The sequence below is a fragment of the Haemaphysalis longicornis genome, unplaced genomic scaffold, assembly GCF_048455015.1.
Source record: "Haemaphysalis longicornis isolate Haplotype H1 unplaced genomic scaffold, Haemaphysalis longicornis Haplotype H1 scaffold_7, whole genome shotgun sequence".
NCBI classification, from domain to species: domain Eukaryota; kingdom Metazoa; phylum Arthropoda; class Arachnida; order Ixodida; family Ixodidae; genus Haemaphysalis; species Haemaphysalis longicornis.
This window is the reverse complement of record NW_027526422.1, coordinates 127335808-127479059: the sequence shown is the minus strand read 5'-3', so window position 1 is coordinate 127479059 and position 143252 is coordinate 127335808. Positions and strand designations below refer to the sequence as shown.

Here is a 143252-nt window from a genome sequence, read left to right as displayed (position 1 = left end):
GGAACGACAACGTAATTTCCCAGTGCCTAGCTAACCACACAGGCTGAATGCTTTCAGTTGTACAAGAAAGCTAAAGCTCTTGCGCGTCGTAGAGACATAGCCAAGTTAACAACAGTCACCGCAACTTTTTTGTTTCGTGTCAATTGTGCACTGATGGACTGCCACAGTTAAGAAGGAGCAAGCAAGGCCTCTTGTAAGCTTTGTTTCCTTTATGAAGCCTAGTAATGCCTTCGTGTTAATAACCTCAACGTGCCATCGTGGGCTTTACGTACCGACAGGGTCGACTGAATCATAAATGCGTAAAGTCGCCCCGGGGCAGCGGAAGGAGCGTCCACAAAACAGAGCAGTGAATGATGCAGATGGTTGAAGGCAGTCAATAACATGCCCGCTTAGGACACTTTGTTCATCGAAGAAGCAAAACAATGTCTCCTTGGACCCTGGCCCTCTCCATCGTCCCAGAGAAAAGTGTTGGTTGCTTTATTTGACTATTTACGCGGAATCGGCCTCGCAGAGACAATTTAGAACTTTACGTGTCAGATCGTGTGGACTTTTAAGTCACCACGCAAAGCTTCGTGTTCACTTTTCTTTTAATCTCTTCTTTTCCCATCTTTCTTCTGCCCTACTTCTTTTAGGGCCTTTACTCCCTTCTCCCCATCCCCGCAGAGTAGCATGCAGGCGGGAACATGCCGGCAAACCTCTCTGCTTTCATCTAATAAAGAGCTCTATCTCTCTCTCTCTCTCTGCATCCTCTCTTTAAACGAGAGCATGTCTTGTGAGGGGATTTGCCAAACAAGCGGAAGATCGACCACATACAGCCACAACCGGCCCACTGGACAAGGGGGCAGGAGAGGTGGTGGTGAAAAACGTTCTTTACTGAGCTCAAGGGGTAGGGAAAGGGGTGTGGTCAGCCTCCTTCGTCCAGGAGGCCGAGGGCTTGCGCTGCATCCGTGGCTCGTTGCACCAGCGCGAGTTGACGCTGCGGCGCCGAGCTGGTCAGCGCTAGACTCCCACTGCTCAGGGGATGGGGATGGGATGGGGTGAGGGTGGTGGGGACAGGAGTGTACTAGGTGGTAAGTTGAGAGTGGGATGTCACACTGTGGGCAATTGTAGGGGAACAGAGATGGGGAGATGTGGGACAGGATGGTGTGGTTGTAGTATGTCTCGGTTTGCAGTCGCCGGTAGATATACGCTTGATGGTTGGAAAGAGCGTGATGAGGAGGTGGGTATATCCTTCTTGTGTTTGTGTAATGAGAGAGAATGGAGCTGTATGTGCGGTAGAGTGGGGTCAGTGCCTGTGGGACAGGTGGGGCTTGTTAATATTTCGTCTTCCTTCGTGAAGCGATAAGCCAATTAATATTTCGTCTTCCTTCATGAAGCCATAAGCAAGTATCCACACTGTGCAGCGCCGTAGTAGAGGAAGCGCGGATGTCACGGTAGCGGTCTTTTTTCTCTGCTTCAAGAGTCATTCATCGCTTAGGGATTGACGACCGTTAGTCTTGGCACGCTCGCCTTACCCGAAAACTTGCATGTCTGGCGGCTTGCTAAAGCCAGCGATTGTCCCTGTGGCACAAGAACAATCAGTGTACGGCTGAGCGACACGAGAAGCACTGGCCTTGCCGCATCTCCAACCTGGTCTGCGGGGCAACACTGTCCGAGCCCTGTAGCGCCGCTCTTCGGCACTCGCGTAAACACCGCATGGATCGCGTGGTGATTTCGGCCTGCGCCGGCTGGCTCACACAGCCCTGCGGGCCGCTCGCGTAGCTGCTGCTAGACGTCGTAGCCACACAGACGGGCCACGTCTCGAGCTGACCCCCAAAAGCGGGCGACGTGCGTCGCCCATCCCGGCCACCCTGGTTCATCCCGCCGCCTGCAGGGGCCGAGCGCGTGGCCCTCGGAACACGAGCCCAGGAGGCGCTGCTTTTGGCCTTCTGCCCCTTGCCTCTGCTGGGCCGTCGTTGAAAGCGGCGCTTCACGGCAGCGGACGCCAGCCGCCGACAGAGACGTTCCGAGTACCCGCGACGCGGTGCGCCGTGTGAGCGGGACCCGAACCATCTGCGAGGCTGGAGGAGCCTAGCGGTACGCTCTTCTTTCTCGCCTACCTTGGCGCCCGTTGCATGTGTGGGACAACCAGGGGGTCAGGCGTTGAGTAAAAGCCGTGTCTGTGCCCTTGTTACTTGCCACGCTCGTTTGCGGTGCTGTTGTCACGTGGTTTCGTGTTGTCCTCGCGCGGCAAACCGTACTTGGAAGTGCGGCGGTGCACAGTATTGCCGATATAGTCGCGGCACGGTCGTGGCTGCTGGACTCAGCAGGGATTTTCATGGCCGGTGTGTATTTTGTGTGTAGGGTGTGGCGAAATGGCCTCTAAAGCCGAATGTTGGGCAAGTTGGCCGCTAACTAAGGAATTCATAGGGATTTCGACGAACGGGCCTCTCTTAATGAAGCGACTGTGGCACGACGGCCCGGACTAGAGCTGTTTAGATAAGAAATTTTTCTCTCTCTCTCTCTGGCTAGCGAGCATTGAGCAGGATGAAGTGAAGGAGGGACAAAACGCGCGCTAAAACAAACTCCAACTCGATCTCAAATGGCCTCATTTAACCTAGAAACATGCGAAGACCTTAGAATAATTGAACATTCATCCTCAAGTCTTAGCGCATGTCAGCAGGTAGGTAATGCCAGTACAGCTTTCTACGACAGCGATAGCAATATCTCCATCTGCGGGTGAAATTGATAACGCCTGCGTAACTCTACGGGCAGTCGTACAATCACGTCTGATCACGTAGAGGCCTTTGAATGTTGTGCACTATAGTCCGAACTAGTTAGTCCAGAAGGAGAAGCAATATCGTTATTCAAGTTGGGTGATTGCTGAATGGTTCCTCAGAATTCATGAAGCTCATTCGGTTTTATTTATATTAAAAATCAGACATGTTCATATTTCGCGCCCTCTTATAATGTACACTTTGATTAGACGTTCCCGATAGCATGCCTTGACATTGCTGTTGGAATATTTTGTCCGCCGTCAGTCGACGAGATGTGAGATATCGTCACTCGCTTATCAGTAGTCACTCACTACTATCAAGTGAAGCCATGGCACATGAAATCAAGTGCGCGACTTAGGCTAATTTAATCGCCCGCTATATCAAATTATTACAACGCAGTTAGGCAGCTATCGATGATTAGCTAGTGGATCCTGTCGCCACCTAGGCTAATTTAATCACCCGCTATATCAAATTATTACAACGCAGTTAGGCAGCTATCGATGAGGGGATAGTGGATCCTGTCGCCACCTTGCAAAGCTTAAATAAAAATGTAAGGTTTGAAAACAGTAGATCAAGCCCCGTCTCCACGGTTTTTGTGTTTTATTCCGGTCCCCGAATAATTTAAAACAACCCAAATGAGAGTTGTGGGAAAAGCCCGCTCCAGCAAGCTACGCGGGACCGGGTTTCTCTAGTAAATGAACTCGAACTCTGGTGCCCCAGACGCTGGCCTTGCAAATGACTTCCTTTCTCATCGCATCTGTTCCTGCAGAAACCTCTTCTCAACAAAGATTTGGTGTTTAGCAGTGAAGCCGACGTTAAGAAGCTTCGTTTTGTCAGTGAAATATACTACTACGTACTGATATTGGCCTTTTCACATAAGTTTCGGTGCTATGCAGTAAAGCCTTTGGTACATTTGGTACGACGTAATGTAAACGTGATGATCAATAACCTCGGGACAGCACAGCGATTTGAGATAGGTGGCGAGGCAGTAGAAGTGGTAAGCGAATATATCTACTTTGGACAAGTTGGGACCCCGGATCCCAACCATGAGGCAGAGGTAATTAGAAGGATAAGAATGGGGTGGAGTGCATTCGACAGGCATTCTTAGATAATGAATGGAAGCCTACCATTGTCCCTGAAGAAGAAAGTGTATGACAGCTGCATCTTACCGGTACTCACCTACGGGGCAGAAACTTGGAGGCTCACTATGAGGGTTCCACTTAAAATGCGGACGACTCAGCGAACAATGGAACGGAAGGTGATAGGTTTAACATTAAGGGACAAGAAGAGAGCGGAGTTGGTCAGGGAACAAACGCGTGTTAAGGACATATTAGTAGAAATTAAGAAGAAGAAATGGACGTGGGCAGGGCATGTAATGCGAAGGCAGGATAACCGTTGGTCGTTAAGGGTAACAGAGTGGATCCCTAGAGAAGGCAAGCGTGGCAGGGGGCGGCAGAAAGTTAGATGGGCAGACGAGATCAAGAAGTTTGCGGGGATAAATAGGCCGCAGTTAGCACAGGACCGGGGTAATTGGAGATTAATGGGAGAGTCCTTTTCCCTGGAGTGGGCGTAGATAGGCTGGTGGTGGTGGTGGTGGTGGTGATGGTGATGGTGATGATGATGATGATGATGATGATGATGATGTAAAATCTTTGCAAATGCATAATGTAACGTGATGAAGCGTACTATACTTGCGCTCGGTGTGTGGCAGTAAAGCCCACTTACGGGAGTGGACTCTCTCACGGGATTCAATCAAAAATGAATAGCGTGTTGTCATCAACATCGACGAAGTTCTATCAATGCTGAGTTTGTATCGATTTCATGTATTGGTGACAAGGTCGTCGCATGACTGCTCAGGTGTACGTACTCGCGCTATAAGTGTCTGTTCGTAGCGTCGATTGTGCCCGTGGTCTCATGGCGGGAAGTGTGCGGTGCATGCCTCCGTGCCGCGCAGCCGGGCAACGGGCAGGGGCGCCGGGAGACGAGGCATGGGCGCCTGACGGTGCTGCCGCCACTGCTGCCATCTCGATGGTTTCCGAGCAGCCTGAGCTGACGCCCACCGAGAAAGTGTCCGACACAAGCACCGACTCCAAGGACAAGAGCGGCAACAATGGCGACATCTGCCGCATCTGCTTCTGCGGCGTCAGCACCGAGTCGCTGCTGGCCCCCTGCAAGTGCAAAGGTGAGCCGTACATGATGCCGGTACGAGATCCACTCAAGAAGGTTGAGGACTGCCGTTGTGCTCTGCTCGTGAAACTGCCAATGACCACAGTGAGGGTTCGTGTCGGTGTGCTTTTTACCCATCAATTCCCCAGGAAAGGAACAGGCTTGGTGCTCGAATTGGTGATGCCGAGGGTTGCATTACAGGTTCCTGTGGACACCCTACAGCTCACGTAGCTACCAGATCCGAGGAACAACGAAAGTTATCGGGATTGTTTAGCGCATTCGTGGGCTGTATTACGCTCTGGAATGTCCGGTGCAGTGTTGATTGAATTTCGACCTTTTGCTGATTGCCCTTCTTTTTTGTGTGGAGGGCAACCGTTTACCTGGCGCTTATAGAACCTTTCCTTTTTCCGCGACAAGTCAGTCGGCGTGAGTGGCTTTTAAAGGGGCCATGCCGACAAAATATAAGTTTGTGTTATTCGAAAGATTTCGTGTTAGACAGTGCCCCCATCGCTTGTCCGGAAGCAATTACAACACTTTATTCACTGAGAAATTAAGTTAAAATTTTGATTTTCCCGCCAAATCGTGTTTTTGCGACGTCTGCAATGACATCACAAGAATAGCTCTCCAGCCGATTGCGGAGCCTAGTTTACCGTTAGTCAGCCTAGATGGCGCCACCATACCGCGAAGGGCCGTTTTCTGCCTTTCCTTTGTTTTCGACTGTATTTGTACCTGACTTGTTTTTGTTAAGGTAGAAAACAATCGTTTCGTGAAACATGGTGTTCGCTCGACAAATACGGTCACGTAAGACACCGTTGCTTACGCGAATCGGCAACTTCCGTCTCAGACAACCTCAAAGCGCGAAAAGCGAAAAGCAAAAGCAAAAGTTTTTTTTTTCGCCTCCGCGCGAAAAGCAAAAGTTTTTGCTTTTCGCTTTTGCTTTTCGCGCGGAGGAGAAAAGCAAAAACGCCCGTGTGTACGAGATTTCGGCGCACGTTAAAGATCCCCAGGTGGTCAAAATTAATCCGGAGCCCTCCACTACAGCGTGCCTCATCGCCTGCGTTGCGTCGGCGGGTTAAACCCTACAATCAATCAATCAATCAATCAATCAATCAATCAATCAATCAATCAATCAATCAATCAATCAATCAATCAATCAATCAGTCAATCAATCAATCAATCAATCAATCAATCAATCAATCAATCAAAGCGCCGCAGTGCTGTGCAGCTAAAACAAGCGTAGTGCGCGCAGTACCAGCAGCAGTAGGCATCGGTACTTCTATGTTTACGTGTGCTTTCGTAACTTCCTGTTTACCCAACCATTCTTACCCCTATAAAAAGAGTGTGCCCTAAATATAAGTGCAAATAGCTCGTTCGGCAAGCTTATCAGCTCTGCCTAATTTGCGTTTGCTTTTGGCGGCCTCAGCCAACCGCAGGGCTGCCGCATATGACATAGGTTCGGTTGCGGGAAATGAGTTAGTGGGTTGCATGGCCATTCCATTTTTTCGTAGTTATATAGCTTATTTAAGCAAAGTTTATATTAAAAGTGATGTCTGTATGGTCCTAACGATGCAACCTTTCTAATCAACCAACCTTGTTCTGTCAGCATAGCTCTTTAAGGCAAACTATAGTTTCCAGAAGTTGCAGGGTGCCGTGATCTTCATAAACGCCGCGTATTTTTCGAACATTTCGGATCATCGCATTTCGATATCATTTCGTTCATTGCATTCTGGGCCGCACGTTCTGATTGTACAGAAGCGCCAGTTCTTTGCTGTATTTTATCACGAAATGCCTCGCCGTTCATCATTCCTATAAGTTGCTTTGCCGTCAAAAGAAGCAGACTATTATTGATTCCAGAAGCAAATCCACACAGAAACTCAGCAATCTATTGCGCTAATTGCGCAGGGGTTGCTCGCTCACTGCAGTGCCACATTAGTTGCAAAAAATAGAACGGTTCATACCTGTACTTTTTTTTTGCGCCATTTTACCACAGGGCACCAAAGGAATGGAAGGATAAAAAAGTAGGAAAGTGACGGGAGGCAAGCGCCTTTGTGCATTACAGAATGCTGTATAGACTAGTCTCATCAAGAAAGTCCAAGAGCTGCTTGTAGAGAGGACCATGCGTCCACCGATGCATATCGGGCGGACGGCCGGGGTGGTGTCCTGGGGCTACCATGTGCCAGGATCGGGCTTGTTGGAGTCGTGGACACGACCCCAGGAGGTGGTCCAATGTCGCTTCCGCAGCGGAAGCAGGGCAGTAGGGGACGGTTGCATAAGTCACCGCACGGCTAGAAGTCCATGTTGCACGAACAGTAGGCATCAGTGCAAAGCCCAGGCGAATTTCCGGTTCATACCTATGTACGGTGCACCAAAAACTCACATAACCCCTCTCGCTAGTCCTTTCCGCCTCCTCAGTCCACAGGAATTCTGCAGGCTTCACACTCTGGTTTTTTTTAACACGAAAGTGTTTTATTCCGGGGGACATCGGGATTTCGCTGACGTCATATCTGTCACGGAAGTGACGCCAGTACAACGAAGCGAGCGGCCTGTAAAGGGTGCACCCCTGCACATAGGGTCTTCTTGCGGGGAAGCAATTTTTAGTACTAAAGAGTACGTTATCTCATTTTTTGTAAGTTTTCGGGTTTTATATTTTAACACGAAAGCGTTTCATGCCGGGATACACAAATATTCACTGACGTCATATCCGTCACGGAAATGACGCCAGTACGCCTTTGCCGAAGCGACCCATCAGCAGGACGTCGCTCGCCAAGCACATCCACAACACAGCATCCGACCGCATATCATGCTTCACTTTAGATTTCGCTGCACATTTCACTTTCGTATTTTACCGATTTCTACGAGACAGGAATCAACCACACTTTTTTTCTTTTCTTTGGCAAAGTTTGACATCAGTTCGTTAACTACGAAACGTTGTGCGGGGTAGAAGGATCCACTGTACATGAATTGACCACAAGTGGTGTAATAAGATAGAGTTCTCCGCTGTCGGATAGCAAACGTGCACGAAGCATGACGAGAAACTACCTGGTAATTGTTGTTCCCTACCCTGGCAACGAAACCACTCAGTGGAACATCACTTGCACCTAGCGTCATTAAATAAAGGCCTTTAGATTATCGGTACTCTTTTCTCTCATTGTTATGTGCCGCCAGGATTTTCATTGGTCGGTCGGCACCACGTGATATTTATGTGTTTGAGGGTCGTCTCTCTCTCTCTCTCTCTCTCTCTCTCTCTCTCTCTCTCTCTCTCTCTCTCTCTCTCTCTCTCTGCTGCACGGACGCTAGAGCGGCTGGTCGCACTCTGCCCGTCACAACCGGCGGCGGTTTTGTTGGGAGAGATGGCAACACTGCAAGCCAGAAACAAAATGGCCCCAGACGCTTCCGGGTGCATGGAGTGGCGGTACTCTTAAGCGTAGCTTATTTAGTGATGCTATTGCACCAGTGCAGCCTGGTACGATTTACTGCTTTGGGACAGTGCCCGTCCGTATCCATAGAAGAGCGCAAGAGCCGTGGACCGCGCACACCTCGTGAACAAATTTCCTTTCGCTCAGGTTCCCTGGCCAAGGTCCACAAGACGTGCCTGGAGACGTGGCTGGGCAACCAGGCGATCGACCAGTGCGAGATCTGCAAGTACCACTACATGACGGCGCGGAGGCCCAAGGGCTTCCACGAGTGGCTCATGAACTCGAGCACGCGCGAGGACAAGCAGAACCTGGTGGGCGACATGGTGGCGCTGCTGCTGCTCACGCCCCTCGTGGTCTTCTCGCTCTGGCTCTGCACCGAGGGCGCCATACAGTTCAGCCACGAGGGCTTCCCCACGTGGGAGAGCGCGGGCCTCGTCTTCATCACCATCGTGCTCTTCGTCGTCTTCTGCGTCTGGGTCACGCTGCTCTACAGGTTAGTGAGCGCTCCTCCTCCTCGGGTGCAGCACCGGAGCAGTGCACGTACTACAACTTAGAAGGCACTGAAACGTAATGTAATGTACTTGTAATGCCACGGGCCACGCGAAAACACAATTCACGAGCGATGCCTTTGTGGGGAATTTACCGCAGAGTGAAAGAGAGAGAGAGAGAGACAAAACTTTTATTGCCGCAAGGGATAATTCGGGGGAGGGGTGGTGACCGAGGGAGGAAGGTCCCCGGTGACTTTGGCAGCCCGGGCGACGATGGCATCTTGCACCGCCGAATCCGAGCTGCCCAACGCCCTCGCCCAGTGCTCACCGTCTCGATATGGGGGGAATAGGTTGTGGGGGCATTGCCAGAGGAGGTGATCCATGGTTTGGACCACCCCACAAGCGGGGCAGTGGGGTGAGGAGTACAGAGTGGGGTACATGCGGTGCAGGCGAGAGAGGCAAGGAAGGGTGTACGTTTGCACTAAGCGCTATAGGCGTTCTTCGGTGGGAGAGAGCGCCGGGTGTGCAGGGGGCAGTAGACGGCCGGAGAGGCGGTAATGAGACGTAATCTCATGAAAGGGAAGGACCCGATCTCGTGCTGACAGGGCTCCATGGAAGGGTTCAAGGCTAAGATCCACTCGGAAGGTGAACTCTCGAGCGGCTCTGTGTGCTGCCTCGTTCCCTCCAACACCCGTGTGGGCTGGGGTCCATGCCAGCTCGGTGGGGGAGTCAGGGGGATTTTGAAGAAGGATTTTGAGTGCCAGGGCAGAAATGTGGCCCCGGGTGAAATTTCGAATGGCCGTCTTCGAATCGGAGATTATGATCGCAGGGGAAGGCCGTAGTGTTAATGCAAGAGCAATGGCCGCCTCTTCCGCAGTCGCGGGGGAAGAAGTGCGCCCGACGCACAATCGATCCCGCAGGGAGCAGCGTGCGCGGGCCCTTACGAAGCGATACCCAGTGCATCCGGCAACTGTTTATGTTGACGCTGCTAGCTACAGGCACCACGACGCCTACGCGGTCGCAATCATCAACGGTCCCAACGGTCCCTCTTACCACCCTCACCCTTCGCACTCCTACCGCAGAGTGAAAAGTGTTCCGGTGAAAGAAGAGGGCGGGGTTGGGGGATCCATCCTGAATATTAGCAGAAGCCCTGCCTTTTGTCCTTTAACTGGCCTAAATACTGTAAACACATTTTCTCTACCGCATCCTCGCCTCGTAAACACAATGTAGGGGGCAGCTCGCTGGAAGCATTAGCTCAAGGGGAGATACAAACGATTTTTGTGGAGTATATTTCCTTTATCCGGAATGAAAGGGGTCACTTACAACACTTCAAACCGAAACGGTTTTGCTGATAGCGCCCTATAACTTTGGAAATCGGGATTTCTTAGATCTACCAGCCATGCGTGGCCAGCTGGCAACCATGACAGCCAGCCGCGCGGCAACATACTTTTAAATGTACGGGAGATGAAAAGCGGCATTTAAAACCCTACCCCCGGTTAAAGCAATAATATACTGTCTTTCCTATTCCTTCATGCGTTTTTTTGAATCACGCGTTGAAACTGACGGAGTTGTCGAGCACGTGCGTTAGTGTTACGTTTTGACGCTACTTGGCGTCACCTTTCGGACTTCAGAAAGTTCTGCGCGAAATTAAAATTATTTCCGCCTGTTGATTTGGAAATTACTTGCGGTTACCCCGTAAAACGCTGGCTTTCATGTGAGCTAGGGGACATGCACTGTATGTTCCTTTAAGCGTGTCTCGAGGGGGCAAAAATACACTGCGCGAGCATCCTTCGCGGACGGTGACGGCTGGACGCGTGTGGCCCCCGCAGGTATCACTACACAATCTGGAAGCAGTGGCGGTCACACAACTTCCACGTGAACCTGCTGATCAAGGCAAACGTGACTTCGGGCGACGAGCCGGCCGCCATGGGCGGAGACATCGACCTGGAGGCCCCGAGGTGCGTCCACGTTCCCGCCACTGTTGCGCGGACAAACACGGGCACCGTTTAACGGTGCCCGCAAGCTGTTTTGGCTCATCTAGGCGCCGCGATGCATTGCTGACCAGCGGCTGAATCCAATGTGGTGGCGGAAAACTTCGGCCGGGCTGATTCCACACGCGGTGGGTTGATTGTAGGGTTTAACGCGCCGACGCAACGCGGGCGATGAGGCGCGCCGTAGTGGAGGGCTGCAGATTGATTTTGACCACCCGGGGATCTTTAACATGCGCCGAAATCTCGTACACACGGGCGTTTTTGCTTTGCGCCTCCATCAGAAAAGCGGCCGCACCGGCCGGGAATCGAACCCGCAACCTCGGGCTCAGCAGCGCGACGCCTTAGCCACTGAGCCACCGCGGCGGGTGATTCCTCACTCGGTATCACGTGATTGGCATCTTTGCACGTGGAGCCAATCACCGAGAACGAGGGAGAAATCAACCCTGCCGAAAGTTTTCTGGCACCACAATGGATTGAACCCCTGCAGAGAAACCCTTTTTTGGCAGCTAAATGTGGTGGAGGAATTGGGCGTCGTATACCGAGAATGTAAACGAGTGCCTTAGCCAGGCCCCCGTTGTGCAACCACAGAGGCGTTATCTTGGAGAACGGCCGACCATAGCTTGGCCGTCAGTATGGATGGAAGAGATGGTGTGGCGTTCGGGTCGGGAACAATCAGACAAGCCTCGAGCTATTTAGAACACGCAGCGGTTCGGTTCTGCGTTGTATGCAGGTGCGCCCCGTCACTGAGTACGCTAATATCGGCAGTGCACTCATTCTGAACCAATAAACAACGCGCTGACATCACCGGCACAGCAATCGCGGCACAGAAGGCAGATAGACGTATACGCACGAGCTCTGATTACACGCTGGCAAACTAATCTTTGAGGAGGGTCCATATGTGGAAAGGCTGTACTGGGCCTCCGTCCGTTAGTTCAACGCAGGAGGAGGTCGTGCACCTGAAAAAGATGGGTGTATTAGATTAGTTTAGATTAGATTAGATTATTACGGGGGTATTTCGTGGACAGTTATTTTAATCGAGGTTGTTCGGAGGTAGTATGCGATTTTATGCCCGTTATTTTTGGTGTTCACATGCTTTTTTTCGCGCATGATTTATTGCGACAACAAAGGCATCAGCCAGTTGGTAGTCAACTAGCCCTCACCTGCGCATTTAGAAGAGGTGTGGTCGCCGCAGTGGCGGTAGATGTCCGCATTAGATTTTCTTCGTAACAAAACGGGTGACGGGAAGTGATTTCTGAACAAGAAAAGCCGCATTGGGGGCGCCCATGAGCTCGCGGCAGCGAAAACCGTCGACCAATGTGCGGGAGCGGGGTAACGGTGTGCGCCGCGAAGAACTGACTTTACCATGCTGACTTAGCGGTGCGCACTGCGGAAACTTCTCTAGCTGGAGAACGTCTCCTGGCTCATGCGCAAACCACCGCTGTCACTCTGGTTGGCAACTCAACATCGGTCTTAAAAAAAAAAAAAACACATGACCGCAAAATCGCAGCTCATTTTCTGTCATATTTCGAACGGCCGTTAAAGGGGCCCTGAAAGGCGTTTTGAGCACACTAAATGAACTAGCGCAATCGTTAGATTGGGTCGTCAACGTCATCTGTGCCAAGTATTACTCTTTTACGCGCAGCGGAAAGCTCACACTTTTGTTGCAAAGTTTGTCGCTTTTTTATCACCCTTTCCTTCGTGTTTTTGGACGCCGCCATCTTCACATGTCTACATCATCGATTCCCAGATGTTCGTCATGAGCTAGACATCCTGCTATTGGGCGGCTTTTTCACGCACTTCCGGCAAAGAGATGAGTCGTCTGCTCAGCGTCGGCTCGCCGGCTGATCTGCCGGCGGAGTGCCGGAGTGCTTGGACATTTTACGACAAACGAAACAAGTGTAAACAAACGTTTAACCGTTTGTATTAAATGCAGCACGGCCATAACACGACATGGATATTCCCTTACCTGAGTACGTTCCGTAAAGAAAGCGTTGAAGCCCCGTGGCACTTCTTTCGTGCAATCGCAGAGAACGCCCTGAGCCGAATGCCCGGGTTTGACGCATACATTTTATTCTACTTCAAAACAATCCAGAGATGGGTTTCGAACGAACACAACGTCACAACATGCGTTGCAAGTCTGAACCGCGATTGAAAGACGATGGGTTGCCTCCTCCTGCCCGTCGTAACTTCGGCACTCACCTCGCGCGCGGTTTGCGGGGACAAACAGCAAGTCACTTAACTCCGGCGCACAAGCCGAGATGGCTTTTAGCCACGCACACTGCACATACCCCATGCGAAGTTGAGTCGTACGTCGCTCGAGAAAGATAACCCAGACCATGGGAAGCACTATCCACCCGCAGAAGCACAACGTCGCATTGCATCGCGAAACAAAGACGTCCACAACACACACACACCATCGCCTCCTGTAATGTCAAACGCATCTCGCACTTCCCAATGGGAGTGGGTGGTACGCCTGCAGTGCCCACATGTCGCGAGGTGGGGCCCCGAGCTGAACCGGGAACACGCAACTGTAACTGAGTTCTACAGTGGTTTGTGCCTTGTTGTCAAGGCAACCGATGTTTGAGATTCTCAAAGAAGTGGCGCTCGCTCCAGCGCTAGAAAGCTCAGAGCCGCGGTGGAGCATGCTTTGCCAACGTTGCCGCTCTCCACCACGCGTCGCCCCAAGCTGAACTGGTCACATGATTGAAGGGTTTTGTGCACGGGTTCTGTATCGATTTAAAATGTCTTTTTCACATGCCGCCGGCAGGAATTACGACCGCCGCAAAATAAGACCCGGCACCAGCGGGGCCACATCTGATACGGCACTTTTTGGATAAACAGTGTCGGTGCATCAAAGGGAACGAGCGCACGATCTTCCTCGTACGGCTGCGAGTTCGCCGCCGATAAAAAGTCACGTGCCACCAATAGCAACTGCACCAACGAACACCGCGAAAGGGCAAGGCCAGGCCGCCGCACACATGCGGCCAGATTTTTCGTTCGGTTTTCCAGCCTTGAGCGAAGTGCGGGATTCATGGTGTCAACAAAGCTTGCCCGTAGCAGACGACGTAGCAGCGCAATAGCGGAAGTACGTCACCGCTGCGGAGCGCAGCATCATGGGAGGCAAAGCTCGCTCGCCGTCAACAGCGGAGAGTAAGTCGAAAGGAGGAGGAAACACGGAGCGACGATAATGCGCTGTTTTTGATTTACGATTTCTCAGCTAATACTCATCGCTTTAACAAAATTCTTGCGGGAGGAGATTGCAAATACATTGCTTTATTTGGGTACATGTACATCCATGCATCGGCGGAAGGTATTTCAGGACCCCTTTAACGCCGGACGCGTGTTCCCAATCGCTTCGCTGCTCTGCAACGGGGACATGAACACGAAATGCAGCTTTGTTCAATTTGGAATAACTAGCCTTTAGCAACTCGCCAAACTCCATTCGAGCAAAGGAAGACGTTGTTTACCCCCAGAAAATGCAGATAAGAAATATAGAAAAGCCTTGAAATTTTGCGCTACGATGACGTAATATAAGCAGGAGTGACGTCATACGGGCCAGAACTGAAAACGTAATTATCAGGGTGTTGACTGCACGTTATTATCTAGTTGATACGACGAAACAGAGAGACCCCACAACAATCGCCCAGTAATCTTTCGTGGCGGTACACTTTGGTCGGCGCACAACACGACACAAACACTTCAGAGAACTCTACAGACAACATATTCCCCTACATCCATCGCTGTTTCTTGGTGACAATGCCATGGTTTCCCTGAAACGTGTGTTTGAGTATTTGTCAGATGTTAAGTTTTTAAACCTCATCTCATATCACGCATAATCAAATCTGGCCCTATACACCAGCCATCACCATTACCTTTAATTGATTTTACTATGTTCGGTTTACATGTTTTTATACCTACCTTTTTGTGGTAATCACTTCGCTTCATTATATAACTTCTTTTCTGGCGCTCTTTGCCCTCGTTGGCCTTGCGCCATGAAACACCAACCATCATCAACTTTTGTCGGCGGCCGCCACTCGCACAAACATTCTGTGACGTCATGATGTCGTCGCCGCAAACTGGCTGAGGAGTTGCCTTTGGTTGATATGTTTTCTCTAATACCTATTGCGTTCGCGATAAAATTGGGGAGGTTGTTATCGGGATAAAGCGGTTTGTTTAATGAACCAAACCTGTATTTTATCTTCAGGGACTCTTTAAACCTCAAGATAAATCTCGGCCATAAAATCGTGCCCCCCCCCCCCCCTCCCCACCCGCCACGGGTGCACTGTCGTTTCGCGTCGCCTCGTGTTTTCTCGTCACATTTTCTCTTTTCTGATCGTGTGCACTACGCTCTTCATTCGGCGAAAACCAATCTGCTTCGAACTCTTGAACGGTCCGGACAACTATACCCTTAGGATTGTCTCCTCCTTCGCACGCGTCTTTGTTCTCTCCCGATAACACGTTTCCCCCAATGTCAGCCCGTCGTGTCGTCACCTGATAACGCTCCTACGTCCTTTGGACGACGTCAGGGGGCAGCGATCCAAACGGTGACGTGTTTCACTATTTGCTTAAAACGCCGTAGGCAAGTGTGGTCGTAGGGCCTGATTCTCCGTACTCACTGATAAGCTGACAGGGAGACGCTGCTGGCACTTAGCGTCCCCTATGTGTGTCGCAGCAGTACCAACGGAGTTATTTGATAGTGGCAAGACGCGTGGTGTTGAACAATACACCTTATCAAGGAAGATAAAAACGGTGCGAGAGAGCAGCAAGCCCCGCGGTAGGGGAAGGTGGACGAAATAGAAGAATACGCGCCCTGGTATACAGCGTACCTTTTCGCAAAACGGAATGCCACTGATGTTTGACAAGTTCATGAAACCCGCCTATGCCTCTGGTATGTTTACAAGCTTCTGGAGGAGGATTTTTTAACAAAATCATCGTGGTCTGCAGCCCATTGGTAGCAATTTCTTGCAAAAAAAAAAAAGCCCGATTCCCCCTTTTTTGTTGTCGTTTTTAATTCGCCTGTTTACCTCCTTAAAAATGTCCTGCGAGATTTCCCGGCTTCGGTATCGCTCCTTGTTGAGGGAAGACGAAGACGAGGGGCCTATATAATGCACTATCATTATAATTGGCTAGATTAGAAGATAAAGTGGAATTAAAGGCGTTCTGAGCGGTGCCATGGCACTAGGTCCAGTTCCGCAACACTCCTGTCTCGCTTTTTGACTCCCCTTCCCCTTTATCTCAATACAAAAAAGTTATAACGGTCTTAAGCAGTTCCATAATAGAGCCGACATAGAACCATAATAGAACATACATGGTATATTATTCGCGGCCAGCGATGCAAAGAATATTCGTCTCCACATAAACGAACAACACAAACCAGTAGGTTCGCTTCGTAGCATCACTACTAAGCAAAATGAGATTGTTCAGTGCATTAAAAAAAAGCTAAGCGAAAAAGCGTACAAACGTGCATGCGTACGAGTGACATTGTGCGCAACGCAAGTGAGTTTACAACGTACTACTAGCGAGCGCGCTACCAAGCGATGGAAACGACAACGACACAATAAAAAACTACGAAAACGCATCGCGGAACTCAACGCAAAAGCATCGGCCTACGCAAAAGAACTGGCTAAGGAAAACTGGCTAAAGATATGTGACGAGGTTAATGGCCGCCTATCCCTCAAGCAAACATGGAACCTCCTTCGCCACCTGATTGACCCAGCGAAAGGAAAATTTGAGGCAAAACGGGGGATCACTCGCGCTATCAATGAGCTTATTGACAACCTGGCTACACTCTACCTCCGATGCGGAACACCCGCATCAAAGACATCTCACCCAGACTACAGCGGCCTTCCAAACACCACACTGGATGAGCCCATCTCCATGCAAGAACTGAAGGAAGCGCTAGCCTTGAATAATAAGAACAGTGCACCAGGAGCGGACTCTATAACGTACAAAGCCTTGGCGAACTTGGAAGACGTTGGCCTCAAATCACTCCTCCATGCATGAACCAAGCCTAAGGACAGGGTTTCATTCCCGAGGAATGGAAACATTCAAGTGTAACATTCATCCAGGAGCCAGGCAAACCACTCACCAATGAAAATCTGAGACCAATATCCCTCACTTCTTGCGTGGGCAAGTTAACGGAGAAAAATTATACACGCCCGACTATAAAACTTCCTCGAAGAGACCAGGCAACTCCCACACAACATGGTTGGCTTCCGCCCACATTTTAGCACCCAGGACGACGTCCTCCTCCAATTAAAAAATACATATTTGAGAAGACCACCCGGAACACTTACAGAGGTGTATTGGCACTGGACCTAAAAGGCACCTTTGATAATGTGCTATAGAGGGGATCCTTGCTACACTAAACAGCACTGACTGCGGTGAGCGCGCCTATAACTGCATTCGCTCATTTTTAACAGGACGCACAACGCAAATCAAGATAGGTGGCTTGGAGTCGGACACCTTCCTGATCGGTGACAGGGGCACCCCGCAAGGGGTAGACCTCTCTCCACTCCTCTTTAATCTCTCTTCTCCACCTACCGCAGAAACTACAACACATCCCAAACGTCAAGGTAGCCTTCTATGCAGATGACATTACCTTATGGACCCCAAACCGGGCGCCCTGGGCAAGCTACAAGATACACTCCAAGAAGCCGCAGACATAATTACTGAACACGTGCATGTCATGGACCTCAAATGTGCACCTCAGAAGACAGAACTGCTGTCTATGAAGAGAGGCAATTCTCAGGAGCCTGCAATCCAACAAGTCTACCTCACCATAGAAGACCAAAAGGTATACCCTGCATGCAAGCCAGTCCGGATTCTGGGTCTCCACATTCAAGCCAACAACAGATGGACCCATCAGATCAATCTCCTCAAGCAACAATGAGACCAGCGAGGCCACATGATCCGGAGAGTTACGACTAGACATCGCGGAATGAAGGAAGCAGACACCCTCCGCCTGGTACAAGCCTTCCCGATTTCCCGAGTAGTCTACGTGACTCTTTACATGAATCTTTTAAAAGCTGAGCAAGCCCGACTGGAAGCTATACTCCGGAAAGCTACAAGAACAGCCCTGCATCTTCCAGCGTCGTTATCCACGCAGATACTTATGGAGTGGGTGCTCACAACACCCTTGCATAATTGGTTGAGGCTCACCACGTTAACCGACTGCTAAAACACCAGCAGAAAATACCATCCTTACTCAACTGAACCGCAAGCCCATCCACGTTGGTGAAGCACCCCGGAAAATACCACCTGCCTGGAGGTCCCTTATCGACGTCCGCCCAACACCAAAAAATTCACAGCATATCCACGGGGTGAATGATGATGAGTGGGCGAAGCTCCTGAGGGGAAATCATCAGTAAAACCGTGACTCTTCAGTGAAAGTTCGCCCACTACATCTGTGTCCGAACGTAACGTCTAGAAAGTCTCGCTTAAACCGCGCGTCGGCACCTTGGGGCTGAGCTCGCCTGGTGCGTTTTGCAGACGCCTCACGAGCTCTCACTGCATCGGGGTCTGCCTGCCGATACGCGCGCTTTCTCGCCGCTTCCCGTTCTCTGACGTTTTAGAGATCCTCTTCGCGCCGCAGCCGTGCCGCTTCGCGTACGGCAGGGTCCTCACGCCGTTGCCGTGACGCTTGGGCCTCTCGTTCTCGAACGCTGGGATCTTGGCGGCGTCGTCGCGCAGCCAGACGACACGCTTCGGCCTCCCGCTCTCGTACGGCAGGATCTTGGCGGCGGCGTCGCGCAGCTTCACGGAGCGCTTCTGCCTCGCGGGCTCGTACATCTGCAGCCTTATCCATCGGGCGACTCCGAGCGCGCGCCAACAGCGAACGGATTTTATTACAACGCTCCCCGCCATCTAGTAAACAATCCAAGAACTAAACTAGAGGTAGCCACGCCATCTGGTAAACAATCCAAGCGCATCTTTTCATCATTTACAAGTACCGCCATCTAGTAAACAATCCAAGAACTAAACTAGAGGTAGCCACGCCATCTAGTAAACAATCCAAGAACTAAACTAGAGGTGGCTACATACATACGTCGAGGATGGACAGACCCACGCCTTAAGGAGCTTCGCCCCTAAAAAACATGCACCCAACGAAGCACAAGGGCAGGTGAGACAGCAAGAGCGTAGCCTACACAGACACAGCCCTGGTCTGTGCAGGTGAAGTGGTAGCCGTGGCATGTACTGGGGACGACAATTCGAAAGTAGCTTCTCTTCGCACCCCTGTAAGAGAAGAAATTTCGATCGATGAGCAGGTGACCATCGCTCTAACCATCATACAGCATCCCCGCTACATTTACACCGAATCCCAAGACGCCTGTCGTGCCTACCTACGTAGTCGTATTTGCCCTAATGCTCGTCATATCCTCGACACCCGCCAACCACCTGAAGGGAAACGGACCATCAGCATCGTCTGGACTCCGTCCCATACTGAGCGCGTAGCGTTGAGGGCCCCGTGTCGCTGAAAAGCCGGCATCGTCGGTGACGTTGATCGCGAGTGAAAAATCTACATGAGGCAAAAGTGCTGCTGTGCCACCATGCGGCGCCTTCTGAAATCATCTGGATCGTAAGGCGCTACCCTAACAGATGGAGTGCGGGTAGAAGCGGAAAGTTTTCACCACTCGCGGGCGTTGCTCAGAGCGTGACAAGCGACCAATAATGCAATGTAAACATAGTATTCTTCGCTTAAGCACGAAGCTTATACGTCCTCATATTTTAGATCAACAGCTTTACTGGTCCCGGTACAAACCCAGAAAACGCCTCGTTCCGTAAATCTGACCTCTAAAGGTCAGCCAAGGTCAAATTTGCATGCAGCCAGCGCCTGTGGCGGTTGCGGAGTGAAAGCGCATAGACGCTCAAGGTCAGCCTTTCCTGCCGCCAGAGGCGCCGGCTACAGCCAAGTTCACCGATAGCGCCGACGGCTCCGGCCAGCACCCATGTGTTGTCTTCGGTGCTATTGTAGATGTGACAACTGCTGCTAAAAAAGCGGCACTCTACATAACAATAGTCTCGTCTTTGGCTAAACGAACACATGCAATTAGTTTAAAGGGAGTCTGCTACACTTACTTTTTTCTCTAAAATCTTAAAGGGGCACTGACACAAAAAGTTTGCATCTTGTTTTTTTTTGTTGCGATAAGTAGCTAGTGACCTACTTATAACCTGTAGAAACCTCATTTGCTTCAGCGTGCAACGGTTGTTTAATTAGAGGCATTTTCAATGCGGCCAGTCGCAGTTTCGGTTTCAGCGAGTGCCGCGAAACGATGGATTTTGTGGATTTTATGTGAACAAAGCTGACCACGTGACCGTCGGAGGGATATCACAGAGCAGAGCCGCCGTAGCACTGTCGAATCCGCATCGACGGCAGTTTCTGCGAATGCCCCCACGTACTGATCTCGTGAGGCGCTTAATTAAAAAGCGACCGTGGATGTGACACAGCCGCTGCGAGTGCAAATGCTACCGCGGCTAAAGAACGACGCGCGACGCTCGAGACGGTGGGTGGCAAGACGCGCGCTGGGAGCAGCCGGCCGGTCTGCCTACAGGTCCGCCTACAGATGTGTTCGGCTTAGCACTGCGGCGGATATTCGAGTGCCGCTCTCGTAAGCGGTGCAGATGACAATTTTTAATGCAACCCGCCATCGCATCATTAACTCCTTTCTCATGCAAGCCACCATGGTCGGGACTTGGGGACAATTTCGTGCAGCGGTAACAAACTACCACTCGAGCTACCTGCGCCGGCCTGGGCCACTTCGCGGCCGTGGCCGCCGCCTGCACAGCGACCGTGCGGCTAGCTCAGTGGGCTTTTCGTGCCTCCGGCGCGTTTTCGCATCCCATGGTAATAAACAGTAATAGAAACAGAGTGCCTGGAATCGCTGTAGAACTTCGGTCGCGGCCAGCTGCCCGATTAGCTGACGAAATCACGGCGCCTCCGCCGCCAACGATCGGGTCGTTCGTTCTCGAGAGCAGAAGCTCCGCCCTCCGGCCCTCCGATTGGAGCGGCGAGCCGGGCGAGCCGGCGAAAAACGGCGGCAGTGCGGAAGCGGCAAACACAAACTCGTGACGTTCTTTATTTACATAATATCCTCGGGATGTCGATTGCGCGTGGTCCTCTCCTGGCTGCTCGGTTGAGTTTCGCACACTTTAAAATTGATTTTAAATATGTTCTAGGCGGTGTTCGCCGCTGATATTTTGCAGATGATGTATATGTGTTCCCACCAATCTATCTCCGAAGTTATCTCGCCTTCAAAATTTTGTGTCAGTGCCCCTTTAAATGCTTTCAGAACGGACTCAGCACATCTAGTACTTAGACGAGGAAGTCACAAAGTACCTCAGCCAAAAATTACTGCTCTATGCGAAACAGGTAACTCAAAACTAGCTCAAAAATGTTTCTCTTTGGATCCTGACGTTCTCCAAGCGTTAAAAGTACGTCATTGCACCAATGCAGGAGCTATTGGCCGGTTTTCCTTCACTTGCAGCAATGAACGCTTTTCGATAGCCACTTCAAAAAAAAAAAACCACAAAAGAAAAGCAGAAACGGAAGGCGTATCTGGTGCGACGAGCAAATCACGCAGTGCCGCTCCATGCTGTGGATAACTGTAGCTTTCCCTATGCTTCCAGACGATAAGGAAAGAGGAAAAGCGTTTATCGAAAGTGTTGCAGGGTCCCTTTAAGGGGCTGTGCAATACTTTCGATAAACGCTTTTCCTCTTTCCTTATCGTCTGGAAGCACAGGGAAAGCTACAGTTATCCACAGCATGGAGCGGCACTGCGTGATTTGCTCGTCGCACCAGATACGCCTTCCGTTTCTGCTTTTCTTCTGTGGTTTTTTTTTAAAGTTGCGATCGAAAAGCGTTCATAGCTGCAAGTGAAGGAAAACCGGCAAACAGCCGCTACATGGCCTTGGTGACGTAATTCGAGCCGTCGAAGAACTTCAGGACCGGGAAAGTGAAATTGAGCGAGTTTTCAAGTTATCTGATGGGCATAGAGCAGTAATATTTGGCCGAGGTACTTTGCGACCCCCCAATCTAAGTTCTGCAAGCATTTAAGATTTAAAAAAATTGAAAAAAGTGTTACACGGTCCCTTTAAACTTTGCAGACCAGTGGTATCGCCCTTTCCCAAAACAAGCAAAAACAAACTACCGCTCTACAAACTTTGTTTAACCGAGTTCAGCCACAGCAATTTCTCGTTAACAGCGCTTCCCGACTGCGCGTGCCTCGCTTGCAGCGCCGTCGTTGTCGAGGAGCCTCCGGAAACGGATGTCGTTCCCGCCACCGTCCCCGAAGAGCTGTCGGACAAGCCAGACTCGGCTGCTGAGCTGCCGAACTCGCCGTCCAAGGAGTCGCCCCCAAAGTCCACCAGTAGCACGCTCATCATCTACACCAGCGCCGTCTGAGCGCCAGCCGATTGCAACCACTGGCGCACTACTACTGCCCAGCGCGACGAAGGTGCTGGCGAGTGAGCGGTATGCCGTATCAGCAACGCGCGCTCATCGGGCGTTCGCTGCACTCACACGCGGACTCACTTCACAAGTGCGAGCGGGACTCGCTGCGGGGCTATCGGCGGGAGGGGGAAAGCGAAAATTTCCGCGAAGGTGGAGGGCGCTCTCTTTTTCCTTTTTTTGCTGGTATGCCTTGTAACGCGTATGTGAAAGAATAAAGCACGTGTCACTGTGCGGAGGCTCACCGGCATGGCCGAGTTGTTACCCCTTAAAAAGTGGGGAAAATTCATCCCTGTACTTTTATTATAATCACGCTAATATTTGCACCTGAATTAAAATGGGAGAAAAATTGATCCCTGTAGTTTATTATGCCCACGCTAGTATTTGCACCTGAATTAAAATGTGTGTGTGGGGGGCGGAGGGATTCCTCCCTGTACTTTATTATACCCACGCTAATATTTGCACCTGAATTAAAATGGAGGGAAAATTCCTCCCTGTAGTTTATTATACCCACGCTAATATGTGCACCGGAATCATTTTCTGCGCCGGCATATTGAGAGTTGTGGGATTGAATTTGAATTGAATTAACTTTGCTAAAGTGAGGGTGGTGCCTAAGGCATGGGTGAGGAAACGGGAGGGTAAGGTAAAATGGTGTCTACGTGAGGAACAAAAAGACCAGACCACGGCACGTATCCTGCACTAGCGAGCACACGAAGGTCGCGCGCACACTCGACTATTCAATCCTGTGCGCATGCGCCGTCGGCTTCTACGCATCCTACCGGGACCAGATTTTGGGGCTACTAAGCGGTGTTCGCCGAAGACAGTCCGTCTAAGGAACGGAGCGTGCATATATCGCCTCAAAAACAGCGCGAAAAAGACGGGGACCAATGACAACATACCAACATGACGCCATACCAACTCGCCCAGCTCGACCACTCTATTGCGTATATGGGTATACGCGCGACGTCACTTATATTCGCGTATATGCGTACACGCGTATGCGTAAGAAGAAATGGGAGTGGACAGGGCACGTAATGCGAAGGTAAGATAACCGTTGGTCATCAAGGGTAACAGAATGGATCCCTAGAGAAGGCAAGCGTGGCAGGGGGCAGCAGAAAGTTAGATGGGCAGAGGAAAGATGTTATGTTAGATGTTAATCTTAACTTACCTCGACGGTTATCTTACCTCCGCATTACATGCCCTGCCCACATTATATCTTTGGCCTTAATCGCAGAAGCTGTCGCTGCCAATGACTACAAGGAGGACGAGGTCGTCGAAAGTATAGTGCAGCTATCCACTCAGAAATGAGGGCGGGATGAAATGCATCCGGTCTCTTGCTCAGTTTCGATGAAGGAGAACGGGATGCCTACTGGTACATTCTTTTCATAGAGCAAGAAGTGCCGACTGTCACCTTAAGGGCCAAAAAGGCAGGCCACAATCACGGGATTTTCGGGGCATCGAAGTGTTGGCAAGCCCTACTGCTTTCCAGTTGCAGTGTACTGTTGTTATTGTTTACTTTCATTAATTCGAAGAAACATGAAGTCCCCTTGCGGTTCGGATTAACGACCTTTTATTGTGTTTGTATAGGGTTTAGACGGCCGGACTTCAAATAAGGAATGTAATCGTGACGAGCTCATCATGAATGGCACTTCGGAATCTGGTTGGTATACAGGTGAGATTCTAGGCACTCGCTTTTGATGACCTTCGTTTTTAACATTGGCGTTAATTTTGCCAGCACATGCAATCTTCGCAAAAAAGAAAAAAAATCTGCACGGGCTGGGTTTTCATTAATGAAATTTCACGGTATTGTATGAACGGCGCGGCACCATGAAACGCTATCGCTGACACTGTCGACAATTTCTGAATACTGCAGTCTTTCTTGACTAAGCGAAGGGCTTAATATTAATTTAATATCTGGCTGTGGCAGTAAAACAGTGCTGGTAAAAAGAAAACAGAGTTAAAGCGTCAAATGGAACGGGTGCGGCAAGGTGCGGCAGGAAGTGTGATTGACGAAGGAAAGGTTGATAACGAACGCAACACTGACATCTCGAGACGTCAACGGGACAAAAAAAAAATGGCGATAGCCATGGCAATCACCCTGGGCGTGTACTATCATGAGTGACTCACGAGACAAGTCTTGTGGAAGATTACAGGAAGGTAAAACCAGCCGCCGGGCCTTGAAGCAAAGCAAGCCCATACTGGACACCGCTGTTGACGGTGGGAAACGCAAGCCCGCAAGGGAACCTCGCTGAACGCGTTGCAACTCAAGAACATGTATACACACCGGGAGCTCCCACAGGATCACAACACCCCCTCCTTTCTAGGGATGAAGGGGAAGTCGTGCCACGAAAAAGAAACATGCGTCAGGTTTAACGCTTTTAAATTTAGTTATTACGAGCGAGAGAGAGAAAACATTTTATTGAGCATCTCCTTAGGTCAGAGGATACTCGTGGCCGCAGGCATGAGCCGAGCGGCGACGTCGGTAGCTCGGGTGACCAGGGTGGTTTGCACGCCTGGGTCCGGGCTACGCAGTGCCTCCTCCCACTGCTCCTCGGATGTGATTAGGGGAAAGCTATATTGAGGGCAGGCCCACATTATGTGAGGTAGATTGGCTGGGGCGCCGCATAGGGGGCAATCAGGTGTGGGGTATATTGACGGGTGAATGTGCGTTAGCCTTGCGGGGTTTGGGAAGGCGTTTGTTTGTAGGAGGCGCCAGATGTGTGCTTGCTCGTTAGTTAGGTTTTTTTCAGCCGGAGGGTAGACCCGGCGGCAGAGGCGGTAATGTTGCGTGATTTCATTGTAAGACACTAGTCTGTCCCTTGCAGATCTGGCTCCGTGGTTTGGATACAGGCTAGCTCCCGCCCGGATGGTGAGGCCTCGGGCCATTTCGTGAGCTGCCGCGTTTCCGTCGAAGCCAGAGTGCGCAGGTGTCCAGACCAGTTCCTCGGGGGACAAGGGGGGATTTCGGTTCAAAATTTTGAGTGCTGCTTTAGAGATTAAGCCGGCAGCGAAATTTTGAATTGCGGTTTTAGAATCAGAGATTATTGTGGTTGGGGTGGGTTGCAGTGAAAGTGCTATGGCTATCGCCGCCTCTTCCGCTGTCTCAGGACTGAGGGTCTTGACAGTTGCGGTATCTAAAGGGGACCCCTCGGCGTTTACTGCGGCGATCGCGTAGGCCTCGTGGTGTCCATACTCAGCTGCATGAACATACACGACGTTGGGTTTGCTTTCAAATTTTGTCTGAAGAGCTCGAGCTCTTTTTTCCCTTCGCTCTACGTGTAGGGGGTGCATGTTTCTTGGAATTGGCCTAATGATCAGGTTTGCATGCGTGTCATGCGGTATCGGGAGTGCGCCAGTTTGTTTAGCAGGATGTTTGATATTATACGAGCGAAATGTATCTTTCGTTCGGTTTTGAATGAATTCAGGATGTTGATTTCATTGCAGCTCGCGGGTTCGATTCCCGGCCGCTTTCCTGATGGAGGCGGGAAGCAAAAACGCGTGTGTGTTCGAGATTTCGGCGCACGTTAAAGATCCATGGGTGGTCAAAATTAATCCGTAGCCCTCCATCTACCGCGCGCCTCATCGCCTGTTTTGCGTCGGTGCGTTAAATCAATCAATCAATCAATCAATCAATCAATCAATCAATCAATCAATCAATCAATCAATCAATCAATCAATCAATCAATCAATCAATCAATCAATCAATCAATCAATCAATCAATCAATTCCGTTGAAGAGGACGCACAGACGCCCCAGGCGGTACTCGATCCATAGCGAGACTGGGTGGGTGGCCAAGCGCAGGCGAAAGCAGTTTTGCCTAGTCACGTGGTACCGCCCGGTGAGTCTCTGAGCGAGCTCAGCTGCCACGCCTCTCCACAGAAGATCACGTGACGTGACGTCACACCTGCCACACTTGTGCTCAGGTGGCTCAAGGTCATTGCGACGCGATGAATGTTTTTTGCTAGACTTGACGTGATAGAGCTTTCGCTTTAATATAGGTATATATTTTGGAGTACTACGGAGCTGCAAGAAAATACTACATGGGTCCCTGTAAGAGCGATGTCATATACTATAGAAGCTCATTTGGACAAGTCTGCAAACGGGAATCGGTCCCCGCGGTACGTTGCGATATATATGCTACATGCCTGAGTGCCAATGTAGGAAACTGCAAGTACTGCGCGAACGTTACTACCGCACCGTACACTGTAAGGGAATGCCAGATCCACCCGCAAAACTCCTCAAGACCCACGAACCAATTGAAAATTAACGGAAGTCCGTGCTAACTTCTTTCCTCAAAAACTTTTCGATATTTTGAATAAAGTTGTCATTATACATTCTGCGTTCCTACCAACATCCTTCGGACGGGGGGTTATGTACGTAGTTTCTCTCAGGATTGCATGTCCGCCGTGCCTCGAGTGAATAAATAGTACTTAGTGCACGAGATAACAGGACCGGATAAGGTTACAGAACAAGCAATAGGCTGTGCGTTTTTCCGTCCTGTTCTCTTGTGCGCTGGCTAATACTGTTTCATAACCGTAACTAACTAGCCCACATCGACGCCGACGCTGTGACTCGAGTGAACATACTAAAAGGGTTTAGCAATACACTCCCTTCACCATTTGGTACTTTTGTTTATTTTGGCAGCCTGGTCATGACGTGTATAATGCGTGTCCCGCCATCAATAAAATTTCCCTCTTAGACTGCACGAAACGCGGCTGCCCTCAAAGGTTGCCAGTACAAAAAAATGGCGCCTTTTTAACCATGTGTATGTTATCTCCTCTGCGGCGCTCCCAAAACCATGGAACATAATGCCCCCTCGATTATCAGTGCCGGTCTAGCGCTGACTGACTGCCGAGATGATGTGTGGCTGCACCGGGATGACCTTCCCCTCGTGGGTCTAGGATAGTCGTCCGCCGGATGACCAAATAAAGTCTTTTCACTCACTCACTCACTGCCCAATGCGGAATCCCGCGCTCGATTTCCCCCTATACGCCTAGGGAGCGTTCGGTCTGAAAGTATATTCCCCGAACTGGACTATATCTATAACAAGAAAGTCGAGGTTGCATATTGTCCTATAATCTGCCAAGATATCGCAGTGTTTCCTGCAGATAACCCCAAAGAGGCGGTCCGTTGACCCACCACACACTGGGTGGTATCTCTCCGCATTCAATGATGATAATGTGCGGTTCTATTTTTTTCTCTCTTCGATAACCCTGCATAGCGTAGAAAAGACGCAGGTACTGGACAGGTTCGCTTGGCACGTGGTTCCGTCAAAACCACAGTTTTGTAAAACAATCAATAATTCCGTTGAAAGATGTACGAAAATCTCAAAAAATAAAGGCACCCTGCAACACTTTTTTTTGCTTTTTTTATATCCTAAATGCTGGCAGAACGTAGTCAACAAACACACTCAGTACTTAAAATCAGTACTTAAAATAGGGGTCAAAAAGTACATCAGCCAAAAATTACTGCTCTATGCCCATCAGATAATTTAGAAACTGGCTCAAAAAATTTTCTCTCTTTCCGAGTCTCGGTGTTCTTCGAGCGCTCTAATTACGTCATTAGAGCGATGCAGCGGCTATTGTCCGGATTTCTTTCAGTTGCAGCAATAAGCCATTTGACATTGTTTTATTAAGTAGTAGTAGTTCGGTACAGTTTTTACAGAAACAGAGTTTTACACAAGAAGGTCCCGTGGAAAAAAATCCGACAGGGGGACCTCCCAAAGCCGCTTTTAAAAAAACTGGTAGCCACTTTTTAAAAAGAATACCACAAAAGCAAAGCAGCAATGGAAAACGTAGATGCCGACGAGCAAATCACGCAGTGTCGCTCCGGGCTGGCGATAAGTATATAATTTGCAATGTTTTCAGACGCAAAGCAAAGAGTGAAAGCGCTTATCGCAAGTGTTAGAGTCCCTTTAAAAAAAGGGGCCTTCCCAGCCGCGTGTTGTCTGCTCCCTTCACCCGACGCGAAATTGGCGAGGTTCATAAATTACGTACAACAACGCAGAAGAGAACGACGAACAGGCATGTTAACAGTTGTTACCGTTTTATAGCGAAATTTCCTATGCTTCAATCGATGCCCGATTAGAGAGAGAGAGAGAGAGAGAGAGAGAGAGAGAGAGAGAGAGAGAGAGAGAGAGAGAGAGAGAGAGAGAGAGAGAGAGTAAACATTATTTGAAAATAGGGAGAAGGGAATGTGGGAAGAGTTATGGGTGAAGTCTTATTTCCAGGACTCCAGTAGCAAAGGCTCCCAGCTTGGCTCTCTCTAGCAGCTCACGCTGTGTCGAAAGGTCCTAGCTGGACAATGCTAAATTCCACGACTCTCTAGAGGTTTGGTAGGTGTTCTGTTGCCAAATTATGGGCAGTTGCAGCATTTTTTGTTATATCTCTCTGGGAACATGAGAGACTGTCTGGATTCGTGTGGGAAAACGTTGGTCTGTAGTTTTCTTATGTTTCGTGCTTCTTCGGCATCAAACATGTGATGCGGTGCGGGCATGGTCTTTCTCGCTTGCCTTTAAGTGTAAAGACTTTCATTAAGTGACATGAAGGGAGGAAAGGTGTAAGAGTGGTCCGTTTCCCTGCGGCTGTTGATTTGCCTGGCTAGGGAGTCGACTCTCTCATTTTCTTCAAGGCCTTCGTGTGCTGGGCTCCATAATATTCTATGTTCGCCTTTTTGTCGGCTGGTATAATATTCCTGGTTTCTATGGGAATAAGGTCGCATATTAGATTTCTAATGGCTCTTCTAGAGTCCGTGATGATGATGAGGTTTTTGTTGTTATATTCTCCCCATCTTACAGCGAGTAGTATGGCTGTGGTTTCAGCCTCTTGAGATGTTTGTTTTCTGCTCATGAGAAAGTCGAGGAGTTTGCCGAGTGCATCCACAATACAGTTGATGATATTCCGTGATGCTTGGTGGCGGCATCCGTGTATACTGCATCTGGATTTTTCCCGTATGTGCTTCTTATATAGTTAATTCTTGCTTGTCTTCTACCTTTGTTGTAGAGGGGCCTCATTGTTTTTGGACTGGGTGAAATTTTAGGAATTACGTTGTTCTGGTTGCAGCTCGGTTGTTCTTTCTACGAACTCGGTGTGAATGGTGTGTCCCGTTCTTCTTAGGATTTCCCTGCCGGTTCTTGTTTTCAATAGCCTCCCTTCTTGTGTTTCGAGGGTGGCTTCTCGGACTTCTTGGAAGGTATTGCAGATGCCCAGGTTATAGAACTTCTCGCTGGAGGGCTAGTTGGGTAAGCCGAGGGAGATCTTGTAAGCCGTTCTTATGATAGCGTTTCCTCCTTTGAACTTTGACTTTGAGTCAGGTTACATGGGAGAAAGCGTCGCGTTTTAACCGACTTTCTCTTAAGAATGGGGCTTGGATCTTAACAGCGGAGCTGTTGCACAAGCCGCAAGTTCGGCGTTGCAGGAAAACATATCAAGAAAATGCGGAGCGCTCGCGAACGCGCGCCTCGCGCCAACCGCCGAGCGTTCGTGGCACGCGCAGTGGCTTCAACAACAACAACAACAACAACAACAAACTGGAAAAAACCACGAGGAGCGAGAAAATTCTGAGTGCTTGTGAGCGTGTGCCTCGCGGCGACCGCCAAGTCCCGGCTCGCGCAATGGCTCTAGCAAAAAAAAAAAAAAAAAAAACTCCAGCGCTGTCTCAAGCGCTATACCGCGCATGTAGAACGTAATGCTTGGAATGAGGAGCACGACGATATGGATGCATATGACGATGACTACTACTAGCACAGTGCAAAAGCAACGATGGAACATGGAAATGACAATTTAAAACGTGAACAAATGCGTGATGATGTGTCCTTCAGTGCTGCAGTTCCGCTGTGGTTCAAGCCTTGCGCGCCTTAGTGCAAGCTTTGCCAGTTGAGATGGTGGCAGTCTGCAATGCTGAGGATGACTTTGTATTCACCACTCACCACGAGGAAGACGACGACCTCTTGGATGCATATGACGACGATTACTGCCACCGCGACTATGCAAAAAAAAAAATGATACTAAAACTTAACTATGTCTCCTTCAATGCTCACCTACAACAGCTTCGCCATTCATGTCTTGCGCGTGAATGCAAGCTTCCCTGATTTATTTTTTCTCGTAGGGTTACCATTAAATATATTGTTCAAAGTTTTTTTTTTTTTGCATACTTCCATTTTTTTATCAATTCTAATGATGCGTTCAGAAATTCGACCTGACAATCCCGGTTGTCTCTTGGTCGCATGTCATTGCATCTTGTAATGCCGGCGCTGATGCTCGTCGTGAACATTTTGCCGATGAAAACGCAATCCATATGTCTTAAACGCTTATTTACAGTTTGGTTACTTACAACACAAATATGAAGAAGAATAGACGCTGGGACAGTTCTTATAAACTACATCAGCACCTTTATTTCCTTCGATGAAGAACTCCTCTATAATGTCATCAGAGTTTTTTCAAACTCTGGTCAACTCACCGTGAAAGCAGCACTCCGTAATCTAAAATCTCTCCATGGAGGTCCTGCACGTCACGTTCCAAAGGTAAAACTCGCCAAATGTGTCGCCCTTTCTTTTTACTTCGTTCTTGCCGTCGCCTTTGCGCAGCTCGCCAATGTCCAGGAGAAAGACAAACTTGGCATGGGTGTCCTACGGGCGAGTAAACCTCCCGTCGATTTGATAATGAAGATGGTAGAGTGTGGAGTTTGTGATCCTCTTCATTCCGTGTTTTTCACCAGGCATCTGCTTTTCCCCCTCTCGGACACTTTTCACCATCGATATCCCACAACTCACAGAGGCCAAGCCCTTCGCATAAGGAGTGGCTCCCTCACCAGCGTCAAAGTTATCTTTGAGAGCCTTAATGTGTAAGGCAGCCTCGCGAAAGTTCATCTTAGAATCTGTTAACCTTTTTTGAACACGATCTGTGCAAACCAATATCTTGTTCGAGCGAAATCGACGCATCACAACTTAATATCCGCGTGTGCAAGAATGGGGTAGAACTTCTCGTTTCCGTCGTTACTTCGTCGTAATTCCGTAGAGAACTTCAGGTATCTTCTCAAGGTCCCTTCTGGTTGGCTTCACCGCGTCGGCCCTTGCACCCATCTGGTCTATGGCTCTGACTTGACAACAATAGGCACCGCGTCTTTTAATTCCTCCCAACGCTTTGTTGAACGAGGAAAAACACGTAATAGGGTCCCCACCAAAAAAGGCCACCATCATAATGCCGTCCCTTGCAGCATGTACTCCCACAGAGTTGAGTAAGGGATCGTCACAAGTTTACGAAGATTGCCAATTGTTCTTTTTTTAGATTCGAAGCATCTCATACTCGGGCCTGTGTCCCTCGCTCCCTCGTTGTCGTTGTCCGCCGTCCGCACTCTACTGCTCATGCGCGTCTCTTCAGCCCCGTCAGCGTTTGGGCTGACGTCAGCGCAGTCTACTATAAGAAGAAATAGTTAGGCGGTGCCCGGTTTCGATCCCACGACTCTCTGGCCGCAACGGGAGGTACGTGGCGCTCTTCCCACTGCGCTACAAACCGAGACTGGAGCGTGGGCTACGAACGCGCCTGATGTCCTTCACTCATTCAAACTACGTCAAGAAGCTACTGATACAACGAAGGCACGCGAAGCTGAACGTCAAAGGAAACGGCGAACTGACAACTAATGGAAACTTCAGTCGACCCCATGGCTGCTTCGCATACTACTCAGGGTTCCCCTACGGGAAGATGGTGTAATTTTTTCACTATTCTATCATTGGCGCCGTTTTAGATGCGACGCATCTCATTCACTCGCCTTGTCCCTGCATCCATCTGGCGTTGTTGTCGGCGTTGTCGGCGTCCACCCCACCCCCATTCTCCTCGCCGCGCCATCTGCGCTCTCCGCCGCTCACCCCCTCTTCTCTCCGATAGCGAACACTCTCTCGCGAGGGGCATTGGATTGGATTCGATTGGCTTGGCTTGGATTGGATCGGAACTCTGCGATGCTCTGCATCACCTCAGGGTTCCCCTCGGGAAGATGGTGTAATTTTTGTGTCCAGCCATCACGACAGCACTGTGATTCACAGTCGTGTAGATCCATTTTGACAATTTATAGCCTGATGAAGATCACCTCAAGTAAACTCTGGGCATCTTCATTCCTTGCATGGATAAAATCGGGAAGACTTCTCAACATGAACTGACTTTTCCTGAAAATAAACTTTAATGTATCGCGCAACCTGTGCGATTTGCTCAAAGTGTGTCTGTTAGGGAGTCGTGTCAAGCAGTGACATAATACTTGGCTTTACGAATTCATTGCAGCAACGACTCGCGAAGCGCGGCAGCCATCATGTGCTGTAAAATAAATTATATACAGTAATCTCGCGTTATAACGAAATCGCTTTACTCGAAATTTCTTCTGGTCCCAACCCAAACACATGCAAAAACTCTTGTTTCGCAAACATCACGGCTGCACACCTCGGAAAAAAAAAAGTCCAGTGATCACGCAAAGCCCCTAGTGCAAAACGGGTCTGTTTTCATGATTGAGCTCTGACCCAGAATGAGCGGGTAGTCGTTTTTTTGAGCTCACAATAACAACCTCAGACTCAAGCCACGGCACTTGCGGCCTTTCCCAGAACGCAAATCTCGTAGCGGTCCGTGACGCCCGCGCGCCCCTATAAATTTTGCCACTACCTTTCCTCCTCATTCGCTCTCCAGTCTGCGAGACGTTCGGACGCCAGTCACAGCTCTTCACGGCGCCCAACCACGGCGATCAGAGCCTCATGCAAGGTGTCGTCAAATTGGAGCAGGAGTTGGTCGCGCCCGGCCAGAACTTGAAACAGTCAAAGCTCACGGACTTTTTTGCACCCGAATTAAAGTTTTGCTTCTCTGAATACATTATGTTTTTATTCCTCGCAGTTGTGGCGCAATGAAAGCTCAACTGCTGTAGTTTTTCTTGACTGGACGCTTATATCGAAATACCGCTTATAACAAAATTTTTCGCCGTCCCGCTGACTTTGTTATAACGAGGGATTACTGTACTATATATATATATATATATATATATATATATATATATATATATATATATATATATATATATATATATATATATATATATAGCGAATCAGAATAGGAAATGAGGGGCTCGTAGAAATAACACAGGTTGGCAGTCAAGAAAACCTCGGAAAGCAAAGGGGAGGTTGTGGTAGGTCATTGAAACAGATACAGAATTTGGAAAGAAAGAAAGAAAGCGGAGAAAAAATGCCCGCCAGGTGGGATCCGAACCCCTATTTCTACGAGCCCCTCATTTCCTATTCTGATTCGCTACATGCATAGCGAGGGCCTCTGTTCTGGCAGTCTTGGTGCCATAGGGAGCTTAAGAGGGTTTAACGCTGGTTGACCACTCTCGACATGTCGTAGACACTCTAGTCACGGCGCGGGGATTAAAAAGAAGGTCCTCTTCACCCCGAGTAGTCCGAGGGGCGCTGGCTACCACCCCCAAGGGCAGGAAACAAAAATATCTTAACATAAATACCCGAGAAAGTGGTGGGGAAATAGCCCCGCCGGTAGCGTAGTGGTTATCGCACCAGACCGGTATTCTGGAGGTCATGGGTTCGGATCCCACCTGGCGGGCATTTTTTCTCCGCTTTCTTTCTTTCTTTCCAAATTCTTTATCTGTTTCAATGACCTACCACAACCTCCCCTTTGCTTTCCGAGGTTTTCTTGACTGCCAACCCTTATTTCTGTGTTATATATATATATATATATATATATATATATATATATATATATATATATATATATATATATATATATATATATATGACGGGATTTCGGCGTGATCAACATTTATCCGGAGACCTCAGCTACGGCGCGCATCAAGCCTGGGATTAGAATAGGGCGAATTAAACGCCCCAATCTGAATCGGATTCTCTCTGAATGCGGCTTAGCCTAATCGTCAGTTTTGAATGAGTTACTTATATATATGACCTCTGCATGCAAGTGGCGATGTCTTCATCCCTAAGTAATGTAAATTGTTAGAACAGCTTCTTTTTCTATGAGTCGTCAGGATTGCCTACTGGAAAAAAAGAGTAGCAATACTGAAGCACAGAACACTCATGTGCATTTGACGAGCCGTTGATAAAATATCTACCAAAGGGGTCACTGAAGACTGCAGCCTTTTTTCACGCTGGAAAAAGCACGGAAATCAACTTCAAGCGAGGTGAACATACAGCATTCCCTGAGTATAGGATATCCCTAACATTAGACAATGGTGGTTAATAGTCTCAGTTTTTCTCTTTAAAAATATAGTTTATTCCTGTGTGTATATTCAAATGCCTTTTGTGTGTACATGGCGTTCACAGTCAAAAGTTAAGAAAAATGAAAGCAAAATACGGATAACGCAACCGCCGCTGGTGCATATATGGCGTTGGTCCTTCTGGGGTAAGGATTTGAAGGAATAAATGGAAAGTATAAATGCAATCCGTGTACATCTTCGCCAGCAATGATGCAGTAACCTTTTAGCTACAATTGAATTTTAAGTGAAGAGGTAGGGGCAAGTAAAATAAAACCTAAACTGGTGATGACACCGGCAATAGAACTTCGTATACTAGAGGGGGGGGGGGAGGTCAGTATCCCCCCCCCCCCCCCCCCCCCCGGAAATCTCGGAGGGGGCTCGGGCTTCCGAGCCTCCCCGTAGTCGGCGCCTATGGTTCAAATTAGAAGGCGGTAACAAATCAGACACAAAGGAACGCGAAGCAACAGCAAAGTAATTATGCTACTGTAGACGTATATCGAAAGACCCAAAACTCTCTCAGTAACAGGCTTGATTTTGCTGTGGCGTTGTTCCACCAAGTCGATATACAGTTAAACGCCCGAGGCAAGGAACTTGCTGCTGAACCTCGTCGTGTTTAAATTTCGCGGCAGCTTGTATGAAAAATAGCTTACTGGTGGCGCCACCAGCAGGCTCGTGTAATAGTAAGACAGGCCAGGCCTGAACAAGAAGAGGGCAGACATTTTGTTATCTTTGACAAGCCCTGCATAGATTGAGCCCCGTGAAAAAGCCACTTGCTTGCAGTTATTTTCCTCTTCACTTTGAAACTCCATCCGTTACCGTTGAGGAGGCGAGCATCGGCGGCGGCGGCGAGTGTCATGGTGTATTTGTAAACCGTGCGCACGTTGTGACCGACTACACGCGCCCACTGGGCTTACTACACCGAGGAGCGTTACGTGCGCGGTGAAATTCACCGCGTGTGGTTCTGCGTGGTTGTCTGCCATGGGCCTGTCGTAGCGGACGCGCTCGCAGGCTGGCTTCGCTATGATGGCCGGAGTGTTCGACTTGGAGCTCCACGACGCCGAGAATGACAGGAACGACGAGTCCAGCGACGACGCCATTGAAGTGGACGAGCAGGTGAGCGGGCAGCGCTGGGAGGCACATGGCCACGACCGCGCGGCGTCTCCGTGCCGTGCACGCACCGCACCTCTGCCGCGCTACCGTGCACGGTTTGACGGGCGACCGCCGTGCTCGCTAACGTGCCGTGCTCCCTCCCACACTTGGCCCGCCCGTCAGTCAGCCTGCAAAACATACCGTATGGCCGTTCAGCGTTTGGCCTTGGTGCTGCTCCACTAGCCCATTTAGGCCGCTGGCATTCCGCGCTCGGACAGCGCGAGAAATCCCTTCGCCTTCCGTGAATCTTTCTAGGAGGTTGGCTCGTGTGTCGCCTTCCGGGACTCCGGGAGGGAGTCCCTTGCGTGTTTGTGTTGACACGTGCTCGGCGCGGCGCAACTCTCGCGGTTTTGGGTTTCAAACGAGAGTGTCGTACTTTTTAGTACAGCGTGCCGGCGAACTGACATGTCGCGGGTGGGGGAGTCACTGCTTGGGAGGCGTAGTTCGCGCAACCGCAGGTGTGTGTGCGGATTTCGAGTCGCGCTAGCCCCGCCTGCTTCGTGAACCTTTCCCCCACCACCACCTCGTGCGCCGCTCACTCGCACTCACGGGACCGCGGGCGGGCTCAGGTGGCGTCCCGTGGGAATACCACCGCGTCTTGTGCGTGTGTCTGTGTGCTTAGCGGAAATGTAAAGGCGCGCTAACTCCTAGCCGTTCGCCGATCGGTATTGCGGGTTGGTTGGGTCGTCGCTGACTCAGATGTAAAAGGGAAAAGAAAAGTACGACGCGCGGTGACGCACTACGTACGGATTGCAGCGGAGGGGGGAAATAAAGGCGCGAAAAAAAAAAAAAGAAAAGCGCGCAGTGGCGGATGGCTAGAAGGAAAGAAAGAGCGGGCGGACGTGAAAGCATGCGATGCGCAATACGAGTCTGGAATAAACTTGACCTCGAAACGCAGATTGCAAAGCGGCGCCGGTAGCCTTTCACCCTCGCGCAAGGTCGCCATGTGATGTGACGTGAGACGCCACGTGCACGCGCACGGCTCCAACATCTGTCCGCGTCGGCGGCTTTTTTGTTTGTGTGGGCGAGGGACTGTACGGCCGTTTATTAACCCGAAATGCACGCGTATCGCTCCGTCCGAGGGCCTGGCGGCGCTATTGAGAAGGATCGTTATGAAAGCGACCCTCAGCGGTCGCCCATGACGGCGGCGGCGTATACAAACTTTCATTGATAACGAAACGGGTCTGTGTACAAACATCACTGATAACAAAACTAACGTGTCTGTCTAGGCGCATGAGTAGTAGCAAAACCTGTCTGCACACAAACTTCAGTGATAGTGAAACTAACGTGTTTTTCCGCCATTTCTTTCCTTTCCAGAGCCTGTCGGTGGAGCCTAATATAAATTCCATACTTGAGTAAGCCAATTTCTTGCCTTTTCACTTTATTGTGTTCAAGAACAATGTTACACATTGCTTGCAACGTTGCATCTGTATTTGACTTTGTTTCTGTACCGTAGTGTTTGGAATTTCGTCTCTCGAATATAATCATGAATGAAAGTTTTGTCAGTTTTGGGCAATTTTACGTAGCGCGACGTGCATTTAACTGTTGTCAACTGGCTAAACTCTAACATTGCAGAATGAAGTCGTTATTTAACTAACTGTTCCTGGGGATTTACTAGCTGTTCCAGCCGTGTGTTTTGGTAGTGGGAGTGGGGCCGAGAGTGGTCAAATTAGTTACGAAACTAACCCGGTTAACCAAACTTGATCTGGGTAAAAGCTATGCTCAGCATAGCTTTGGCATTGTAGTTCATTCCACCATGACCCCCCTCCCCTCTTCATTGGTATCAGAGTGGTCCTGTTTTGATGTACGTATGCTGCGACACGTAGGCAGAAAGATCAAAGTGATCCCTGCGAGGATTGGTGAAAGAGTTGCAGATATCGGCGGTTGTTAAGCATGGAAGCTTGTAATTCACTTGGTAGAGTGTATCGCCGTCAGGCAAAAAGAAAATGTTTAGGCACGAGCGACTTCAACTACTGTTACAAACTTATTTTATTTTTAACTACTGTTAAGAACTTATTACTCATTTATTAAAAACTTTTTAGCACGAGTATGTGTATAAGTTTAGATTAACTTCTGTTTCCCATTTCAAGGAGCGCTGCAAAACCGTAATCACGTGCAACGAACTGCTCAGTTTTGGTTCCGGGAACCTTGATTGGCTGTTGGCGTTGCAGCTGTTTATAACGTGAAAAAAGAACTTGCAATGCATTATTGGAAAAAAAAAAAAAGAATTCATAAAAGAATAAGAAAGCCTGCAATTCATTATTTTTAGCTGGTAAAAGGTTTCTAAATACCACTTTTCATCTTGCGTACATACAAAAGCGTGTTGATGGTGATGGTGGCTTTGAGAAGTTCTATGAAGCTTAGCCTTGCGATTGGCAGACCACCTGACCTTCATCGGTGGATTTGGGGACCCCATCATCGCTACCTGCTTGAGTTTCTTCGCGAAACGGGGGTTAATCTATGCCTGTGACGCAGTAGTTTATGCCAACGGGCATACTATCGCAATAAAAAAAAAAAAAAAGCTTCACTGTTCACTGTTAATATCAGCATTCGTGACTAAGTCAGTGAACCTGAACTAGCCTTTTTTTATGCCAATTTTTAAGACTGTCCAGTAACATATCAATGCCTTTTTTGAGCGCTCGATTATTCGTCCAGGTCCGTAAAAATGGCTACTAGAATGCGAATAAGTGTCCTCGTCAATGTCCTCGTCAAACGGGATTCACAAAATGGTGCCGCAAACCGTGGGAGAGAGGGGAGGGAAGTCAAATTGACTTGCTTTGCAAGTGGCAACTTTGCTCAAGTGCACTTTTAATTGTGTTGTTTCCTATGATGTGAAGAAGAAAAAATGATTCTTGCACATTGGGATATCAGAATTTATACGGTAAAGCTCTGCTATGTGAAGTCGCTGGGACTGTGGAGGAAAATAACGATTTGTGTTGACCTTGGCACAGCGAGAAAAAAAATGAACCATTTGAAGTGGCAATTGCAAGTTGCTTAGTTGAACACCTTTAGCGGTAATTCCAATGAGAAATCAAGGTACGTTCCTACTTGCGCGCATCACACGACGGTAGGCGACGCATGTCGTGCGATGAGGCGGTACTCACACTTGCGATGGGCGCTGTGTGGCTGTGCGTAGTGGGGTTTTTTCCCGTTCTGTCCAACTTTTTCCACGCTTTCATCAAACAGTTGCGCTTGAAGGTAAAAATAAACTGCACTAGTGCGACAAGAACAGGTAAAAATTCTTGTAAAGTGCGTACTACTGATTAGAAACAGTGCTGTAAGCATGGAAGATTGGGTGGGGCGTAAATTAATTACATTTTTTGGGCACTTTTCACCATATTATTGCAGGTAGAAATACACACGTTTACTTTCACGCCACAGCGCTCATGTCGGAGTCTGTAAAGGTGGCTTCTCTTTGTAGATGCGAAAGTTCTGGCGCATTGGAACTCCACGGTGTTTATCCCACCATTCATCTAGCTATCTTGAACGATTACTTGCTCTAAGATGCAATGCAGTTTTATCTAGCTTTCTGCGAAGCTTAGTTGCTTTTACAATTCAAGTATGTTTCTGCGTACTGATGAGTCCCCATGCCATTTGTTTATCCATATGTGTGTATGCTGAACCACTGACCAAAGAACCGAAGCGCACAAAAAGTCGCTTGCTGGCGACAGCTTGGTGCCATTTGTAAAGCTGGAAGTGAACAAGCGTTCAGTGTCCAGCAATGCGAGTGGGCTCTGCAGCCATGATTAGCTAACTGGTCTGCGATGCCATCGTGCGACTGGAGAATATGGTCTGAGAGCGATCGGCCGTGCCATCACAAAGTGGCGAAAAGCAGCAGCCAACTCATTGCGCGATGTCTGCGATTTGCAAGCGGCAACGTACCATTATTTTTGGTGCAGACTCCCGAACCACACAGTCTGGTCATCGCGGCATACTCAATACTGGTAGAATTTTATCACACTAACGATGGAGCCATTGTAAGTGGGCTGAGAGAGGGAGAATGTAGGCTTAAAAGGCGGACTAAAGCTGCAGTTATCACAGCGCAAGCCACAAGTTAGCACAACCACACTCGAAAACAAGGATGCCGCACACTCGCGTGGCCTTTTCATTCGGAGGACGTTCCCCCATGACGTAAGCAGTGTTGGTGTGAGTGTCAAAGGTGTTCGGGGGGTCTGTTGACCCCTGTGTTGTGTGTGATCCTCCCTCCCTCAACCCCTTTAGACTGCAGGATGTGGAGAAGATTCAGCTGTCGGAGCACACGGTCAACCCGGACCAGGAGAAGACGGGCCCCAAGGACTTCGAGCTGCTCAAGGTGCTCGGCAAGGGCGGATACGGAAAGGTGCGTCTCCCCCCTCCCATCGCTCTTCTCCTGAACACAAGGGGCACATCATCGGGATTTTGTACCGTAGAAAAAAATGTTGCGAAGTTTGCTCTCTATTCCATAGGCCATAAAGACCAAATACAACATTGTTGTGTTTGAAAGAACTGGTACTTAGTGACTCACCCAGCTCCAAAACCTTTTCAAACCGAAAAGAACACAAGAAGTAGGGAAAGAGTTTCAAGTTTTGCGCTGCGGGCGGCACTGTATGAGCCAGCACAGAAAGCATAGCTGTGGGTGCATTAGGCTATGTTCGGACTGCTGACGGAAAAGTCGTATCGTGATCTAGGGACGTAGAATAACGGCGTGTCACGTAATGCGGTTGGCTGAGACGTGAAATGACGTCATTCTCTAAAGTTATTACAACAGTTGCGGCAATAGTTTGAACCTGCCCTTAGCTGCACATTAGCATACGACCAAACGGAACTAGTGGCCCCACTACAGTTTCCCAGTATGCATGTTTCTTGGCAGCGGCTTAGGTCTGCGACCGCTAATTGCACAAACGAGATTCTGTGACATCCTAGAGGAATGGCTGAAAAGTGGCCGGGGAGTTGCCGCTACTTCGCATGTTTTCTTGAATATGTCCATTGTCTTAATTGCTTGTTAGAAGTTTGCAGTAAAATTGGTGCCATTGTTATTAGGACAACGCAGTCTTTCTAGTGAACCAGCGGAAGCCAGCGCTACGGTGCATAGCAGTCTTCTCCAATGAAAGCATAGCATTTGCTCCTTCTTGCTTCAACAGCACTTTGGCCAGCTTGTCTTTCACGTTTACTACAGCGAATCGCACAGGTGTGGGCACGTGGCCTGAGGTTGGTCACACGGTTCATGTCAACCTGCACTTGCTAGATTAATCTAGTTTTATCAGCCGTTCAGTTGTAGCATCACAGCTATGCCACTGCAGAGGGGTGTGATGCCACAAAGCGTGCTCTGTCAACGGTTTGTTTGTGCTTGGTTGCGAGCACCTAGCCACGCACTGGTATCTTATCGTGTGGCGAAAGGGGATCGCCTGCTTGTTCTTGCTGGCGTCAGGCCGCGTGTGGCAATCTTGCGTGATAAGGACGGAGTGTGACGCCACTGGTCACTCACCAGGGTTATCTCGGCTTGATTGGCAACAATCTGATTGCACGGGTTCATAAGGGACTACTGCACTTTGATATAAATGCACGTCAACCAAACGGCACGCCATTTTAAAAATTCGGCGACTCTCATCTGTGCATGTCATTTTGTTTTGCTTTGTCTCTGATGTCCCTTCTTTTCTTTTGACAGGTTGTTTAGGAGCACATGTTTGCTCCAATAAACTTTATTAGCTATGGAAATCTTGTGCAAAGTGAAAATGAACTAAACATCCCAACAACATACTCTTCTATTTCTCAGTGGTCAAGTTCATGTCAACATTTCTACTTTCTAAAATACGTTCAGGAGCTGTGGTTTGTTAGAGGGAAAAGGAATACTCCTGAGGTTTCTATGCCGCACACTGTACGCTGTACAGTCGAGTCCACTTACGATACCATTTATAACAATATTTCGGATATATTGGTGAACAGCTATGACACCGTCCACTTTTGTACGAGTTCTATGGTAAAAGATACCGCTTATTACAACGCTCCAGTGCCATGATATTGGATATAACGATTGAGTGGTTCTAGCGTGTGCCAAAAATGCGAGCTGATGCCGGCTCACTTCGCCGATGGCATGTGCCGCGAACTGCGATGCGCCTCGCATCTCTTCCACCCCTCACGAAACGAGTCGACTGGGCTGCTTACGAGGAAGCGAAGAGAGGAGAGCAGTCTTTCTTCCTAACCCCCCCTTTGGTGCCGCCGCTTTGCCCTCCTCCTTGTGCCCGCTCGCGAGATCGCGGCACTGCTTGCTCTTGAGTCGCGCGTTAGCTTGTAGTGTCACATGGGCACTGCTTTTTGTATTTGACTGGGTGCCTCTTCAGCTGTCTCCGTTTTTCTGCGGAGGGGATGTTGGGGCCGATGTTTTGAAGTGCCTCACTGAAGAGGTGATCGTTGTGCGTATACGTGCTGTCGACAGCACTGACAGTGATGACTCTGATGACGTGGTTGCGCAGCCTACTCGGGTAGGGGCTTCACAGGAGGCCCAACGCATGACACAGTCCCTCAGGTATTTCGTTTCTGCCAAGGACCTTTCACTCAGCTAGGTCAAGCACCTACAAATTCTCTTGAAAAAAAAAAAAAGTGTGCCAGCTTCCTAAGCGGCAAAAAAAGCTGACTGCGTATGGCTTCTTTTTTGCAAGTAAATAGTAGGATGACCTTGCATGCGAATAAAATGTTTTGAGTGCTGTTTAATCTTTTTGTTTTTTTTGCAACCTGCTTATAACAATTATCGGTTATAACGACGGGATTTCTTTGGCATTTGGATATTGTTATAAGTGGACTACACTATATTTCCACAAATGTCGTCAAAGGTTATGCGAAGCGAGAACTTTTATTGTCTAATCTCCGGACTGCTTGTACAGTAATCACTACTCAACCCCGACTCGGAAATCTCGAAATATCTGTTGAGTCAAAACTTTTAACTTTTTCTCGCCGTGCATCTACCCCCATAGGGCGCTATGTATTTCCCCCGTTTGACTCGAAAACGTTGTTCCGGGATATCACGGATATCTTGAAATTGTGGACCGAGAGGACACAGGGCAAAGTCCGTTACAGGCAGCTGATAATGTCTCCGTTCGAACGCTCCGAATGCAGTCATTAACGGCAAATTTGCGTGTAGTACATGCTGTATGAGGCTGATGTCCCCGTTACCGGAATGCTGTTCGATGCCTGCATCATTGAGGTAGCTGTGGACGGCGCAGCTGATCACGCAGACGACGAGGAGCCTTTAGAAGTGCCTACAATTGTAGGAACAAGAAACGTAATGCCTGCTTCGCAAGGTAGATTGTAGTGGTGGCAACCAATAACGGCTGCAGTGCATCGATAATTGCTAGAACGCTTTTCTGGGACAAGATAAAACGTGAAACAGGCGAGCGTCGCGCAGTTCTTTCTTCCGCGATAATACAAATGTGTTTTTCCTGCAAATTACTTTTCCCTATGAAGAAAGCGTCCCTTAGCAGTGGAGCTCTTGTTACCAGCACTAGCCCTTCATTGTCCTGGCCGCGCATTTTTGGCATTTCGCTTAACTCGAAACTCCGCTTATCTCAAAATTTCCAGTGGATTTTATCACTTCGAGTTAACAAGGGATCACTGTATTTGGATGCGAGATTGTGTTTACGTCAGTGCTGTCGAAGGGAAAGGATATTACCTATACCTGAAATAAAAAAACAAAAACGTTCTGCTAATGTGCAGCTCAGGAGCGTTAGAACTGCAGCAAAGCATTTTCTACTGTAATAGAAACAACTTGGTGTAGGGGGGAGTACAAAATACTGTTTAACAAGATTAGTTTTGTTGTAGCAAAGATCGCCTTTGTGGGGGCATCAGCTGTTCTAGATTGTAAAAGTGTTGTGTGTTTAGATGGGATGAATAAAAATGACAAAAGTAATCAGCTGTAGCTGAATAGATGCTTTATTGTTTGGGGCAATAAAGCAAGCATTTTAGATTTTTGCGAGAACCTTGAGAAACTCGAGCAGGGTTTTTTTTTTTTCCCCATCGGTCTTTGATGCTGCATTCGGGAAGCCAGTTTTGCGGGAAAGGGAACATGCGCAAAAATGCTTCTGCAAATGCTGTCTGCGGATGAGAGTGCACAGAACGTTTTATGTCATCCAGGCACTAGCTAAGCGTTAAAAAGAAATTACAGTTACATAGTGTTTTTGCATGTAGGTTTTAGGACCAGGTGGACGTTATTTGCGATTTAAAAAGTATCTTCCACGATAAGTTACGAAAAATAAACTTTGCATTACTGGTTTCAGGGCCGATTGTTGCGTTAGTGAAAGGGGGTAAGTAATAACAAAAGCTATCCATGCAAAAATGCAAGGAAGCTCGCACCAGCACGTAAGACTTGAAAGTAGCGAAGCTGTACGCAGCCTTCGCGACCACCACGATGGTTTCAGTCCACGGTTGCAGCCGATTTGCTTCTTCCTCGCTGCCGCAACGACCTTTACTCCATCTTTGTTGGTGTGAGTGTGAGCTTCTTTCATTTTGTTGGAAGTGAAAATCATTGGGCAGAACCTTGGAGGGGTGTACACTATGATGTGTCTTTCTTGTCCCGAGCAATTGCTGCCACGATTACAACGAATGCTGGAGATGTTTTTTTTTTTTTTTGGTCAGTACTGACCAGTCTCGCTAAGTGAATATGCTTGGCTTGACAAATAGGTGCTGGGGACGCTGGGTGGTCGTCGCGAGGCATGCACACACGGGTGCTTGGCATTTTCTTTCTTTTTTTTTTTTTTAAACTGCAGGGCGGTCGCTGCAATCCCGGCCAGTATCCCTGAGTCGGTATACTTGGCTTGACAAACATGCCAAACGTGCTGAACGGTTGTTGTGAAGCACGCACGGACGAGCGCTCGGCATTCTTTTTTTTTTTTTTAAACTGCCGGGCGTTTGCCACGAGGCACGCACTCAGCTGCGTGTGCTCGGCATTTTCTTGGTATTTTAAGCTGTGGACTGGAAAAATCACGATTTGCTAAGCAGCTTTGCTGTTAAAAAAAACAAAAAAAGAAATCTGATTGTGGCTTGTGGTGCGAGGTTTGCCTCCCCAAAGTTCGCCCTTAAATACGTTTGTTTTTATGCCCTATCATGCAGCCATTGTCATCGCACCAATGTATATGAGGGTGGACTGTGGGCTTTTTCAGGGGTGCAACAGCTGTGCCATTTGCGCCATTTTTATACAATTTCATATTTTTGAGCCAAGCTGCCAAAAGCATGAAATTCGTTTAAATTGTGCCACGTTGTGCCAAAATGCCAGACTAGGTGCGAAATTTCTCAGTTTCGCTAACCTTAGTGGAGAATAAATAAAGCGTTGGCAACCTGAGGTTTGTACGCACTTCAATCCAATCCAGTTGCGCAGACAGCCAAACAGACAGCCGATGCCTTCATACCCAGTCCATAGCCTATGCCGGCTATGCCTCTTCTAGTTCACTGTACTTATGCCGAAGCTAAACTTGCTTTAAAGCGTGGGGTGGCTAGTTTTGGCATAGGTACCCCTGTACTCTTAGGCACAGGAAGAGGGCCGAGGCGTGATAGCGGGCACCAACAAGCGCGCCAATGCGGCCTGTCGCCGACAGCCCAATAGACCTTTTTCCAGTAGCGTAACCCTCTTGCGGCGGTCGCCCAAACTATACTTGGGGGATTATAGAACAGGCCCCTTTTTTTTTACACCTGCCCTGCGCAGTTGAGGAAGCCATCCCAGGCTCCACACGGGGTTTTGGGAGCAGATAAATTTTTCGATGTCGGCCGCTTTCAGGGCTCGGAAAACGGAGCAGCATTTAGATGGCTCGGCGTTCGCTACAGGCTAATTCAATATGGCGTTGTTTTGTTTACGTTTTTCCCCCCAATAATGGCGGATCGGTTGCTGGGAGCGAGAGTAGCGCATCTTCAGCTGTCGGCTCGGAAGGGCGTGTGACATTGTGCTGTTGGCGCTGCTGAAAGCGTACTGCTAGCGGATAATAGGGGAAATTCAAAACGTGGAGGTCGCTGCGGCCTCTTTGTGCATCACCGTCAAGCGGACCACGGAGACGAGGAGTGCGGGTCGCTTGCAGTAGCAAAAGCAGCTCGGTGCGTCCGTGCACGCGATTGCGACCCGAGCGGGGGCGAGTAATTCTCCCATGGTGAGCGCACTGGGGCTGTAGACACACACAGCATGCCCCCTTGCGTTGACTGCGTGAGCTTTCTAGGCGACACATTGCACGAAACTAGCAAGTGATATGGAAGCTTTGAAAAGACTCTTCAGTAGCCTTGCGAACTCAAAAATGCCCAAGCGAAAGCATTGATGTCAAACTAATGATGTCTGTACTAGTCACATGTGTCTGCTGATGGCTTCTGGTGGTATTGAAAAAGTTTTTCCTTATTTGTATGTAGCGTAGCCAGATGGTGCTTGGATGGAAGAGCTATTATGCAATTAATTAGGTTAGGGCTGGTCATTTAAAAGGGTGCGTACTTTCGAGTTCAACTAAAAGTATTGTTGGCAGCTTTTATGGCATTCTCTTTTGTTTTCTTTCCTTGGTGATATTGATAAACCTGTTGTACGGATTTTGTTGACTTTCTGCAGAATTTGTTGGTCACAGTTGCAGGACCTTGCCAACTGAAGCTAAAGCACGTACGAACGGACCTTAAATTGTTTGCACATTGTTTGTATTGAACTGCTCCAAGTTTGGGATATGGTGCTCCAAAATTAACGTATATTTTTGTCGTAACCTGCTCCAAAATTGCATTTTTCTGCGCCAAAAATTGCTCCAAATCTAAGTAGTGACATTTTTTTTTCAACACCAAATAGTGCTCGCCTGGTTGGAAAAGCTACCTACCTACCCACAAGAATGGTGCTTTCATAAGTGTCCTAGCTTTCTTTCAAAACCAGAGCCAATGCATAGACTTGCGCGCTTCAAACAACTTGCGGAGGCAATCTCGTTGGGATCTTTTTCAGGCTGCGCAAATTATTGCCGAGCTGAAAGGGTGGCCGAACTTTAAATGGCACGTGTCATTGTCTGTTCAGTTGGGTAACGCTCTTATTGCGTCGTAAAGGTTGCCTCCGTGAGCAACCCCCATCGTACATTTTTCCGATACCTGACAGGCTACATTGAGTGAAATGCCAGGCCTGTTATTTATTACATTTCTGCACATCTGGCTGGGGTCGGCAGGCATGTGTTGTGTCTGTTGCACTACGGCCTCTAATCTGTCATGACATCTTGTATTTTGAAAAATGACTGTTGAGAATGGCATTGCATAGGTCACGTACTCTGCTGATTGAGCTCTTAAAGGGACAGACAACCGATTTTTGTCGAGTATACGTTCTCTATTCCAAATGGAAGCCAACCTTTTATATAGCCCCGTAACCACGAGCAGTTTATAAACAAATTGGCGGAAATAATTTTAATTTGGCACCTAACTTTCTGAAAAATCGGAAAAGTGGCGGTTCGTAGTGTAGAAACTTGACACTACAATATGTGTCCCGGTCACGTGACCTGCTAACTTAGCAGCTACTGTGACTGCTGAAACGTTTATTCACGTATTGAATACCTTTGAACACAAGTATTTGTATAAGTTTAAATTGTATATGTATTTTTTAACTTTTTTCAAGACAGCCGCCCGCCACTGCTGGGTTGCTGTCAGTGTGGCTAACTGAGCCTCCATGCGCAGAATCAATAGCGTGTTCAGTAAACAGACCCAGTGAAGGAGCTTTGACGATTCTGCCTGAGTCAGGGGCGTTTCTTCTGCCGAAATATTCGATTTCAGTTTCCAAATACGCCAACAGCAGCTTACAAAAAAAAAAGCAGGATGTTCTCGGGGAGAATCGAACTGCCGACCTCCACAACGGGAAGCCAGATTCTACCTATCGTCCATCCCAACAGATGGCATCTTCGTGCAAAATAGACTAGTGAATTAAAAAAAAACATAAAGAAATAATAAAGCCTGCAATTCACTTTTTTTTAGCTGGGGACAAGTTTTTAAATATCGCTTTTCATCTCGCATACAGGCAAAAGTATGTCGCCGCGCTACTGTACGTCATGGTTCCCAGCACGATTTTTGGGAGGACTTATATGGCTCGTAGATCTAAAAATTTCGATTTTAAATGTTCTAGGGCGTTATCGGCAAAACCGTTTCTTATTAAGGTGCTTTAAGGGATGCCCTTTCATTTGGGATAGAGAACATATACTCGACAAAAATCGGTTGTCTGTCCCTTTAATAGATGCTAGGTAGGATCGCACAAAAGTGTGTGTGTGTGTGTCTGCCTTGGAAAAAAAAAAAAATGTAATTTGATAGTGGTGGGTACGACCTTTTTTTTTTTTGTTGGAGTCTCTCATTCAGGCTGGCATGATGCACCCGAACAACGTACCAACTAGCCCAGATCTTAAAACATCCTGTCTATCGTAATTCCTGTACCGGCACAAAGGAGACTTTGCATGGTACTGACTCAGCCGCTGTTGTCCGCGTCAGTAGCAGAACAGCGGCATTTGTTATCAGCCAGGGGGCGACGACGTCTGATCAGTGCAGAGATCGTATGCACGGTATTGTGTAGGCCTGCAACCTTTTTGCTAGCCAGCTTGTGTAGATAACTTGTAGGGAATTGGGGAATAACTAAGTCTGTACAGTGCTGCAGCTGCGTTTTTTTGGGAATGGGGAGGTGGGGGGGGGGGGGCAATAAATGCCCCATATTGAGTGGGTAGTTGAGCTATCTTTTGAAAATTGGAGCGACAATTAGGGCTGAAAGTTGGGCTATTGGTGTTGACTAGAACCAGTTTACCAGCGGAAAAAGACGGACCTAGAGAGAGGAAAAGAGGACAATCGCTATTGTCCTGTTTGCTTCTCTCTACAGGACAACTGCTAGCGATTGTCCTGTTTGCTACTTTCTATGTCTCTGCCTTTTTTCGCTGGTAAAATGGTTGGAGTGACAACTAGGCAAAAGCGCAGTATAAATTTAAATTGTCAGTAGTTTCTGCGTATGTGGCAATGGACAAAAGCTAGTTTCTATTTGTTCGAATGTAGTGCGATGACACATCTTAGGTATGAATGAATCAGGCACACACAAAAAAAAAAAAAAAAAAAAGAAAGGCCGCAGTTTATTTTCGAAGCTGCTGCAAATGAGTGCCTACCGTATAGTTCTGTTTGTGCATGCTTATAATTTTGCGTTGCACACAATTTCAGTGGCAGTTTCTTACGATTCTGTTTTTTCCGAGTTTGGCGTTACGGCGATCAGTGTTTTTTTGGTTGATGCAGGCTTTGTTTTCGTGTTCTAGGTTCCTGCTTTTTCCTTGTAGGTTTTTTTTAAGGGGTACTGGAGTGCTTTTAAAGTAAGGTAAAAGTAAATTTTTTCACAATTAATACATTGGCCAATTTATGCCTGCAAACTTTCTTTTCTGCATTTTTAGCTTGAGGACAGTGGTATTCATCAAAAATTAACCCTATGCCCCGCCCACTGCTCACTCCCACACCACAGGAGATGCAAGAAAATAAGGCAGGGACCTGAAATCGCGTTGTATTTAAAATACGGCTAACAATGTGCGCTTTGCTGCTTCCTAGTTTTGCGGGCCAAGTTCCGAATTAGGCGAGCGTGTAATTTAAACCTTATTAAGCTTTATTGTCTTGAGTTGCCTTTGTGTGGATTTTTAGCCATACCGTGTTGTTTGGTGCTCAGTGCTTCATACGCAAAGCGACGGGATCAAACAAATACGGAGGTGCCCCGAGTTCCTGATCCATTATTATGAGGGGCTTAGTAAATTTAGGCAACTGCAGCACCCTGGGTTTTCCAAACGTCTTGCTCGTTTTCCCGGACAACATTGTGGGCTATGAAGGCAGCTTAGCTGTTTATGTTGATTTCACACATCATTAGCAAGAAATCAAGGAAGCCGGAAAGCATGAAGCATTTTGGAAGTGCCCCTCACACATGCTGGCCGTGCAAGCCTGTATGGACCACGAAGAGGCATGAACGGGCGAAGGCCGTGGCAGCAACTGCACGTAGCTACTGTCAAGAATCAAAGCAAACGTGAGAAAAAAGGTGGCCATGCAACAGAGTGGAGGATAGTATGGTGAAAAATTGTGCTAGGGACTGGCATCTTAGCTAATTTTGATAGCGGGGATCGAATTTGTGCCGCAATGTAAAGCCTACGCTTCTCTGTTCCGACCGACCGCAAAAGATGGTGAGTGATGGCGGAAACGCTTCGTGCCCGAGCATGCAATGCGGTGAGGGGCCAAAGGATGGCACCACTTGTGCGCAAGAATGCGCACAGCACCGATCGCTAAAATGGTAGTCACCGTGAAAGTAAAGTTCCACATGCAAAAGGGGGTGATGGTGTGGCGAAAAACTGTGGTACGGATTCTCATTCGCGATTGTATTGATAGTAGTGACCAAATGTCTGCCTCGATGCTAAGCCTGAAGTTCCCAACATCCGAGCTGTTGGGGAAGATGCTCTTCTATAACTCGTCGTACATGAGCGTGTTGCTTTCGGGCTCTCCTAACTTATGGGGGGATCTCAATGCTTGGTTCCCCAATTCTAAAGCTGCTTATGTGCCGCAATTCCAAGCCTAACATTTTGCTGGCCGCCCATGAAGTTACCTTGCACCAGCACCTCCAAGTGACATGGCAACTGGCGGCTGCATTGCCGCTGCCTGTGTGCATAAATCGACGCAGACCGCTGCACACAGCTTGTTGCCACCCACCTGAATGTAAAAACAGTTACACATGTGAGAAAGGCGATGATGGTGTGTTGAAAAATTGTTCTAGGAACTGTGGTTAGCGCTGGTAGTGGAAGCGATGATCTGATATCTGAACAAGTTTCCTGCATCCGAGAGACCAAAGTGGGCCTTGAGTACTTGGGGAAAATCCCCTTTCTAAGGCTCACTGCGAGCGAACTTGTCGCAGTTATACTTCCCTCAGGCTCTCCTATCCTAAGGAAAGATTGTGTGCGTCTTCTATTCCCCAGAATACCTTCTGGCTTGTATCTGAACAGGAACAAAATGAGCTCTTCAGGATGAGCGGTCATAGCAGCGTTGGCACTTCCGAATTTGAAGTCCTCTACTGCTGGCCAATCACGAAAGGCAGCCAGGGCTCTGACCACGCCCTCGGGCAGGGGTCGTTTGTTTCAGTGAAAAAAGGTGGTTTGGGTGTATTCATACATGACATAAAAATGTTTTTTGAATTCAGCGTTAAGAAAACTACAAATTAATACCTCCAACAAATTTTTTTTTTGAAAAACTCTTCAGCAGCTTTCTAATGCTAACATTTCTCCTACGCTGCTCTGTTTTGATGTGCCTCTATTTGTTTTGAGGATCCTCCTAAGCGGGGGAAAAAAGAACTATTGTCATCTCAAAAGGGGATTATTTTCTTTTAGGAAGTTGGGTGCCGGCCTCTCACTTTGTAGTTTCGCTTAGAATTTTGCATTCTTGTGTTGTCTGGCTCTGCATCACTGTCCCTAAGGTGCACTGTAAGCTGTTTAACTTTCTTTCTCTTGCCTCCGTTTGCAGGTGTTCCAGGTGCGGAAGCTGACTGGAAAAGACAGCGGCCGCATTTTTGCCATGAAGGTGCTGAAGAAGGTGAGCCTCTACCTGAAAGCCCAGTCAGTCTACCTTGGCTGATTTCGCAGCCTCACAATACTACGAATGGGAAATGTAAAAAAGATGTGGAGTAGCGCATGACGTGTGACACCCGAATGTAGTGGTGGCACGCGAGTCAAACAGGTGCGCACCTGCTGCGCGGAACCCTGATTCTAGGGAGCTGCGGCTTGTGCCATACCGTATTTTCGTGCGTATAACCCGCACCCGCATAAAATCCGCGCCCCCTCTTTCAGCCCGCCGGAAACGAGAAAAAAAAAAAAAAAAAATCCTCGTGCATTACCCGCACATTTGATACAGGAAATGTTGCACCAAAGCTACTGCTCAAGCAACACATCACATACTGTGTAGACTTTCTGTCTCCATAGTATGTGATGTCTATATAGTAAGCGTATATTTAGCAATTAAAATACACTGACTGCAAGGCGAAAGTCACAATTCACAAACAAAAATCAGTTGTTAGAGTGCGCTCGTCCTTGTTTTTTTTTTCTTATCCTTGTATGGTTTGCGCAATCGCTGCCACGAAAGGTTTAGTCAGTATTACTGCGTAGGAGCTTCACGGCACAACTCGCATTGCCATGAAGCTGCACTACAAGAAAAACCCGCGTATTATCCGCACCCCTACTTTGCCACTGAAATTTTTCATTTTTGGTGCCGGTTAACGCGCTAAAATACGGTACTTTTTGCTGACGTAATTTGTGCCGTAAGACGAAGAAACGAAAGAGAAGGAACAGGTGCGTACATAGTGTAGCGGAAAAGAAGCGGGTTGAACTTACTCGCATTAGAAGACGAACATGAAATTGAAGACAGAGGTGCAAATATGATGTGGTAGTAAAAAGGTTCATAATTATTGCTGGACTTTCACCTTCAAAGCATGTCAGCAGACTTAAAGGGACACTGAAGTGAATTTGCCAAGCTTCTGTTCTTGTTTGCATTGTATAGACTGGCTCAAATATACACACTTCGCATTGGTTATCTGGTCAACAAAGCAGTGTTTAATTTATAAAACCTGAAAGAAGAAATAACACCATGCAAGATTTGCGGTGGCTGCAACAACTAACAGCGGTGACGCACATACAAGATGCGGTGTTGATTGGACGATGTCCAAGATTAAAATTCAAACCAGTTTCGGTTTCCGTTCTGTGAAACAACATGCTTGACATCCAACAGTATCGTTGGATGGGCATTCTCGATATCTCAGTAATCGCCATACTGCGCTTCTGGCATGTTGTCGGCTGTAAAATGTCTAAGGTAGGCCTCCCAGGACGGCTTGGAATCGTAACAATCCCTCATCAAGGCGTACGCAGTGGATGAACGCCCTCCGTGTCACCGCAGACGCTCAAATTCCATGCGCTTTTCCCCCATGTTGGGAGCTTGCCTCACTCATGCCTGTATCGTAAAAAGCGTGTTCGCACCAGGCCAAGGGTCTGCTGATTCTGGCCTGTGCCCACTGCCCGCAAGCGGTTAGTGCTTATGGCAACAGCACGCCAACGAGAACTCGCATGCGCGTCAGTGTCAGCCTGCGCGCATTCTGCGAGCTCTCTTGTGGAGCAGTGAACGTTACGGCCCAAAAATGGTGAATTCAGTATAGAAAACAGTGCCGAAAAACAAATAAATCAAGTTAAAAAAAGAAAAAAAAATTCCATTGGAGGTTTGAACTTGTGAATTGCAAAACGATGCATCTAAGGCTTCAGACCACTCGACCATAATCGAGTGCTGTCTGGAGAGAACTGTAAACTATATATGTATAGCCTCTTTACACTTCTGTTTAGTTTTAGCATTTCAAGTAGCTTAGATGACTATTTTTAAAATAACGCTCGTGCAGTAAGTGTTCCACAAAGTCCCACAAATATCTCGTATCTAGCAACTGCATTCCTTAGACGAAAAAGCAGTCGCAGATGTGTGATTGTGTTGCTGACCGACCGCTGTGCTAGTTTACTCGGGGTGAAAAGTGCTTCCTGCACCCTAGTTTTACGCTGCACGGTAAAAGCTTCAGTTGATTTTATTTCCTCAGTACCTATATTAACAGGGGTGAGACAGCTGCGCATATTGCGCAGTTTTGATACAAATTTTTCTTGCGCCAGGCTGCTCCCAAAACTGGAAAATTGCCAAAAATTGCGCCAAACTGCTCCAAAACAGTATGAGAGTCTTGGGATTTTAACGCTCTCGTCAGTTTCACTGAGGGAAAACTGCTTACTGACGACATAATTTTCCAGCACCCCCAAGGTGATGCTGTATGTAAAGTTTTAATTGATTGATGATTCAATAAAAAACCCGCATAAAATTGTCCCCGAGATGGTTTTTCCGAAAGTCACAATGTTTGGTTGCGGAAGTATATTCTGTGAGTTTTTTTTTTTTAACTTTTCCCACCGAAAACCATTGCAAAGTCTTGTAGAAAAATACTTACGTGTACTGAGGCGCCAAACTACTTGTGTAAGTTGATGAAAAAACAGCAATTTTCGGAGCTCCGTATCTCCGGAATGACATTACTGAGCGCCGCCATTTTGGTGTGGGGAAGATAGGAAAACATGGCCTCCGGGCGAGGAAGTTGCTCGGGGTTCAGGCATGGTGCTCTTCGCCAATTTCTATCGTGGTTTTCGTTAGGGTGGTGGCTGGGATTACATTTAGTCGTTCGATGTGTTGGGGCAGGTTGCGAGCCTCGAAAGATGGGAGTTCACCAAAAACAACGTGGTGTCTGCGAATGTGCCGTGTTTCGGCCTTGAGTGTGAGGCGCGGTGCGTGCTTGAAGTGAAATTTCGGACTCGTTGCGGTGTTATAAAATGCTGAGTTATTGCTGCCTTCGACAGCGAGCGGCGGGAATGGGACGGTTGGCATGGCAGAAGTGGCGGCGCAGGCTACATGGCCGTAAAATGTTCAAGCAGTGTCCGATAGCGGGACAGGCTATTACTGCACGCTATTAATAATGGTTCATCTATCTGAAGTGAAATTTAATGCCAAGCGGGAGGTGGCTAAACATACCAACGTTACTCAAATTACGATCGTAGTGAACGTGCATCTTGGGGATCGAAATGGGAGGGTTGGTGGGGTGCGACGACTGTCACCTTGCTTTGCGCAACTTTTGCCGTGGCTGCCTTACGGTTGCTTAGTTTTTCAATTCGATATTTTCAACGGTGCTCCACGCTACGTATGCATTGAGCCTAAGAATTTAAAAATGGTTTGTGATAAGGTAGTGCAGTTCGTACCTTGTGATACTCTGTTATAAAAAACTATTGAAAGGCTGCCCCAGTGATATGTACGTTCAAAATCGATTTAAAAATGCACCCCCCCCCCCCCCCCCCCCCTCCCGAGTTGTCAACAATTTGATTTTTTTAGGCTCCTAAGGTGACATAATAAATGCCGTTCTTCTGCCCCAAAATCGTGATTTCGCTGCTCCAGAAACTGCTCCCAAATCTGATTCAGCTGTCTCACCCTTGATATTAACTTCACCGACTCTTCTCTGTTCTCTTGCCTTCATTGGCCTTAGATTTTCCTACTAGCGTACCAGTCAGCGAAGCGTCGCATGCGCGCTTGTGTGGAGTGACCTAGACTTAAGAGCTTGATACAGTGTACAAACTATCAAACCAAAGGCACATTCTTCCATTCATGAACGTGTCATGGCTTGATTTCAAATGAGCAAACGAATTGCGACGACCTGTCGGCAGCCGGTGGACTTAACACTGGGCCAACTTAATCTCGGAGGGTCCACAAGCCGTGCAGTGGCGCAGTCAAGCCAAGCCTTCTCATTTGTGCGTCATACGAAACGTCATAGGAAGTCAGCAAGGAGGATGCAGAGGGGAGGACAGCATTTTCGAACTGACTTTTCTATTAAATAAACTCGTGTAAACGCCGCAAGTGTGGTCGAAACATGGCCTAGGGACTCCAGACTACAGTTTCCGCAAGTAACCCCGCAATACAAATCACTTCAGTGTCCCTTTATATGACCTGAGGCATTTTTAGTTGCAACGCATCCCTTTAACTCGCCTTGTCCCTCCGGCGTCCATCCGTAGTGCGCATCCCTCCCCCATTCTCCTCGCCACGCCAGCTGCGCGGTAACGCCGCTCTCATCACAGCACCATCTGTGTGTTAGCGCCCACTCTAACCGCAACGCCAACTGTGCGTCAGCGCACGTTAGCGCTCGGTTAACACATGTGCATGCGCTGCTCTCTCTCATTCCCCTCACCGTTCACACGCGGTACATATAAACGCGATAACTGCGCCGCTACGCTCAGTCGCTCCACCGCCGCTGCTCCGATGACATCCGATGACCACCGATGATTTGAATGGAGACTAACAGGTCTGCTACGCGATGGTCGGCGCAACCGTAACAAGCACCGCCCAGATGTGTTGCATCACCCCATAGTTTCGCCCCGCGGAAAGATGTGGTCAATTTTTTTCTTGCACGTTGAACCTTTGCGTGACAAGTGTGAGAGGGTGATGCCAGTGACCCCCTGCTTCTGCTTGCAGGCCACCATTGTCCGCAACCAGAAGGACACAGCACACACCAAGGCCGAACGGAACATCCTGGAGGTGGTCAAGGTGAGGGTGGCCAACGAGAGAGGCCTTGATTGGACAGCGTCTGGACAGGAAGGGCCTTTGCAAGCGAACGTCGGCTCCCCAACTTACCCGTGCGTCCGCCTGTCCACGCAGCACCCGTTCATCGTGGACCTGATGTACGCGTTCCAGACGGGCGGCAAGCTGTACCTGATCCTGGAGTACCTGAGCGGAGGGGAGCTCTTCATGCACCTCGAGCGCGAGGGCATCTTCCTCGAGGACACGGCCAGGTCAGGGTGGCAGTCCCCGATTCCCTCGTTTGTTCACCTCTCCTGGGCTGTTGTGGTGGAACTTCACAAGAGCACTAGGGGCACGGGAGTGGTGCGGTCCACAGAACTGTGCACTAGAGAAATGAAAAGGGTCATTGGATGTTTTGTCTAGGTTCTCATTACAGGGCTGTGGAATGTGTGAACGCCTGCGAAACTTGAGGACCATTATGGAGGAGGAGAGGTGCGCAGTGATAAATGCTGTGAAGCTAGTTGTTGAGCTGACACATACTGGCATTGCCTGGATGGAGTTGTAGCCTGCTAGCTCTTCTCTGCTTTTGTTGTGCTTTTTCGGGGCACAGGACGAAAATGTACTGCTGGACGAGTCTGTAGTGGAGCTGATCGGAGGACAGGATTGGCACGGCATTGTATTAATTTCACTGGTTTAGGGGAAAACTGGCTGTCCACCCACTGATCCTATAGAGAAGCTGAAGCTTGCACATTTGTGAAACTTGTGCGGCAGTTAAAAAAACGAATTTGTGGAGGTGTTTCTGAAGTCTTGCAGAGTGGAATTGCAGTGCTTTGTGTGCCATTTGGGGAAAGGGGTTCGGTTCAGCATGAACTGCTATAGAAATGCAGCCGCCGACCTCAGTGTTGTCCGTGAGGGTGGCACTGCTATGGTGAGGGGCGTTCCCAACACACCTTAATTAAAGGGGCCATGCAGATTCACTGTCAAATTAATCAGTCTAAGGGAAAATTTTGATTCTCCCGCCAGATCGTGTGTTTTTATGATGTCTGCAATGACATCGTATGTGCTGGGGAGTCTTGTTTAGCGTTAGTCAGCCTAGATGGCATCACCATACCGTGGCGGGCCGTTTTCTGCCTTTGCCTTTGACCATATTTGCACCTGGCTTGTTTTTGTTTTGGTAGAAAGTAATCGTTTCATGAAACATGGGGTCCCCTCGACAACAGGGTCACGTAAGACAACGTCGCTTACGCCAATCGGCCAGTGTCCTGTAAAACAACTTCAAAGCAGCTAAAAGTGCTGTGCAGCTAAAACAAGCATAGTGCACCCAGTACCAACAGCAGTATGCATTGGTACTATAACTTCCACTGTTTACCCCACCATTCTTACTGCTGTAAAAAGAATGGGCCCTAAGTGTAAGCGCAAATAGCTCGTTCGGCAAGCTTGTAAGCCCTGCTAACTTGCGTTTTGCTTTTGTTGGCCTCGGCCAATCGCAGAGCTGGCACATATGTCATCATAGGTTCTGTTGTGGGAAATGAGCTAGTGGGTCGCAAGGCCATTTCTGTTTCCTAATTATGTATGTTATGATTCTAACGAAGCAATTCTGATTCTGATTGCAGCGAAGCAATGTTTCGAATGAGCAAAACTTGTGTTTTGTCAGCATGTCTCCTTTAAGAAAGGATAGAAGAAACTCAGAAAAGTTTTTTTTTTGGAAGAGCCAAGGGTGTTTATTGCATCCAGTAATGTATACCTGTCCCTAAAGTGGCTGCATAGGAGGGGGGGTACTGGTGAACAAACTCCTGTGGGTTCCATGTCAGTTGGCCCTTCGATGCCACATAAGTTGAGCCGTGTAAATTGCATGTTCAAAAGGAGATGGTGTATCAGCGCCCAAGCTGTGTCTCTGCTTTTAGAAATAGCTGCACCGGGAATATAAACAAGGACACAGAAAGACTACAGGATGGGCACTGGTCCTGTTGTCTCGTCCTGTTGTCTTTTTGTGTCCTTGCTTATATTCACACTGTACCTGTTCTTAAAATGAATTACCAACTCGCCCAACCGTACACCTTGTTTGTCTCTGGTGTCGGGGTCAGGGTTGTGTGAAATGAAGAGGGGGGGGGGGGTCCATGTTGGTGGGTGGCGTACTGATAGTCACGGGGTCCTGTCGTCTGGTTGCAGCTTCTACCTGTCGGAGATTGTGCTGGCCCTGGAGCATCTACACCAGGAAGGCATTATCTACCGGGACCTCAAGCCGGAGAACATCCTACTTGACGCACAGGGTGGGTGGAGAACTCTGTCTGACGAGACTTCAAGGCTTTTTAAGTGCAGACCACTTTAGGGGCTCGCCTTGTCGTCGTAGCTTGCTTGCTGGACCCAAGTAGAGCCACACGGCGTTCCGTCGTCGCGGCGTAACCTGGAGGCTTCGAAAGCCGAGCGGGTTATATGGTCATGAACTTTCGAAACTCGGGAAATGCTGGCGCTTGCCACACATCTCGTCGTTGTTTAGCGTAAAGAAAACCGCAGGTACATTTGAGGCAAAATATATGTAATTAACCGGCAGCGCCCGCGTCATTTCGTTAAGAACGCTTGTTGGGTTGGTGTTTACAATAGTAAGTGAAAAAAATGTGGCAGTGCAACTCCGGCACGTGCAGGAGGAAAAGCAAATACAAAAAGAACAGAATTCCTGCTGGCGCAGTTTCAGGCAGGGGGCGTGGGAACAGTGCGAAGGCGGGAAATTTGAATTGCATATGGTGGTAGCAGTGAGCGGATAACGGCGCTACAGCCCATTATGGCGAATCACCGCTCTGCACTTCCGACAGTTGAGTAGAATGGCTTTAATTTTTTTATTCTGAGTTTACCTGCTTAATCATTGCGTAATATGACTTTTACAAGAGTGAGCAAACAGGATGTTGTGCGTTGTGCGGTTGATCCGTTTGTATTGTCACGTAGGCCAGAACGATGCAGAGGGCTTTAAAATTTTTGCCACAGGCAATTTTTCTTGCAATTTCCAGGACTGTTATTAGATTTTATGTAGCCTCGTGACTTGTTTAATTATTATACGTGTAATAGAAAAGCAAAGGGTATGTTTCATTTTTCTTGCCATCAAGGTTTTTCATGTACAGCATCGGTGTTTCTCTTTATGCTGGTTGTTGACCTTATTGGGCAAAGGGGCACCTAAACAAAATGTGTAAAAATCCTTCTTACATGCTGTATTGCTGTATTCTTCATTGGCCCTTCAAACAATATATTGTATATTCTGTAATGTACACGAGTAGATACTTTAAAACGTGCACAGTGAAACCTTGTTGATACGCTTTTCACAGGAGCCATGAAATAAAACGTATTATGCGAAAATCTCATTATCCAAAGAGGTTGAAAAATTGAAAAATCTGTGTTACTCCGTCAGCAACTCGCTTTTGATCAACATTGACGTAGCTGGTAAATTTTTGCTGCACTTTCTTCTATTCAACTTCGAGGAGTAAATTCTCCTGAAACATTAAAAAAAAGAAGCTGTCAGCATTTTTCGCTTTGGCGGACGCTGTTTTGTATGACACTTCATCGCGTGCCTTTTAAATGTGTGAAGCCTGCCCGCCGGACGCCTGGAAGTCTCCAATACCCAAGGAGAGCGCAGTGTTGTCAACTTTTCCACCTAGAGCTGAGCCATCGGCTTTCAATCCTGCCGCTCTAACTTCCGTCAATCGTGCAAGCAGGATGTCTTCCATTTGATCATGCTTAGCACCTCGCGTTTGTTTCAAATTGGGGCGGAAAACTTGCAGCTTCTTTCAAAGTTCCTCTTGCTGACCGACAGTAGTCTTGAGCGGTGGCACTGGCAAACCGAGCTCGCGTGCCAAATCTGCACGTTTCCTCTTTGGGTTCTTTTTAAATTTGCGTACAGTTTCCACTTTTTATTTTAAACTGATCGCCATGCGTTTCCTCGACATTGTCGCAAGCCTGGCAGCACCACTGCGCACAGCAACAGTGCAGAAAGAGAATGAAGAACAGCACAGGAAGCACGGAGCGTGGCGAGAAGTTGGGAAGGACAGTTGTTGCCTGCCACAAGAGCATTGAGAACCTTCTTTCTCGATTTGTATCAGTGAGAAACTCTATCATTATGATACGTTTTGCTTGATGGCACGGTGCCTCGCGTGACGTATCGTCGTCGTTGGACAGAGCTCCGACACCTGGCAGCAATGTTTTCGCCGCAAAACCGCTGCTGCTGTGCAGATCGTGGGTTGTTGGTGTGCGGTTTGGGCTGGTATACCAAAGAATAAAAGCAAGATTTCTAAAAATGCTGGTCAAGATTCACTTTCAGAATGTATTATTCAATTTTTGGCAAAGATTTGGCCGAATTAAACGCACGGAAGCGCATTATTTGTAAGGGATGTCAGCCAGGAATAAAAAGAAAAACATATTAGGATGGAAAACTTGTTGTGCAGAATCGTATTAATGTGGTTCCACTGTACTCGCACTCTACATACTTAGAGGATTGCCAAGTTTCGTTGCAGACTGTCTATTTTTAGGGTGTAGAAACTGTACGAGCACAGTGTGACAGTGTTGATAACAATTCCTAGTGAGAAAAATGCATTTGAAAGCCGTGTGTGTGACGAAAACGACGATCCCCCAAGGTTGACGTCTTTTCCTTATTCCTCCTGCTGCAGGCCACGTGAAACTGACGGACTTTGGGCTGTGCAAGGAGTCCATCCAGGACGGCGCCATGACGCACACGTTCTGCGGGACGATCGAGTACATGTGAGTGCTTGCTCCCTCTTAGTGTCGTCGTTTCTTCTTCCTACTATCGTTGGTAAAGCAGGGGTGAGACAGCTGCGCATATTGCGCAGTTTTGATACAAAGTTGTTTTCCTGCGCCAGGCTGCTCCAAAAGCTTGAAAATCGGAAAAATTGCGCCAAACTGCTCCAAAACAGTATGAGAGCCAAGGATTTGAACGCTCCCGTCAGTTTCAGTGGGCGAAAATGCTTTCTGACGGCATAATTTTTCAGCACCCCTAAGGTGATGGTGTTTGTAAAAGTTTAATTTATTGATCAATCAATAAAAAACGCATAAAATTGTCCCAGAAAGTTTTTTCGAAAGAGACAATGTCGTGGTGCACATGTTATATTCTGTACATTTTTAAAGCTTTTCCATCGAAAACCATCGCAAAGTCCTATATAAGAATACTAATGTTTACTGAGGCGACAAAACTTGTTCAAGCTGATGAAAAAACGGCAATTTTTGGAGCGCCATATCTCCGGAACGACATCACTGGGCGCCGCATTGGAAAACATGATCGGCGGGCGAAGCAGTTACTCGTGGTTCAGGCTAGTTCACTCTAGGTCAGGCAAAGTGCTATTTGAAGATTTCTACCGTGGTTTCGGGGTGGGTACATTTAGTTGTTTGATCTGTTACGGGAAGTTGCGCCGCTTGGAAGACTGAGTTCATCAAAAACAACGCGGTGCCCGCGAATTTGCCATGTTTCGGCCTTGAGTGTGAGGCGCGGTGCGTGCCTGAAGTGAAATTTCGGACTTATTGCGGTGTTATGAAACGCTGTTATTGCTGCCTTTGACAGCGAGCTTCCTCTGGTACAAGGAATACAAGGACTCTGGTAGAACATACTTTATCGAAAGGCTATTTCAGTGTTATTTACGTTCAAAACCGATGAAAAAGTGCACTCCCCCCCCCCTCGATTTGCCAAAAATTTGATTTTTTAGGCACATAAGCTGACATAATAAATGTCGTTCACTGCTCCAAATCAAGGTTCTTCTGCTCCAAAATCGAGATTTCGCTGCTCCAAAAACTGCTCCCAAATCGGATTCAGCTGTCTCACCCCTGGTAAAGGTTCGCCTGAATTTTTGATTGTCAAAATGGGGAGCATATCTGGAGGTTGCCATTGGCGTAGCCACTTACATAAGTGAAGTGTAGGGATTCGAGTTGATACGAGTCTCGCGGGTAGTGGAACGCATTTTAGTCACCCGAAATTTGTGTAACTAGCGATTGGCTGAACAAGCACATGGTTTGCTGAAGGGCTGGGGAGTGTTTTCTGGCTGGAAGGGTGCTGAGCGAGTTACTGAAAGCTAGTTCTGTCAGATTTAACAAAGCTTTATTTGGTCTTTGTGGCCTTTTTAAGACATCCGGCCATGCAGGAGTTTCCCACCTGTCGGCCTTCTCCCGAATTTTAGCATGGCTGGCATGCTAGGTTGACACTGCAGCAGTGTTCATGTTGAGGTATGCTGGAAGTATTGAGTACGGCAGCAGCGGTGGTTGGCTTGGTAATGATGGTTGGTGTGGTGCTTAGAGTGGGCTTCCTGTGTTGTTCCCTGCAGGGCTCCCGAGATCCTGACGCGGACGGGCCACGCCAAGGCCGTCGACTGGTGGAGCCTGGGAGCACTCATGTACGACATGCTCACGGGAGCGGTGAGTGGTGCCCTCTGCTGTTCCTCCCCCGGACCTTGTTCGTGGCTGTACAGCGTGCACTTGTACCACCGAGGGGGTACAACTGCACCCTAGTAAACCCTAGTACAACTGCACCCTAGTACAACGTGCAGTTGCACCCTAGGGGGCACAACTGTACACTGTATCTAGGGATACCACATCCAGTTGCAGCAGTGAGCGTGTGGCAGCAGCTTGTTGGTTGCAAAGGTATCCGTAACCTTTGTTTCATGCGATAGTTGAAAATGTTTGCTGGTGCAACGAGTTGTACAAGTGTGTCAGTGCAGAGCATTTGTAATGTAATTGCATATAGTGTGGGCTTTCGATTTCGAGGAATTGACGAGGAAGTTGTTGTGAGCTTGCTGTCATTGAAGAAAGAACGGCGATTGGTTGGGATGCCGGTATCAGCACCAGGCAGTCGGAAAGTTTCGTCAGGGCTGCGCTTGGGAATGAAGTGGCCTGGAGACAGGATGACGTTTTTGAAACAGTTTTCCACAGTTGGCGCCAGTGGTGTTCCGTGTTGGGAATTTTTCTTGTTTCGGAATTCTCGGCTGTAATTTTTGCCCGAAGTGAAAAATGGAATCTTTAATAGGTGCAGGGAATTTTAGGGAGTCGGGGAGTAAATCGGAGAGTATTGTCAGTAAAAACCGGACCTCGCATCAAACGCGGGTGCAGAGCGAATTTTCTCGTCAATTGGCGACGTTAAGGTGCGTAAGCACAATAGGATGGCCAGTGAGACTCTGAATGATGTTGTAGTAGTGGGCTCCACATTCAACTCCAAAGGGACTTGCTGCAAGTGCTTCCAACTTATGCCGAAGAACATCGCTCTTCACACACAGGAGAACACCCCAGTAGGTTAAATGCCCAGTTGATTTAATCCGGTACTTTGTCGGCATAGTACTTAATCTAAGTCAATGAAATGCCTCATTTGCCTAACAATATCTTGTTCTTTTTCATACGGGCGCTTTTAACAGAGCTTTAGCACGCAACATAAGCATGCTGTTGCCAATGCGTTGTCGAATGCTGCTGAGCAGCGGATGCCGTGTAAATTTAGGTAGTTCACGCTGAAACGCCGATTCTCTGATCAGCGTTTGTGTCCGGAAGGCTACGTAAAGTAGACTTAGGTGGCTCTGGCTAATGCCCAAAACCGTACAGGAATCCACGTCTCTCTCTCTATCAACTTTAAAAAGAGCATGCAGGGAAATTTGTAGGGAATTCTTCAGAAACTTGCGGCGAAAAGTGCTAAAAATAGGGAATTTCTGAATCTATAAATGGGAATTTCTCTCTCCAGTACGGAACATCACTGACTTGCACAAATCCTGACGAGCTTGGCTGTAGTTGTTGGGACAGGTTTAAGCATGCTGTGATGTGAATGAATGAATGAAAAGTCTTTATTGTGGAATGGCTCTTTGGCCTAATAGGAGGGGAAGAAGGGTGTCGGAGAAAAGACAGAAACACAGAAAGAAGAGAAAGAAGTGCGTACACACATGCGTGTACATGGTATACATTTGCAATCACATGCGGCGATCGATGCCTGCCTCGTGAGCGAACGCCCAGAGGGAGAGCAGGGTGTCGCGGCTGTTGTTGCTGGGGGTGGTCCATTGATGCAGAGTGCTGATGTGCGGTGGCAGGTACTGGGCACGGAGGTCCCGGTAGCCAGGGCACTCCCACAGCATGTGGGTCACTGTTGGGCACACTTCCATGGTGCATGTGGAGCAGCTCACTATGGGGCCCTGTTCGTGGTCGCTGTCGTCGCTGTCGTCGTCGGTAGCCCCGGGCCTGCATCGGTGGTGGGCCCGCCATTTGGCGAGCACGTCTGCTGTTAGTGCGGCCCCCGCACGTGTCTTGTGGATGAGGACCTGAGCCCCCCGTGGCAGTCCTCGGGGCAGTGGGTGGTGGTTGGTGGGGATGTGCTGCCAAAGGGCGCGCCTTCGCTCCCTCTTGGCTGCCAGAATTTTGGCTCTTGGGTCGGGGTCGTCTGGTGCGGGCATAGTCTGGGTCACCAGGGCGGAGCGGTCGTCCATTAGCTCGCTCGCCAACGCCTGTGCGGCTCCATCGCCAATGCCACCGGCGTGACCTGGTACCCAGTCCACCCTCACCTCCACTCCATATTGCTGGTACAGCACTGTGCTTGCCATTTTGATCCTGTGAGCAAGCGTGCCAGTCCTGGGGGTGCGGCCAAGGATTTTTATGGCCTCTCTACTGTCTGTGTAGATCACCACAATCTCCCCTGTCTGCCTCAGTCCTCGACGGGCCTCCCCACAAACCCCGTCCACTGCACACAGGATGGCGGACAGTGAAATCTGGTCTGGGCTGGGTCGGTGCTCATGCACGTGGATTTGTCTGCATGTGCCGATTGGGGAGATCGCAGCTAGCCTGGCTCTGTGCGTGATGGGGTCCCAGGTGGCTGCCGTGAACACAGAGTTCCGGGTTCTGTCAGTACAGGCAGCTGCTGCTCTACGCTCCGCTTCATGATCCTGCTGATGGCACTTATTGGAGAGTGGTTTGGGAAGCTTGAGGAGCACATCGAGCCAAGGCTCCAGCAGGCGTGGCAGTTTGGGTGCATCGGGGGGTAGTTCTTTTGTGAGGGTGAGGAGTCCTCTACCCGCAGTTGTGTTTTGCCGTCGTAGCTCATGGCCTTCATTGTGTGCCTCGATAAAGGCTTTGAGGGGAGGGAGGCCGGAGTACCTGTAGAGTTCTTCAGTCCTCGTGTGACGCGGCAGGCCAGTTATTGCGCGGAGACACTCGAGATGCAGGACCTCCAGTTGTGCGTAGTGGGTTTGGTTCAATGTGAAGCAAGCTGCTCCGTAGCATGCCTTAGAGGTGAGGGTTGCCAGGCATAATGTCCTGATGGTGCGTGTGCCGGCACCGCCAAAGTGGTTGCCTATGCGGCGGATCAGGTGGAGGTGTCGGCGCCACGTTGGCTTAAGCTGACGGATCCATTCCTTTGGTCCACCAACCTCACTGAGGGGAACCCCAAGGATCCTCACCCACCGCTCCGCTGGTCGGGTGATGGTTTTGCCGGCCAGTGTAAGGCTTATCTTCGCTCGCTCAGAGTCGTAGCCACCTACCAGGAGGAGGTTAGTCTTTTCCGGTGACGGCTGCATGCCAGTGGAAGGGAGGTAGTTGTCGATGGTGTCCAAGGCTTGCTGCATGATTCCCTGTACATCTGCTGTGTTCAAGTTCGTGCCCTTGGCGTCCACCCACAGCGTGATGTCATCTGCGTAGAATGTCAAGCCCAGGTGCGGAATTTTCCGTAGCTCTACAGCCAGACCTTGCATCACGATGTTAAAGAGGACTGGAGACAAGATGGCACCCTGCGGCACTCCTCTGGAATTTGAGAATGTCCTTGGGTGGCCCGATCCAGATTTGACCTCAAACGTTCGGGCCACCAGGAATGATCGCACAAAGTTCATGATTCGTGTGCCAACTCCAGCCCCATCGAGAGCCTTCAGTATCGCTGTGTGCGCCACCGTGTCAAAGGCTTTCTGCAAGTCTACTGCCAGGAGGATGCCAGGAACCTTAAGGCGACCCCGACGGCCCCCTCCCACCAACTGGCGCAGTAGCAGAAGGCTGTCTTGAGTGCACAGCCCTGGTCGGAAGCCAGTCTGGGCTGGATCGAAAAAAGCTGGGTTCTCCTCTTCGAGGTGGTATGTGAGCCGAGTCAGCACCATGCGCTCGAGGAGCTTGCATAGCGTTGACGTTAAAGCTATAGGTCGGAGATTCTTGATGCTGTTGGGTTTTTTCCCTGACTTTGGGATGGGGTAGATAATCGAATGTTTCCATTCTGCTGGGATGCTCCCAGTTCGCCAAATCTCGTTCAGCTCGTCCAGCAGCAGGAGCTTCTCTGGTTCGTCAAGGTTGAGGAGCATTCGCCAAGTGATACCATCCCCGCCTGGAGCACTGCGCACGTTGGCAGCATCCAAGGCCAGAGTCAGCTCTTGCAGAGTGAATGGTGCCTCAGCTCCCAGGTCACTGGCTGGTTTACTTGGTTCATAGGTGCGTGGGTCTGCTGGGATGGCCGGTTGTGGAAAGAATGCCTCAGCGGCGGCCACCTCGAATTCTTCTGGCGTCAGGTCTAAGGCCATTTGTATGTTGAGTGCCGAGTTTTGTGTCTTGTGCTTGCCGGACATGGTTCGGTGGGTTTGCCATAACTTGCGAGTGCTGGTGTGCTTGTCAAAGGTTTCGCAGTATTCAAACCACCTCGAACGGGCAAGCTGCTTGGCATATCGGCGAGCCTGAGCAGTTTTGTTGCGCACTCGGAGGAGATCCCCGTATTGCCGGCCATTGGTCAGGTAGATTTTGTGAAGGCTCTCCCGTGTGGTCCATAGGTTCAGTAAGTGCTTATCCGGGGTAGGAGCTGACTCGTCTACCATCAGATGTCGTGTGGCCTCCTGTGCTGATCTAAGGAGCCGTCGGGTCACCGGGACCCTCTTGTCGTGTTCTGCCACTGCTTTCCGGAACGCATCCCAATCTATTGCTTTGGATCGGCGAGGGCGGCCTGTGCAGCCACCCACAGACAGCTCCAGCCAGAGCGGGTAGTGGTCTGAGCCCATTGGGTCCGCCCCGCGTCTCCATTCCGTCACTAAGCCCTTGTCAGCCCAGGTGAGGTCTGGGGTGGTGTCCCGCTGGTCCACTCGGGGGCTGCAGCGTGTCGGGTAATCTGTGTCATTGGCCAGTATCAAGCGTGCTGTCTCGGTTGCTTGCTTGATCTGCAGGCCCCTGGCATCTATTTTCTGGTAACCCCACTCCTGGTGTTGCGCATTAAAGTCGCCTGCTATGAGAATGTAGTCCTTTGGGTAGTGCTGCCGGAGGTCTGCCATCCATTGAAAATTCACTCTGCCACGCAAGCCACGCCTGGAACAACTGGGTTCAGGCCGTCCGTAGTATGAGACCATGAGGAGTCTGCGTTTGCCAAGAGTGCAGCGGACAGCCACTACTTCCTGCACTGAGCTGCAGTAGGCCGACGTGTCAATCTGTGCCTGCGGGATGTCACGCCGTACGAAAACTGCGGCCTGAGCTTCGATAACCTTGTTTTGCTGCCCCCTGTTATTCCTGGCGTGCTCAATGGTAGGCTGAAAGTACCCATTGTAGCCGGTCACGCCCGGCTCAGTGCCCCTGGTCTCCTGCAGAAGAAGTGCAGCTGGCTGCCCCGTGAGGCGGAAGAGCTCGTTGAGCTCGGTCGCGCTCTGTCGCAGCGCGCGGCAGTTCCACTGCAAGACGTCAGGGGGTCGCTCAGGCAGAGAGGGCTGTGTGCTGCTGTTCCGGGCCATGTTCACCGTGACTAAGTCTCTCTGTGCTAGGCTGCATGGCCATCTGCATGAGTTGCTGCATTAGTTGTTGTTGCAGTTGAATGTGCTGTTGCAGCAGTCGCTCTTGGCTGTGGTGCTGTTGTAGCAGCTGGTCCTGAAAGGATTTCAGCCACATTGGCTCTTCTATGGTGGTGCTCTGCCATGTTGGTGGACTTTTGGGGTCAAGGGGATGCTGTGTTGTTGGGGTTTGGTCAGGCCGTTTGCTGTGCTGTTGTGTTGAGTCCGAGGGGCGGAGGTCGTGCAGCTCTGGTTGCTTATCCTTCCTGCCGGGGGAAGGCCGTTGTCCCGCACTCTGCTCCGGCAACTCGTGCCCGATTTGTTTCATGCCAGCGATGTTAGCACTTAGCATTTTCACACGCTCCTCGCGTGCTTTTTGTTTCCGAGCGTATTGTTTCTTGGTGTCTTCTACCTGTTTTTGTAGGCAGTTGATCTGCTGTTGGAGGCGCTGCATATCTTGCTTGTAAGCCTTGTGTTCCTGTTCCATTTCTCTCTGAATGTTGGTTAGCTCAGCCTCGGGTGTTGTAGCACTGCGTGTCACCGTGCTCGCATAAGTCACACCCGGTGCGGCAGTGCTTGTTGGGCTGGGTGCGTGGCTTGCATGGTAGTTGTGGGCAAGCCTAGTGTCGTCTCCGCCTGCATCAGTTGCCAAGGCGCCTGTGAACAGATGGTCGGAAGGCCCTCGGCGGCGTCTGTGGTTATTACGCTGGCGTGTGGAGGTGGGATGTTTTTTGTTGGCTTTCTCTTCAAAAGCAACATGGGCAGGGCAAGTTGGTTCTATGGCCATGTGGCCATCTTGCCTGCAGAGGACGCAGTATTTGCGCTCCCCATTGGGGCAATCGCTGGGCGAGTGTTCAGATCGGCCGCAAGTGCTGCACACAGGATTCTCGGCCGGGCACACGCACGCCTTATGTCCAGGGTTGTGGCAGCGCGAACACACCAGCGAGCGCTGCTCGTAGCGCTCAACCCTTCGCGGAAAGCCCCAGTAGAGCACATTCCTAGGCGGTTGTGGCGATGCAAAGCATAGGAGCACGGTGCCCCGGGAGCCCATGGGACGGGCCGCCAGAATTTCCACGCCATCGGCGTAGAGTGCCTCCACGAGTTTTTGCTTCGGCTCATTCGGCCTGCAACGGTAGATGACGCCTCGCGACATGCCCTCGTTCGGTACTTGGTGCACCCGTACCGGGATTGGTTCTATTGTTTGCAGCGGGAGCTTCCTCATCTCGCGAATGCGGCCCGCTTGAATCGGGTCGCACGTTGTGACTGTGATGGAGTTCGACAACTTGCTTACTCTCAGTATCTGGTGTCGCAGTAGCGCAGCGTCCGCAGAAAACGAGCTAATCGCTCGGTTCAAGTCTTCGGGGTCGACGATGGTCATGTCGCAGCGCACCGTGGGTTGGACACGCAGTACGTACGTGCCGAGCTCCGTCCGTTGTCTTTGGCTCGTGGGGGACGCTGGTTCACCGTCGGCCTTCCTAGCTGCTCTGCGTTGCGTTCGGGAAACTGCGTTCTCCCACAGACCCCCGTTGTCCGACGCGCTGGGATCGCGTGATGACCAACTCGCTTGAAAATCGCCGGGGTGGGCCGCGCTGGGTAAGCGTCGCTGGTCGGTCGTCGGTGAAAGTTGACGCTGGTCTGGTTCCATGTCGGCTTCTCTGGATGCGGTGCCGTGCGTTCTCAACGGCAGTTGCACATATTGTCACTTCACAACGCTAGTAGACACGCTGTCCGATAGTGCTGTCAGTTGTGCTCCCGCGGTCCCGAGCCGTACTCCTACGTAGGCCTAACGATAAGCCTGTGTCGGCAGGGTCGGTCTCCGAGTCGGATCAGTGACAAAATTAAAGGCGGGCTGCGAAAAGCGTTGCGGAATGTTCCCGCTTTACTTACGCGCGATTAAATCAAAACATTTAAGTCACAGACCTAGTGAAAAGCTGACTGCGATGCGCGGGGCCGCGGACGGCGAGCAGCTCTCCTGCCTCAACATGGCTACCCCCCCGGATTAAAGTCGCTGTGATGTGTATAATGACTTTAGTGCACCGTAGGCAATTTCTTTTCACCGTAGTTCACCGTAGGCTGTGATGTGTATAATGACTTTAGTGCACCGTAGGCAATTTCTTTTGTTTTGACTGTCTCATCTTCTTATTGCCATGCGGGAATGCACATCCCGGGCCTCTGTTATTGGTCTGGTCACCATAGTTCTTTCTACAGTTTATACGCTTAACTTCAGTACAGTGAATTGCCAACTGTCCAAACATTTTATGCATTTATTTGCGGCATAGACTCCTTGCTGTCATGGTTTGCAGTTACTCGGTCGAACCTCTCAAAAGCCTGCTACAGTCCCACTTTGGGACAGCAGCTAATATCTGTACTTTCTAAAAGCTCTCTCTCTCTCTCTCTCTCTCTCTCTCTCTCTCTCTCTCTCTCTCTCTCTCTCTCTTTTTGGTGAAGCTCCTTCAAGTTATAAACAGTAGCATAAGCATGATTCACGATTGTGTTTTGGGGGGAGCTTTCTTTTAAAACTGGCCAACTACTGTACTGGTTTGCTTTCTTTCTTTTTATGACTTGCATGGTTCTCTTGAAGTCGCTAATTTGCGCTCTCAAACTTTCAACGTCTGCATTCTTCTTGCTTTCAGCCTCCGTACACGGCAGAGAACAGGAAGAAGACGATAGAAAAAGTGAGTACCACATTCCCTTTTTGTCCGAGTAGGGCTTAGCTTAGCTGACGAAGAAAAACCTGAGGGCAGGCACCGCAGCGGCTCAATACAGGACAGGTGAACTTGATCGAGTGTGTCCCAATGTTTGAAATGGGGAGAGACTGGATGCTGGGAACAGTGAGCAGGGATGCTGTGGCTTGGGCTGCTCTCGCCCATCGTTTGAGAAATCATTTGCAGGGGGGCTTTTCACAGAAGATGGTGAAAACGTTTTTAAGCAATTGCAGGCGCCTTATCCCCCGGTTATTGTGTGCTTTCTTCCGTTGGCACAAGCTGTGTTCGCTTGCATCATGCTTTTCTCCCCTTAAAGGGGCCATAAAGACACAGTACTAGTTTGTTTCATTAAAAGGACTACTGCTTTGCCTTGATAACACTCATGCCAGTTTTATCGTGCTAACTGCCCACAAATAATGGAGATATTAAAGGAAACAAAGCAGTGGCGATGTGCCAGGAGCTGTCGAGAGAAATATACGACGTCCAGGATCTTGTTTGTGCGACTGGTGGCCACGGATGAAGTCACCACCAAAAAACGCAACTGGGCGCTTGCAGTGGGGCCTCCAGTATTGTTTTATCGTACTACTTGAATGCGAATGTGCTGTTAAAACACCAGTGACTATGTTTCTGGTGCTTGCCCATATTGCAGTCGAGTCCACTTATAATGATGCCGTGTATAACAACATATAACTGGAGCAGAGCGAGTGCGCCTTTCATCCAGCGGCCGTGAAGAGGGGATCAGTTTTCCTTCAGAACCCCCGTCCCGGAGCCGCCGCTGCTGCGCTGCTAATGCTGCTGCTAATGCTGGCGCCGCTCACTCGTGCCTATGTTCGCCTATTGTGTCACATGTGCACCTGTTTGGATTTGGCTGGGCGCCTCTTCAGCTGCCTCCATTTTTTTGTGGAAGGGATGTCAGGGCTGATGTTTTAGAAACGTCCGAGTGGCTCACTGAAGAGGCGATCGTTGCACGGATATGTGCTGCGGACAGTGATGACTCTGATGACGTGGTAGAGCAGCCCACTGAGGTAGTGTCTTCGCAGAAGTCCCAACGCATCATACAGTCCCTCAGGGACTTCATTTCCACCAAGAACCTTTTGCTCAGCTAGGTGAAGCACCTATAGATTCTCTTGAAAAAAATGTGCGCCAGCTTCCCAAGCGGCAAACAAAGCTGAATGACCATGGCGTCTTTTTTTGCAAATGCAGTGAAATCTCGATGATACCGTTCTGGGTGATACGAATTTCGGGATGATACGAATTTCTGTGCAGTCCCGGCAAAATTGCATTGTTTGCAATGGGCAAAATTTCGGTTGTTATGAACAGACCTGCATGACCTGGCGGATGATGCGAATGAGCCGGCGAGGTGCCCGACTGCCGAGAGAGCAAGCGACGGCGACATACAGGCTCTCTCTCCCCTCGTTATCACACTTCCTCGAGGAACAGCGGGGCTGTTGTTTTCTGCTTGCGAAAACGTTCCGCGCACGCCACAGGCACGCTGGCACCGCCACGGAACCACCCGCATGCTGCGCGCGGCGCGATCACTGGTGGCAACATGGCGGTGGCTTCGGCCGCGAAGTAATCGAGGCGCCCCAGCAACCGCTTCTAACTGTTCGTTAAAATGCCGCTCAAGGCACACACGAAGTTGCTTGCGCGGTAAAGGAGCTGATAATTCAGGCAAAAACGGTACTATAATATGTTACCCGCGCTGCTGGTGAAAGTGCCGACTAAATATCTGCCAGAGTGCTAAGCCTAACATCTCCGGCGGAGCCAGTTAGCTGTTGCGAGTGCTTCAAAGCTCATTCTACTGCCACGTGTGAGACGCTGCGGCGGGCGTGTAATCGTCGACGTGGGCGTGAAACAAATCGTCCTCTCAACGCCGACGCGCACGAATCGCGCGAAAAAACGCGCCTTGCGGTTCACGCCTTGACTGTTGTGGCGTGTAGTGAGCTTAGGCACTACGACTGAGGAGACGAATGCGAAGTTTTGCTAGTTTTGCACGCTGCAGAAAGGACTTCTCGGCGACATGGAGGTTAAAAAAAAAGCATAAATTTCTTCACACGAAAGTAAAAAAAAAAAGAAAGAAATAAACGAAAACTTTTTTTTTTAGTGCTCAATTTTTTGGTATGTGTTGGTTCATACGAATTTCGGATGATACGAATATGTTTGGCGGTCCCGCGAGATTCGTATCATCGAGATTTTACTGGAAATAGTAGTATGACCTTGCTTGCATGTGAATAAAATGTTTTGAGTGCTGTTTCGTCTCCTTTTTCTTTTTTTGCAACCCGCTTGTAACAATGATTGGTTATAACAATGGGATTCCCTTGGCACTTTGATATTGTTATAAGTGGACTAGCCTGCAATTTACTCGTGCCTGTATTATGTCTCTGTAGCGCGGAGTTCTAAGGTTGTTCATCTATTTCTCGCATTTTTTTCGTAAAGCACGTCTTTAAAGGCTAGAATGGAGTTGAGTGAGCTACCGAAGGCTGGCTCTTTTGTATTGAACGAAGTCTTCATAGCCTTTTTAACACCTTTCCAAGTCTGACTTGGTCACATTTCCCTCCTTGTTCACCTTGTTTGTACCTGCTTCATGCATTGCGGGCTCGCTGCCTGCGTTGTTTTTCAGAGACGCAGCCGCAGAGTTCGTAAGCATTTATACGAACGTGTATGTAACTCATTTTCACTGCGGGCATGAATTTTTTTGTTTGTTTGTTTTAGCATGATGTGTTGTGATGCATGTGATGCGAACAGTGGAAGTCGCTTTTGCCCTGGAAAAGCCTCATGAAGAAGCAGGTCATCCTTGCTTTTAAGAAGCCACCCCCTTCTATTGGGAGCAGTATAGAGTGCCGGCTCAAGTTGTATGACCTATTTCTGTGGCCACCGCATTGTTCAGGTGGTGGTGTTGCTGTGGATGTTGAGGTGTGTTTGACCGTGACTGTCCTTGCCTTGGCCTTTTTTGCAGATCCTGCGGTGCCGGCTAAATCTGCCCCCTTATTTGACGCCGGATGCACGCGACATGCTGCGCAAGGCGAGTTTTTTTTGGCTTAGTCAGGGAGCTGCTGTGGTGTTGTGCGGCTACAGACTGGCCTGTGCAGAACAGAGAAGTTGCTTCATAGTGTTCCCCAGCACTGACTTTTTTGAGGGGGAGGTAAGCGTTGTTGTAAAGGGAGCATTTAATGATCAAATACGTTGGCTAAGCCAGGTTTCCATTGGTCTTTGGTGGTCGGAGTGGGGGGAGGGTGCAAGGGTAGAGAGAGAATGTCTGTGCTACAACTGTGCCAGAATCGCACTTGAGTCAGCCAAGGAGAAAAGGGCCCTTGGAAGTGCGAATGTGTTCGCAAGTGAAAGCGGAAACACGAGCATACCGGCATGTTAAAACAGCAACGAAATAAAAAAGGGAATGAGTTTATGCATCGCAATATTTGATACGCGTGTGCTGTGAATTCTGGGTTTTTGTGCTGTGTTGCCAGTAATGTGTACACACGTGAGGTGAACGTGGTGAGCAGTGCGGGATCCTAAACCATTGGGCGTGTTTGCTTGCTGCATCTTGTGCCGACGACATCATGCCTGTTGCTGTGCTTGGTGTTTTTAAGTGCAGAGCACTTGATGGGCTCGCCACGTTGTCGTAGCTCACTAACGGTTGATGTGACTGCCGGAATCGGGCGGTGAAGCGAGATAACTTACCAGTGATGCTACCGCTGCGCCAATTGCGCCAAACTGCGCCCAAGTGCTCTGGCTGCTACATCCTGCTACATTTCCTCTAAATTTGGCGATTCTGCGCCCGACCTGCGCCCAAGTGTGTACGCCGACTTTCAGAAACGAAACTGACTGAAAGCGACATTGCGGTACACCTGTTTTCAGGCCGCAATCCGAGCCAAGGCAAACTGACCCGTTTAGCGGTAACGGTAGAGTGCCTAGAATATTTCTGAAATATTCTAGGCACTCTAGTAACGGCGATGATGCGTTTTGCGCATGTAGGCGCACAACGCCAAATCTCCCCCCTTATCCGAGACCTATTGGGTTCGCGAGACCGGTTGCCGCTGTTGCGACCGTCCGCCTCGCTGTCTTCGGGCCGCGATATGCGTTGTGGTATGCGTGCCGTACTCGTGAAGCTCGGCAACAACGTCAGGCGTCGTGAAATTGCCGTACTCGCTCGCCAACGCGCCCCGACAGCATACGCGTCGACCGGGTGCCTGCGGAGTTGTGCTGGAAGAAAAGTAGGCAAGAGATGAGGACGCAGGAGTTGTAGTTACAGTGGAATCTGGGTGATGCGAATTTCGAGATGAGACGAATTTCTGATAAGTGTCGGCGAAATTGCACTGTTTGAAATGGGAAAAGTTTGGGCTCTTACGAACGGACCTGCGGTGCCCGTCGGATAATAAGAACGAGTCGGCGAGGCGCCCGACTGCCGAGCGAGCAAGCTACGGCGACGTACGGGCTCTCCGCCCTCTTTGTCGCTCTTTCTCCAGGAACGGCCAAGCTGTGCTCTGCTCGCGAAAACGCGCCGTGCACTCCACAGGCACGCTGACGCCGCCGCGAAACCACCCGCACGCTGCGCGGGGCGCGGCCGGCCGAACATGGCGGCGGTTTCGGTCACGAAGTCACAGAAGTGGTGCGGGATGCCCAAGAGACCGCTTCTAACTGTTCTTTAAAATGCCGCTCAAAGCACACATGAAGTTTCTTGTGCGGTAAATGAGCTAACAATGTGAATGAAAACGGTGCTATAAAACATCATCCGCCCCGCTAGTGAAAGCGCCCATGAAATATCAGTCGGTGCGCTAAGCCTAAGCATCTCTCGAACGCTTCGTAACTGCCGCCATGAGGCGCGCGCCTTCCCGTTGGTGCAAGTCGTCAGACTCCTCCCTGTGCCACGCTCGTCCGCGGGCGCCAAATCGCTGACGTGGGCGTGAAAATATCGCGCGTACAATGCCGACGCGCGCGAATCGCGTGCAAAACGCCCTTGTAGTGAGTGAGCTTGGGCACCGCGAGTGAGGAGATGAAAGTCCAGAAAGGACCGCTCGGCGACATGGAGGTTAAAAAATGAAAGCAGAAAAACGTCACGGAAAGTAAAAAAAGAAATAATCGAAAACTTGTTTTAGTTCTTAGTTTTTTGGTCTGTGTTGTTCACACGAATTTCGGGTGATACGAATATTTTTCGCCCTGCCACGAGATTCGTATCATCGAGATTTTACTGTAAACAGATGATAATTTACAAAGTGCGGGGGGGGGGGGGGGGGGGGGATATTATGCAAGGTCAGGAAACGGTGACATAGTTCGGGCCGCGCGCCGGCGAGGGAGTACGGCAATTTTACGACGCCTGAATTTGTTTCAGAGCTTATCGAGTACGGCAGGCATATGACGACGCCCGTCTTAGATTTCACGTAGAGTTCATAGAGGCATAGAATTCACATACTGGGAAATTGAAGCTGAAATGTGCGCATGTGGCCTCGCAGGGAATTAACACAGTCTCGGGGTAGGAGGGGGGGGGGGGACTAATGGGCTACCTTGTCATTAACGGAGGTGTTTTGGTTGCTTGCGGCAAACGTGTCGTAAAGGGGCAAGGTTAAGCCTGGTGCTGCATGTTGGTTGCCAGAAATGGCTGCCCGCTGCCTTTGTAAACAATAGCGCTGCTGTCGGTGGCTTGTAGTTTTAGACCTTTGCGGTGGCAGTGCTGATGCTGCTAAATAGTGATGCATGTGCAACGCGGGGAGAAGTGTGATGTTCAATTATGCAGTCAAAGCCGTGGCGGTACTGATGTTATTGGTCAGTGCTCCCACGATAGCCTTCCAATAGTGGTCGATTTTACATAGCATGTTTGTTGTGATGAGCAATTTTTAGTTTGTTCATAGTAAATCTGCTATTGTGTAAAAATGAGAGCTTGTTTTTTTTTTATTTTTGTTGTGCAGGCCGCTGCACAAAGTTCAATGCAGAAAAAGGACAAAATATCCATGTTCTGGGTTCTTTTAATTGTTATTATCGTTGAAGGACGTGCTTTTAGCGATTATCTATCAAGAATGCAATACGTGTCTCAAAATTGCGTCTATCAACACCTGCTCCGAAAGCTGGTTTTGCTGCTCCGAAACGCATTTTTGCCTGCTCCAAAAGCTGCTCCAAAATGGCCTCAGCCGGTAGCATCACTGACTTACCCAAGTAGAGCCTTCTGTACCAGTGTCAGGGAGTCGCGCTGAGGCTTTGAAAGCCAAGAGGTTTATATAGTCATAAGTGTTCGAAACTCATGAACTACTGGTGCTTTTCATACATCTCCCCGTTGTTTAGCTCAAAGAAAATTGCAAGTACATTTGAGGCAAAATCTGTGTGTGTAACCGGCAGCCCCCGCGTTCATTTCGTTAGGAACCCTCGTTGGGTGGGTTTTTATGATAGTAAGCGAAAAAAGAGCGGCCGCACAAGAAAAAAATGGCGCGTTTGAAATAACGGAGAAAGGGTGCAGTCGCGCGAGAAAAAAAAAGTTACGCATTCGAAATGACACAAAACAGCTCCAGTATACGAAAGTAAAGCAAGCGCAAAAAGGACAGACCTCCGCTGGCGCAGTATCAAGCAGGGGGCGCGCGAGCACTGCGAAGGCGGCAAACTTGAATTGCATTGGGTGGCAGCAGTGAGCAGATAACGGCGCCACAGCCCATTATGGCGAATCGCTGCTCTGCACTTCGACAGCTTTCACATTGAGTGGATGGGCTTTAATTTTTTCTTTCTTGGACTGATTGTTACTTCGCTGTACTGCTGTGCCTTTGGTGGGCCTTGCACATTAGTGTATTCACACTGGTGTTGCGTTGAACTAATTGTGTTTGTGTGTGTCAACTATAAGGAGAAATTCAAGCGCGCTTGCTGTTTCCATTAATTCGACATTTCTGGGTTTGCGGTGAGTGCACCCTCCTGTGCCATCATCGGGCCTCTCCCGTTGCCTTCGAATGGCTCCTTTCCATCGGCGTTGGAGTCCATTTTTCGCCGTCGAATTCTCCTATCTAATCACTCCTCCACCGAGTTGTCTTGCCCTACTTCTAGTCACGTCCCTTGTTATCTTTTGTGTTACCCGCATGTACCTTTGGTTTTCAGTTGTATGCATTACATGCCTAACCAACTCCAGTTCTTTTTTTTTTTTTTTTAATTTGTATTTGAGGTAGCGTGTCTCCCCCTTGAGTTTGTTTCCTAATCCGCGGTGCTTGTTTCCTGTCCCTAAGCATTGCTCCTATCGTTCTTGCTTCCGTGCTTCGTGCGCCTGACCTACGCTTTCTCTCAAGTTGTTTACTGGGTCACGAAGTTCCTGCTCCATAAGTCATCACTGGCAGTACACAGCTTGCTTTGCAGCACTCATTTTGGCTATACAGTGTGTAAGTGTAAATGCACATTTCATAGATACTATATGAAGGCAAATGAGGGATTCACTTTTTGTGAGTTTAGGAACTGGAGCGAGACTGACGCAGTGAAGGTGTTGCGCCTTTTCATGTGGTGCGCTGAAAACAACCTCTGCCCTTTGAAGACATTTGTCACAGCTTGCGCGGTGTTTCTTTTTGGCCTTGAGGTTCGTTCCACCGTTTAGTGTCTCATCCTCTGGGCCAGGACACCAGTGATTGAACCTATTAACAGTTACTGTGTTCTTTTCTCGTGTTTTGCCCAAGCTGCTTTGTGAATTTCGAGTTCACGTCACCTTCTCTTTTTTGCTCTTGTAAAGATGATTGAAGCTTATCCTGTTTGGGGGGCTGTCTGTCGGCAGTGCACTTTGTGGTTACCTGTACTTTCAATGTCCATTGAGTATGCTCGAGGGCAGAGGTGGCCTGTCTGAGCAGCTTGCTAATGGTGGGGCTGTCGCTGTGCCGCGCAGCTGCTGCGGCGCAATGTCCTCCAGCGGCTGGGCAGTGGGCCCGGGGACGCGCGCGACATCAAGGGCCACCCCTTCTTCAAGAACGTCGTCTGGGAGGACGTCCTGGCCAGGCGCAACGAGCCGCCCATCCGGCCGCAGCTGGTGAGTGGACGCGTCTGCTCAGACAAGCTGTCGATGGATCACGGTTATCCGGGGGCAATAGTGCCATGTAAGGCGGAATACTATAGGTCGAGAGTTTTTACCGGAAAATTTGCCGGAAAGTCGCCCCTTGGCCTTGGCCTGGGAATAAGAGAATCGGGTTTTTGATGCATCACTTGGAACTACAGTTAAACCTTGTTATAACGAAATTGAAGGGGTGCCGCGATTTGCTCGTTATAGCCAATATTTCGTTATAGCCGTAGCCGACATTTACTGCAAATATTATGCATTGTAGAGACCTACAACAAAAAGCGGGCGAAATAGCATCTTCTGCACGGCGATAGTCAGTAAAATAAACACATTCCAGAGGTAAAAAGGAAAAGTCACGAACCTACTTTATTGCAGTTCAAAACTCGTATTTCAAACAGACTTGGCTACGAAGAAGTCCGTAATTGGACATTGATGCACCTTCCTGATGCGAGCGATGACTCCCTCAGCTGCGGCCGCTACGTTCACCTTCGCCGCCCTCATGCGCGCCGAAGTAGCGACGCAGCACTTCCACCACATCTAGTGCCTCCGACGCCGTCCTTAGCGCTTCTTTTCAAGCCATATGCAACAGCGCTGACGATGGACTCTCGGTTGCTCAGGATGGTGGACAGCGTACTCGTCCACACTCGTCTCTTGCCACCTTACCACGGAGTGCACCTTACCTTCCTCCGCGCCCGATGCGACAGCTTTTATCATAGCCGTCTTCTGTTCACGCGTGATAGTCTTCCGCTTTCGCTTCCCGCCTGTTGCACTCGCGTTGTTGGAATCACGCCGGCAGTACGATTAAAGACAAGGCTGAAGACTGCCAAAACGCACGCACACACAACTACGCCATACTACGCAGCGACGTCGGCGATACTCGGGCTCACCGCGGATAGTCCGCGGATTCCCCGAAGCCATAGGGATACGTGGAAAAATCAAACGTCGGACTGCTTCTCGGGGAGCCCGCAGTGAGTCCGACACTGTAAATCGAAGGGCCCCATTGTCTGCATGCCGTGCGCAGCGAGAGGAGGGTGGGGGCTTCGCGGGCGCAGCGTCCGCATGGCGCGCCAGCCAGCTTCGCGCGCGTGGCGGGAGTTTTGAACTGCTAATACAGTTGCCGCGTCATGCACTGTCTCAAATCCGCGTTGTGCACTGTTGTAAAATTAGCTCAAAATTTGATTTCTCCACGAAATTTGTTCGTTATATCTCGTAACGGGGAAATTTTACCTCGTTAAAACGAGGTTTTAAATACATTGGTTTCTATGGCGACTTTCAAGGGGAATTGCGATTTGCTCGTTATATCCATTATTTCGTTATAGCCAGTCTCGTTATAACGAGGTTTAACTGTAGTTTTACAGCTCATCAAACGTTGGTGGCACCAGTGGCAAGGAACCATTTTGAGTGCCCATTTCAAACACCGAAGTTTAATGAGCTGTGAAACTAGTTCCAAGCGATGCATCAAAAAACTGATTGTCATATTGCACTCATTGGGGCTTATAGTGTCGGAAAATGTAAAGATTACAGTTTTATGACCAACACTGTTCTGTCTATTGTACCTCCAAAAATGGTTAATTACCTCTAATTATCTCAGGAACCAATTGGCCATCTGAAAAAAATAATGCCATATTTGAAATCGGTGGAAAAAAAAAAGCAGCAAGACTGACAAGTTTCACAGAGTTTACTTAAAAATTAAAAGAAATAGTTTTAAGAGCCATGTCCCCCCTTAGTTCGTACCTTAGCGACGCCACAAGAAGTTGGAGGAAAAGATGGAGGGGATGATGCTGTAGAAAGATTGGAGAAGACATTCATTGCATATGGTTTGCTGCACTTTATCCGTGTGTTTTAAATCTCTTGCCACAGGTGACGTATGCAGGGGAAGCACTGCGTGACTAATATGGGTACATACAGTGGTTTGGCTCTTTTGCTTTTCGCTTCCCGTTTTCAGTCCCCCCCCCCCTTTTTTTTGCTTTTCCATGCCATAAAAAAAACTGTGTGGTTACACCTACACACAAATAACTGTACGCTGCTTCGAAAAATGTCCCCTCTTGGTAGGAAGGTCGAACAACAGCAAAGGCTACCTGGGGACTCTGTTCTGCGCACGTTGTGGCTTCCCTTGTGAAGATCGTTGACGACAGAAGCATAGTCTCTCTCACCACTGTCGCCACTGGCCATGTCGGGCACAAGTGAATTGCATTGTCAACTTGTTTAGTGGGGATGCTGGTAAGGTGGCAGGTGGGTCTCGTCTTGCAACGTGTATCTGGTGTAGTCAATTGCAGCCTCATCTAGAATGTGCGCTATAGTAAAAAAAAAAAAAGTGGCGGGGATGTGTTTACACAATACCTGACAACCACCTGTGCTTTTTGTGTCAGTACAGGCTGCACAAAAATATTGGGCGTAGTGCAGGGCTGTGCATCTTTGAATATGTCCATACTGACGATGCCTTAGAACAAAAGCCACAAAACTTTGTAAAACAATGCAATAATAAAGGGTCGGAGAGTTGGAAAGAACCAGAAGAGCTCGCACGTGTTACGAAAAAAACTTGTGCAGCCTTGGCAAGGATAGTGCAGTTTGTCTCAACTTAGGCCATGTAGGACGACGCGCCAGACCAAACTGGACACCAAATGCAGTCTGTTTCGCAGAGCGTAGCGGGAGTGCTTGATTATTCTTGTGTTTGAATACACAACAAAATCATACAATCAACATTTTGGCAATGGTCCAGCGAAGATGCGCGTTCGCTTTCCTTTTCTTCCTCTTTTTCGCATCGCACGGCCCAACAGGTCGCCGGCGGTGCGATGCCGCCGGTCAGCAGGAGGCCAGCAGTGCGAAGCCGCTGGTAATACCGTATTTATTCGAATCCACGCTGGCCCCGATTCTAAGCCGACCCCCGAAAGTCCGAAGCCATGAAAAAAAAAAAAAAAAAAAAAAACTACTTCGAATGTAGGCCGAACAAAAAGGGGAGGTCAGCATTCACAAAAAGAAAACACGTTTAACATGAAGATGCGGTGCTCATTCTGAGTCATCATCCCTGCTAGCCTCGTCGCTTTCTTTATCACTGTCATCTTCAAACACTGCATTATCAAAGGAGCATCACTGCATTATCAAAGGAGCTGATAATGCAGGCAAAAATGGTACTACAAAATGTTACCTCGCTGCTAGTGAAAGCGCCAATGAGATACCTGCCGGAGTGGTAAGCCTAACATCTCCGGTGGAGCCAGGTGGCTGTTTCGAGTGCTTCAAAGCTCCTTCCACTGCCGCTTGTGTCGTGCGTCATTTTCTGACGAAGCAAAAGCTCCGCGGGCTCAGAATCGTCGACGTGGACGGGAAAAAATCACACGCGCAACGTCGACGCGGACGAATTGCGCGAAAAAACACGCCATGCGGTTCATGCCTTGACTCTTGCAGTGGGTAGTGAGCTTGGGCACCGCGAATGATAAGACGTATGCGAAGTTTTGTGAGCTCCAAAAAAGACTTCTCGGCGACATGGAGGTTAAAAAAATAGCAGAAATTTCTTCAAGCGAAAGTAAGAAAAGAAATAAACTTTTTTTAGTGCTCAATTTTTTTGTCTCTGTTGGTTCATACGAACTTCGGATGAGACGAATATTTTTCGCGGTCCCACGAGATTCGTATCATCGAGATTTTACTGCATTGGCCAAGATTTGAATAGTTGCGATACGTTGACGGTGTGAATAAATAGTAGGTGTTGTCTTTCTGTAGTGGCCCGCTTGTGACCGATCGATTTCTCTCCCCCCTGTTCTGTTGCAGCTGAACGATGAGGACGTGTCCCAGTTCGACACCAAGTTCACCAAGCAGACGCCCATCGACAGCCCTGACGATGGCAGCATGCTCAGTGACAGCGTCAACCAGGTCTTTGTGGTAAGTCAGGGGGCAACCCATTGAGACAAAGCTTGTTTGGGGGGTTGGGAGGGAAGTAGCACACACTCAAAACAAGACAAAGTGCAAAAACAAGCTTCAAGTAGATTACAGCACCCTAAATACGGATATAGCGCTTGTTCAGCACCTAATAGCATGCAGAATCTAAAAAACTTGCAAGCTGTGCATTGCCACCCCGTACAGTTTTCGTGCACTCGAGTTTGTGAAGTGACAGTGAAATGGGAGTAGTGGAGCTTGCGATGTATTGCCAGAGTTTCCTACAGTGCTATGAAATTCTGCGGGGAGTGGAGTCAAGTGTGGACATAAGGCGGACTTCTGCTTGCAGGGTTTCACGTACGTGGCCCCGTCGGTGCTGGAGGAGCTCCATCGGCCCATGGTGATCAAGGCTCGGTCACCCCGGAAGCTCACCAACAGCCCCAGGACTCCCTTCAGGTGGGCAGCCCTTCCTGCGTATGTTGTCGTTCTCACCTCTTTGGGCTTGGTATGTGCCGTGTAATAGGTCGGCTCTCTATAGGCCGACCCCTTTCCTTGAGGTGAAAAAGCTGACAAAAAGAAGCATGCTTGCCAGAGCTCGCCAAAAATGACGTTTTATTTCCGGTCCTCGTCAGTCATCACACTCCTTTCGGCTCAAGTTTACCAGTCATATAATTGTCAAAACTTTCCTCAAGGGACGAAACACGTGTGCTTCATACGATGTCACCCCCAAGACTCTTATAAGCACCTGTAAATTACCTTCACAATCATTGGCACCCAAGCGAAATCTCCTTGCTGTGGGTGGAACTCCAGTTTGGCGAGTATCTTGCAGGTAACTCGTGAATGAAGGATGGCATCTTATTTCAAATTTGGGTGCACTTCAAGATGATCTCCTTTAACGGTGGACGTGGGTCTTAGAATACCCAAATTTGGCCAAAAAGTCGATGTAAAATCGCCATTTTCGGAAAGTAGAGCTGTATTTCTTCCGGCCAGCCAAATAACCAGACCCAGGGATATGTATTTGAGCCATAATATCAATTTATATCACCCACGACCGCTAAAATAGACCGAGGTAGGACGTGAAAATAGTATTTTTAGGCTTCTCACCACTATGGTTCTACACGCGCTACGGCATCCAACTTGGTTTCATTTGAAAGTGCGTCTTTTCGTTTTCGATTCCTCACCAGGACCGCTTTGTTTTGTCCATTGGTTGCAAGTAAAACCGAGGTTGAGGAAAGGCGGATCGCACCACCCTATTGGCTAATGACTGCACGTGACCACAGGGCGCAATCTGATTGGCTGGGCGTCATGGGTCGTCTGCTCGGCACTCCGACCATAGTGCAACGGCACACGTACTCATTCTTGCGAGGTCTGGCAAAAGCCGCACGCAGCGTAAAAATGAATAAACATGTCTATCGATAACCGAAAAGAACAACGAGAAGTATCGGAAAGCTCCTGGAATAAGTTTTTCCCCATGTCTGGTGCCAACATACTGCGAAAAACCCTGTCAGGACGTAGGTAGGCTTCGCCAACGCTGCCTGTATAGTGAGTGAAAAATGGCCAAACAGCCACTCTCCTGTTACTCTCTCCTACTCTTTCCCGCTCCGTAGCCTTCCTGCTTGCTCTCATGTCCATGAGCCAGAGCCGCTTCTCAAAAACTATGCAAAATAGTTGACAGTTTGTCTAGCCTTACCCAGGAGGCGCTCCTACGCCTTCTTGTTTATCACCATGCATGTCCGTCTTGGTCTGACACTGATAAAACTGCCTGCGCCAAGGCAGACGCAAAACCACTTGTGCTGCCACATGCTGATGCTGGCTTTGCGCGCTTACCTACTTGGATGTATGGGCCATGAAATTTTCTGAGTGGTGCATTCCCCCCTCTATCTGCTCCACATTTCGGCATTGTTTTGTCCACGATGTTTGCAGTCCACACAGGCATGTTAATATGCAAAAACAAAAAAAAACTATACAGTCTACGCCCGTTACAACAAACCCTCTGAATCCGGAAAAAAACGTCCGCTGTAGCTCTAGCCGAAGTATGCAGTATCCGAGGGGAAGGGGGGGTATGAGCCCTAAAGTGGGTACTTTGACCGATATTTCATATGCATAGTACATACACTTTGTTCTTTCTACACGCCTGCAGCACCTCTGCACAGTGTTCGTGCGAGGGCAAAGAATCGCGTAAGCACCGTTTCCAAAGCTTAGCACGGCAGCACTTGGAAAAGGCCTAGCGCATGCGGTCAAGCTTGTAAAGACGCATGATAAGCTGAGCAAATAAAGCAAGAATATAACTACACGCAGTTACTAACCAGCCATAAAACATTAGTCGTGGCCATCAGAATTAGCTAGGCTTCAGGGCGAGGCAGGTTTTCCCGAAACCGTTCGTCAAACACATCGGATCGCTGCCTGACGTTCCCCCAAGGCAGCTTCCACATTTTTAACGATTTTAGTCTGGTCATTGAAACAGCTGTTATGAAATAATCTGATGACGGACAGCTGTGAACTCGAAAGTTAGACGGTTATCGGCAGATTGCACACAATGGATGGGAACCTTCGAGACAGTCTACTAGAGGCATTTCTTACCTTTTTCACCGAATGGAACGGGAACGATGCATGCGTGGGAATAATAAAGACCGAATTTCACTGAACCCGAGTTCTTTATTGCAAAAAAACTGACGAGGGCAGACTCGCCTCCGGGTGCACGACTTTAGAGATAGTCCTGTTTTCAATCTCTTTGGAGTCGCGTTTATCAACAGCGGCCTTGTTCCTGACAGTAAAGCGGACCGTCTGCTCAGACAGGCCTGTAGTTCTGGCGATGTCGGCCTGTTTTTTTCCATGTTCGACAGCATTAATTGCGCGTAATTTATCCTACAGTGAAATCAGTTACCCTGCCGCTCATGCCGCTGGTCGCACAAAAAATGAAAAAGCCACTGGCACTGGCTTGGCTTAGCTGCGCCAACGACTCGGCTGCCAGCAATGTTGCCAGACAACAGTTTTCTTGCCAAAATAAACAAAAAAGAGAATTTTGGGTGCCGGCCCCGCGGAAGTCCGCTATAAACATTCAGTCGAAACAATTTTCGCCTAAAATTTAGTCTGTTGTAGCCGATAGTCTGCTCTAGCCGGGTCCGTCATGAGCGGAGTGGACTCCATTTAAAATGCATGGGGACCAGACAAACGAACAGAAATGGTCTGTTGTAACCGAAAGTAAGTTGTTGCCGGATCCGCTGTAACGAATGTAGACTGTATAAGAAAACGAAATGACATGATGTTTGCGTGCAGGCTCTCCTTCTTTCTCATTTTTTTTTTTTTTCCGCCGGCGTATACACCCTGAAAAATATTTCTAGCTACGCCAGTGCTCCTGTTCCTTATTAAAAATGCTATTACTACTACTACCCATACCGCAGAAGCAAACAGCCTCATTGCAAAGCAAATGGGTGTCAAGCGGCAAGAATGCGAAGCCCTTCGAGAAAACGGGGAGCAAGCAAAAGGTTGACGCATTCGTGTTACACGTTATAGGTCGGTGTTTAGGCACTCTGCGTTATAAGGCTCTGCAGAGCATATTCAGGCATTTATGTATGTTTAATGAGCAGCACTATAACATTGGATATAGGTTTTGTATCCATCGGGTCTCTACAGTAAAATCTCGATGATACAAATCTTGCGGGACTGCGAAAAATACTCGTATCATCTGAAATTCGTATGAACCTACACAGACCAATAGATTGAGCACTAAAAAAAAAGTTTTCATTTATTTCTTTTCCCGTGAAGAAGTCCGTGATGTTTTTCTGCTTTTTTTAACCTCCTCGTCGCCGAGCAGTCCTTTCTGTTCTTTCGTCTCCTCACTCGCGGTGCCCAAGATCACTGCAGGCCACAACAGTCAAGGCGTGAACCACATGGTGCAGTTTTGCACGAGATTCGTGCGCGTCGGCGTTGCGCGTGCTATTTTTTTTACGCCCGCGTCGACAATTCTGTGCCCGTGGCAGCCTCCGGCTCGGTCAGAAAATGACGTGCGACAGTGGGAGTAGCCTGCCGACTTGCGCCAGTGCGGAGGCGCGCGCCTCATGGCGGCAGTTTCGAAGGGCTCGAGATAGCCGGCTGGCTCCGCCGTAGATGTTTTAGCACCCCGGCAGATATTTCATCGGCGCTTTCACTAGCGGTGCGGATGGTGTTTTATAGTACCATTTTCGCCCACATTATAAGCTCCTTTACTGCACAAGCAACTTGTGTGTGCCTTGAGCGGCATTTTAAAGAACGGTTAGAGGCTGTCGCTCGAGCGCCCCGCACCACTTCGCAGCCGAAGCCGTCATGTTGCCGCCGCTGGTCAAGCTGTGCGCGGCGTGTGGGTGGTTCTGCGACGGGGTCAGCACACCTAAGGCGTGTGTGGCGCGTTTTCGCGAGCGGGGAGCGAGAGCCCGTCTGTCGCCGTTGCTTGCCCGCTCGGCAGTCGGGCGCCTCGCCCGCTCGTTCGTACCATCCGCCGGGCTGCGCAGGCCTGTTCTTGACAGCCAAAAATTTTCCCATTGCGAACAGTGCGATTTCGCTGGGACTTCTCAGAAATTCGTATCACCCAGAACCGTATCATTGAGATTCCACTGTATAATGCGTGCATATCAATCGAGTGACATTGCTTGTTCTGCCTTGACTGTTATAAGAGCTGCATTCACGCATGTGCAGAAAAAGTAAATTAGAATGAAATAAAATACAAACCTAGAAACTACATAAAACTAAAACTGGTATTTCAAAATAAGAATAAGTAAGCAAATAGAAAAAGTCATGCAACCCTGCACTTTCATGCTATTAGTCGAAGTCATTTCTCACATATCATTCTCAGTTCTGCGCTCCGCTGGCATTGGTTTCCTGCGGCAGCTAATGCAGAATCCCTAAACTATATCACCAATGGCACTTACGGTGGACATTAGTATCCGACTCATTGCAGTACATCTCTTTGTTTGAAGAATAGTGCTGCTACTCCGAAGGTGTAGTGGTGGTCTCGTCTACTGTAAATTAATTTCTCTACTCACTACAGCATTAAGCGGATTACTGGAACAAAAATGGGGAAAGGAGCGATTTTCAAGAACGTAACGAAACCGAAACGTTATGCAGTTTCTCGCTCCCGAGTAAAACCAAAAGGTCGATAGAAGTGGGTGCAGCAATCGAGACTCGCGAGCAGTGACATAAGGCTTGACATTTTCAGCCAATTTCAGGGATTATTACAGTCAGATTGCAAACCTGACGATTGAAAATCGTTTGCTGATTCACGATTCGTGCCCTGATAACAAAAACCAAATGCTGATGCAGAGTAATTATGAGTGGCACGCATTCTTCGTTGGTAGCAGGGATGCGCGATGACCATACTCTTTTGCCACACCCAGGTGATGCAAATGAGTGTCAAAAATCACGCTTTTGTCGAAAAATGAAAACAAAACTGATTTTCAAAGGGCATTTTCTGAGCTAACTCCAAATAGCTTCTTCCAGCAACGCCTGGAACGCCGTGAAAATCGGCTCCCAGGGTATCGTTCAAATTGAGTGATTTTGAATAGATGTGGTCAGGAAAGAGTTAAAGACAGATGTCGCGGCAAAAGGAGGAGTGAGACAGCTGTGCATATTGTGAAGTTTTGATACAAATTTGTTTTCCTGCGCAAGGTGGCTCCAAAAGCTTGAAAATTGCAAAAATTGCGCCAAACTGCTCCAAAACAGTCTGAGAGCCAAGGATTTTAACGCTCCCATCATATTCAGTGGGGAAAAATGCTTACTGACGGCATAATTTTCCAGCACCCCCAAGGTGATGCTGTTTGTAAAGGTTTAATTGAAAGGTTTAATTGATTGGTCATTGAATAACAAACCAGTATAAAATTGTCCCCGAGATAGTTTTTTCGAAAGTTACAATGTCGGGTTGCACATAAGTTATCCGGTTGAAAACCAGTGCGAAGTCCTGTATCAAAAATACCGTATTTATTAGAATATAAGATGACGTTGTTTTCCGAAATCCATTGTCTCAGTCATACCCCGCCTTATATTCGAAGCTCTCTCTCTCTCTCTCTCTCTCTCTCTCTCTCTCTCTCTCTCTCTCTCTCTCTCTCTCCCTCTCTCTCTCTCTCTCAGTATGTGTGTGCGTGCACGTGCGTGCATGTGCGTGCATGTCGATTTTTTTAGTTTTCCGTTAAACTGCACCCTCACCTTATAATCGAATAAATGCGGTACTGATGTGTACTCAGGCGACAAACTACTCGTGCAACTTGAAAAAACGGCCATTTTCGGAGCGCCGTGTCTCCGGAGCGACATTACTGGGCGCTGCCATCTTGTTGTGGTGAAGATTGGAAGACATGGCCGCCAAGCGAAGCAGTTGCTTGTGGTTCAGGCAGAACGCTCTTCACCGATTTCTGTCATGGTTTTGGTTATGGGGGTGGCTGGGTTTGCATTTAGTTGTTTGATCTGTTGCGGGAAGTTGCGTGACTCGAATGACGGGAGTTCATCAAAAACAACGTCGTGCCCGCGAATTCGCCGTGTTTTGGCCTTGAGTGTGAGGCGCAGCGCGTGCTTTGAGGGAAATTTTGGACTCATTGCGGTGTTATAAAACGCTGAGTTATTGCTGTCTTTGACAGCGAGCTTGCGAGCGGTGGGAATGGGACAATCGACCCTGCAGAAGTGGGGGGTGGAGGCTACATCATCGCAAAATGTTCAAGCAGTGTCAAATAGCGGGACAGACTATTTATTATTTCACACTAGTAATAATGGTTCATCTATCTCAAGTGAAATTTAATGCCAAAAGGGAGGTGGCTAAACATACCAACGTTACTCAAATTACGATTGTAGTGAGCGTGCACCTTGGGGATCGAAATGGGAGGGCTGGTGGGGTGTGACGACTGTCACCTCACATTGTGCAACTTTTGCCGTGGCTCTACACTTGTGCGTAAAGCTGAATCTGGGATTACAAAATAATTTCGGCATTCTCGTGGTAATAAAAATGCCTTAATTGCTTAGTTTTTCAATTCGATGTTTTCAATGGCACTCTACGCTATCTATGCATAGAGCCTAAGAATTTAAAAATGGTTTGTAAAAAGGTAGTGCAGTTCGTACCTTGTGATAGTCTGGTAGAAACAACTTTCCTGAAAGGCTGTTTCAGTGGTATGTATGTTCAAAACTGATTAAAAAATGCACCCCCCCCCCCCCCCCCCCCGCACCCCCGAATTGCCAAAAATTTGATTTTTTAGGTTCCTAAGGTGACATAATGAATATCGTTACCTGCTCCAAATCAAGGTTCTTCTGCTTCAAAATCGAGATTTCGCTGCTCCAGAAACTGCTTCCAAATCTGATTCAACTGTCTCACCCCTGCAAAACGAAACAAGCCGCTGGGGAGAGCCACATACACAGGCACAATGGCGAGAGGGGGTGCGAAAGAGAAACTGCCATTGAGTTGCAGTGCTCTTCCAGGAGCATTGACACGGTATACAAAACACAGAATTTAAACACATGAAGAAGGCTTTTAAAAAGCTATTTTTTTGCGAGCTTTTAATAAAAAATTTCTGAAATTTTACCGTGTGAATGGTTTTAAAAATATCCCTTCCAGCGAATTACTAAAATAGCTTGCTACGTTTGAAAGCATTTCTTCAGAAATAAAGAACAGCTGATACAATTCCACTGTTGATGTCCCGGCATCAGTGTGCCTTGAAAGTGTGATTTTTTTCAGCAGGGAGAGATATGAATGAATGAAACTTTGTTGGGGATTTAGGGTGCTTTGTAGCCTAATTAGGGAGCTAGAAAGTTGGAAAAAAGGAGCCCACAGTTGTGTTTCTTTTGAGCTTTGGTCATACAAAATCTTCTTAAAGTATTGGGTGAACAGAGTTAAAATGAGCAGCTGAATGGGCACTTCAGTGCTGGTATGATCACTTTGGTGGTATGAACAATTTGATGTAGAAAACTTAACAAAACCAAATACAAGATTTCACCGGCAGAGGGAAGGGATTTGCTGTAGCAGTAAACGTCCTCCTTGGCGTTGACCAGTGGCATTCCACAGTGGCGCTTCTCGTATAACCCAGGAGGTGTAGCTTGTCGGAAGCACAGCTCACGGTGGTGTGCCTTCTCTGTCCCCCGATGCAGCCCGGTGTCGAAGCGACCGCCGCCACACTTTGGCTTCAGCCCCTCGCCCCTGGTGACCGGTGGGCGGCCCAACGGGAGCGCTGCGCTGCTGCCTTCCTCCCTGGACGAGCAGATGGACACGGCGCCCCCCCAGCCGGCTGCCGCCCCCACGGCCGGGCTGGAGCAGCACCCTCCCCGGTCGCCGGCCATCCCGACGCGCAGCAAGGGCCCGCCCCAGTCGACGGCCACCCGCCCCAAGGCACGTGGCACAGCTACCGCCGCCCCTTCCCTCTCGCGACGCCTCCTCGCGTACCTGGGCGGACCCTTCCACTGAGTCCGTCACGGGGGGTCGGTCGGTAGTCGCTCATTCTAGGCTGGTCTAGGACGATGAAGCGGTACGTCCCAAATGGGCAAGAGATGTGCAGCTACGTTGGTCCTACTTCATGAACAATCTGGGGTTTAGTTGTGGAGTTCGTACTCCGTCGAAGGGTAGTGGCTTCCTGGAGGAAGCCACTTCAACGGCCTGCATTGGCGGTAGTCGCTCATTCCAAGCTGATCTCTGCTGATGGGAGGGGTGCACATGGGATGGGCGAGAAATGGCTGCTACATTCGTTCTGCATTATGAGCAGTGCGGAGTTTGTTGCTGGAGTTCATTCTCCAGCAGAGGAGGAGGAGGAACGGCCGACACTGTGGGTAGTCGCTCATTCCAAGATGAACTCTGCCAATGCAGCTGTGTGTCCTCAGTGGGCGAGCGATACGTAGGAGGCCACTGCATTCGTTCTGCCATATGAGCCATGTGGGGTTAAGTTGTGGAGCTCATACGGGAGTTCCGGCAGAGGGTATTGCTGCCTGGAAAGGACACAATTTGCGAGGATATAAGAACGATGGCCACATATATTTGCTTTAGCCGTCTTTTATCTCATTTGTCGGCCAGCGTCAGTCTTCACTTTTTGTTTGTGCATGTTAAACAGGGCCATCGCAAAGCTGGCTGCTAAGTGGGCAGGCTGGGGTGCTCGGATGACAATCAATCTCACTGCCAGTAGGCGACAGCCCAAAGACTGATGAGCGCGATGAACAAATGCAGCGCCCGTACCCAATTAGTTGTTGCAGGAGTGCCTTGCGAAGTAGCTTAGCTAGTGCGGTGGGAGGGGAAGGTCCACGAGAACTGCCTATCGCAAGAACTGCAGTTTTTTCACTGCGGATCATATTGGCTCCACTGTGGCCGGAATGGCTAGCTGGGCACTTGGTTGCCTTGTATATAATCGAGAAGCTCCTCACGGCTGCCTGGTTTTGTGCAACCTTCTAGTGAAAATGGCCTGCCATTTAAGTGCGCTGCGACGACACAGATTCGTCAGGGCTACAATGAGAACTCCAAACCATCCTTTCGAGTTCAAACCAATGCTGCAAGATCCCTGTATTTTGGTCTGTGGTCTGCGTATAGGCAACAACAGTCTTGGCTTTGGCTAGGAGTACAGTCGACAAGTAACCTGCCTTTGCCTTGAAGCCATACTGCCACTCCTCACTTTGACTTTGTGTTTCCATCCAGAACTCCTTCTCCTTTTTTGGGGGGGTTTTTAGTTTTACGCAATCTCCATGTTTTTGTGAAATTGTCTTGTGTTCCTGTACGCATCAGGTTATCAGTGCCAACTAGCACAATTATTTGTACTTGGAGGATGCACTCTGCCATGCCTGAACGCGTTCCATCAGAGTTGGCCTTTATCCACTGCCTTTTCGCCGTGCGGATGTGCTTTTGTGCAGCACTTTGATACCGAAGCCAAATTTTGGGGCTTCCACACCAACCTTGTCTGGTGTCAGTGCTTGCTGCTCTAAGTGCAGTAAAGAATTGTAAGGGTGCAAGCTCTCGTCTTCCTATAGCCTCATTCCTATTTTGGAAGTGTGGCCACCGAGCATCCGGCGGAATTCGCATCCTCGTTGAAGCTGTCCATCTTTGTGCTTTTTTTGTTGTTGTCCTGGCTGGCATTTTGCACAGGCAGCTGCTGTTCTTTTCTTGGTTTCTCGTAGGCAGGTTGCACTTGAGGATGTGCATCGGTGTCTTTCCATATCAACCCTTCCTGCACCCTACTTGTCTTATAATGTTCGTTTGGCTCTTGTGTCAAAATGAACATTCAAACGAACTGGTCCTGTGAGCTTATATCGCTAGTGAAATGTAACGGAGCGATGGAAGTCCAGGTGGCTTTAGGAACGATGGTCTTATTACGTATGCAATGGACGGTCCGCTATTGTCTTCTTTGTACAAATGACTCAGGCGTATTCTATTGTGGGCTGCGTTGCAGGCGGGGTTCTCTCTGGGGCAGAAAACGGGTGGCATCTAAGAGAAGGGACCACAACTTTGGTGGCAGCCGAAGTGGACATTGTCTGTTTAGCACGTGTGAATAACTGTGGTTGCTTCGTTACGATATGCAGAAGGATGTCCGGAGGAGGTGGAAAAGGCAGAATTAGTCGGAGGAAGAGAGAGGATCGCAGTTGAGTGCCTTGATCCGAAGCTGCAAACTCTTAAAAAAAGTCACAAAGCGAAGATGGCTTGTACGACTGCAGCCTGTAAATAAAGGAGCTTGGTTTTTCTGAGAGAGTTGTTCATTTGCTGAGCTCGTACCGGAGTCCAAGAGAGCGGACGGAACGACTTTACAGCACACCTGAAAGGGTTTAGAAGCAGCGGTGAACACATGACCGCAGTTTTTCACCATCAGCACCGAACACACTATGCTAGCTTGACAGAAAGCACGGTAGTGGGGCTGTTCTTGGACTACTGTAGAGGGTCAGCTTGGTCAGACTGCCTGCATACTGATCGCTTGGGGTCCCTGCTTTGCGGAGTTAATGCACAGTGCAAGCAACGAGGACACCTGAGCACTCCTTGCGATGCACTGAATGCAAAGGCATTAGTGTCTGATTGCTGGATGTGCCCGCTTGTTATCACCACCACCACCATTTTTCTTTTGCACCTTCCCTCTCCGCTACAGTGACTGAAAGCCTTGGCCAATCGCCTTTGTTAGGCCTATAACGTTAGGCCTAACACGTTTGTTAGGCCTATAACGTTAGGCATAACACGTTTGTTAGGCCTATATGTTAGGCTTAACGTTATGTAGCCGTAACGATGAGCCTTGAGACTTGCCAAACAATGTCAAATGCCCCTGCAAATTTAATGTAATTTCCATCCAATGTCATTCGTTCGACTTAATGCCGTTTTCTTGACGCGTTGCTACACGGCCAAAATTAATGTCACTTGCAATTAATGGCAGTTGCGATGGGTAAAACTTGTGTAGAGGAATTATTTTAGTAAGCGCTTCAATATTTGCGAGAACTGAGGGAGAACAGCTTAACCACCTTTACTGCACTTTTGAATGTGCTCTAAGTACAGTTGCAGCAGCTTATTATATACAAATAAACGTCATGAGCCAAGCCAAGTCAAGCGAGCACTTGAGCGGCATGTGTACGGCGGGCCCTTAGATTGATGGTGCAATGCGCGAAGTGGCAGCGCAAAGTAATCACAGCCCTTCTGTCCACTGTGACTGATTTGTGGGCTCTCCTTCAGCCATCGCAAATTCGAAATTTACACAAAAAAGAAAACATTTACGAACAGCAACTCCGACAAGTGGCACTGCAGCACATCAGTGTTTTGCCCACTGCCGTTGCACCAGCATGTAGCACGTAAACAAACATGGCCGCGGGCTGAGGCTGGCATGGTAGCAAGACTAGCAGCTTTCTTTTTTACAACTGTGTTCAACTTGTTTCATATGAATAAATAAATTAACAAGAAATTATACACATGTAAAAATATGTTACTGACGCTTTAGTAATGTGTTTTGGGTGGGCATCCCCACCGAGTTTCTAGTGTCGAGGTAATACATTAGGTGGCAGAACACAGTCGAATGGCTTCCGTAAACTCATTCGGCCCCTAATGTCATTTTGATCGAATGTCTACATTTTCTCGTGTGGCATCAAACGAATGTCATTTGAAGCGAATGACATTCAATGGGAATGACATCAAATTGCCGGTGACAGGGTTATAACTCGTAAGTAAAGCTGCGGGTACCAGATAAAGATTAAATTGGAGCAAAGAGCGTAACGTTGGGCCTAACTTCCAGCCAGCACATACCTGCAATTGCACTGCTCGCATGCCATAAGTTGGGTCGGCACCGCTTGATTGCAGTTGTTAGTGGATCCTGCATGGTGGTGCTGCTAACGTCAGGCCAGCACATACATACACGCTTTCACATACGTAGCCAAGCATAGTCGAACATACGGGTTGTTATAACAGTTAATGAATGTCTTCAAAAAATTGTCCCAGTGGATGGCTTCCTAGGCTCAAACTTTATGATAAGTTTGAGTTTTGTGGTCTATTTTGTATGACACGAAGAATGGTGGCAGAACTTTTCGGCTTATTTAAAAATCGAGCAAAAACAATCTTTGCCCACGGGATAGCTGGCGGCCATCTTGGAAAAATGATCACCTCTGTACTAGCGACACCTCCCCGGTGTGCAATCAAAACTAAATTCGCGATATTGGTGTGTTCGTTGAATTGCATGTCCACTGCGCCAGAGTTCTTCAACATACACTGGTTGCGAAACTCCACTTTAGAATCCAAGCCGTGCGAGCAAATGTATTGGCGCAGCACCTAAAGAACAAAAACTGAACTTTGGTCAACATTCATTTGATAACGCAACTTCATAAAATAGAGTTTGCTTTTTAAGTTAGAAAAGATGAAATCAGGGAATGTTCACTTATGTTTCCATTGTTTATCTTTTATGACTTCTAAAGCAGCAGCTGCAAGCACTTAAATTAAGTACAATTGCTACTTCAACTTTCTGTCGACAGCTGGCAGGCTGGTCAGCTTGTCCCCGTCTGCCTCCAATGCAGGGGGTTAATTGCGGATCGGTTTTCGATGCATGGGGCCTATGGGGAGTTTCACAACTCTGCACTGCGCAACATTTATGCTGAAGATGTCCCCGCACGCACCAGAATCATGGGTTCTGCTCGGGGCATTTTGTGCCCAATCTAAATCTGTCAAAAGTTGAACGTACAATTGAATTTGGTTTGATAAACATGCAGAGTCAGCAAAGGAGCCTTACATCCACCGTTGTCTCAACTTCTTGTGATTGCAGCTCCATCTCAGTTGCTAGGAGTAGGAAGCTAGGCAATTTTTTTTCATTCTCCGTTATGTCCTAATTAAAAGGAGCATTACGGGATGACGATAAAAGGAACAGGAAATTAATTATATTGGAAAAATGGGGACTGTGGCAGTGCGCAGCTAGGCTGTTGTCTAGGCAGTGTTAACCCGGACGGCTTGAGCGGGACCACATTATCAGGGCGGGAACAAAGGAGCATGGAGGTGGAGTGGGCCTAATGCCACGGATATCATAGGTGGGCCAAAGTCCTCTTTCTTTTGCTCCTCCACCCTACTGGTGAGTCCACTGGGGTCAGGCGTAATGCCACGGACAAAAGAAGCTGGTCCATTTTTACAATGGTTGATGTCGCAAGTGCTTTAAGCGCACGCATTACGTGTCCAGCTTGTTGCAACTCGTTGCAAAAGATACATTTTGCGTGCGTTTTTAGAGAGGTGCTGCCCATTTTCAACTTGGCATAGTTATATGTATCATAGTCAGGGGTGGAAGTGCTGCGCCATCCTGCTCCAAAGGGGAGCGCTATTGCGCCTGAACTGCTCCAGAGCGGGGCCGTAAAATGTCGGGCAACTGTGAGATGATGTTCAATGCCAGGGGCATTGCGCAGGGGGCAGTAGAGAATCGCTGCGGTGGCGTGCACGACGTGGCGCGCTGTCGCGGACTTTCTAGAGGGCTAATGCTCGGGGCAACTCGTCGCAATTTCCTAATCTCCAAGAGGCTGTGCAGTTTCTCGGGACGCGGGAGCGAGCTTGAAGTCCCTAAATGCAGCTGCACCATGTGCTGTGCCGTGGTGCACGTGTCGTCACCGGTGGTTGCAATCTTTTCGCTTATTGTTAAATGGAAAAAAATTAAATGGTTTTTCTGTTCAGTTGAACCCTCATCACCTAGTCGTATCGCAAGTGCGCTAATACCCCTGTCACACGCGCCAACCTAATGTCATTTTAGACGAATGAGAATCGTTTCAAATGACATTCGTTTTCTGCATATGTGCTACACGAATAAACCAAATGTCATTCACGTGTGATGTCAATGGCAATCGGTAGTATACTTGGCGCACTCGAAATTGCATGGAATGATGATATAATCCAGATAAGCGTTTATACTTTGAGAAAAAGTATCTAAAATGCTTTAGCATGCGTTATGCGCACTCTTTTTAGGCCGTAATTTATTGCAATAAGTCATACGAAGCCAAGACAAATAACAAGCAGATCCGCCATGATCCATACCGCAATTTGTCCACAAACATCATGCCTCCATGACAAACATGGCGGAGCGCGGGGACGCCGCCGCGATGAGCGACGTGAAAAAGGCTGTTGCCGAGCGAACGTCTCGCTCTCGGGCCATTGCGTGCGTTCGTTTGGGTTTCCCGCGGCATTGCGGGCGCGCGCATTTTCCGTCCCCATGCCGACGGCAGCCATGTTGAAATGGTTGAAAGTTGGAAAAGCCTCGAACCCATGCGGTCACACTGAAAGCGGAAGTAATTCATTCAAAGTGCTCAATAAAGCAAGCGAAAGCTTTTAAAACAGGCAAGATCAAATAAAAAGTGGCAAACAATATTTTTAAAGATATTTTTTTCTGGTCTTCTGCTGTTGAGAGTACGCAGTTGGTCCGAATTCACAGTCGAATGAGTTCTCTGTACTCATTCGGTCGTGGGTTCGATTCCCGGCCGCGGCGGCCGCTTTTCTGATGGAGGTGAAAAGCAAAAACGCCCGTGTGTTCGAGATTTCGGCGCACGTTAAAGATCCCCAGGTGGTCAAAATTAATCCGGAGCCCTCCACTACGGCGCGCCTCATCGCCTGCGTTGCGTCGGCGCGTTAAACACCACAATCAATCAATCAATCTCTGTACTCATTCGGTACCAAATGTCATTCGCAGCGAATGTCATTAGACTGAGCCCGTGTGACAGCAGACGAATGTCATTTGAAACGAATCTCATTTGTCTAAAATGACATTAGGTTGGCGCGTGTGACAGGGGTATAAGTTTAGATGCCTCGTTGCCGTGCCAGTTTGAACAGGATGAGATAACAGGCGCAACCCTGGTACAAGTGAGGGCAGAGTCTGTTAAGCTTTCTAAAAAACTGGAAAGGAGTGTTTTTTAAACACTAAATAACTTGTATAAATCTTATCAAATAACTATTATCTAAAAATCTTATCTAAATAACTAACAAACACTTATCTAAATAAGTAACGTAACTGTGTTTTAAACACTGGTGCTTCAGTTATTTAGAAAATCACGACGCAGTTTCAGGGTATTTTTTACGTAGGTAGGAGCATGCATTACTTGGTTGATAGAACGAGCAATATGATAGGTTATTTTTTTCTCTTGTGTGTAGTGGACATCAGCATTTATTTTTAACTTCATTGGAGTCTGGTCCGGTCCAGTTATGCAATGCATCAGATGATGTCGTTTCCTCTCAGTTTCTTTTTCTCTTAATTTCTTCCTTAGTTTCTCCTAGATTTTTTTTTAATTGTCTGGAATCTTGGTTGGTGCAGAATGGAGTGAAAAGTTTAACAGCGTAGGTGCACAAGGGACCAGTTTGTCTGTCTTTAGACTTTTCTGGGTTGTTTGTCATGTAGTAATATATCACGAACATTTATTTCTAATTTGGTTAAGGGAGAAAATGGGTATTTGGGACCAAAAAACTGCCCCCCAAAAAAAGCATTTTTGTAGGCATCACTTTTTCCTTAGTTCACAAAGTTTTTCCTCTGAAAAGTTAGTTCTTGAGCAGTACCAGGAACTTATAAGAGCCGTATGGTTCGATTTTGATGAAAGAAACAAGTTTTGCATAATTTTCTTTTTCCCCACGAGCAGTATTGCAGCCATAGGTAATTCTCGAGAGGTACATCCCAGCATGTAGAGCGTCAAGGAAGATCATTTCTTTTGCAGCGTAAAGGTGAATGTTTAGAGGCCATCCAATAAGGGAAGCAGTTCTTCATTTTGTGTTTCAGTAGTTGTCTAATTAGCGTTATTTTTAATTGGTTAGCAGTAGTAGTTCAAACCTAAAGTTCAAATTCATGTAAACTTGTATGTGATTGCAAAACAAGAAAACTGCTTCCCACATTCCATTCTCCACAACTTCTGGCTTCTGTTCATGCCTGAATGGTAATTTTTTGTTGATTAGTTGTCTTTCCATTGTTCTCAAGAACAATCAGAAAATATATTTAATTATCTCTGAAACTAAATGCCTTACATCAAAACTAATTGAATATTTGAAATAAACTAAAAAAAAAAGCTGAACAAGCCCATAAAGTTTCATCAAAATGAATTGGAAAGCAAAAAAAGTTTCGAAGACTGGTGTGCCCCCGTAAATGCAACTATTCAAAGCATCGCTTATGCCTAGTTTTCTCTTAGTCATTTTTCTGTCAAGTGTTCTATTTTAACTATGGGAACTTATATTTTTCAACTCATTGGAAAAGTCTTCTCAGCATTGATAAAATGTTGAGTAAGAACAATTTGAATTTTTGTTTTCTACCCGCCGCGGTGGCTCAGTGGCTAAGGCGTTGCGCTGCTGAGCACGAGGTCGCGGGTTCGATTCCCGGCCGCGGTGGCCGCTTTTCTGATGGAGGCGAAAAGCAAAAACTCCCACGTGTACGAGATTTCGGCGCACGTTAAAATCCCCAGGTGGTCAAAATTAATCCGGAGCCCTCCACTACGGCGCGCCTCATCGTCTGTGTTGCATCGGCGCGTTAAAACCCTACAATCAAAAAATTTGTTTTCTTGAAGGGGGGGGGGGATTACCAGAAATGAAAAATTGTTAATAAATGATGTTACACTCTAGAAATCTGCTCCCAAACAGGCTTGCATTGCATCAGTACTTGCCTTTTAGTGCTCCGAAGCTGCTCCAAAACAGCATTATTCGTGCTCCCTGAGTTGCTCTGAAAGGCCCAAGCCCGCTTCCACCCCTGCCCAGTTCATTGAGCAGTGATGTGATAGCTGCGCCATATGCGCCTAACTGCGCCGAGAGGTAACTCCTGCTACATCCTGCTACAAGTACTCTGATTTCAAGCAATTTGCGCCAGTCTTGCGCCGAAGCCTCGTTTCGCCAGGCTTCCTTGATGTGGCGTGCGCTTTACGCCACGAGTGTTGAAGAGGAGGGAACCTTGGGAGTGTTTTCTGCATGCGAAAACGCGCTGCGCACGCCACGGGCGCGCTCACCCGCACGCTGCGTGCGGCGCGGCCGGCGACAGCAACATGGCGCGGCTTCGGCCGCGAAGTGGTGTTGGGATCTCGAGCGACTGCGTCTAACAGCTCTCTAAAATGCTGCTCAAGGCACACACGAAGTTGCTTGTGCAGTAAAGGAGCTTATAATGGGGGTGAAAACGGTACTATAAACCAGCATCCGTGCCGCTAGTGAAAGCGCTCATGCAATATCTGCCGGCGTTACTTAGTAAGCCTAAATATCTGTCTGAGCCAGCTGACTGTCTCGAGCTCTTCGAAACTTCCGCCGTGAGGCGCGCGCCTCCTCATTGGGGCAAGTTGGCAAGCTCCTCCCACTGTCGCGCATGTCGCGCGTCAGTTTCTGACTGAGGTAGAAGGTGCTGCAGGTGCGATATCGTCGATGCGGGCGTGAAAATATCACGCTCGCAACGCCGACGCGCACGAATTGCGTGTAAAAACGCGCAATGTGGTTCGCGCTTTACTATCTGCTTTGCAATAAAGCTTGGCGAGTTAGCACAGAACCAGGATAATAGGCTGTGATGATGATGATGAAAGCTCGGCAGGAGTTCACAAGACTAACTCCGAGGGGTCGAGATGGAGAGGGCATTGCAAGGGCAGCTAGCGGGAAAGGGACGAAAGTTCAAGATAGCTTAATTTGGGACCGGTTTATTGAATAGTTTTGAGCTTCGATGAAAGTAATCTTGCCAGACTCAACATGTCGTTCAGGAGGAACGCTACAGGAGCGCTTCAGGAAAGCATTTTATTATAAAACTTTCTTTGCAAAGCTACCTTCGTGAAGATTGTAGTCGATGTTTTCACTGATTTTTTTTGTCTTCGTTTCAAATAAGTTAGCCGTTGGTCCACCTACTCAATGATCATCATAATTGACCCTCTTTCACAAGCTGGGTGGGCGCTTCATGAAGACAGTCTTACCACTCAAAAAAGCCAGAGAGTTGCCGTTGTTGCAAACCTGCAAATTGGAAAGCGAGTGTAGAAGTCGGAGAGGACATGTAGCATGCGATTTCGTCTTGGGAACCCGGAGAGAAACAGACATTTGGGCTGGGCGCTAGAAGCTTTTACATATAATGCACTCAGTACATTCTGTCGCGTGTCGCTGTGTTCCGTTCATTATGGTTTTATGAAACGTTCTGTAGCCTAGCGATTGGAATGCTACCCCTAAGTCATTTTTTAAATAAAACTTAAAATTCTTTCATCTGTTGGCTCATGCAGTGAATGCATGTACACACTCGCATGAACTCTTTCAGTGCTTAAGTCTTGAGGCATTTCATAATCACTGCTAAAAGACATCCGTGCGACAGAAACTCGTCTGCACTGAAGGCATTTTACTTGTTTAATTAAACATTTCTGTGTGCCCAGGATGCTGCTTTTGGGGCTCCCCTCGGTTTTTTTGCTCCCCTTCTAGCAGTATTTCTCAAATCTTAATACTCGTTCTGGCTGCTCCAAAAGCCGATTTTGCTGATCCAATACCTACTTTTGGCTGCTCCAAAAGCTGCTCCAAAATGACTCGACCCAATCACATCACTGATTGAGATAACGGTCTGTTTACATATCTTGCGTTTGAAAGCCTTTGAAAATATCGGAAGGTTCTGGCCAATTGTATTTGATTCAAAAGCAAATAAAATATTTTGTTTGTTTTGATAGCTGTTCACTGAGGTAATAATGAACTGCATAAGTGACAGCCGTGACTTCCAACAACTTCCGGAACAGGCTGGGTTTATAAAAGGATACTCTAGTACAGATCACATCGGGGTTATCAATCAAGTAATGGAAAAATTTGTGGAGCATAATGAACCTCTTCTCACGGCATTTATAGATGACGAAAAAGCGTTTGATTCAGTAAGCACCACAGCAGCGCTGGAAGCATTGAAAGTCCTGGAAACAGAGACCCACATAAAACTCCTAGACAACATTTATAAAGGATGTACAGGCAGGATAATTCTTCACAAGAAAAGCAAAAAGTTCCCGATCAGAATGGGAGCGCGACAGGGAAATACCATCTTGCCAAAACTGTTCACATCGTGTCTGGAGGGGGGCATTTGGGAAACTTGACTCAGACAACGCAGGATTATGGATAAACAGGGAATGCTCGAGCCATTTGAGGTTTGCCGACGACATTGTCTTGCTCAGTGAGTCAGCAGAGCAGCTGTAAGAAGCGATTGAACTGAACTCAGAAAGTTTTGCCAGGGGGCTACATAATTATGAATAAATCTTAAAGTATTTATGAATAAGCATGCCAAAAACGTCCTCTTTAGCTTAGGAAATGAGACGCCAGAAGAAGTAACAGAATATAACTACCTCAGACAGATGGTTATTGCTGGCCCTAAACACGAGAAAGAAATCCGGTGCAGAATAGGTATGAGTTGTGGAGCACTTGGCAAGCACCCCCAACTATTAAAAAATAAGCTATTTCTCTCATTCAAAAGAAAAATCTACAACTAATGCGTAATATTGATGATGGCATATGGAGAGGAAACTTGGCGCCTTACTAAACAACTGGAAAGCAAACTTAGGTCGCCTCAATGGGCCACGAAACGAATAACGTTAGGAGTACCACTCAGGGACAGGAAACGAGCTACTTGGATGAGATACCGAACTAGAGTAGATGATATCATTGTTCAAGTGAAGAAAAAGAAATGGACTTGGGCTGGCCATGTAGTGAGACGAACCAGCAACGGGTGGACAGTTAATATAACAGAGTCAGGGGTGAGACAGCTGCGCATATTGCGCAGTTTTGATACGAATTTGTTTTCCTGCACCAAGCTGCTCCAAAAGCTTGAAAATTGCAAAAATTGCGCCAAACTGCTCCGAAACAGTTTGAGAGCGAAGGATTTTAATGCTCCCGTCAGTTGCAGCGGGAAATGCTTACTGACGGCATAATTTTCCAGCGCCCCAAGGTAATGGGGTTTGATTGATCATGGAATAAAAAACCCGCATAAAATTGTCCCCGAGATAGTTTTTTCGGAAGTCACAATGTAGGGTTGGACATGTTATATTCTGGGCGTTTTTAAAGTTTTCCCATCAAAAACCATTGCAAAGACATGTAGAAAAAATACTTATGTGTACTGAGGCGACAAACTACTTGTGCAAGTTGATGAAATAACGGCGAATTTCGGAGCGCCGTATCTCCGGAACAACATTACTGGGCGCCGCCATCTTCTTGTGGTGAAGATTAGAAAGCATGGCCGCCGGGCGAAGCAGTTGCTCGTGGTTCAGGCAGAGTGCTCTTCGCCGATTCGTACTGTGTTTTTGGTTATGGGGGTGGCTGGATTTACATTTAGTCGTTTGATCTGTTGCGGGGAAGTTGCGCAACTCGAAAGACGGGAGTTCATCAAAAACGACCTGGTGCCCGCGAATTCCCCATGTTTCGGCCTTGACTGTGAGACGCGGTGTGGGCTTGAAGTGGAATTTCGGACCCCTTGCGGTGTTATAAAATGCTGAGTTATTGCTGCCTTTGACAGCGAGCTTGCGAGCGGCGGGAATGGGACGATCGACACTGAAGAAGTGGCGGCGCAGGCTACATCGCCGCAAAATGTTCATGCAATGTCCTACAGCGAGACGGGCTAATATTACACGCTAGTAGTCATAGGCGGGCGCAGAGTTCTCGATTAGGGGGAGCAAAGTCTTACCGCTGTGGCCCCCACAGTAACTCCAGACATCTTCCCACTGAAGGGCTAGCGGTCCGAACGCAGTGCAAAGAGGGATGGTTATAAAATTTTTATTTCAATGCGATGGAATTGCAACACATACAAAATATTTCTGAGCAGAAATTTTTACTTTAATGTGTTACATTGGCAAAATATGGGCCAATTTGGAGCCCCCCTTCAGATGATTGGGGGGGCGGCCGCCCCCCCCCCCCCTTCCCCTGCGCCCCCTGTGCATACGCCTATGCTAGTAGTAATGGTTCATCTACCTAAAGTGAAATTTAATGCCGAAAGGGAGGTGGCTAAACATGGCTCAAATTATGATCGTAGTGAACATGTACCTTAGGGATTGAAATGGGAGGGCTGGTGGGGTGCGGCGACTGTCACCTCGTTTTTCGGAACTTTTGCCGTGGCTCTGCACTTGTGCGTAAAGTCGAGTATGATTACAAAAGTAATGATTTCAGCATTCACATGATACTAAAAATGCCTTACGATTGCTTAGTTTTTCAATTCGATATTTGCAACAGCACTCCACGCTATCTATGCATAACGCCTAAAAATTTTTAAATGGTTTGTAAAATGCAGTTCGTACCTTGTGATACTCTGGTAGAAAAAAGTGTATTGAAAGACTGTTTCAGTGTTTTATGTACGTTCAAAACCGATTAAAAAGTGCGCTCCCCTCCTCCCCCCCCCCCTCCCCGAGTAGCCAAAATTTTTATTTTTTAGGCTCCTAAGGTGACATAATAAATGTAGCTAACTGCTCCAAATCAAAGTTTTGCTGCTCCAAAATCGAGATTTCGCTGCTCCAAAAACTGCTCCCAAATCTGATTCAGCTGTCTCACCCCTGCAGAGTGGATACCAAGAGACAGGTCTAGAAGAAGGAGAAGACCATTAATTCAATGGAGGGATTAAATAAAGAAGTTCAGGGGTAAACTGTGGACTCAAACAGTGCCGGGCAGGGACAGTTGGTGGTCAATGGGAGAGGCCTTCTTCATCCAGCAGTGGACCTAGATAGGATGTTGTTGATGATGGTTGATTTAAAGGATTCGAATATTTGCGCACCTCCTAAAAATTGAAACTAAAACCTAATGTCATTCGTCTGGGAACTGGAACTTCGAAGTTGCCCGACTTTTGAAACAACCCTTACTGCACTCCTTGGTTTCCCTAAGACATTAGTTGAATAAAAATTATAAGTGCCCATTCAGCAGTTTTTTTTTTGTAAGAACTTGAAAAAACTTTTACCAGAAAAAGTTGCATACTTTTCAAGCTATTTGTTCAATGCAAAAAAAAAATATATCTTATTTTGAATCGGCACAGTGCAGGAATTTTTATGACGAATATTTTTTTTGTGAGAGCTTGGAAAAACTTTTACCGGAAAAATTTGCATAATTTCAAGTTCAATGCAAAAAAAAAAATCATTTAAATCGGCACAGTGCAGGAATTTTTGTGACGAATATTTTTTTTTTTTCCCCGGGTATCCAGGTGCCCCCTAATGGCAGTTCTCTCAAAGAGGTGCCATGATGGTGACTTTCTGTAAGCAAATCTCCGGTATTTTCTTCTATATTTAGCATTCTTTGTCGAAGTCGTAAACTATGAAATTTCTGGGACGTCGTGTGCCCTGTGTGCTTAGTTGTAGTGGTGCACGGTGAAACATTAAATTCCGAAGTCCAGCAAAAATTCAATGCCTAGAACTAGTGCTGTAAAAACAGGAACAGAGGTCGGATTGAAATAAAGGTTGGCCTCTAATCTTGCAGTCTGAAAAACGAAAAGTGACAATGGCACAACGAAACGCACCTTAATTAATTAAATTAATTTTGCGTTGTGGGCAAACATTTACTTTTATTCGCATCAAAGTGCCGCTTTCCCTTGCTTTGCGAATACTCAAAAAAAGGTGTGTAGACGTTATTCTAAGCGCTCGGAACTCAACCCCGGTGAACCAGTGGTTCTTGCTACCCACGTACCACAGCACGTTGTCTTCCATGCCGTCCACGGCATTGCTCCCACTGCACTTGTGAAGCGGTCTGTGCACTATTTTACCAGGGATTGACTTCCACGGTGACGACATCCAACCACAAGCAGTCAAAAGCTGCAGGCAGTTGGCATGTGTTTGGGGAGTGTCACCCGTCATCCATTCACCGTAGAATATGCATATGCTATCCTTGAAAGGGCTATCCTTGAAAGGGCTATCCTTGAAAAGGCTGTCCTTGAAAGCAACGAAAGATGTTTTCTCTTTTAATTGAAAAAAAAAAACGCAAGGAATGCCGAGAAACGTTCAAATTTCGGTCTGCAGTAACACGTTATGGGCAGGAGGGACATATTTTGGGCAAGCACTGAAAACTAAAAACATGGTTGTGATTGGATTGACTGCACGATAACATTCAAAGATGGAGCAGGACTAAAGGCCCCACTAAGAGTGCAGTCGTGTTCCTTGGAAGTGGCTTAGGTTAGCAGCCGCCAATCGCACAAACAAGATTCTGTGATACCTGGAAGAAATCGCCAGATTGTGGCTGAGGAGTTGCCCCATCCTTGCATGTTTTCTTGATGTCTCGCTTACTTGTTTGACGTTTGCGCCAAAATTGGCGCCATTGTAATTGGGACACAGCAGTCTTTTTAATGAACCAAGCTTGCGTTTTGTCTCCGTGCCCCCTCCCCTAAACATCTAAAAATTATGGTACTTACGTCAGGGCACTGGGAATGACCACCAAGTTCGTATTACCATTGCTCAGGACACAACCTATATGAATGATGATGTCCACTACAAATGGATTGAGAACTAGCATGGTCAATTGCCAGAAAACACACCTGGGGCGGTATTCTCGTGTTTTGTCCCTTTTGTGTCCCTTTCAAAAGTGTCACTTTTGAGCGAGCCCTGGTTGGCTAAAAGCAAGCAACCGGATGTGACGTAACGCAAGTGCGGTGGACCTACTGCGTTTGACCGCGGCTTCTTCGAACAGGCGATTTCAATTTCAAACAGACGGTTTCTGGAAGCAGTCATGAATGCGCCAACTACCACCTTGTTGTTGGCCCGCCGGCGGAACAAGCGGTCGAAAAGCAATGTGGACGCGTTACATATGCCCCGAGAAGCATTCCGCCAGCATTTCCGCCTCTCGAAGAGGACTGTGTGGTGGCTGTGCGACGACCTCTGGGACGAACTTGGTCGGCGGACGCGTGGGCGCAGCGTCGAAGAGCAAGTATTATGCGCCCTTCGTCTCTTCGATACCGGTGGCTTTCAGTCAGCGGCCGGTAACGAAGAAACGATATCACTGTTGCAGCCCTCCGTGAGCCTCTGCATCATACGCCGCTACCACACGGTGAAATAAAGGATCGTCTGCGAGCTATAGCTAACTGTCAGCAGGTGCAATGGAATAAACAATCGTCTACGAGCTTGATAGCTGTCGAGCAGACGACCAAAATTACACAAGCACTGCGCATGACATTTATAACTTTTTACTGGCACTTCACGCGTACACATACCAGCCTAACATTCGTAGACTTCTCATGCAACAGGTACGTCGTTAAGAAACGAAAATCCCCCCTCTTACACATTTTTTCACGCGTAGAGCACCACAAAAATGTCAACGACGTAAAGCACCATTGAAGGTTCTTAGAACAGCCCCCGTCAGCATGCCACAAGAGCGTCGATGCCAAAATACGTAACGGGAGGGTTTCTCTTGATGGACGGGCATTGTCACCGACCCCAAAACGGAGTTCAAGGGCAAGAAAGTGAGCAGCCGTAGCATTGTTTACACTTCACAGTCACAGGAAACAGCTGGCTGCAGCTGGCATTTTTGCACGTTGGTCCCCTTGCGGTGAAAATTTTTAACGTCGTATAAAAAAAATCTCACCGTGTTTAGATTTTCGAAATACGTTCCAATAAACACATAAAAGATTGTCTGCGATGGTTTTAGTTATTTAAAATGCGTTTGAAAGAACAGTTACGGTATCCTCAAAGGCCCATTGCTTAACTGGAAGTACGCCATGATGGAAGGGGTGCAAAAGGGACATTTTCAAAAGGGACAGTTACGAGAATACCGCCCCTGGTCACTCATTCTAAACAAGTTGCATGCACCCATGCATGTACCGTATTTTTCGGTGTGTAAGTCGCGTTTTTTTTTTTCTGAAATTTTCGTTGGTGCGTCTTATCCACCGGTGCAACTTATGTATGGAATAAATTCGGTACGTGGTGGCCGCTCATGGGGTTCTGGGTGAACCAATTTATTTCCTGGCAAAAAAAAGCCTGTGACTTCTGCCTCCGCATGCTTCGTTAGCATTAAGCGGACAGACCTTTCGTAGCAGGCAGGCAGGCAGGTGCGTTTAATGAGTCCTTGGTTCCTTTGTAAGAAGCCCCAGCAAAGCGCCTGAGCAAGTCAATAGCGTCAAACATTTGGTCAAAGCGGGCACGGGAGCTTCAGGTGCTTCTGGGTCATGAGCATCCTCTGACACCTCTTGTGCGCCAGAAACTAACTGTAGGATTTCTTAATCGTTCGAAACCTCCATCGTGTCGGCATCTGCGTCAACAGTGAGATAGTCAAGGATACTGAGATTTTCGAAATTTCTCCTTTTAGATGCGACGCTCAGAGCATCTCTTGTCGGCGGCCCTGTCCTTCCTGCGTGCGTCCGTTGTTGTCCGCGTGCGTCCGTTGTTGTCCGCAGCCACTCTCCTCCTCTCCTCTCCGATAGCGAACACTCTCTCGCAAGGGGCATTGGATTGAATTTGATTGGATTGTATTGGCTTGGATTGGATTTGGATTGGATTAAAGTGGATTGTGTTGGATTGTGTTGCGTCATAGCCGCGGCACTCTCTCCGCGGTCTCCTCTCCTTCGGGCGCGCTGCGCATATAACCGGTGTGCCGCTCTCCGGCGGCCTTTCGGTCAACGGTTGCTCTCCGCTTGCGCTTGAAGCCCCCTCAGCGTCGCATCACACCAGGGTTCCCGCGAGGGAAGGTGGGCGTAATTTTTTTTAAATATGTCTGATTCCCGACATACTTCGTTAAATGGGGAATGGCGCTGAATATTTCGTTAGTTCGAGTTAATGAAAGCATTGAGCCGTATAGGCACCTGTCGGGGAATCTGAATTCGTTCTCCAGATTGGGAAATTCATAATATATCAGCTTTCGTGAGATTGAGTTCTGACTGTATACGATATCTTGAATTAGCTCGTATTGCTATGGGTGGATTCTACTGTAATAGAGAACTTCGAGACGCACCCGCCGCGGTGGCTCAGTGGCTAAGGCGTTGCACTGCTGAGCACGAGGTCGCGGGTTCGATTCCCAGCCGCGGCGGCCGCTTTTCTGATGGAGGCAAAAAGCAAAAATGCCCGTGTGTACGACATTTTGGCGCACGTTAAAGATCCCCAGGTGGTAAAAATTAATCCGGAGCCCTCCATTACGGCGCGCCTCATCGCCTGAGTTGTGTCGGCGCGTTAAACCCTACAATCAATCGAGATGTGCCAAAGTTAAATGGTCTGTACGAAGGTGCAAAATACCCTAAACACTGCTAAGCTGCTGTGAAAGTCACACTGGAGCCATGGAAGCAGTGCATGGACTCATCTTTTAGGTCGCGTACCTTGTGTGTCCTAGCACCCATGACGGGACATAGCTGTGAACCCTTGTGGCCCTGGTTGTGTCAATTGATGCCATCGTCTAAAAGTTCCTCTAGAGCATAGAGAACGAAACCAAAACTGCTAGTTTTCTGGGGAATTGTTCTTCAACGATGCCTATTGCGATAGATATCACTGCTGTTTCATTTTAGTAGAGCTGGACGCTACCAAGCTTCGGTGAAGGCGAAATTACGGCATTGAGACTGAAAAAAAAAATGGCGGTCTCAGTTTTCTTCCCAAGCTTGTAAATCTATAAATATGTGCACTACAAAGTTCATTTCTTGTTTGTAGGTTCATGTAATCATAAGGTTTAGGAAAATATGAAAAAGTGATGTCTCTGCTCAACACGAAATTTTTAATTGCCAGATGTCCTAATCAATTGCCTCATTAATAAATCTGTTAATATTTGCGCTTTCAGCTCTATTTTTTGTTTGTGGTATTGTGGGAAACAATAATTTAGGAAAACACACAGAAAACATTGTTTTGCTTGAAATAAAAAAATCGGGGCTGAAAGGGTCAAGTAGGCGTGGAACCATCACAGAAAGTGTCGTTGCTTAGAGCGTGGTTCGGAGGATCCTGCTTGGAGCTGGCGTCGCTCTTTCTTTTCCGCTTGCAGCCGTAACGGCCCCTGCGCAGCCAGCCGGCCGGCCGGCTTCTCCTGGCTTCTCCTGGCTTCCCAAGTCGTCTTCTAGTTGTGTCACGTGCCAAGGCCCCTCATGGTGGGGCAGCCGCCACTTCCGGCTGTGCCCCGCCAGAAAAGAAGAAACCGATACAGCGAGGAACGAACGGGGGCGGTGATAGTTCCCATTTCCACACCCTCCCTCCTCCCACCCACCGCACTCTGGGAGGGCAATATGGCCTGCCGGCTGCATTGCGAAGCGATGGGTGCGTGTGTGAGAAGAAAAAAAAAGGCCGCTTTCCTCGCGATACAAGCGCTGTGCTGGCAGTCGCTGATGTACATTTCGGTTCCGAACAATCTGTACAGGGTGTGCTCGCGTGTACATCTGTCTTGGCGCGCTGTACGTGCCGCCAGTTGATTGAAATTCAAGCGGGGCACTAAATAATGCTTGCCGCTCAGAGTTTTGATGGTTGATATTTTTTTTCTCTCGAGGTGTATCTGTTATCTCGTAGCGAGCTTCTTTTTTTTTTATGCTTGCATGCGTTCCCTAGCCACTTCTGTGTTGTGTGCATGTGTGTGTATATGTAAAAGTACGAAATCTGCGTAGCAGACGTTGCCCAGAAGCGCTGTGCTTGTCGGGGCGAGGAAGAAATGGCAATGCCTCGCCTATGCGCATCTGTACAATTCGTGGGGCCATCTTGCTGTGCTGGCTGGCTGACTGCGCTTGTCCGATAACCTCGGACTGAATGGTGGTGCCGAAATTTATTCGCTGTTTAAATAGTGTTTCGTGCAGCCCGGTGTGGGGCTTCAGCCAAAACGCTGCGTATCTGTCTGCCGCAGACTTGGTAGAGCAGTGGAAAAAAAAAAAAAGTACTTCGCCACTTCCAGTGGGTACCACCACCGCAACAACCTTCTTCACTCCGTGTCAGCGCTGAAAGCTGCAGTACTTGGAGAGAGAGAGAGAGAGAGAGAGAGAAAAAAGAAACAATGGTGCTCTGTCTAATAGTGGACAAAAATTGTAATGCAGTCGTCTCTAACTTTCGCAAGTGTTGACAAAAATCAGCAGTGTGCCTGCATTCGTATTTTTCTACGTGCTTGCCGCAATAAAGGGCTTTCGTCACGGAGCGTGCTTAACTGTAGAAAAGTGTCCCAGGCGTCCGGGTTCTGCTGTATTGTATTTCTTTCCGCCTTCTTTTTTTTGTTGTTGTTGTTTTTTGCGTTCAAGGCGAATATGACTTTGCCGACACTTCTAGAGGAAGCTCGAAGGAAAAAGAAGAAGAAATGCGACTTGGCGAGGACTTTGTAGTGCTCTCCGATCCGGAGGTAGAAAAACAGCCTATGCAGCTGATGGGTAGAGAATTGCAGGCCGACGAAGTTGAAGACGCAAAAGAAGGATCTTGTCTTCGTCAAACAAAGGTGCCTTATTGAAGCGGCCGTGGCCCCAATCTCTCTGCGTCGGGTAAAACCAGCTGCCAAAGAAGCGCAACTATCCAGACACTGCTACGGGCATGCTAGCCAAACAGTCACTGCTAGTCTCACGCACGATGTTATTGCATGTACGACTTCGGTTATAGTTTTCTTCCAACGGGTTCGACGTGATTCTTGCCGCCCTCAACCAATAGATGTGGTACTTCCACTCTTGGCGCTAACTGGTGTAATCCTTGAATGTTCTTAGTTTGGCGGTGTCGCCTGTGTTGCCACCGAAACTGGGAATGTTATGTGTACAGTGCGTGAAGTGAGTGTAAGCGATTAGCGGTAGAAGGAAAGGCCCTCACATCATGCTAGTTGCCCCTTCGTACCAGGAGCATTGCGTGGTTCACCTTGTTTTGTTATACCGGCTCTGGATTTGTCTATTGTACACTGTAGGAGTTTCATCGTGAGCATCTGCACTTTTGTTTTGTTAGTCTAATTTGTTCGATGCGCTATTTGCATACATTACTGTTTGTCAAAGGGCAACAACGGTGTTGGTGCTGTCAATGCTTGACGAATGTGGTACTTTTTCTCTTTTTTTGGCTCAATTGTTTAAAAGTACTCCTGAGGGTGACATAAATATGTCACTGCTTAGCTCTCCTGCCTGTTTCATGCGATTAACATGTTTGGAACGCCGCTCCATCCAGTCTGCATTGCTCTTGCATTCTTTTTCCGTGTTCTGACTTTTTTTTTGCCCAAGAGCGAAATCCAAACTTGGAAGTATTAATTGTACGGCATGAAGGAATGTTGCAGAGGGCTTTGCAGCATTCGAGACCATGGCAGGGAGATTGTGGTAGATGCTACCGGATATTTTTGCAATACCACTGAGCCTCACAATTTACTTTTTGGAGGGTAGGAAGCTGCTATTTACTTGCAAATTCGGCAGCCTGTGTTTAAAAACAAGGTAGCCTGATTGTGTCTAGACCGATTCCAGCTGCGTGGCTGTTAACAAAATGAGGTTTGGAGGCAGTGTCATGTTACAAGAAACTGTCATGGTGTAAAAGGACTGTGCAGTGTAAAATTGGGGCTGTGTACGTTATTGTTGTCGATGCGCCAAGTAACACCGTTTTGCCCTGCAAACACCGCCTAATTTCCCGAAAAAAATTTGCTTCAGACTGCACTCAGCTGCTTTGATGAAAACTCGCCATTTGTTGACAGACGGAGTTCTGTATTGCTATCGGCCATTACTCCGTTGCCAACTTCTCTGCGAGGGTATTTTTATTTTAAAAGCAGCCTCTCACTTTGCAATCAAATTGTTTTTGTTGTGAGGCGATACCACTTGTGAGGCCACTTTTAGAATTCTGCATTGAAGAGGCACCATTTGTCTATTTGCACTGAGGGCATTTCAGTGAAATGATTTTGTCCAGTTGCAACAGTCGGCACAAAATGATTCATGCTCGCGGGGACAAGGGATGTTGCTCCCTGTCCACAGAGGTTATGTCTGAACTGAACAAGTGCACTGAAATGGAAGTTACTAGGGACTCCCCATTTCTGCAAAGCTAATTGCAAGGCAGCGTACATATAATTTGCCACAGCTAAGGTGCAACTCTGTTTACGAGGGACTTATGTGGTATTGCAAAGGACTTGCCGTGCAGTTAGTCAACAAAGGCTGTGAAGTTTGAACACTCAACCGGGAGAGGCGTTGAGTGCTGTGGTATTCCAACTGTTGCTCAAGGGGGCATTTGAATGCTCCGTTTTGGTCGGACGAAAGAGGTTGAGCAAGCTTGCTGCACGAAACCTGTTCGCACCTAGCCACCGCATGCCTTAAGAACTGAACACCGCGGGCCTGCCTTGTCCAAATCAGCTGAGTTCTATGAGAACTTTTAGAGACAACCGCAAGGCAGAACTGTACGATCTCCTTTTTGGTGGAACGCCTTGTTGCGTCCCATCTTGCCCCCTCTGCCGATCCACCCTAGAACTTTATTTTAATTTTTTTTCCCCCACCCTGTAAAGACTGGGAGTTTTGTGATGGACCTTCGATGTGAAAGGCACTCTGGTAGCAAGGACACTCCCATTACGTGCCAACAGATTCACTGGTTAGCTCATTGTATCTTTGGGGTTGTCTTTGTCGGTGCCGTGCAGCTAGTCGTGCCGGCAGTAGAGCTGGCCATGCTTTGAGAGAGTGGGAGGATGGTGTGACTGGCCCATTGCAAACGTGTGTCAACTCTGGCTTTGTTGTGTAATGCGGTTGTTGTGGAAGGTGCAGAAAGCGGTAGCAGTGGCAAGAAACTGGAATCTGCGCGATGTGGTGTTCTTTTGTACAAGATGCTCGAGAGAAGTGTGCATTGTGATGACGGAGGCATAAAATGTGTGTTGATGTGCTTTGCAGCATTGCACTGTGGCCCTGCAAGTCTGTTACAAGTTGATCGCACTGCTGATCTTTTTCTTCTTTTTTTGTTCCTCCCTTAGATTATTGGGTTCATCAGTTTCGTTTCTTTGAACTCGATTCATGATCCAGCTCTGTTTGTTTTCTAAAACTTTGGCTTATTTTCTGGCTGATGACTGCCGTGCGCTCTACAAATGAAGGATGATTCATCGCATTCTTGATGATCACGGCTGCTTCCTCGATGTCTGTCTGGCAGCTTGAACGGGTGTCATGCATTCGAATACCTCCAGTGCGCACGACATCTTTCTTCTCATTTATCTTGCCTTTTATGTTGCGAAAAGTGGATGTCTTTTAGTGAAGGCTGCCTGTGCTGCTCTGACGCCACTGTGAATATGGCAGGCTAGGCCTCGGGAGATGCTTGTCGGGAGCCAAAAAGCATCGTTACTCGGCGTGAAGACACTGCCAGCGAAGTTTCTGACCCCACAATTGCACTGTTTCGCTACGAAGTATCGCAAGTGTTGCGGCAAGCCCCTGCCTAACCGACTACAATCGCTGTCAGAATCGACTCCCCTTTGGAATCTGTACAGCAATTCAAATGTGATGCTGCGTGCAAACTTCTAGGCTTCCCGGTATTTCGGATTTGTTAAGCCTAAATTTCAGCTTGCAAGGGCAATCAGACTGGGAGCTGGCGAACAAACACTCAGTTGGACAGGACATCTATACTAGGCTCTCCAGCAGCTGGACTCTGCTTAAACTTGTTTTTTTTTTTGTTTGTTTCAAAGGTTCGCAGGTTTTTGTGCTTTTTTGGGGAGCTGTGCAAGATGGCACAACGCTTGCACGCTGCCTGTCATAGACAAGGCAGGTGGCAGGGAGTGCGAAACGCGAATGTCGTAGGATCTCACTCAGGTTTTCCCAGGTGGTGCTCTCTTAGAACAAGCATCATCGAAGGCAGAGTAACTTTTAATCTAAGGATCGATGGACGCGCAGCAGTGAAACACATCGCAGCGAATCGAGGACTGTTACAATGGGTGCAACCCTAGCGTGCCGATCAGTATTGTAGAAGAAAAGTGACGCCAAGCGTTTTTTTCTGCACGTCGTTGTGAAAGGTGCTGTCAACCACACTCATATCATGCCGGACGTGTGCTTCCTCATTTTGACCTGTCGGTGTTTGTGCTGGTTTGAATGTAAAACTGGCGAGCAAGCGGACAGTTTGTGTTTGGATGGTGGTGCCAGGACGTAGCATTGTGCAAGTGCTGTTGATGCTTCTGTGCTGGCCAGTGTGATGGGGAACTGCTAGAACATGCAGCGAAAAGTGGTCTTGTTCCCGTGAGTGGACTGTCTTGAAGAACTTGCTGTTCACTCGGACACTTTAAATTAAGGGTGGCCTCAAAGAACGAGACTTAGCAGTGTGTGCTTAGGAGGACATTGAATTGTGCAAGAGGAGAAACAGATTTTATTTGCCTTAGTATTATTGAAAGACAATGGCAAACTATTTCTAAGGGTCAGGCCATGTGCGCGCAGTGTGTAACAGAAAGATGTTCTACTGTCAAATTGTGGGTGGCTTTTTCTGAAAGTACCAGGAAGGGCCAATTTGAGTGCTTTAGGTGGGGCTCAATCCTTGTGCATTTTTTGTCAACTTCTTGTTGAGTCGTTTGGTTGAAAGAAAATGTCACTCCGAGATTGTCAAAAAAATGTCTCATTGCTTTTGGGGAGGCTTTCGTTGCATCGCCGTTACTGGTGTTGTTACGGCGTGGTTGGAAATTCTGGAAATCGTGAAGTCAGGAGTGGAGAGAGAGCCTATTGATTAGCACGTCTTGGCAGATGGAGCTTTGTACAAGTAAAAACAAAAATAAGCAATAGAGAACATTCCTAATGCTCGTGTATTAACTCGCGTGGTTTGTACTGCCAATCTGTCTCCTCCCTCCTTATTAAAAAAAGAAAACCTCTGGAGCCACCACAGCCGATAACTGTTGAAGAACATCCTGGCTGCATTTGAGATGAGAGTTAATGTCCCGGTCAAAGCTGTGAAGCATCTCATTCGGGGCCTGTTCGGAAGTTTCGGGGCCAACAAGGTGCGCATATCTTGGGCAGGGCTCAGCATACTCGGGGGGCTTAAGAAAAAGGTTGAGATATTTTGAGTTTTTGCAGTTTTATGCAAGACGACTACATTTCGCCGGGTCAAAGACAGTACATGTTGCTAAGCAGCCCCTGGGAAGCAGAATCTGTGGACAAACCCACTTGACAAAGACCAACGAACAAGGGGGGGACAGCTGCTAAACGTGACAACGAATCCCCATTTGCGCAACGGAGCACGTGCCTCTCTTTGGCTGTTGGCAAAGAGAGTGAAACCGGTTGAAGTGTTGCCAGGAAAGTTGAGCAACGTTTTCGAAACGTCTGGGCCACTTTCCAATTGCATAACATCTGTGATCCTCGCGGGAAGCTCTGGTGCAGTCTCAACACTGCCGCACCAAGCTTGCGAAAATGGAGCCGGTTGTCAGCTTCCTGGATATGTCGCGAGTGTCTGGAAGCCTTCCTTGATGCAAACTTGTGCGCAGCGAACCAGTGTGCCGGTGCGGGCCAGCCATTAATATATTTCAGATGATCGCACTGCGTTGTAGTATAGTTGTGTTACTCAATTTTTCTTGTTTTACACCTGTATACAAAGAAGAAGCTTGGAAGGTTTTATTTAACAGCCTGCTGGTTTCTACGAACGCTGTGCGCAGCGGCCACAGTTGATTGACCCTTGACTGTTCTTGTCATTGTTTGCCCTCTTTTTCCCCCTTTTTCTTGCATTGTTACAGAAGTGCTGCGATGGCGCGTTTAGGTTGCAATATATTATTGAAATAAAAAATGAGTAATCCCACTGCTTGTTCTCTGTAATGTCTCGCAGCGTTCGACCGCCGGTCCAAACACTGAAATTGTGTGCTGGGTCTCGTGGCCAGAGGGAAGGCATCGTGGAAGGGAAAGGAGTTCAGGGTTAGAACTCTTAAAAATATAGAGTGCACGAGACATATTCACACAGAAGCATACTCTTCCGTCTGCTGCCTTTGTTGCCAAGTGGGATTGCATTGTCGCCGTTGTGAAGAGTGATCGCGATTCCACTCTGGGTGTGGAGGTGGGAATCACTTTCTGTACTGACCAACTTGCTGTGGTGACCAGTATGAGATGGATTCGATTTCAACTATACGAGGTGGATTCGATTGATTGATTGATTGATTGTGGGGGTTTAACGCGCCGACGCAACGCAGGCGATGAGGCGCGCCGTAGTGAAGGGCTCCCGATTAATTTTGACCACCTGGGGATCTTCAACGTGCGCCGAAATCTCGTACACACGGGCGTTTTCGCTTTTCGCCTCCATCAGAAAAGCGGCCGCCGCGGCCGGGAAACGAACCCACGACCTCGTGCTCAGCATGGATTCGATTTCAACTATACTTGGGTACAACTTGAAAGGCAATGGAAGTTGCCGCTGTGACGCTAACGGATGTTACTCCGCATGGGGCAAGTAGTGCGTTACTGGGAATATTTTGAGCCGTTTCCGTAATTTTTTGGACTTATAAGCTTGTAAACTTACGCAGCGATGACAAACAACTGCGTGAAAAAGGCAGACGATATCATGCATTCATAGCAATCTCCTTTCAAGATGTGTGCGCCCGTTGACATGTGGGTCCGTCGCTTAGGCGGAGTGATACCGTAGATGAGCTATTTAACTTGTTCCCGCGTATAGGTTTATGATCAAGGCGAAAAATGAAGTCGCCAGGCTTCAATGCACGGCATGAATCCCCAGGGGGACCAAATTAATCATAGCTGTCTACGTTCTGCCTTGTAACCCAGGTGTGGCTTTGGTGTGCAAGACGCAGACACTGCGCTTCGTCTCACAATGAGCGGGATTGTGATTTTAGGAGCACCAGCCGCTTGTAGAGTTTTAATGCTGCCAGTTACCAAGGGTTGAGTGGGGATGGGGATGCTGTCAGTTCTGTACGGGCTAAATTTTGGCTTGTACTAGGCATGCATGCATGGAAAGCTGTGGCAAAAAAGTGGCAGTTGGTTTCTTGTGCAAGTGTGACAGCAGTGCTGAATTGCTGTAGCAAGAGCGGTAAATGTGGCGTTTGCCAACAAGGTGAAAGACGGTTCAAGGCAAGTCCACAAGAATGAGCTGAGTGTATTTTTTTAAAGCATGGTATAAGTGGCATGTAGCTATTTGTGTTTGTGAGGTGACTGCAGCTGCAGCCTAGAAATTAAGACAACTTGAGTTAGACGAATAATGTCGTTCCCCGAGACCTTGCAATTCGGATCACTACAGACTGGCAATGGCTACAGTGAATTTTCATGTGCACAGACCAGGGATCGCCACGAGGTGCTGGAAGGGGCTGGTAGTAGGCAATAGATATCTCCCTTCTCCCCCCTGCACTCGCTCCATTGAAGGCAAGTCTGTCGGACACTGAGTTGCTAGAATACCGCCCACCAGAAAAACCTCGAATTAAGACGCGCACAGCACATGGCTTCAGGCAGAGCTCCTGCAAGCTTTTGTAGCGAAAGCTACAATGGACGCATTCTCGCTGTTTCGCTGTGAGCGGTGGCCGCACCTCGGTTCCCTAGCTGGCAGCGGTTCCTAGGGAACCTGCGGCAGCTAGGGAACCTGGCGATTCCCTAGCCGCCGCAGCTTGCAGAGCCGCTCGCCCCGCCAAAAAAGAAAGTAAAAAAAAAAATAGATCAAATAAAATAAAAATAAAGAGAATAAAGAAATAAACAAAATAGAACAAATATATATGGAAGGGGTGGCTCGGTGGGATTCGACGTCAGGCTTTGTCGTCGGAACGAAACCAAGAGGAGGCAGCGAGTCGCGGAGATGGAGGAAGAACAAGCCACACGCCTCGAGAAGCGTCGTAACCGTACAGAGAACCAAGCTAAACAGAGTTTGAGCAGTCCGTCCGTTCCGTCGTGTACGTAGTTGCCGTGTTGAGCGGGACCCGTCTGGGCACTTGGGCATTCGTCGTGGTAGGGGGATTAGTTCCGCGGGCCGGCCTTCGCCACTGTGGGTGGCGCCTCCTCTCCCTTCCGCCCCCTTCTGCGCGCGCAGGCGCAGTCGCGTCCCGGTAAACCCGGTAACTACGTACAGGACGTAACAGACGGGCTGCTAAAACTCTCTAATAACATTAACCGTACCTCTCGCTACGCACACCCAGGCATAACTGAGTTAAGCCACAGCCAATTTTTTTCCTGTGGCACCAGCGCTGAAGGCGCGCGCATGAGCACGGCGAGAGTTCAAAGTGGCCACCTTGCCTACCTTAACTAGGCTATCGCCTCCTCTAAAAAGTTGGCTGAAAAAGATTGCCTGAACAAGGCTCCCGTACGGGAGCCGAAACGTTTTTCTTGATTTTTATAAACATTCACGATCGGTGCCAGTTTTTAATTATTCCCATAAAAAGTTCCCTGTCACAATAATGGCTCCCGCCCTGCCGCACCCTCTCCTGTTTCTCTTTTTGGGCGGAAACTGCCGCTAGAGGTGCTGGCATCTGAAACTTTGTAACACTATGGTCCCTAGAAATATGTGCTAGTCTGCCGTCCGCGCGCTTTCTCTATGGGAAGGCGTGTCCGCGCAGCTGATGCACGCACAGCGCTGCGCAGAGGGCGCTGCGGGCAATCGGAGCGCCCGAGCGGCCGGAGCGAGAGCGGCCGCAGGCCGGCCTGTGCCGCGCGCTACTGCCGCGGAGCGCAAGCGCGCATCGGGGTTTTCGGCCACTTAGAGCGGTGAAATCGCATGGTACGAGGTACAACAGCTCACAATTGAAGGTACGATAGTACTATATACCTTTTAGATGCAGAGCATCTGATTCACTCGCCTTGTCCCTCCGGCGTCGTCGTCGTTGTCGGCGTTGTCCGCCCCTCCCACATTCTCCTCGCCGCGCCAGCTGCGCTCTCCGCCGCTCACCCCCTCTCCTCTCCGATAGCGAACACTCTCTCGCGAGAGGCATTGGATTGGATTCGATTCGATTGGCTTGGCTTGGCTTGGATTGGATTGGATTGGCTTGCCTTGGATTGGATTTGGATTGGATTAAAGTGGATTGTGTTGCGTCATAGCCGCGGCACGTTGCGTCATAGCCGCGGCAGACTCGCTGGGGCCGGCGCATGTGCAGTACTCTCTCTTCCGCGGTTTCCTCTCCTTCGGGCGCGCTGCGCATATAACCGGTGTGCCGTTCTCCGGCGAAGCAACATCCAAGCTTGGCTCAAACACCTAGAGTCCACGCCGCTTTACAGGTACGCCAACGTCGTCGTCGACGGGGACCGGCTTACGCAGTCCCCTCAACGTTATGCGCGCTATAAAACGCGGTGCCTGCGCCGCTCCGCTCCATCGTTCCAGCGCCGTTCCTCCGCTGTCCAACGCTGCAACGTGGACCCCCTATGCGTCGCATCTACACAGGGGTTCCCGCGAGGGGAGGTGGAAGTTTTAGTTTCACGCCCCGAGTTTTTCGCGAGCTGGGCTACGGAGCCTCTTTGCGGCCGCTGAATTTCGCGAGTGAGACCGAAGGATGAAACCGCAGCAACCAGCGTTTCACTACAACCGCTTGAACCATTATTAACTTGAAGCTTTCTATGTCTCACTGATGGCCTATATCGCCTTGAAAAAGCACTGCAGGAAAGCCAACTGTCTCTGACGACGGTGATGTTTGTGAGTAAAGTGAGAGGGAAAAAACGCTCCCCGTGGTCAGAATCGAAGCTGGGTTCATCGCGCTATAAAGCCGACGTCTATCTCATTGCGCAATTCCAACATGGTCAAAGCAGTTTGGATTTGGAGAGGAGTGCATGGACGTGCACATGCCCAGCAAACCATAAAACATCTTGTGGATGTCCATTCAATGTAACTTCCCTGATATCCAATGTGCAGAGGATATCCGTGAACGCCCACGTTATGTCCACAGGATATTCAGGCGATGTCCCTATTGCCTCGGAATAGACATCCACAAATACTTTCGTCTGGATATCTACAGGATGTCCTGAAAATTCATGGAAACTTTCTGTGGACATTTCACAGATATCCTGACGACATCATGTAATGTCCATTTGATGCCATGTTGAGGCATTCTCAGGACCTTATACTATTATTATATAACTATTTATATATTATTATTAGTGACATGAAACCATCCCCAATTTTTATTGCAAAGAAAAATGGTATTTATTTCAAAATCATTTCAATATCCACCAGATGAACCTTGCTGGAAGTCCAAGGCCTAGAAAACATTTTAAAAAAGCACCAGTTAAACGCTTGTTAAATGACTATTATTGAAACAGCTGCTTACACCATCTGCCTATTGAAAGAGTGACAGGTTAAAAGAAAATTGCAATCAACCGGGCGGGTCAAATACTTTACATACAAATTCACCATCAACAGGCGTGCATATATGAATCGTTTCTTAACTGTGCAGCTAAAATGAGACATGAGAAAAACACAGCAAAGATTTCAGTAAATAATGTGATTCAACTTGAAGCCGTGAAAACTTAAGCAGAGAATAAATTTTAAATGTAATAAACCCACAAAAGAAGAAACAGGCCAGAAAAGCAAAGGCAAATTTAGTCTCTAAAAAAATGCAAAAGAAGGCACGTGCTTGGATTCATGTTAACGTGTTCTGTAAATTTGCTTCTGAGAAGTTGGGCCACCAGTTGAAATCTTGCGTTTGATCCAGAAAGCTTGTTTCTTCAGCAGAAAGAGCGGCAGCAAACTTCGCAGCAGCGGCAGCAGAATATACATTTGAATAAAGGGAAAAGGAACGAAATGCTAGGTACCCTTCTTGGAATGGCAGAATCTGGAGAAAACGCTAGTTGTCCTGCAAGAAAATGTCGTATTTCTTGGTTAGCTTCAGCTTACTGCTGACATTATGATAGTTTCTTACCTGCTACTTGAGACGTTGATCAAGGGGCTGGGATGAAGTTTTTGTGATGTATTTATTCACTGGCAGTCGATCTCAGAAGGAAAACTGGAAGAAAATACCAAGCAGTAATTTGGAGCCGCGAGTAGCATCACAATCGCAAAGAAGAAATACCTTGAACAGAGATTGATGGTAATTATTGAAGTAGAAGTATACGACCGGGTCCTTGAAGTGAAGCCGATCGGTGATCTGAGAACCGTATGGTGCAGCCGAAGACAGGAACCGAACACCATCCGAACACCAACCGTCGATTTCCCGTCTCTCGAGACTCGAATTCCTTCGAGCAGCTCAGTATGAGACAATTGTGGTCACAACAGCCGAGCAAAGAGCGAGTGAGCGACTGGAAAGCGCGGGAACCACGGGAACCCAGCTCCCCGTCGGAGAGGGCGAGGATGTTTTCCTCCGGTCCTTCTCCTCCGCCGCCGCCGCTGCCGCTTTTGTCCGACGATACGCCAAGCAAGTACGGAGAAGCTGGGAGGGAGTATGCGGTGCGCTCGGGGGGATGGGGGGCGAATGCACGGCACTTGCTTCGCGCTCTCTCCGAGACCCCGGGCATACAACCCCCCCCCCCCCCCCCTCCTCGCCCTTTCCATAGCAAGTGGGAAAAAACGCGGCCGAGCTTTCTCGCGCAAACCCTGCCGCAGCCCAAAACGAAGAATCTGACGCCACACGCGCGCCTTCCCCCCGAGCACAGCTTTTGAAGCTCCTTTCATGGTGGCCGAGCTCGTGTGGGCCATTCAAAATGCAAAAAGGAAAAGTGCGCCCGGGGCTGACAGCATCACATACCAGGCTATCGGAAACGTAGCCGAGAGGCAGCGCTCGCGCCAGCTTTAACTTTGCAACTTCTACTGGTCTTTCGGCACCCTCCTTGCTCAATTTGGCCTCCAACTTGTTTCTCCCATCCTAAAAAAGAACAAATCTCCCAAACTTTTCTCCTCTTTTTGTCCTATTTCACTCACGAGCGCTGCCTCCAAAATTCTCTAATCCATTGCGCTCGCACGCCTAGAATTACCATGGAGGAAAGAAAAGTTTTTTTTTCCTCCATTTTTCTTCCTTCATGCGAATTACCAGTATGCGTGAATCTGCAACTTGAACCCTGAGCAGCAGACAAGTTTTTGCCGCCAGCACAGTGCCATCCCAGGTGAAAATATGTGTTTTTTTTTTCTAGCTGGATTATTGAACCAGAAATTTTCTCCTACTAGAAATATTCTAGCAAGAAATAGCAGAATTTCTAACTAGAAATTCAGTTTCTAGTTTATTTCTAGCTGGATTGAGATTTACTTCCAGCTAGCATATGTCAGTAAGCGAAGAAAAAAAACCCCGCAAGCTGGAAATAATCTTCTCTAGCTAAACTAAGAATTTTTCTAGGTAGAAGCTGTCGATTTCAGCTAGAATCTAATAACCGAGTCAGAAATGAAGCCGGAAGATATGATTTCTTGCTAGAAATGCGCTTTCCATTTTCACGGGGGATCGGATGGATTCAATTGCTGACCTTGTCTCTGCACTAGAAAACGCGAAGGCTACCAAAAACCGCAGCCTTTGTCGTCCTTCTGGACATTCGCAAAGCCTTCGACTGCTCACCCCACGAGGCTATTCACGATGCAGTAAAACGCTGCAAAATTACTCGGCCGTCACCCTCATCTCCCCCGACGTTACAAGACTGGACGAGACACGCCACTCCATCGCGCAAGAACTAAACAAGCAACACCAAGACGGTGGGTTGCATCATGCAATGCACCTGCTCGCATCCAAAGCATCAAATTTGGGTGACAAGAGTCCTGCCTACTCAGTGGGCTCCATACTGGTTCCGCACTGCAGGCTGCGTACGAGTGCTCGTAGAAAATGAGAAATGAGAAAATCAACAGTCCCGCTTGTTCTTCATCCACATAAATCAAGCAGCCTAAAATATAGAATTCAATTCCCGAATCAAACAGAAAGGCAACCAGATTTTCCTCAAATTCCAAATCAAATAACTACCCGCTCTTCATTTAAAATATCAGTTAGAAACAGGCCAGAAAATATTTCGAAGCTTAAGGAAAGACGGGGATGAGGGGTGATTTGAACTAAGACACACTTTGTGTGGCTGGGGCCCCATATGTACACTGCGCTATGAGTGCGAATTCTCAGTCTGAGAAAAAATGTAAATTAGTGGACATCCTAGCAATATCGCATAATGATGTTATAATAACACACCTGCAGTGATATCGCATGAATGTCCGCAAGCAGATGATCTTGGGTGAAACATTGTATGGACATCACATGAATGTCCCAAAATGACATTGGATATTGTGACCATTTGTGGATATCCTATGGACTTTCGTGGTTTGCTGGGTGTAATTAGTCAGAAAAATTATCCACTCCTCCACTCCGCAACGATGGTTGAACACGAAGCTTTCTTCGCGTGAAGTCAAACGGCAAAGGGTCGATGTCGAATCCGGCGCGATCATATATTATAAGTCCAAAATGCGTGCGAGTCAAAGCTAAAGCTCAATGAGTCAAAGTCAAAACTCAGACGACAAGGAATCGCTCACAAGAAAGCTTCGCGTTCAACCATCAATGTTCAGACAGTCAGATTCCGTTCAAAAAGAGCTCCCTGCGGCGCCAGAAGCTGCGTTTGTTCCACATCGAAACTACCGGGTCATTCCCGAACGTCATTGACGGTGACAAGCAGGCAGCCGGCTGGTAGGCTGACAAGAAGAAAAGCGAAAGCTTGAGTAAAATGCTGTGCCAGCAAAAAACTTCCACCTCCCCTCGCGGGAACCCCTGTGTAGATGCGACGCATAGGGGGTCTACGTTGCAGCGTTGGACAGCGGAGGAACGGCGCTGGAACGATGGAGCGGAGCGGCGCAGGCACCGCGTTTTATAGCGCGCATAACGTTGAGGGGACTGCGTAAGCCGGTCCCCGTCGATGACGACGTTGGCGTACTTGTAAAGCGGCGTGGACTCTAGGTGTTTGAGCCAAGCGTGGATGTTGCTTCGCCGGAGAACGGCACACCGGTTATATGCGCAGCGCGCCCGAAGGAGAGGAAACCGCGGAAGAGAGAGTACTGCACATGCGCCGGCCCCAGCGCGTCTGCCGCGGCTATGACGCAACACAATCCACTTTAATCCAATCCAAATCCAATCCAAGGCAAGCCAAGCCAATCGAATCCAATCCAATGCCTCTCGCGAGAAAGTGTTCGCTATCGGAGAGGAGAGGGGGTGAGCGGCGGAGAGCGCAGCTGGCGCTGCGAGGAGAATGGGGGAGGGGCGGACAACGCCGACAACGACGACGACGCCGGAGGGACAAGGCGAGTGAATCAGATGCTCTGCATCTAAAACTTGTTTCTATATACTTTGGGCAGAGTGCGGGGAGAGGGGGGATAAAGCAGGGTATATATGGTCATGACAGTATAAATAAACCTCAATGTTTTTACTCCTGGTTTCAAACAGCCGCGATTATAATGATTGGCCAAACACAAATATTCTCCCGTTTTGCTTTCCCCGCGTGCGTCTCGCAATTCACTCCGAGTGTGTGGGTGATCAAAAAGAACCTGTGCGATGAGGAATGCAAGCGAAGTTACTGATTTGCAGCCGGGTGTTATTAAAAATCAGTTTCACGTACCCAATGCTGGCGAATGTTTCAAATCGTGGTATTCACGAAAATTGCAGGCACACAAAAGAGGTTTGATAGTGCCCAAAGTTTTGAAAATTTCGAGGTAAGCGGAGTGTTGGGTCAAGCGAAATGCGAAAAATGTATGGCCAGATCACTGGAATAAGAGCTAGTGCTGGTAACAAACGCTCCAATGCACAGGGACGTTTCCGGAATACAGGCAAAATAATTTGCAGAAAAAAAAAAACAATGTTTTTTAGGTATTGCGGAAAAAGAACTGCGTGATGATCGCCTGTTTCGCCTTCGCATCTGGTCCCAAAAAAGTGTTCTCGTGCTTCTCAATGCCGCATCAACTGTTGGTCGCCAACGCCATATTCTATCTTGCTGTGAAGCAGGCAAAGCATACGTTTTCTTGTTCCTGCTGTTTTTGGCACTTCTTGAGACACGTCGGCGTCCACATGATCAGAAGCGTCTTCCCCAACTATATCAACGATGTAGGCGTCGGACAGCACTCCGCTAACGGGACATCGGCCGCACACAGTGCGTACCCCGCGCAAATTTGCCGTTAGCGACGGTGTTCGGCGCGTAAGGGGAGCTAAGCTTTAACCGAGAGCTTATCAGCTGCCTGCAGCGGATGTTGCATTGCGTCCTCTTTGTCAACATTTCGAGATATCCGTGATCACCGAAAAGACGTTTCGAGACAAAGGGTGGAAAATGTCGCCTATGGCAGGTATATGCACGGCAAAAAAAGGTTTCGACTGAATCGATATTTCGAGATATCCGAGTTCGAGTTATGGAGATATCACTGTATCTGATGACTGAAGGTGATAAAACTTCGTATGCATGTGTACACGTCTTGTTTTTTTATTCGGAATTTACATTTAACAGATTCCCATTTGACTGGCCGTAACTGAGGGGGCCGCGAAGACGTGCGCTTAAGGGCCTCCAGATCAACGATGCGAAAGGTCAGAAGGCACCGGTTCGAGCTGCTTTATTTACATACACTGACAGGGGACAACATCTTGGGAAACTTGCAAAGAAAGACGGTTCCAAAGAGCCATACAAAAAAGCGGAGCGCTGACACACGACACACACATTTTCACGCACTGACTAATCCATCAGTTAACAACGGCTGGGGTATTCACTAAGAACGGTTGTTTGCTTGGTAATGTAGCTGAAGTCCCGCATGATGTTTCCAAGCTGGAAAACGATGCCGTGCCGGCAGTGTTCCCGAAGCCCCCGAGTATGTGTCGAAATCAGTTCGACACATACTCGGGGGCTAGCGTAGCGACACGATTCCGCGGTTTTTACAAGGCTCGATCCTTCATAATACGCGAGAACGTACTCCTGTCACTTCACGTTTCGGTCAAAACTCTTCGTACTGGTAAGAACCAACTTAATTGGCTAATCTGGTTTGTCGACAGAAACGGATAGGGTTCGAAAGGGGGCAGTTAAAATGGGCTGAACCCGCCCAGAAATAGGGCAGAACAACGAAGGCAGCAGCGGGTTCGAAAAGGGGCAGTTAAAATGGGCTGAACCCGCCCAGAAATAGGGCAGAACAACGAAGGCAGCAGCGGCACGGCAGAGCGCCGTCCGCCGCTGCCCTTCGCGCCGGCCGGCCACCGCGCTCCGATTGACTGCAGCGCCGCCGCTGCATGCATCACGGAGGAGCCCCCTTCGCGGCCGGCGGACGGCAGACTAGCACATATTTCTAGGGACCATAGTAACACTAGAGTCAACGTTACTAGATTAGGTTCAGTTTACAAACTTCGCTGCGTTGCGCGGAACCGCCACCGATACTGCTCCCACTGGCGCTGCAGTCGCAACCGGCTCCACGGATTTCGCCTCGCCAGCCGCGCCGGCCGCGCTGCGCAGCCAGTTTGGGCAGTCGCCGCGCTAGCCCGTCGGTCCGGCATTTCTTCTCCGCTCCTAGCGACGAGCAACTTCGCGCAGCTTGGAACAGGGCGATACCCCGCGCAGACAAAGACCTCACAACGAAGTCTAGGGTATGCTCCCTCCACTTTCACGATCAGGACATTCGCAAATCGTACGTGCACGTGATCAACGGAGAAACTGTTGAAATCCCGAGGGGCAAGTGGAGTCTCGTCGAAGGTGCCCTTCCTAACGTCTTCCCGAACTTGCCCTCGTACTTGTCAAAGCCAGCGGAGAAGAGGCGGAAACGGAAGCGGGAAAGCAATGGAAACGCTGACCAAGGAACAGCATCACCACAGTCACAAGCTTATTGCAGCACAATTCCTGCCGATGTCGTGGTCGACGATATGCCCGAGCCGTCCGCGCCGTCGTTTCCTGAAATGGAAAGCGTTGAGCTACCACCATCGTGGCAGAGAATCACTGTGGAAAACGGCAGCGGTAAATTTGCGGCATTTTTCACACTGACCTCCGCAAATAAGGCGCCGCAAATCGAAAAGTGCGTCGTTGTAAGCAGTGACGGAGTGGCAACTGCAAGTGCGAGAGGCCGCGAGGCGAAGGCTTTTCTGAGCGTCAGCATTAAGACCATGGTAGATCTTAGTGACCTGGTAAACAAAGTGCACAGCCTTCATGCATGCTCCGGATACGACGTGCAAAGCAGCACAGGTTTTTCACTCAGATGCCAGGCACTAGCTAAGCAGCCAACGTGTTCATTCTGCCGCACTGAAAAGAACAGGCTTTTGAAAAAAAATTCTCAGAAGCAAAAAAGGCAGGTGTGCAAACAGAAAAAGGTGAAAAATCTTCAAAAGAAAGCCATCAGGGCAGCTGCTGCGGGAGTGTCCTTCATGAAGAATATGGCAGAACTAAAGGAGAAATTGACAAGCGAAAGATCCTCATCAATCAGTGAGCATCTAATGTCACTTCCGCCTCTCCAACAGCTAGCATTCAAGATGTCTCTGAAACAAATGGAAGCAAAGGGACCGCAGGGTGTGCGATACACCAGAAGTTGGGTGCTGAACTGCCGTCTCCTCCACATTTCAAGCCCCAAAGCCTACAATTTGATACGCAAGATGAATTTGCTTCCCTTACCGACTACAAGCCGACTTAACCAGGTGCTTTCAGGTGTACCCTGTGAGTATGGTTACAACCAAGTGGTCCTGAAAGCGCTTGAGGCATTCTTTTCAAGCAAGCGTGATGTTGAGAAGTGTGGTACGCTCGTGCTGGATGAAATCAAGCTGAGAGAGGGAGTGGACTTCAACAAATCCACGTACAAGTTTGATGGCTTTGTGGAGTTTGAAAACACAGGAGAGAAAAGCAAGGCCATCTTGGCTGACCATGCCCTTGTACTAATGTTCATCCCTTTGTTTCACAATTGGGTTCAGCCCATTGCCAGTTTCGCCACTAAGGGGGCAGCTCCTGGGGCTGTGTTGGCCAAGATTGTTGTGGAATCAGTGCTGCAACTTGAGCGCCATGGTGCAACAGTTCTGGGTGTTGTTAGTGATGGTGCGGGCAACAACCGATCAATGTGGACACATCTTGGCATATCTGGAAAGTTGCACCACCCTGTCAACAAGATTCCTCACCCGACGCTTGAAGACGGAAGGTTTCTTCATTTCCTGTGTGATGTACCCCACATCATAAAGTGTGTGAGAAACCATCTCCTGACACACACATATGCAAAGGTAATTCAAACGGGATTGCACAAATAGCCTACATGAAATTTACTTATGCCTTTCTTGCTGTTTTTTACCAGGCTGGCACCAACTGCATAAACTTCGAACACTACGTGCGCCTGTACGAAGCTGAAAAGGATAGCCACCTCAAGATTGTTCCGAAGTTCACATTTTCACACGTCAAGCCAAGCAAGCTGGAAAAGATGAATGTTAGACTTGCAACACAGGTACTAACCGATGTCGTACATTTAGTTTTTATTCAAGTTTTCTAAACGATTTTTTGAACCTTTGTTTCAGTTATTCAGCAGGAGTGTCGCCATTGGGCTGAAGTTTTACAGAGAGCAGCGTGAGCCAGGCTTAAAGGACAGTGAGGGAACTGAAATGTTCACGATGCAAGTTAACGACCTGTTTGATGTCCTCAACGCCAAGCACCCTGCTACTGGCATCCGTAAGAACTCGCCCAAGATCAAGGTAATGGGTGTCCGTATGCTTATTGTGTTATACTATGAGGTAAATATATTTAAGGGGGCATTTGTCTGCCATGCTACAGGTGATAGAAGACTTCCTGGTCATGCTGAATGAGACCGAAAAAAACAGCATTGAAAAAAAAAACAAAGCTGTTTGCATCTCAGTTGACGACGGAATCTCTTCGAGTCACGTTGATGTCAGTTCTAGACATAATCACCCTGCTTCTTGACAAGGATGTGAGATATGTGCTGACTGCAAAATTGAACCAGGACCCATTGGAAGTAGGTATTTTTTAGGATTCATTTTGGTGTAATTTTGCATTCCTTGTTTTCCTCTTCTCACTAACAGTTTTTTTTTATCCCCAGCGCTTTTTTGGAGTCGTGAGGTCGTTTGGTGGGGACGAAGATCACCCTACGATAGTACATTTTGGCCAAATATTCAGGCTTTTGAGCCTGTACACTCCTTTAAAGATGGCGACAAAAGGAAATTGCACTGGCGATGCGGATCCTGTTCTGGTCACCATGGAGGAGAGCCTGAGCTCGAAGAGGCTGGAAGTCCTTCATCAGAAGAAGGAGCGAGAAGACAAGCTCGGACAGCTCATGCACAACATTGTGTTGGAAAAGCTGCCAGAAGAGGATGCAAATCAGCACGACTATGGTCGACCAACTCCACACGATGCTGCTCTGTACTACCTTGCAGGATACGTGGTGAAGAAAGCAGAAAAGTTTTCGAGCTGCGATGACTGCAAGGTCACTCTTCTTGCTACAGATGACGTACCACCTGCAGCCATTCTGACAGAGATGCGGTCTTTTGTTCCGGGTGCCCTCCAGCTGCCATCAAAAGACTTGACGTCACTTCTTACCCGCGTTGAGAGCGCCATAACGGAAAGAACAAAGGACAACGTAGTGTTTGGAGACCTGTTTTGGTGCATTGTCAAAGATTTGACACAAGGACACAGCCTTGTACAAGTCGGATGTGGTGTGCATTCTGAAGAGCTCTCTGCACGCATCATAAAGTTTTATCTGGTCACCCGCATGCATTTCTATGCAAGGTTCCTACGGCAACACAAAGACACAAGTGTGCAAGTTAAAGTTGCCAGGAAGCGTGCTAAGCTTTTGTAAATACCTGTTAGAAAAAATGTGCTTTGTCTGGACTGCAGCAATGCGAGCAATTACTAGGATGTTGCTTTCATGGACCAGTTTGTTAACCAGTGTTGTGGACCAGTTTGTTAAACATCTTGTACAGTTCTGTTGATCAGTGTAGACTGAAATGGAAGACCAGTGCATTTATAAATAAACCGCTGAACGAAAGCTGTTTTGCCTTGTTAACTTTTAATTCGTGCTAAAATCGCTAGTTGCAGTGTTCATTCTTTGCCTGCCAAGATGCATGAATCAGCGTTTACTTTGCATGTGATGTGGTCCTGCGAAGAAAAACCACCACAGACTCTTAGCCATTTTACCCGCCGCGGTGGCTCAGTGGCTAAGGCGTTGCGCTGCTGAGCACGAGGTCGCGGGTTCGATTCGCTTTTCTGATGGAGGCGAAAAGCAAAAACGCCCGTGTGTACGAGATTTCGGCGCACGTTAAAGATCCCCAGGTTGTCAAAATTAATCCGGAGCCCTCCACTGCGGCGCGCCTCATCGCCTACGTTGCGTCGGCGCGTTAAACCCTACAATCAATCAATCTCTTAGCCATTTAGCTATTTTATTCCGAATCACGAGTGAGAAGCAGTGGGAGGCCGCGCTGCTCAGCACAGACCCTCTTACCGAGGTCTTGTGTCGCTAGCCCAGGTGGCCGAAGACGCCGCTGGGAACAATTAATCCTACCGTCGCCGTAAGGACACTTAAGTAGACAAAAACGGTCCCACCCGCGTCATGATTACGGGCACGGATGCCACCTCTTATCGCAGCATGAAGCGATGAACGTAATACTAATGCAGAATGTGTGTTCTCTCAACGGCGCATTTTCGGAGAGTAATAAAAAAGCAAGGCATGCGCAAAAGCAGCGAAACCATGCGAAACGACAGATGGTTTCCGGCAGCTTCGAACTCGTTACTCGAAAGCATGTCGCGCTTACATGCTTTGATACAAGTATAAAAGGAGCGTCAGTGGCTAGGATGTGTTGCAGTGATGTGTTTGTAGTTTCCCATCTGGTTACGCGTGAAGAAACGCGCTAATTCGGCGCCCGTATAGCGCCTAGCATGCCCAGCAGCTGAGAAAGCTGGATCTCGATGGAACGCTCCCGCCACCTGTCGGACAAACTGAAAGTGGAGACACCGTCGAAGCACGGCGTCGGCGGAGAGTTTGGCAACTGAACCTAGTCTATAGTTCATCTCACAAGCTAGCTGCAGCACTGTGGAGGCTACATTGTTGTCCCCCTCAGGGCGCCTAACTCACCGCGAAGGAAGCGACAAAAGGCGCCGGGGCCGTGCGGTGCCACTTGCCGAGAGGGGAGAAGGGAGTGTCCTTCACGGCGGATTAGGCGCCCTCAGTGGGCGCACTATTGATAACAATGTAGCCTCCACAGTGCTGCAGCTAGCTTGTGAGATGAACTATAGTAACGTTGCACTAGAGTGTACTAGAAGTTTTAGAGTGGCCCGACCGGCGGCCCGGAGAGGTGCTCCTTTCGCGCAGAAAATAGCGGCGGCGCTGTAGTCAACAACAACTGAAAGCGGCGGCCGGCCGCGCGCCCGCCGCGCGCAAGGTAGCATTGTCGGCGGCAAGGAAACGCGGCTGCTGTACGCGCGGAGTGCTTGAAGCTTGTTCAGCGGGACGTCCAACTGCTTAAATATACTGTACGTACAGTGGACTGTGAGTAACGAAATGAAAAATAAACACTGCGGCGCAGTTATGTCAATTTTCCCCTTCCCGCTCGACAACAACGGGAAAATGGCAGCTTTTCGAGCAATATCAGCGATATTTTCGCTATTCCAACTTCTGACTAAAAAGTATTTTGCGCAAAATGGCCTAATATGAACGAGTTCATGATTGCTTTATGATCTTGTCCTTATTGTTCTGCTAGATGGACATAATTCGTTCACACAAATGAAATTAAAATATATGAGGCTGGAATGGTGGCTTTTCAGGTGATTTTTTTTTATTGGGGTGTAATTTACGTGAATTATTATAGCTGTGAATAGTGGCCCACGTATCATAATTAAGGATCGGCGTGGTGCAAATGCTGTCGCCTGTCCGAGCAGAAAATGACACACGCAAGCGAAACATTTTTTCAACTAGAAAAGGGTTAGTCCAGCGGTTAGCCCAGTTGTCCCCAAGACCTTGTTTTATTGTAACTATTCCCCAAACATTCTATTTTTCGTAACACCTTTGACCTGGTTTAGTCAAGAAAGGAGTTGAATCAAATAGACACAAACTTTATTCACAAGTATACTAAGAGAACTATAAAGCCGAAGCAAAACATACATTAGCAAATATATTAAACCGCGACAAAATAAAATGTAACACTGGAAACAATAGACGACGTCTCTTATACAAGAAAGGTTCGAAGTTTATAAATAAACGAACAGGGACTAGATGCACATTTTGTTTATATTTTCGATGGCAACGCAAATGAAATGTTACGCGGAAAATTATACACGAAGTCTACTCGACAAAGAAAGATACAAGAATGCTAACATAGAGTTTTAACTGGGCCAAAATTCTTTGTTTACATTCTGAGCCAACGCCTTTTCAAAACTCCCCGTTGATCACTACAGACGGCTAAGTTTAAGGTGTTGTGCCCGCTTTCGCATGTAATCGCGCGATTTGTTTAGTCCTTTGATGTAGAAATGCATCCGTGTCACGACGTAAAACCCAACCAAGTTTGCAGTTATGGTCTTACAATGGTGGTCGCAACCAATGCTGTTAAGGTGTTTTTTGTGAACAAGTGCCAGCACATCCATAACGCTGTCATTGTGGAGTTCTTTGGCGCTGAAACAACCAGTAAAAATGTCCTCGAGATTGCTGATGAATCTAAAAAGGTGCACTGACGGGTACAGAAGTCCCCCAGAATTACAAATGTTAGTGAACACTGCTGCATTAAAGGGACACTGAAGTGAATTTGTCAAGCTCCCGTTTTTGCTTGCACTGCGTAGACTGGCTCAAATTAGCACACTTTTCATCGTTTATCCGGTTGACAAATCGGTAATTATTTTATAAAGCGCGAAAGAAGAAAAACTACCATGCGCGATTTGCGGCGGCCGCACCAACTAAGGCTGTGACGTTGAGAGGAGGGGCGCCGTGATTGGACGATGCCCAAGGTTAGCAATCACACAAGTTTCGATTTCGGTTTCGGTTCTGTAAAACATAACCAATGGCTTTGTTGGATGGGCATTCTCAATATCTCAGTAATCATCGTACCGCGCTTCTGCCATGTTGTCGGCTGTAAAATGCACAAGATAAGCTTCCCAGGACGGCTTGTAGTCGTAGCATTCACTAGCCGAGACCTACGCAGTGCATGAACGCCCTCCGCGTACCCGCAGACGCCCAAATGTCATGCGCTTTTCCCCCATATTTGGAGCTTGCCTCCCTCATGCCTGTATCGTAAAAAGCGTGTTCGCACCAGGCCAAGGGTCTGTTCTTTCTGGCCTGTGCCCACTGCCTGCAAGCAGTCAGTCGGTGCTTATGGCAACAGCACGCCAACGAGAACTCGCTAGCGCGCCAGTGCCAGCCTGCGCGCGTTTTGTGAACTAGTTCGTGTAGCCATGAACGTTGCGGCCCCAAAAAAGGTGAACTCAATATAGAAAACATCGGCGGAAAACAAAAAAGTTAACTTACAAAAAAAAAGCACGTACCCGCGGGGATTCGAACTCGTGACTCGCAAAACATTCGCGGTGAATTTTTAGCGCCCCAGACTGCTAGGCCACGGAGCGGGACGCGAATATTGCACAACCGGTTTACACTTTTATTTAGTTTTGACATTTCAAGCCGCTTAGGTGACTATTTGTTGTACTGCGATCGTGCAGTAAGCGTCGCCCGAGTTTCCACAGTAGCTTACGTTTAGCAATTGCATTTCGTAGACGGAAAAGCGTTCGCAGATGCGTAGTCGTGCTGCTGACCGCTGTGCTTGTTCGCCCAGCGCAAAAAAGTGCTTCCCGCGCCCTAGTTTTACGCTGTACGGTAAAAATATCAGTTGATTTTATTTGCTTAGTACCTATATTGACTTCGCTGACTCTTCTCCCGCCTTCAAGAGGCCTTATATTTTCCTACTGGCGTACCAGTCAGCGAAGCGTCGCATGTGCAGCGCTTGTGTGAAGCGACCTTGACTTGGAGCTAGATACAGTGTACAAACAAACCAAGTAAAGAAAGGCACATTCTTCCATTCACAAACGTGTCCTGGCTTCGTTTCAACTAAGCGAACGAATTGCGACCAAGCAATTTTTTTTTAACCTCCTTGATTGCGACGACCCGCCGGCGGCCGGCGGACGAAACGCTGGGCCGACTGACTCTGTCGGCCGGGGAGCCGTGCAGTAGCGCAGCCGTGGCCCAGCCAATTGCCAGCTCATCCCCTCCTGACGTCACACGAAAACGCCACAGAAAATGGGCGAGCGTAAAGAGAGGAGGACAGCATTTTCGAATTAGTTTTTCTACTAAATAAAATCGCGTAAACGCGCCTGGAGTGGTCGAAACATGGCCTGGGGACTCCGGACTACAATTTGCGCTAGTAATCCCGCAATGTTTACATATCACTTCAGTGTCCCTTTAAGTAGCTTCCCCTGCGTTGCTGGAAGCAGCAGCTGGTCCTTGCAGGCTTGTCACTTTGTTTTTAGCACGCATTTTCTTGTCACGTAACCTGCTACGTAGTAGGTTAATCTCGAGTCGCTCCTCTGCAGGTGGTAGGAATGTTTGGGATCAACTGCATCTGCGCTTTCCATGACCGCTTCCGCTTCCTCTAAATTCCCTTTGTTGATGAGTTCATCAATCAGATGCTGCTGCTTATAGGAACGGGACGTCTGGTCGTCCACTGTCAGCAGTGAAGTGATCACATCGTCCTGTACGTTTGACCCGATTACGCTTTTGGCTAAGTCGCAATAGCTTAGGCAGTTTACAGTTGTCAAGAACTGTTGCGGGGTCGGGTGCGCGTTGCAGCCCGACGATAGCCTCACAATACCAAAAAAATTCTCAATTTTGTCTTGGCTTAGGCGTGATGTCATTAAGTAGGTGTAGCCGAGTTCTGAATGGACATACTCAAGGAGAGCCATAGTGCTAGTCAATGTAACTCTCAAGCCTGTGGCTGTTGATTCACTCAAAAAGTGCTTTTTGTCCGCATTCTTCTCCCACTTTGTCAAGAACTCCAGGAAGTCAGCAAGCTCTTGCACAGGGGCCGAGTTTACCCTCAACGCCTCAGCTGGGTGTCGGGATGTCATTGTGGCGATGAGGGATTTCATCATGCTGCAGAAAATAAATAAAAAAGGCCGAAATTTTAATATGCATGCAACTACTGGCACCTTAAAAAATAATTGTGAAACAGCTCTGCGTAATTACAATGTTAATGACCTGAACAAGCATGCCCATTAATTAAGCCCTTTTACAAAACCGAGCGACTGCAGCTGACTGTGAAGATAACGAAGTCTATATGCGTTTCTGTACCAAGTAATGTGAAAGCGTAATAAACGCTCACTTGAAAAACTTCAGCGTCGCTTCGACGCTTCCGCAGGTTGGTTCAATCTGGGGCTTGTAAAAGTGAAGGCCTCTGATCGTCTCGGAACTGAATAGCTGGAAAGCGTAATTTACGCGCATTTTTTCGAAGCTGTTTGGCTCAAGATGTGTGTTTGTCAACCGAGGCATTGCCTTCATGGTGAGGCTTTTGCAGTCATGCTCAAAAGCTGCTCGCAGAGGCTTCAAGGAGACCTGAAATCGTAAGGGGAAAACGAATGAAAAGTGATATTAAGCGAGCAGTTTCGGTGGTTGAGGAGATAGAGAAACAAACGTTCTTCATACTTAAAGTTGTTCATAGCAGATTTTGATGAAAACCGGTGCCAATCTAATTTTTATTTCAAATTGCATTGAGCTCGGACTACATAAAAAGGGGCGACACATAATTATTTATCGCCCCTTATGCGTCTCCTTTGAGTTTCAGTGCCATACGAGACACTAAGAAAATATCGAGGGCCTTTTAAGAAACAACTCACTCAGTCAGACGTACTTCGAAGCTAATGTGCACGCGTTGAATGATATTACTTCTCGGCTACAGTGAAGTCAGCAGACACACCCCCTCAGGTCGACCAGGTGTTCTGAATGTACCTGGGTTCAGTTTTTTTAACATGCACGCTTATATAATGAATTTTAACAATGAAAAGTGAACCTAGCCTTTTTTATTATACACAATTTAGATAGATATTTCCGTCGCATATATCAATAAAAGAAGTGCGTTACTGAAAGGGCAATATATATGTGTCAGCTGTAAAAAAAAAGTAAATGTCCCGGCTTGCACAACCTGCTATAACCTCCTACAATCCTACCAAAGAGCAAAGGTGCATAAGTCGATGCTACGTGCATGTACACAGTGCCAAAAACAGCTTACCGTTCCGTCTGGCGTCTTCAATGTTGTTTCCAGAAGCCTGTTGCGAATATTTTTCACGAGGTGAGGGAAGTCCGACAGGAAATGTAGATACCTTTTGCTGTCAGCAGGGTGCGCTCGCTTTGCGACAATTTCCTTCGAGTTTGCCCTCACCCCCAGTGTTCGCCACATTTTCCTGTTCCATCCAGCAGCATCGCATGTAATATAGTCAACAAAGAGTCCCGCCTTCTCGGCTAAGATTGTTGCTTCGAGTACGATCTTGGCCAGTAGGTCCCCGCTGATGTTGGAGTGTGTGGCAAAAGTGCCTAAAACCTGAGTCCAGTTCCCAACCAACGGTACGAACATCACTACAAGGCCATGGTCTGCCAACACGTGTTTCTGCTCTTGAGGAGTGTAAGGTCCGATGTCCACAAATCCAGCAACTTTCCCAGCTGTGTCGACGGACAGATGCTCAGACAACTTCATCTCGTCGATTATAAGTCCCCCATGGCACCTAAAGGGGTCCATTCCGGCAGTTTTATTTTTTAGAGTATCCAGCATTCTCTCATTAAATCCGAAGCTCCCCATGTAACTCGACATGTACTTCCTTAGAGTGGTTCGTCCCGGAAGTGTCAGAATGTTCTGCCGCCGAATGTATTCATAAAGCTTCGGGCTTCGCATTTTTAGCAGTATACACTCCAGTATCCACTCCCTGTCGTAGGTCATGCCCCTTGTATTTTTTCTTCGCGCAGCTTCGAAGCACTGTTTCACGGCCAACTGCTGCTTAGGTAATAGACACTTCAGTTTCTGCTCAAGCACCTCCTCAGCAGTCGCCGCTGTTGCTTTTTTCATTTTAGCGATCACATCGCTTAGAGTCTCCACCTTTGACTGTAACTTTCTTGCTCTTCGACTAGCAGCCTGAAGTCGCGATTTCCGTCTATTTTGCGTTTTCTTCGCGATTCTTCTTCTTACTACAGACGTTCTTGTCTGCAAGGCTTTCCGCAGGTACTTGCAAGATAGGCAGGGCAACCCTGAAAATGTAAAACAGAAAATGTCGAAGGAAAATTAAGAAAACGATGTTTCTAAAGTAACCATAAATTCTCAACTAACAGCCGCGGGCCAAATTATGTTTTATGTGTTTTATAATGTATAAGGGTATCAAAAAACGTAACTAAGCCCTAAACCATGCTTTAAAATGAGGTGTCACATAAAAAAAAATAAACGTGCGATATGTCACTACGCCCCCCCCCCCCTCCCCGAGCTGTTCAGTACACAGCATCTGTGCTCCCAATCACGCAAACGCAGCAACTAGCCTCGATGAAATGCGTCGATCTCTTCCAAGGCTGGCATTGAAGTTATATGTTAGGCTGTAGATATTCTCTGCTTTCCGAGGAAATGCAAACTGGTTCCGCACGGGCGTTTATGTAGCAATTCACATGTTCCGCATAACTGTATTGATTTTGATTGATTGATTGATTGATTGTAGGGTTTAACGCGCCGACGCAACGCAGGCGATGAGGTGCGCCGTAGTGGAGGGCTCCGGATTAATTTCGACCACCTGGGGATCTTTAACGTGCGCCGAAATGTCGTACACACGGGCGTTTTTACTTTTAATTCGCCTCCATCAGAAAAGCGGCCGCCGCGACCGGGAAACGAACCCGCGACTTCGTGCTCAGCAGCGCAACGCCTTAGCCACTGAGCCACCGCGGCGGGTCCATAACTGTATACCGCTTCTCGCTTTGCCCCGCTTAGAACATTTCTGTGCGCTTATCAAAACCAAGACAAAAGAAGAGTTGTATTCTTCAGAAGAAGGCGCTATAAGTGTCGCCGAAAAATTCCAGACACGTGGAATATTTTTTGAAAAAATAGCATTAATTTTAACATGGCGCCGTGGAGCCTGCACTCCAGGAAGCGCTGATGATATAAGCGGGCGCTTTCCGCGGATCACGCGCACCCGAGAGCACCTGGTCTGTGCGAAAAAAAAAAAAAACGGAAAAGGACACACCTGAAAATATTTTTGGAAGCTCGGTATATACCCTTAATAGCAGCTACACATTATTCATATTCGGCTTTTTCTAACCGTTCAAGCGCAAAAGGCTGTACCTTGCGGAACCGCATGCCGTTGTACCACGACTTGGAAACTTGTGCAAAGAAACATTCATAGTTTTACACTTTAAAAGCATTTGTAAATATGCAAACCTAATTCAAGAATCTTTAATTTATGGGTGTATTCTCCTGTCCATTTTAAGTTACGCGAAATCACATGCCTTAAAGTATTTATTGAGAATATCAAAGTTAACTTCTTACCTTCCTTTGTTGACTTCCCCAAGCAGTTCACGCTGAAGTAGGTGCCTGTTCTTGAACGCATTTGTCCCAGAAGACCTTTTGTCAAATCATGCGGTGACACTGATGAATTCTCCGCTGCTCCGCAACAAAGCGGAATTCTGGATACTAGCCTCAGTAGGTTTGTAGCTTCTTGCACTGTTGCAATGTGTGACACCTCAGTCAGCTTATCTTGAATGAACACTTTGCACTCTACAGCGCCTTGTTCGGAGCAGTTGAAAAACACAGCTCTCTCAATCACCAGTTCACTTGTGCGGGCGATCAGTTTGCAGGCTACATAAGCCACACCAGTAAAGTCTGGAAATTCGTGAGGCGCCCAAGAACTTGACGGAAGCGTAAGCTTTCGAAGGTCAGAAAGGGTCGCCGGCTCACCGGCATTAGTGTCTATTAGCGGTGAAGTTGTGGCAGGTGAAGCATCATTGTCAGTTTCACTTGTCAGGAGTTCATCCCGGGGTGTGCCTTCTGATGAGGTAGACGGCGTTTGATCTGTTATGCGGCGTTTCTTCTGGGTGTTACCGTCAAGGGGTGGTTGCTGTCGTTTTCTTTGCGTCCTTGGAGCCGGCGTTTTTTTGCTCAGGTAAGCTGGCATGTTGGGCAGTATCGTCGGTACAGCATTAGGGGCAAGGGTCGGCTTTCCTCTAGGAACTCGTACTTCTTTTCCGTCGATGATGTGAACATAATCTCTCACAATTAAATGCTCCTCAAAATGAAGTTCGCACACAACACTTTCGGGTTCAAGTGGTTTGTCTGCTCTCCGAAGATTTCGCTCCCAAGCTCGACGCTGCGCCTCATCGGCTGGCGCCTTGAAAAGCGAATACTTTCGCACGTGCTCCGTCCGAGAGTATCCAGTTTTGCACCCTGGCGCATAGCAGTGATTTAAACGCCGTTTCCTCGCCATCGAATCTACAAAGTCATTTCAACCAAAAAAATTATACCGTCGATCTGTCGCTGCCGTCGTGCCCGATCGGGTGTGGAGCTCCGCGATGAGTCGAAAATTCCGAGAGAACGATGGGTTCTGCGAAGGCAGAATGACTGTTCCCGTACAGCAAATCGGAACGTTCAGTAGGTCGGCACGGGCAGCATGTCGGCACGTTCAACCTGATCAATTAATCAATCAGCTGCCCAAGCGCCGAAAACCGCAGTGAGCAGCGCAAATTTTCCCGCGCGCGGGCTGGGAGCTGATGCCGGGAAGCGGCGGCTGTTCAGTTGTTCACGACAGCAGCGCCGCCGCTATACCGGTTTTATTTTCTGCGCGAAAGTCGACCCGGCGGAGCAATGGGAGAGGCCGCCGCTCGGGCCACTCTAAAACTTCTAGTACACTCTAGTAACACGCTAGCCCACGCTCGGCCATAGGGTCCGCGGTGTATATGTATATATGCATATATGTATAGACCAGAATTTTCCGCCGCTCCAAGGCGCCGCCATTTTTCTGCGATCGGTGCGCCGCCATGCGGGTGCTTTCTCGGGGACTGCGGGAAGAGCAGCTGCCACCCTAGTCGCATGTCGCCGTTCGCGTTGAACGGCGTATCGTGCTGCGTATTCGGGTGTCTAATCTGGCTAAAAAATTGGTTGCTCCCTTTTTAATTGACATGTCTGCAGGATGCAGCTTAACCGTTTATAGGAGTCTCAGCGAATTAAAGGCGAGCGAGAACTAATTGTATGCGAAGTTTGACGATGCTACACACGGAGCGCGAATGCAGCGTGCCGCGCGTTGTTCTCGCCGAAATCACGACCTTTGTGGCTCTACTTTGCCGTGCGAGGCTTCTTGCGGTCCAGTTCTGGGTTTTACAGTCACTCGGTTTTTTCTTAAATCCCGCGTGCAGATCACCGTGCCCTGCGTGAAATTAGCGATGTATGGAAGCTACCCGTTCGAGCTACCATCACTGCGTCGTCGTTTACTGCACTAAGAACCAACGCAAACGCAGGATCCCGATGCGACAAATATCGCGATGAAATGGCGTATGCACGTGATAAGTTTAATCACCTAATGAGCTTCTGGGGTCCCACAACACTTAGCCTAATGGGTTGTCATTCTGAACCGAAAACACCTGTAATAGAGCAGCTTTGCAAGAACTAGTGAGGCCCTACGCCGCTTTTAGAAGCCTGGTTATTGAATCCCGTGACGTTGTCTACCGCAAACTTCGGTTCCCTTCAAGTTAGCTGAGTTCATTTCATGGACGCAAGGCCAGCAAGAATCAACGCTCCGCTTCTGTTGAAGGGCGGCAATGCGAGAAGGGTGAGCGCACAGCTATAATTCCTTGGGTACGGGAAAGTCGGCGACATCAATCGACCCGAAAAGCCAGCACGGCAAAATAGAGCCTCACAGGTCGTGATTTCTGCGAGAACAACGCACGTCACGCTTCTATAGAGAACCGAGATCTACGATGGACAACATCAGGGGAGGGAATAACCGGGCTTCTGAAAGCAGCGCACGACCGCACTTGTTCTTGAGAAGCCAGCCCCCCCCACCCCTCCCATCCGCGAAAAAATGGAACTCCACCCATGCATTTTACATAACATGAAGAGACTTCACACACCTTTCACCTGTGTGTGCGTGTGTACGTGTGTGTGTGTACATATGTGAGGTAAAGAGAGAGACCATGCATATACTCTGGAATAGGCTGCACATGCACAACTTCCGACCATTACTAATTGTGAGTATGTAGTGAAAGAAACGAATCGTCTAAATTCCCCAGTCGTGTGAGATCCGACTCCAAACACAGTTAATTCTTTCCAGATAGAGGCAGCGGCAACTTCGGCACAGTAACCAACCGCCGCTACCGAAGACCCCGGCTCGGACCTTTCACGTTTGCAGATAAAAAGCAAGCGTAAATAGCAAAAATATGAACAAAAAATTCAGTTTATGACAAAGCGTGCTGTTCTTTTATTTCAGCTGTTTTTGCAAAGAAAAATTTCGCATCCACCTGGAATGCAGCCGTACGGCTACAAAGGAAAACTATACAGCTTTCTCAGAAACTCCGCAGTGAAAAGAAAAAAAAAATTGTTCTGGTCCAGGATTAGAAGCTGGCACAACAGTATACCTAGGGCACACGCTCCCGATACCAACTGACCTACACACTAAACATTCTTGTTTTCTTAGTGAACTCCGGGAAACAAAAGCATCGCACCACGAGCGAAGGTGCTGCTGGCTCTGTACAAATGCCCAATGATCCGTTCTCTGGTGGATCAAGGAGCTTCCCAACATAATTTCCATTTCCCGAGTCTCTAACGAAAACTACAAAATTCCTGTACGCCCTATACATTCCAGAGGCAACCATGCTCACACTGCAAATGCTGTTTTATCGTGTACTCGGCTGTACAATGGCAGCGCACGAGTGAGCTGGATTGACCCTTTCATTAAAGTTTGAAATCAAAATGTTAGGACCTTATTATAACTGCTTCCTCAGATCTCACGGCAAAATTCCGAACACAGCAATATTTTGCTCAACTTGCACAGAACATGCCTAACCACAGAGTATGGCCAGACACCGTCGTCTTTGCGTTATTATTTTATCTTGCTGAATTTAAAGCTCGATACAGAATTGAATGGTCAACTTTGCAGTGACTTAACCTACCTTATCCAGGAGTGGTACCTACACCTAAAGGGAATGGCCTCCCCATAGAAGTTACTGGATAGTGCACGTCTTCAGACAGGATATAGGGCATTTACATAGGCGTGCGCAGAGTTCTCGATTAGGGGGGGCAAAGTCTTACCGCTGCGCCCCCCCCCTTTTCCAGCAACTCCCGACCTCTTCCCACTGAAGGCCTAGCGGCCTGAACGCAGTGCAAAGAGGGATGGTTATAAAATTTTTATTTCAAGGCTATGGAATTGCAACACATACAAAATATTTCTGAGCAGAAATTTTTACTTTCATGTGTTACATCGGCAAGGCATGGGGCAACTTTGGCGCCCCCCTTCAGATTATTAAGGGGGGCGGCCGCCCCCCCCCCCCCCCCCCCCCCCCCTGTGCGCACGCCTATGGGCATTTATGCACGAAGCATTGAATACTTGACATAGAATAATGCAACTATTTCAGAACACAATAGGGGAGCTCATTACAGCAGACTCGACATTTGGGCTGTGCCGAACTGCCAACCAGATTCACTATGATACAAAGCACCAGCTTCTCATGTCTGCCCGGAGTCCTGATAGAAGCTATGAGATGGATTGCGTTGAGACCAAAATTGCGCCCACCTCCCCGCGAGGGGAACCCTGTGTAGATGCGACGCATCGTGGGGTTCACTTGGTGTTTCCGTTGGATTGATTCTGAAATCGCGTGAAACGTGTCGGGAACGCGTATGATTATTATGTTTTATGATTATTATTGTGTTTTATTGGCCAATCTTGGTCAATCTCTCTAAGTGGTATGCTTGGGGCTTCGCTGTCGAAACGACCTTTACTCCATCACTGTTGCTGTAAGTGGGAGCTTCTTTTCTTTTATTGCAAGTGTTAATCATTGCCCCATCATGCGTTGTATCAGTAGCTTCTTGACGTAGTTTGAATAAGTTAAGGATATAAGGCGCGTTAGTAGCATTCGATTCTGTCTCGGTTTTGTGGCGCAGTGGGAAGAGCACCATGTACCTCGCGTTCCGCCCACAGGGTCGTGGGATCGAAACCGGGCGCCGCCAACTATTATTTTTTTTTATAGTGCAGGGGGAGGGGTGTGGACAACGCCGTATGGAGGGACAAGGCGAGTGAATGGGATGCAGTCGCATCTAAAACATGAGCGGAAATTTTAACTGGCATGGCTTAACAAATACCGATGGCTGAATTATTCCGCTTT

General features: G+C 48.3%; 2 protein-coding genes across 5 annotated transcripts; both read left to right on the top strand.

The window, feature by feature from the left end:
• Positions 1-1897: 1897 nt before the first annotated feature.
• On the top strand, positions 1898-22381 carry LOC144145081 (E3 ubiquitin-protein ligase MARCHF3-like). The gene is made up of 5 exons (XM_077676573.1): positions 1898-2076; positions 4711-4938; positions 8486-8831; positions 10656-10784; positions 22050-22381. The coding sequence occupies exons 2-5, from the start codon at positions 4785-4787 to the stop codon at positions 22216-22218; spliced, it is 798 nt and encodes a 265-aa protein (XP_077532699.1). The 5' UTR covers positions 1898-2076; positions 4711-4784; the 3' UTR covers positions 22219-22381.
• Positions 22382-35206: 12825 nt separating this feature from the next.
• Positions 35207-114986, top strand: S6k (Ribosomal protein S6 kinase). 4 transcript variants are annotated; one of them, XM_077678907.1, is made up of 17 exons: positions 35207-35622; positions 36976-37013; positions 39880-39997; positions 51109-51177; positions 55660-55731; positions 55843-55976; positions 57874-57974; positions 60354-60444; positions 62013-62103; positions 70061-70102; positions 73089-73154; positions 77964-78104; positions 81894-82004; positions 82348-82454; positions 90093-90330; positions 104513-104563; positions 109246-114986. In XM_077678907.1, the coding sequence occupies exons 1-16, from the start codon at positions 35530-35532 to the stop codon at positions 104549-104551; spliced, it is 1551 nt and encodes a 516-aa protein (XP_077535033.1). In that variant the 5' UTR covers positions 35207-35529; the 3' UTR covers positions 104552-104563; positions 109246-114986. The 4 variants fall into 4 exon arrangements, 3 of the variants coding, with proteins under 3 accessions (XP_077535033.1, XP_077535032.1, XP_077535034.1); XR_013317778.1 differs by lacking the exon at positions 104513-104563 and having other exon boundaries at positions 90093-90466; XM_077678908.1 differs by lacking the exon at positions 104513-104563 and having other exon boundaries at positions 35208-35622.
• The last annotated feature ends 28266 nt before the right edge of the window (positions 114987-143252 follow it).

Bases quoted from the DNA above. Each gene is read 5' to 3' on its own strand.
- LOC144145081 (XM_077676573.1), top strand. From the start codon at position 4,785: ATGGTTTCCGAGCAGCCTGAGCTGACGCCCACCGAGAAAGTGTCCGAC. The intron at 4,939-8,485 runs GTGAGCCGTACA...CCTTTCGCTCAG, and splicing joins GGCCCCCTGCAAGTGCAAAG to GTTCCCTGGCCAAGGTCCAC. The intron at 8,832-10,655 runs GTTAGTGAGCGC...TGGCCCCCGCAG, and splicing joins TGGGTCACGCTGCTCTACAG to GTATCACTACACAATCTGGA.
- S6k (XM_077678906.1), top strand. From the start codon at position 35,530: ATGATGGCCGGAGTGTTCGACTTGGAGCTCCACGACGCCGAGAATGAC. The intron at 35,623-36,975 runs GTGAGCGGGCAG...TTTCCTTTCCAG, and splicing joins CCATTGAAGTGGACGAGCAG to AGCCTGTCGGTGGAGCCTAA. The intron at 82,455-90,092 runs GTGGGCAGCCCT...CCCCCGATGCAG, and splicing joins AGCCCCAGGACTCCCTTCAG to CCCGGTGTCGAAGCGACCGC.